The sequence below is a fragment of the Musca autumnalis genome, unplaced genomic scaffold (genome assembly GCF_047663935.1).
Source record: "Musca autumnalis isolate F117 unplaced genomic scaffold, ASM4766393v1 scaffold_2, whole genome shotgun sequence".
In the NCBI taxonomy this organism is placed as follows: Eukaryota; Metazoa; Arthropoda; class Insecta; order Diptera; family Muscidae; genus Musca; species Musca autumnalis.
In genome coordinates this window covers 68575331-68719509 of record NW_027411755.1, presented here as the reverse complement: position 1 = coordinate 68719509, position 144179 = coordinate 68575331, and the positions used below count along the sequence as shown (strand labels likewise).

General features: G+C 35.3%; 1 protein-coding gene and 1 long non-coding RNA gene across 2 annotated transcripts; one reads left to right on the top strand and one right to left on the bottom strand.

Moving 5' to 3' along the window:
- The first annotated feature begins 46567 nt into the window (after positions 1–46567).
- LOC141394047 (uncharacterized) lies at positions 46568–109599 on the top strand. The gene is made up of 3 exons (XM_073967851.1): positions 46568–46873; positions 108096–109383; positions 109442–109599. Exons 1-3 carry the CDS (start codon positions 46818–46820, stop codon positions 109526–109528), a joined length of 1431 nt encoding a protein of 476 aa, XP_073823952.1. The 5' UTR covers positions 46568–46817; the 3' UTR covers positions 109529–109599.
- Positions 90597–98453, bottom strand: LOC141394045 (uncharacterized). The gene is made up of 2 exons (XR_012410243.1): positions 96922–98453; positions 90597–92047 (listed from the first exon to the last, which is right to left on the bottom strand). It is a non-coding gene; the product is annotated as an uncharacterized lncRNA (long non-coding RNA).
- Positions 109600–144179: the final 34580 nt, after the last annotated feature.

Sequence of the window (144179 nt, the reverse complement as noted above, 5' to 3'; positions counted from 1 at the left end):
CGATGATGTCTTAGTAGAATCGTGCCGATAACGTGCAAATATTTTGTTCTGGTAGTTGTGGAGAAAGCCGAAAAGTGAGCATCATTCTCATCTATAGGGTGATTTTATACCCTACACCACTATGTGGAAAGGGTATTATAAGTTTGTTTTGGGAAAAATTCATGTAACACCGCGAAATATTCGTCGGAGACCCCCAATGTGGTATACCAATCTTCATATCTCGGCGAGATAAAGCGATTTTGAGATGTGTGTCCGTCCGTCCGTGTGTCCGTCTGTCCATTATAAATTGTAATCAAACTCCAGGTCGCAATTATGGACCGATCGTCTCGAAATTTGGTATGGAGGTCGGTTTCACATCAGAATAGATCGCTATTTTAATTGGTGGTGATCGTAAAATATTTAGCGGGTGAAATGGACCAAAAACATAATTTTTATCCGATTTTGTAGCTGCTCTGTAGGTCGCAATAATAGTCCGATCGCCTCGAAATTTTAAATAAGGTAAGAGTATATGACAAAGAAGAAGTTTGAAATTTGAGATGGCGATCAGATAATATTTAGAGGGTTAAATGGACCACAACTTTTATGTGAAAATTGTGAAAATTTTTAATAAACAGCTTATACCTCTGTTCCTGAAAAACACATTCCCCACTCGTGAGTTATATCTGGAAGACGATCTCTTGACCTTTAAATTGATGTCAATTATGTTGATGTACGATGATCAGATAACAGAGTTACAGCCTAATATATCCAGTTTTTTGTTTGTAGTGTAATCAGAAACCCGCTAGGTGACGCAATTATAGCTCAATAGTCGCGAAATTTTGCACGAGGTAAGAGTTTAGGTTGAAGAAAATGCCTATAATTTTGGATGATGATCTGATATTATTTAGCGGTTGACATACACCATTACTTTTGTATGAAAAATATACAAATTTTATTTTTGCTTCATATTTTGATTCCTGGAGGGCATATACCGGCAAAGTAGCCTACATATGGAATAATAACTACTGACCTTTCCCCTGATGCAAATTGCAATAATGTGTCTGCTAGATAACGCACCTACTGCCTGATATATAATGTGTTTTGTGCAGAGAACCACAATTTCCTCCCATGCTACAAACTGTTTCTTTCATGACAGAGAAATTTTCAGTTCAGTTGTCAAATTGGATTTTGATAAATATTGCAACATGGGGTCGCCTCGCCATCTATTTTATACCTCAGGATTTAGGGTAAAGGGGATACAAAAAAAAAAAAATACGACCAAATATGTGTCTCATCGAAATATTGGTTTTAGACCCAAGTATATTTGGACGAAATTCGTTTCAGACAATTTGGAGTCTATTTAGCGCTGTCCGTTCATCTGTCTCTCTTAATGTCTAACTGGCTGGTGCGCACGATAACTCTCGAACATATCTACCGATTAGAACCAAATTTTATACAACGTAATATTTTGCCCAAACTTTGTTTAAGTTCGAATGTAGGCTATGTCGGTCCACACCTCCCCCAAATAAGTTCAAAATTGTTTTCGAAAAATTGTGTGAACGATAACTGGCGAACTGAGTAATCGATTTGCTCCAAACTTTCCATATATTATTATTCCTTCCAGATATAGATCGGATAAGACTATATCGGTCCTTAGGGTACCTCCACACAAAATTCGGAAAAGGGAAATTTAAGAGTACGCTCGAATTGTTTTGAATTTTCTTCAGCAGATTGTACTTGCGCCGCAAATCCGCAAGTTAACTCTCAAGGGGATTTTCTGATTGGTCGAAACTTTGCACATCGTATTATTTCATCCAGTCATGTGTCAAGTCAGAATATGGACTATATCGGTCCGTCCTTCGAGGATCTCCCACACAAAATTTGGGAAAAGTGCAGTTTGAGGACCCGTATCGGATCTATTTGATCACTATTTTCTTTTTTTTAAGAAGAAGAATGTTCTTTTTACTATCTCTATTCTGGTCCTTTCCCGGGGTAAGTCATACTTCCTGAGATTATAGTCCAGAAGTTCCAAAATCCCTGCCGGCTCCAACTAAAATTACAAATCTGAAAAAATAATTCTCAAACTTTTCCAAAACTCAGAAGTTAGCTTACTAAAATTGATTTGGTATAGCCCCATATTACGATACCTACAGATTCCACGTATTTTGAAGCAAACTCGTGTTACATCTTCTATCTTCTTTACTGTATAATTGAACATGAATAATTTTGGGATTTAAAAATTTGTTTGCATGCATGTTCTTGAATTTACACACAAACATCCCAGTAAAGACAAGGGAGGCTTCTCTTATATCAATGGATTCATATTAAGTTAATGATATGTGACCTAGTTTTTATCGCCGAGTCCGAACGGCGTGTCCTAAGTTGCCACTTGTAGAGCCGTTTTTCATGGCTGCAATACTCAGGAAATATCATCAACATTACTAAGGGGTATTTTGTAACCGTAGGCAATTTGATGGGAATCGAACCCGGACATCCAGCGGGCAAGGTGGTTGCACATAGCTAATTCCTACAGGTTGTGGTGTACGGTATCATATGGTCGGCCCCGTCCGACTATAGCAGAGAAATGCGTAAGTAGCTGATTTTGACACTCCTAAGCCACATGCTAAAAAACAAGTACGTGTGCGGCTTGCTACTCTAAAAAATAAGCTGTGTTCCAGAACTAAAAAGTTTTTACAATTTTTACGACTTTTACACATTTTACTCGAAAAAGCGTTCCCGTACACAAAAAAGTTGTAAAATGTTCACTTCTCTTTAAACAAAAATGGCGCTGAATGACGCTCTCTTTAAAAACTTTTTACACGACAAATTTGGTCGAGTAAAAAAATAGTAACATGGTTGCCGGCGTCTGATTGGCTGATACGTCGACTTTGACATTTGTTCCAGTTTTTTTGACGTATTTTCCATTTTTCCGTTCCCGAACTATTTCAAAAAACTTGTGTGTGATAACAAATTTTTTTCAGTTCTCTCTTTTACGAGTTTTACCATTAAAAAGTACGGGAACGAAGCTATAAATGCAAGTGTTGCTTGTCATTCTCAAAATATGTACGAGTGCGGCTAGCCACTTAAAAAATAAGTTATTTAAAAATGGATATTTTTAGACACTTGGGTATGCTTTGCCAAGTAGTTTTGAATACGCAATAACATTTTCTGTTTTACTTTGTTGCTCATCGCACATCAAGTGTTGTTTTCAACCCTTGTAATTCAACCGATTGTCTCATGCTCACCGAGAGTGTGAGAGCAAAGATAATTTTCTAACAATGATATTCAAAACGTTAGAAGAATATGCAAAAGCACACATAACATTCCAAGCAAATAAAAAGCGTACGCAAACGAAACAACAACAAATAAAATATTTGTTTTTTGTTGTGTTGTGTGTGCTTCCACTTGATAAGCTACTTGACAAAATATCTACGATTGTGATTTTTGTATACAGTGCAAAATACGATGGACACTTGTTTTACTTATTACGCACAAGCAACGGTCTTGATACGTCATAAGTATTTTTTGTGGTGGTGGAAAAAATACTGAGTGCAAGAAAATACATGCATTAAAAAGCAAAAGGCCCAAAAAACTTGTGTGTGATCAAATGGCTTACGGGGGCAAGTAACTTATTGATGATATCTGGACTATAGCCTTTGCTTACTTGTTTTAAGCTAGATAGAACTTTAAATTGTAAAAAGTAACACAAAAAATTAAATTTTGATGAAATTTTTTTTATTTGTTTCAGTATACTCTGACAAACCATCATGAATAGACTCACGCTTGAACAACGCTACGAAATTATCCAAATTTACTTTGAAAATCAGTCGTCGATTCGCGCAACTTATAGACGACTTCGTCATTTGTATGGCGTTCAGCGATGAGGCGCATTTTTGGCTTAACGGGTTTGTTAATAAGCAAAATTGCCGCATATGGAGTGAGACCAATCCACAAGAAACCCTACAGACTCCATTACATCCAAAAAATGCACCGTATGGTGCGGTTTTCACGCTGGTGGCATCATCGGACCTTATTTCATCAAAAATGAGGCCGGAGCTCGCGTTACGGTCAATGGAGATCGTTACCGCACCATGATCAATGATTTTTTGTTTGAAAATATGGATGACATTAATCCGGAGGAGATGTGGTTTCAACAGGATGGCGCTACGTGCCATACGGTGAACGCAACAATCGACTTAATGAAATCAAAATTTGGCCTCCAAGGTCGTGCGATTTGACACCTCTCGATTATTTCCTGTGGGGCTACGTGAAGTCACTGGTTTATGCTGATAAACCAGCAACAATTGATGCCTTGGAGGCCAGCATTGTTCGTGTTATTCGTGACATACGGCCAGCAGTGCTCGAAAAAGTGGCCAAAAATTGGACTTCCAGAATGCACTTCGTCAAGAACAGCCGCGGTGCCCATATGCCCGAAATCATTTTCAAATGTTAATGTCACGTATTGATCTCTCGAATAAAAAAAAATTTTGATGACAATTTAATTTTTTGTGTTATTTTTTACAATTTCAAGTTCTATCGGACTTAAAAAAACACCCTTTACATCATAATACTCGATACTTAAAGAGTTCGGTTTTTCACTAAAAAATTATCAACTGAAAAGTCAATTGATAATTCTCTTGGCCCGGATGAAATCATGATATTGGTAGCGATCAGTAATAATAATAGAGGGTAATGATGAAGTTAACCTGATGGGGGAATACTCCAGAATTAAAGCAATCATATGATTGAATCTTCAACAAAAAAAAACTATTATTAAAGAATTTATAATATTTATGGAAAAACAAATGAGCCAAGGCTATAGTCGGGTCGGGGCCGACTATGTGATACCCTACACCACTACCCCTGTGCATAAGCTTTTGACTGGTAAAATTCAAAATAAAATTGGGATAGCTTCGCGCCTTTGGTCTAAATGCCTTTATTAAAACAGGTTAATTTTGTTAAAATGCATTTAAGAGCATCGTCAGTACAACTCAAATAAAAAAATGGAAAAGTAAAAGTACGCCAACCATCAATATGCTTCTTTCTCTGTGAGACCCCCATCAACACCCACAATTTCGTGAGGATTCGATCAAAATTCCAACCTGTAGTGTGATTGCACAAAAAATGAAAAAAAGGGATGCATTACCGACTATTGATAGAGAGATATTCGCTTTGAAGTAAAAGTTTTTTTTCACATTCCGATCCCTGAATTCCCATTACCAAAATCAATAGGTTTTTTCCTCTGTGGGACCCCATTCACACCCAAAACTTCATGACGATCCATTCAAAATTGCGACGTGTAGCGTAATTACCAAAAAATTAAAGAAATTGGATGTATTACCGACTAATTCGATATCTCCGTTATTTGGCTACCTACGCCAACCTACCTTGAATCATTCTAAAGATGGGATTTTCTACATTTATAGTCAAACTTTGTTTTTGGAAGGTCCGCAATCAAATCTGTGATATCCGTAATTATTTTAAAAACCGCAAAAATTAAAAGTTAGGTTCTATTAGCGACCATTGCGATAGATATCTCTGTAGTTTGACCACCTATGACAACCTACTTCACATCGTTGTAAAGGTGATATTTACTACCATCATTAGAGATAGCGGAGATAGGTATTCAATAGGCTTCTTCCGCTCCGGTACCCTCATCAACACCCAAATGTTGGTGACGATCGGATCAAAATTGCGACCTGTAGCGTGATTACAAAGTTTAGATGGACAGACGGGCGGACGGGCAAACATAGCCAGATCGACTCAGCTCGTCGAGACATTCATGTTGGTATATGTAAGTATGGGTCTACGACCATTATTTCGTTGCGTCACAAACCTCTTGGCCAAAACCAACTTATAATACCCTCCCCACATAGTGGTGTAGGGTATAGTCAACAAATTCAAATATATTTTTCTTGCATAAAAAAAGGCCTGGGTACATAAGCTGCCTCGCCTGCTTACCTTGCTTGCTTATGATAAAAGAATAAAAAAGAAAAGGGCAACCAAGTTCGAAATTAGGAGGCCGAACAAATTTCGAACTGGGTTGCCCTTTTCTTTTTTATTCTTTTATCAGAAGCATGATGAAATTATAAGGTGGCGTAAAACGGCCAGCTGATTGGTTTCAATATGTCAAATATTTTGTTATTGTGAATAAATTGTATGAAAACGTAAACAAACATTTTGACATATTGAAGAATTTTCTGCCAAAATAGAGTTGTTGTTGTGCTACTTACGTGACCTGTTAAATAGATCTTGATCAGAAGTAAGCAAGGTAAGCAGGCAAGGCAGCTTATGTACTCACCCCTTTAGTACCTGTGGTTTAAATTTTTTATTTTATCTCTAACTAGCAAAATACCCGCTACTTCGTATGCGGAGAGGGAATAATATACATACAAATAAACTCAATATCATACTATGTTTACATTTACGAAATCCACTCGATTTCAACTGTCAATTCCATTGTTCAAACGTCAAATGAAATCCAATCGATTTCAGATGAGTTTTCATTTGACGTATACACAAAGGAGTTGACAGATGAAATCGAGTGGATTTCGTAAATGTAAACATAGTATCACTCAACTTCTAGGATGTTCTTTTAACAGGTTTGTCCAATATCGCAAAGACATAAGGTCTGTACGATAACCCAAAAGTTTGTGCAAATTTGCACAAACTTTTACAAAATGCTGTTCTATGACAAACTTGCAAAGTAAAAGAGAGAGAATTTGGAGACAATTGTGAGAGAATATTTGTAACAGCCATGTACAGTGGAGTTGGTAGAAGGTTGGTATAGCTGCGGCTTAGCTCGCCGGATGGGGGAGTTCTTTTATCCACTTGACTGCACATTTAGAGAATTTGTGTACCATTATTTAATCTCGGTTCGTTTTGTAACTGACATTTGAATTAAAATGTGTTAAAGGAAAATTGACAAAAAAAACAAGAAACGGATGTATACCAATACCTCTTTCAGTGTTTCAACTTGAAATAAACAGAGGTCAGATTTCTACATATGTATTTGAGTTGAGGTTTTGATGTTATACCTCGTTGGCTGTTCCCACCCGATTTGACATATCTCAGTCAACGATGGTATTTCAATTGCCAAAATATATATATTTGAAATACCCCAAAAATAATTATATCCCTATCCGCAACCTTATTCAGCCCATTTTAATTTATTTAAATTTAACCATTTTGTTATGGTAATTTCAAAATATAATTCTTTTATTTTTGAACATTTGTAATCTTTTTAACATTATTATTTTACTTATCATATTTTATATATACATACATATTTACAGATTTTTATCCTATCTTAATGTATTTTTCTCTTAGATTCTTATTTATTTTTGCATGCTCTTATTTTATCTATTTTTTACGTTATTATTTGATTACATATTTATTAATAATGATTCAATATATTTACTTTCTTTTTGAACGTTTGTATGCTTATGTTACTTTTAATGTTTTCCAGGTTTTTAAAAGTTATTTAAAAAAATAATGTCATGCTAGTTATATTTTAGATTTTTTTTTTTTACTTTTTGTATTATCAAAACGTTTAAACAGGGATCAAATTCAAAACGCCTAAAAGTCTGCTTTGAGGTTATGCGGTTATATTAACCAATTATGAAATGGCTTCCTTTGTATTATGTGGGTGTTTGCGACCACGTGGGATAAAAATTGGGGATATGAATGATTCCTTTATATACTTCTATATAATTTTCTACTTTAAAACACGTTTTTTAGCAATTTCTTTTGCGGTTTTTACACACGTGTGTGGATAAAAATTATGTAACATTTACACCCTTATTTCTTTGTACTCACTGTTTTGCGGTTTAAAACGTCTAGTGGAGAATAGTCGAAATAATTTCCTTTCTCAAAGACTTCTCGTTTGGTGTAAATCCGAACTTTATTTCAGTTGAGTCACCATCTATACGACATTCAGGGAAGCAATTTCTAACACAATACCCACAATATGCTTTGTCTTACGACTTGACTGGGGAATATCGTGGCAAATCTCCCAGGATTTTTGCTCCGGATTTAGTCACAATATCTCTAATAAAGAATGAGTAAATTTGTTTCAATAATTTGTAAAACAAATTCAAGGAATAATTTTACAATATAATAGAAGGCATTTGCTTACCCCAGTAATATTATATTTGCACAAAAACATTGTTGACAGTATAATTTATTGCCAAATTTCACTAATATTTTAGATAAAATTGAAATGTAGCGGTTTCAAAGCTGGAATCACTAGGTATTGCACTAAGAAATTTTTAATTATCAGCGGTTAAATTTCCTTTAGCTCTCGACAACTTTGCTAAACTTTTTTGACAGATTCTGACTTAATGATATCTCAATGTGACATGTGACGGAAAGATCCGATTTCACGTGGTGAAGATCACGCCAAGTCAAACTTCCTCTCACAAGCATCACAACTTCTAGGATGTTAGTGTTAATTGGAACTCTAGATGGGTAGGGTAGTACCGACAGTCAATTTTTAAGTGATGAATGATAAAAAAAATGTTAACGTCCAAATTCTTTTTTAATAATTCTAGTGCAGATGACGTTTTAACATGCATATGCCAAAAAAATAAGACCATATTTAAATTCACCAGTAAAAGATTTTTCTGTCATATTGCAGACTGAAATAATTCACGACTTGTCGTACAATCTGATCTCAACAAAAAAATTGAAAATGTGGTAAAAGTCTCATATCGATTGTATTCTTATTTCAAGTGAAGGAATATTTTGAAGGTTCCTGCACGTAAATGAGCAGAGCTAGTGTGAAATGTTTGAAATCGTCTAATAGTACATTTGCTATTACGAAATCCGCTCGATCTCGCGAATGTAAACGTATCATAAATTTCCTAAAGAAAAAATGACGTTTTCCAACACTTAAACAACAGCTGCTGACACATTTTATCCACAACACCTTCAAGCAATCAAACATCAACATAAAAAAAATTGCAAATAATAGTTGTAAAATGAAAATACATATTTATTTTCCTGGTTCGTTACTGTTCTCAGCCATACAGAGGCTGTCTCATATTGGAGAGTTTTGTTTACAAGTTTTTGCAAGGAAAATTGTTTTTGTAAGAATTTGTAAGTTTGATCAGTTGATTTAAATTCGAATGCTTTGTGGCGGACTTCTTGGCAAAACTATAACCAAACGTATGGTTATTAAAATAAATGGAAATAAAAAACGGAAAAATTATAAGCACATTGATTTTAGCGATTTTTGACGGTAACTCAATAAATCTGTAAAGGCCTGGGTACATAAGTTGCCTCGCCAGTTTACCTTGCTTGCTTCTGATAAAAGAATAACAAAAGAAAAGGGCAACCCAGTTCGAAATTTGCTCGGCCATCATTATTCTTTTCCTTTTATACCCTCCACCATAGGATGGGGGTATATCAAGTTTGTCACTACGTTTGCAACTACTCGAAATAATCATTGTAGACCCCACAAACTATATATATTCTTGATCAGCGTGCAATTCGACATCGATATAGCCATGTCCGTCCGTCTGTGGAAATCACTCTAGCGTCCGAACGGATTGACGTAGGTGGATGAAATTTTAGGAAAATGTATTATTTGTACGTAGGACTTTTGGTATTGAAAGTGGGCTATGTAGGTCCACGCTTTCGTATAGCCCCCATACAAAATGACGCGTGACGCGTCGTCGTTTTAAGGAATTTTTAAGATATTTGTTCCATTTTACCACCGAATTGTTTGTCATTTGGTATTTTGTGTCTCCAGAGGCCAAAAAACATTCCTACCAAAGTTGGTGTATATAGGTCCACGTTTTGGTATAGCCCCCATAGAACGCCCCATATAAAGTACGCGTCATTATACCCTACACCACTATGTGGGGAGGGTATTATAAGTTGGTTTTGGCCAAAAAGTTTGTAACGCATCGAAATAATGGTCGTAGACCCATACTTATATATATCAAAATGAATGTCTCGACGAGCTGAGTCGATCTGGCTATGTGTGTCCGTCCGTCAGTCCGTCCGTCCGTCCGTCTGTCCGTCTGTCCATCTAAACCTTGTAATCACGCTACAGGCCGCAATTTTGATCGGATCGTCACGAAATTTTGGATGTTGATGGGGGTCCCGGCGGGGAAGAAGCCTATTGATTTTGGTGATGGTCGGATAATATTTAGGGGTCGGAATGGGCAAAAAACTTAGGTGGATAAAATGACAACGTTTTTTTCCAAAGCAAATATCTCAGCTTTTATATGGGGTATACCAAAAGCAAAACCTGACAATGAAAGCAGAAAATATCACCTTTCTAATGATGTAAAGTAGGTGCTCGTAGGTGATCAAACAACGAAGATATCACAATAGTAGCAAATAAAACCCCAATTTTCATTTTTGCGATTTTAATTATATTGACAAATATCACAGCTTTGGTTGAAAATTTTCCAAAAGCAAAGCCTGACTATGAAAGTAGAAGATCCCGTCTTTACAATGATGTAAACTAGGTCGGCGTAGGTAACCAAATAACGGAGATATCGCAATAGTCGGTAATACATCCCATTTTTCTATTTTTTTGGAAATCACGCTACAGGTCGCAATATTGATCGGATCGTCACGAAAATTTCAGGGTTAATGGGGTTCTCACTGATGAAGAAGCATATTGATTTTGGTGATGATCGGATAATATTTAGGGGTCGGAATGGGCAAACACTTATTTGGAGAAAAGTCAACATTTTATTTCAAAGCCAATATCTCTGTTTCTTTAAGAGGTATATCAAAAGCAAGGAAAGTAGAAAATATCACCTTTACAACGGTGTAAAGCAGGTTGTCGTAGGTGGTCAAATAGCAAAGATATGGCAATAGCCGATAATGCATTCCATTTTCCGATTTTTTGTAATCACGCTACAGGTCGCAATTTCTATCGGATGGTCACGAAATTTTGGGGGTTAATGGGGGTCCCAAAAAGAAAGAAGCCTATTGATTTTGATGATGGTCGGATAATATTCAGGGGTCGGAATGGGCAAACACTTATTTGGAGAAAGGTCAACGTTTTATTTCAAAGCAAATATCTCCGTTTCTTTAAGAGGTATATCAAAAGCAAAATCTGGCAAGGAAAGTAGAAAATATCATCTTTACAACGATGTAAATTAGGTTGTCATAGGTGGTCAAATAGCAGAGATATGGCAATAGTCGATAATGCATCCCATTTCCGATTTTTTTGTAATCACGCCACAGGTCGCAATTTTGATCGGATCGTCACGAAAGTTTAGGGGTTAATGGGGGCCCCACAGAGGAAGAAGCCTACTGATTTTAATGTGGTTGGATAATATTCAAGGGTCGGAATGGGCAAAAACTTATTTGGAGAAAAGGTTTACGTTTTATTTCAAAGCCAATATCTCTGTTTCTTTAAGAGGTATTCAAAAGCAAAACCTGGCAAGGAAAGTAGAAAATATCACCTTTACAACGATGTAAAGTAGGTTGTCGTAGCTGCTCACACAACAGAGATATCGCAATAGTCGGTAATGTATCCCATTTTCCGATTTGTTTGTAATCACGCTACAGGTCGCAATTTTAATCGGATCGTCACGAATTTTTTGGGAGTTGATGCGGGTCCCACCTAGGAAGAAGCCTATTGATTTTGATGATAGCCGGATAATATTTAGGGGTCGGAATGGGGAAAAACTCATTTGGAGACAAATTCAAAGTTTTATTCTTTGTGAATATATTGGCTTCTAGTAGGGGTATTCCAACGTCAAAGCCTGTCAATGGAAGAAGAAAATATTACCTTTACATTGGTGTTAAGCAGGTTGGCGAAGGTGGTCAAACAAGGAATATACCAGAATAGTCGGTAATGCATCCAATTCTTCCATTTTTTTGCAATCAAGCTACAGGTCGTAATTTTGATCGCATGGTCACGAAATGTTGGTTGCCTATGGGGGTCCCAGAGAGAAAGAGGCATATTATTTTTGGTGGTAGTTGGTTTATATTCCCTAAAAGAAATGTTTACCAGTGAAAAGCTTATGCACAGGGGTAGTGGTGTAGGGTATCACATGGTCGGCCCCGTCCCGACTATAGCCTTTGCTCACTTGTTTTCGTATACTTTTAATTCAAATTTCCAAAACCCTTTCTTTTTTACTCTCCATCAGTGACCTTCATTCCAAATTTCAGGATTCCAGCTCTATTCGTTCACCCAAACCCAAATTGTACTAAATTTAGTACCATTTAGAACTTTTCGTGCAGTTATAGTTCGAATTTCCAAAAACCTTTCTTTGTTACTCTCCACCACTGACCCTAATTTCAAATTTCAGGATTCCAGCACTATCCGTTCACCCAAATCCAAATTGTACTAAATTTAGTACCATTTAGAACTTTTCGTGCACTTATAGTTCGAATTTCCAAAAACCTTTCTTCGTTACTCTCCACCAGTGACCCTAATGTCAAATTTCAGGATTCCAGCTCTATCCGTTCACCCCAATCCAAATTGTACTAAATTTAGTACCATTTAGTACTTTTCGTACCCGTATAGTTCGAATTTACAAAAACCTTTCATTGTTACTCTTCATCAGTGACTCTAATTTAAAATTTCAGGATTCCAGCTCTATCCGTTCACCCAAATCCAAATTGTACTAAATTTAGTACCATTTAGAACTTTTCGTGCAGTTATAGTTCGAATTTCCAAAAACCTTTCTTTGTTACTCTCCACCAGTGACTCTAATTTCAAATTTCAGGATTCCAGCTCTATCCGTTCACCCAAATAAAAATTGTACTAAATTTAGTACCATTTAGAACTTTTCGTGCACTTATAGTTCGAATTTCCAAAAACCTTTCTTCGTTACTCTCCACCAGTGACCCTAATGTCAAATTTCAGGATTCCAGCTCTATCCGTTCACCCCAATCCAAATTGTACTAAATTTAGTACCATTTAGTACTTTTCGTACCCTTATAGTTCGAATTTACAAAAACCTTTCATTGTTACTCTTCATCAGTGACTCTAATTTAAAATTTCAGGATTCAGCTCTATCCGTTCACCCAAATCCAAATTGTACTAAATTTAGTACCATTTAGTACTTTTCGTACCCTTATAGTTCGAATTTCCAAAAACCTTTCATAGTTATTCTTCATCAGCGACTCTCATATCAAATTTCAGGATTCCATCTCTATCCGTTTACCGAAATCCAAATTGTACTAAATTTAGTACCATTTAGTACTTTTCGTACCCTTATAGTTCGAATTTCCAAAAACCTTTCATCATTACTCTTCATCAGTGACCTTCATTCCAAATTTCAGGATTCCTGCTCTATCTGTTCACCCAAATCTCAATTGTACTAAATTTAGTATCCTTTTGTACTTTTCGTACACTTATTGTTCGAATTCCCAAAAACCCTTTGGTACATCTTTCTAGTTCCCCATCAGTTACCCTCATTCCAAATTTTAGAATTCTAGCTCTTTCCGTTTGCCTAATACAAAGGGTACCATATTTAGTACCTTTTAGTACTTTTCGTACACTTCTAGGTCGAATTTCCAAAAATCCAGCCTTATCTCACCCCTACACCCCAACAGCAACCTACAGCCAAAATTTCAACTTTCTAGCTTCAGCGGTTTCGTCTGGGCGCTGATGAATCAGTCAGTCAATCAGTCAGTCACTCACCTCACTACTCTTTTATATATATAGATATGTATTTATGTAATAAGTACTTTTGTTTTATCATGCTTCGGCACAATAAAGGACAAGTTTAGTGTTAAGTTTGGCCTTTCTAACAGTACGAAAACTTGCAATTTTTGCATTTTTTAAATCGTTTGTTAGTTATCTATAATTTAATGTTGAAAAATCTGCATATTGTTTGATTACGTAACCTTTTGTAGGTCACTTATTGGTCCTGACTCAAATTATAGCCGTCAGACAGATTATAAACTTCTTATTTGGATGTATTACACAATTGGTATTGAACATATTTATTTTTGTTATTTATTTTCAATTAAAATTTTTGTGAAAATGTACTAAAATCTTGGTCTAACCTTGCAATTTAACATAATTTCCGCCTATATTAGGGATACACAATGAAATGCTGTAATCGGTTTTTCGATCATTCGGTTTTTGTGAAAAAACTAAAACTCGATTTTCGGTTAGTCGATTATTTGAGAGTGTTGAAAAAGTCGACTTTCGATTAATCGTTAACCGCAGAAAACCGAATATAATCGACCATTTTCGTTGATGCAATCCGTGGTGTTATATGTACAAAAAATTCCGTTGATTACGCGGTTTTAGCACACCCAATAGTCAACTACGACTAATAGTCGACTTTGTTTAATAGTAGACTACGAATAATAATAGAATACGACTGATGGTTGACTACAATAGGTCTGTTCGATAACCCAAAAGTTTGTACAAATTTTTAAAAACTTTTACAAAATGCTGTTCGATAACAAACTTCTTAAATAAAAGAGAAATGAAAAATAGTTGTAAGTTCTTACAAGAACTTGCAAATACTTTTTACTTGCGAAGTTATCGAACAGGCCTAATAATAGTTGACTCCGTCTTCCGAAAGTCGACTTAGAATAATCGATTATCCGGTTTTCGCACATTCAATAGTCGACTACGACTTTTAAGTACAGAACACATTGTCAGTTTTGAATGACGATTTTTTGCTTTTATCGATAACTGTCCAACCGTCCAGCAACCACAAAATATTTTGTCATTCAAAACTGACAATGTGTACCCAGCTTTAGAAATTTTACGGCTAATAACCGATTAAGCGATTAACCGAAATCGATTTTACGTATCCCTAGCCTATATGTCAATAGGTGTGTTCGTTTACTCAATAATTTGTACAAGTCCAGTAACTTCTTGTAAACGACTAAGGTCTTTTGCATTGTACTGTAGAGTAAACGAACAACATCCAGTAACAATTTGTACAAATTTTGAGTAAACGAACACACTGAATATGCAATTGTTATCTTGTTTCAGGGTTTCTAGGGTCATATTAAGAGAGGGAATGACATACAAGCCATTCTGATTGTACTTAAAGTTCATGCAACTGCGTTGCACATAATCCAAAATTAATTGTATGTCAATATATGTACTTATTATTTTTGTATTAAAATAAGAACATCAAGATTTTACATTGTACCATATAAATATTTCTCAAGAAAAATCTTTAAAAAATATTGTTATTAAAATAACTGTATATGTATAAATGCCACAAGGTCAACAGTTATAAGTAGGAATAAGCACCTAATACACTAAAAACATAAATTATAAACATCCCGGTTATGTACATTCAGTTATAGTCTACTTCTGAAGTATTCTGATGAGGTTCTCCAATTTGACACTCCCAAAAATATATGCGATTATTAATAGATCCATTGTATTGAAAATATATTAACTCCGATTTATTATGAAAAATGCTCCAAAACAAGGGGGAATTGGTCAAGAACTCGTACGGCATTCAAATGAAAAAATGGTAATGAAAATTACTCATCAGTATTATAAGCCTAAAACAAGGTTAAATAAAAATTTTTCGCTAACACGAACTTCCAAAACAGGGTGCCACCGTGGTGCAATGGTATGCACGGACGCCTTGCACGCAGAAGGACGCCTTCCCCGGCCAGGCAACATCAAACATTTTTCAACGGTGGCAAAATACCCCTCAGTAATGTTGGCGACATTTACTGAGTATTTTAGCCTTGAAAAACTTCTCTATAAGTGGTGTCATAAGACACGCCGTTCGGACTCGGCGATAAACAGTAGGTCCCATATCATTGAGCTAAACATGAATCGGGGTGCACGGGAGGATTCTTTAAATCTTCCTTCATTACTCTTATAAATAGATAAAAATATTCAAATGTCATCATTTTTGTATGGATTAATTAGTCCATAATGATGAAAATTGTGACTGAACATTTCCATGGTTTTATATGCAATACAAAAGTCACTTTATGTAATGTTTGTCGCCTGGCAATAGACAATTCTGCATCACATTATTTGACTATGTAATAATGTATTCAGAGTGTCGTATTTGCGCAAATTGGTCATTTGACACTTTAGACAAAACTGAATAAGGAAATAAATGGCCGGTCTGTTGCCTTTTTAAAATTTTCATTTTTTTTCATTCAGTTAAATGTGAAAACTACCACAGATACACCCAGTAACACTCAAGTAATGGTCACACATTCTCCAATACATACTGGCAAACACAGTTAGGACAACTTAAGCCAATCAGTGCAATTGCACTGGCATTTGAAGTTTCAATTTCCGGTTTACTTAATGGCTGACGAGTGAGATGACGAAAGGCATGCAATTTCCGTCTAATGCAATTTAGCCAAAGTACGAAAACGTTATGACTTGAGAAATGTGAAGGAACACACAGAAATTCATGACTTAAATCGTTAATGGATGTGTCTTTTTTTGCCAAGTGTTGCTGGAATTTTTTTCTATCCCGTTCCCCCAAAGTGGGAAAAAGTTCCGCCTTCATGACTAAGAAGAAAATGAGGCGAATGATTCCACAAAACTTAATGGTCAATGGGTAAAACAACCGGAGCCAAAAAGAATTTAAACCTCGCTTAAGCTAATGCATCTTATGTTATCGTGCTCATCAGTGACTTCAGTTGGCATCTGCGAAAGCATCTGTGTGAATGTTATTTAAACATGCTTGATAGGTTTGTTGATCTATTGGTTCTTTCTTGTAAAGCTTGACCTCTCTCCAGATCATGAAGATCCCTCCTGACAAGACTGGGGGGTCCTATCTCCCATATTGCACGTACTGCAACGAAAGCATGCCGCTTTGTTGCTGTACTGGAAGAATCTTTGTCTCCTCATATAGATGGGCCACTGAATACATGATGAGGCACCCTGTTGCAGTTCTCAGGGCGGCTTTCTGGCATATTTGAAACTGGAGTCACATAGCTAACCACAGATCGCCATATCGCGCTATATGTGGTCAACAAGGTTTCTTTATCTACACTTCAAGTATTGCCGGCTAGGGATTTGAGTACCTTGTTCCTACATCTCAGCTTGTCGCAGATAGCTGGGGCATGTGTGGACGACATGAACATGCTGTCGAATGTAGCCCCTAGAATGTTTGGGGTAGTTTGTGGTCGGAATTCTGCTATGATCGACCATGATATTCAACACTGTTCTCACCTCTGCCATCTATGTGGTGAACAGACTGGCAGTAGATTTAATGGCGGTTAATTGCATATTCCTCGCGAGGAAAAAGGTGGTAAGATCAGTCAAATAGAAGTTCAGCTTTTCACAAATGACATCTGGGAAGGTACCTAACTCCAAGATCGCACAATCATCAGCATACATTACGATCTCAATGCCGTCTGGAGGGGGCTAAATGCAGAAGATGTAGAGGTTAAACAGTTTCGAAGGTATCACCAATCAGCATAACATCGCTAAACGTGACTAAGGCCCTGCTTTTTTTCCAGGGTTCGAGAGTGACTAAACCGTTTCCCACAATTCACTTATTCCGGATCCAATGTTGCAACTCTTCAGATGATGTAAATACTTGTTCCGCTTATGCTCACAGACCCACCTGTTAAGTTCCAGTGTCAGCTCCCTGACTCTGGGATCACTGGGGTTGCTACGATGAAGCTCATCAAGGTCATTTCCTATAGTTGCCATGGTTGATGAAAGTGGGCGTTCAGAGGTAATGGAATCGGGCGGTCTTGTGGATGTAGACAATTATGGAACAGACTACTGCAATAACAAAGCTAATCCCCCCACCTCCATTTCTGGTGCTATCTTTCGTCAGTACATTGTAACCATCACAGCGCTGTAAGTTGCAGTTGTTGTTGAGCTTGGTTTCCTGCACCTCCGGCTCATGAAATCCACTATTTCCTCGATCTTACCTTACCTCGGAATCCATTGCAATTAAATTGCAAAAAGATGCATTTTGAGGGATTGGAACAACAGCTGGTGTTAAGTGCTGTGTGTGCGGCAGCTGTTGGGAGGATTGCGGATGAGACGCGTATTCTGATGACGACAGTGACAACTCACTGGAGGCTGCGTTAATGTAGTCGTAGTCCCTCGCATAGACGAGTCCAGAACAACCCCTGAGATGCAGCCATTCCCGACATATTTGCATCTCACCGATGTTTCCGAGTGGTGGATGCGGATGTGAAAAACTGAGCACAAAAAAAATGATCCTGGGTTTTCCTCCGTGCCGGCATGGAACAAAAAAATCGGAGTAGGCATTCCGAGATATGCTGCTTCCAACACAGGAACAACGATAAAAATACAAACATGTGTACACTGCGGTGGCAACGGCTGACCGGAACACTGGTGAAGAACTCACTGCCGTGGAATTGGTTGAACTTTTGTTTGTATGCCCAAAGCATTTCCAAAAGTAGAAGACATGCATTCTTATGAATACTACCGAAATACATACGTTGAGCGTATTAAATCGAAAGTTTAATATTTTCAACTCTGACGTAAGTGTTTTTTATATATGTATTTATTTGTATTTTGAAAACAAAATCCACTGAAGTTCGTAACTTTTTCGTGCTAATTTAGGAAAGTCTAAAGCTTCGACAAATGAATTTCTACCATCTATCCCATTTATAGTTTTTATCTATAGAAATAACTTGTTACCAATATTTTATATTACTTTGCATCAAACGTCACGAAAATACCTTACATTTACATTATGTGTCAATCCAAGTGATTTGTTGAACATCAACTTCACAACAAAAATCCATTATAATCCATCAACTGAGCCGAATGGAACTGAATTGTATGACACCACAATGAAAAACGATTTTCATTTCGCACAACACAATACACATTCATTTTACATCGCACCCCACGATGCATCGGAACACATCCTTCTTGTCAGATAAAAAACAAACACATAAAGAATCCTGTCTTCCTGACGGTAGAATATTTACATGCCTCAAATGAATGGGGCACATTTAGTCAGAACAGGATTATAAACTGCATATGTATCCTGTATTCTATGCCAATTACATACAGCAACACGTTCCTGGATGAAGATAAACTCACACAAGAACATACAAAAAATTGCGAATTGTACGCAGTGCTGGAGTTGAGTTGGTATGTAGGACAAAAATGTAAAATTGGTTCTGCAACATTTGTTAGGTTTGCAATAACTTTTTTCTCGCAAATTTGTTGCTGAGGGGAAAAAGTGAGAAAATGATTAAGTAGTAGCAATTTGAAACCTTTACCGCAGTATCATTGTATTGTATGTTTTACTAACATCTACAATGGTAGTTTGTTATTTGCACTTGGAAACAATTGTTTAATACCCAACATGTTATATTCTGAGTAATATATTCGTTTTATCTCTCTTTAGCCAGTCCATATTTGATTACGATTACAAATTTATTAGCTTCCGATAAATTTGATTAAGCTTGTGATCAGAAATTCGAATTTGGAAGGCTGCGATAAATGATGGAATGTTCTCAAGAATGTTCTCATTAGTTGTGTTCCTTTACCACCATTTGCTACCATTTTTAACATGCAAAGAGTTCCTTAACCCCAAAAAGTGGTAAAACTGGAAGCAATATTTAAGGGAGAGAGAAAAAATGCCTTTCTCTTCTACCACAGGCTATCAGGCAAATTTCTTCGGGTAAAAAATGTGAAATAAAAGAAGGAAAGTGCATTTTTATGTTTCTACCTTTTTTACCATTCTATCATTTTTCGTTCCTTTACCTTTTTGGTAAAACTGTTCATGAGAGTCCTCGGGGGAGCCTGTAACCCCTAGAGGACGCGTCCCCAGGTGGCGGATAGGGGAATGCTTCCCAGATATGGGTGGTAAGAGGGAAATCAAATACCTCTCGCGGACCAACAGGTAGCGGTGTCTGTTTCCACAGTGGGCGGCTGCAAACAGCGTCTGTACTCTAAGAAGAGCGGCTGAAACGAGGACGGAAAACTTACAACCCATCAGAAGATAAGGGGAAATCACTGATGTATTATCCCTTGAAAACCATATTACAATGAATGCAGAAACAAACATATGGCCCTCAATCTCCGGTAACTCGAGGGTGCTAAGAATCCCCGGAGGTAAAACTAAAAAGACGCTTAACATTGGTACTTGGAATGTTAGAAGCCTTTATGAGTCAGGCAAATTAAGCAACACAATATCTGAAATGGAAAGACTGAATATAGATATCCTAGGTGTTTGCGAAACCTGGTGGCCGAATGTTTCGGAATTCGTATCCCATGGTGCCAAAATCTTCTTCTCTGGAAATTCGAACAAGAATCATAGGAATGGTGTTGGGATTATCATTAGAGGGAACATTTCCAAAAGCGAGGTAGGATTTTTTCCAAAGTCAGATAGGACCATGATGATCAAAATAAAAGCAAGGCCGCTCAACATCAATATAATTCAAGTATATGCTCCCACATCAGACAGAAGCAATGAAGAAGTAGAAATGTTTTATGAGGAAATAGAAAGTCTTGTTAAACTTACAAAACCCCATGATATAAATATCATCCAAGGTGATTTTAATGCAAAAGTAGGGAGAGGTGAAGTAACTGGTGTTACAGGACGATATGGATTGGGCGAAAAAAATGAAAGAGGTGAACGACTCATTCAATTCTGTCAAGAATTCAACATGAAGATAGCAAATACACTTTTCACTCTACCGCCAAGAAAGCTCTACACTTGGAAATCTCCACAAGACAGAATTGGCAACATCATTAGAAACCAAATTGACTTCATTCTTATCAACAGGCGACACTGCTCATCAATAAGGAAGGCCACAACATATCCGAGTGCTGATGTACCATCTGATCATAACCTTTTAATGGCAAAGATACGCATAAAACTAAAAACTCATACTAAAAAGGCACAAAGTAAAAAACTTGACTTAGGAAAACTTCAAAACCAAACACTAAAATCGGATGTATGTACAAGAATAAATACAGAGCTGAATAATGTCGACAGCGAAGATATAGAAAATATATGGAATAATGTAAAGAATACTATAAACTCAATAGCCAGAAACACCCTAGGCAATTTTATAAAACCAAAGACCAAAAATTGGATGACTCAAGAAATCCTGCAGCTAATGGATGAAAGAAGAGCATTTAAAAATAAAGATTACGAAAAGTACTGGGAACTAAATAGAGAAATTCAAAGGGAGATACGTAACGCAAAAAATAATCACCTAAATACTCAATGTCAGGAAATTGAAAGACTTATGAGCCTACATGACGATTTCAACCTGCATAAGAAATTGAAAGAAGCATCTGGACAATATAGGAATACAAATCCATCTATCCTTTTCAATAACAACAATGAACCGGTCTTTGAAATTGCAGAAAAGAAACATATCTGGAAAGAATATATCCAAACACTATTTAAGGATGATAACAGATCAAGCTACGTTAACAATGCACCAGATTATATGACAGGAAACAGCATCACAAATAATGAAGTAGAATCAGCAATAAAATCCCTTCGAGATGGAAAAGCTACAGGGCCTGATGAAATTCCAGTTGAATTATTAAAAATGCTAAATAACAGCAACATTGAGCTACTGACAAAACTGTTTAACTACATCTACGATACTGGTATATACCCACAGGATTGGCTAAAATCCACCTTTATAACAATACCAAAAAAAACCCCATGCCAAAAAATGCAATGACTATCGTCTCATTAGTTTAATGAGTCACGCTCTTAAAATTTTTCTTAAAATTATCCAGAAGAGAATATATGAGACATGTGAAAAGGAAATGGGAGGAACTCAATTTGGTTTTAAGGAAGGAAAGGGAACCCGTAGAAGTGTCCACAAAGACGTATTTTTATGCTTTATAGATTACGAAAAAGCATTCGACACTGTGCAGCATGATAAGCTCATGGAAATTCTCACAGCAATTGGAATCGATGAGAAAGAGATAAGGTGTATTAAACGCTTGTACTGGCACTAGACTGCCCAAGTCAACTGAAGATGTAGCAATATCTAAAGGAGTTCGGCAAGGATGCATTTTATCCCCACTACTCTTCAATATTTACTCCCAAAAAATTTTTCACGAAGCAGTAGATGGCATCCAAGAAGGTATATTGATAAACAACAATTACATAAATAATATCAGATATGCTGATGACACTACATTAATATCCGACAGCATATCAGGCCTACAAAATCTTGTTGATAGACTAACATCAAGTAGTGAGTTGTATGGGCTAAAAATAAACACCCTGAAAACAAAATTTATGATAATAAGTAAGAACAACGCTCACAACGAGCTGATTTTAAAAATACAAAATTTCCATATCAAACGACTCGAAGCATTTGAGATGTGGGTGTACCGTCGAGCACTAAAAATACCATGGGTCCTGCATGTATCAAATACTGAAGTATTGCGAAGAATGAATACAACAAGAGAATTATTAAACAACATAAAGAAACGGAAAACGGCATATCTAGGGCACATTATGCGAAACCGTAAATACATCATTCTCCAGGAAATACTGCAAGCAAACATAGAAGGAAGACGTACCAGAGGAAGAAAAGAGATGTCATGGATTCAAAATATCCAACAATGGACAGAATTCCAGAACGCCGAAAATCTAATAAGCATAGCGAGAAATAGAGATATATTTTCCTATTTTGTTAATAATTTATAAAAAACATAAATATGTAATTTTTTTGACAATTGTAATATGATCGCTAACATTCGAAAATCGAATAAGCAATAAAGAAGAAGAAGTTCATGAGAGAGCAATTTTGACAGTTTTCTCTTTGAACACTTTTACCATTAAAAAAGTAAAGGAACAAAACTATTATATCCTCCGTTAGATGGTTGATTTTTAAACATGCAGCAAGGACATACATATGTGGAAATAACAAGCCTAATATGCTGTTTATAGGTGTGTTCGTTTACTCAATAATTTGTACAAATTTGTACAAGTCCAGTAACTTCTTGCAAACGACTAAATTCTATTGTATTGTACTGAAGAGTAAACGAACAGCATCCAGTAACAACTTGTACACATTTTGAGTAAACGAACACACATTATATTAGGGCTTTTTGCAGGGTAATAGGCCGTTTACATATAACCGGGTTAACCCAGTGGGTCTGGGTTTCAAATGTCATTTCCATTGTGTATACTTCAAATAAATCCTCATAAAGAAGGTTAACCCTGCAAAAAACTATAATTTAAACGCCGTATTAACCTTCTTTATAAGGATTTGTTTGAAATATAAGCAATGGAATTGACATTTAAAACCCAGTCGGTTTGTTAAATCCGTATAATTGTATCGATTGAACCATGGCCCAATAAGAAGGTCATCCAATAAGACATGCAAGGCACATTTATATAAGGTAGAAGTGACAATCGGTTGTATTTTTTTTTTTTTACTTTTTTTGTAAATTTGGTTTTCAAAATATAATAGGGTCTACTCATGAAATTTGAAACTTCGAAATTTGCTACCATAAAATACTTCTTTCCATCCTAAACGTATAATAATAATGACCTACGGCAGTTCTGAATGCTTTATATTTACATTTTGATTCAAAGTTGTTCTGTTTTAGAGGATTTTCAAAATGTATTTATGTTATTCCTCAGAAAATTTTTAGAAAGACCCTATTATTCAATATTTTCTTTGACATTTAATTTTCAATAACAACAATGTTGTTTTTATAAATTTATTAGTTGTTGTACTTCATGCATATACCTTATATAGATTTTCCTTGAAGACAACCTGATACCTGCATTTACTGTCAACAGAGTTCGTGTTCGTTCGTTTACTCAAAATTTGTACAAATTGTTGCTGGATGCTGTTCGTTTATTCTTCAGTACAATACAAAAGAGCTTAAGGGGTGAGTACATAAGCTGCCTTGCCTGCTTACCTTGCTTGCTTCTGATAAAAGAATAAAAAAGAAAAGGGCAACCCAGTTCGAAATTGGCTCGGCCTTCTTTATTCTTTTATTTTTATTATGTCAGAAATGAAGCAGGAAAACAAGGCAACCAGGCAAGGCAGCTTATGTACGCAGGCCTTTAGTCGTTTACAAGAAAATTTGTACAAATTTGTACAAATTATTGAGTAATACCCCGTTTATATATAACCAGATTTAACAAACCAACTGGGTTTTAAATGTCAATTCCATTGCTTATATTTCAAACAAATCCTCTCAAAGGAGGTTAACCCTGCAAAAAGCTCTAATATAAACAGCATATAAACGAACACACCTATATTCGTCTTGATGTCAACACATGTTAATTATTTCAAAATTAAATTTGTAAAGCCTTTACCTAATTAAGTGCGTGTTGCGTGTGCGTTCAAAAATACAAAAACAAAATACATGTATTTCAAATTGAAAACAACAACAAATACATGTATTTTGTTTTTGTATTTTTGAACGCACACGCAACACGCAGTTAATTAGGTAAAGGCTTTAACGTTTGAAATTTTAAATTTGGTGAAAAATAAAAATATGTTGTTACGAATGTAATAGTACGTTTATATATAACCGGATTTAACAAACCCACTGGGTTTAAAATGTCAATTCCATTGCTTATATTTCAAATAAATCCTCAAAAAGAAGGTTAACCCTGCAAAAGGCTATAATATAAACATGGCCTAACTGATAAGTTTAAGTTTAGTTTAATTTCCGTTAATTTAAAAATTTGAATTGTAACGTAAAGTTTTTATTACGCTGTTACTTTATTTAAGCAACAACAACTACCATGTAGAAATGTAGAACTCTCTTCATAATTCTAGTCGTTACTTTACCTTTTATTAATGTGCTTTTGTTTGTTTTGCCATAATCATGTAATTATCGTTTAGTTCCTACTTCTTGTATTTCGTGTATTTGTTTGTTGTTGTAACTACGTCATTACTGCCCTGTAGGTAATGTCAATAGTGAATCTATACTGACTTACTACTGACATTGTCAACAGTACTACAGTCTACAAACTGTAGACAGCTCATGTAATTTCCTATAGACAATTTGTATGAACGTGTCATTCGAAAGTCAGTAGTGACATTGAAACTAGTATGTCAGTAGTTGCTGAGGGACCATGTGTTGAGATTGGAGGTAGTGAGTCAGTATAGACATTGGAGGTAGTGAGTCAATAGTTCATAAAGGACCATATAGATACATTGGTACTAGACTTTCCTTACTAAGTTTTTTGGCTTATATTGAACTTTTTATAGATTAAAAAGCTATATGGTACGTTTAATAAGACGATGAACTTACACTTTTGTTTAAATGGTATATTTTACTAAAGAAAAAGACATATTATTGAAAATGCTAAAAAAGTAAAAATCGCGTATAACGTGTTTTAAATAAGGGCTAAGTCCAAGATTCCGCATAACTACAAAATAAAGCAAATGTTTTCGAAGCTGGCTAAACATTTGAATATTTAAATAATAACAAAATCGTTTTCATTGTCAGAAATATCATCGCCTTTTTATTTTCTTGGCCATAAGACTTGGTGCGACTTGTCTGCTCAAAATATTTCTGTTTCTGCTGCACTTAACCTTTTATCATGCGATTCGCTGAATGTTGATATAACATCTAGGAATTGAAAAGAATAATTATAAGTATACAAAATGTCCTTAAATTTGCTCACCTTTTACAGCTGTATAAACAGTGGGCATTATAACTCATTATTATGTCGTGTTCAAATATCAGATGTATATTGGGTTCAGCATTTCCAGCAAGACGGGACATTATATTCGCTAGGCTCCACAATCTTCTCTAAAGATTCCACAAAATGTCTAATTGTCGAAATTTCACCACAAATGTTGTCAGTCGCCTCAGAATTTGTATTTTCATAATTGTCCATTTTTTCACTAGTCTTTTATAATTTCTTTTGCTCATACTTGTTGTTATTAGAATAATATATATCTTAAGCTGAATCACACGTTAAATTCACGATATTTTATTGTTTTTTCAAAAAAACACTTTTTTCACGAAGCACCAAAATTATTTTACAGCAAACAATCGTTGTGCTATCAGCTGTTAAAATAATCAATGCTTCTTCTTATTAAGATAAAAGTATCAATATGTAGTTGACAACATGTTGACAAGATGTTGACTTTGTCACCATAATAGTAGACAAAGTGGTGACATGTCGACACATGTCCCCATGCTTCCTACAGGGTGTGCTTGTCCACTTGTATGTATGTGAGTATGGTGCAAATGTGCGTCTGTGTGTTCGCTGCACAGATTCGAGGTGTTGCCAGATTTTCTGGATAATTCTAGACCAAGGAGATTTTGGGTATAAATAGCGGTAGGAACGGCAACATTGAGTTAGTTGTGTTTTAAGCGTTGAACTGAACAGATCGGTTAAAGAATAGCTGGGTGCTAACTAGAGACAAGCTGTGTGCTTAGTAATTAAAGTCGGTTCCGAATAAGTGTAATAAAGTAAATAAAGCATTGTAGAAACGTAATCTAAAACGAACCCTGTGAAAATGCCGCTAGTGGGTATTTCTGTAGGGAAGAATGCTGGATTTACTGCTGTGTTTTGGATAGAAAAATACTCCGTGGATTTCGAAATATTTTCTTCCGGTTGCACAGCAGTAAATAGAATTAGGGTTGCCAGTTGGGGAAATCCGGCGTGAACACCCTGTTTTATTTGGTACAAATCGTACTGGGGAATAAAACAACGTCTACACGGAGATTAGTTAAATCTAATTCCGTAACAATATTTAAAAACGTATAGTAAGAATCTGCGAGAAATGCACAAAAAAGAAAAAGCCTGGGGCTCAATTCTGTTTCTATGAAAATGTGAAATGAAAACTTTTATGAAGGAAATAAATGTCAAATGAAATAAATTATAAAGAAAATATTTTTCATTTCAAATTTTCATAGAACAAGAATCCAGCCCCTGGAAAGAGTTTTAACCATTTTTTTGTTCCCAAGGATGAGAAAATTAGGGCAAATTGGAATCAAATTTGCCAAATCCAATTTTAAGCCACATCAAAAGTGTTCCAAGGCCATTTTAATAAGGCGAATTTAAGAAGGTGACCCAAAAGGCGAATTCAGACCGTAGTAATCTGGTGTCAAAATTTTTTGCGCGTATTCAAAAACGTTGAAGAAAACAGTAAAATATTCTTCGCGAATCTTAAATAAAGATGTTGTGCCCATATATTCTCGATAAAACAGAAATATTTGTTATTTATTTTTGATTAAAAATATGTTTTGATAGCAAATGAAGACATCAGTTGGTATTAGGTCTGTCTGGTTACTTTCCCTTTGTCCAACAAGAACTTTCTCAGAGAGTAAGGAGTTTTTATTCTCTTTTGCAAAAAAATTGTAAAAAGTAAGCAGACACCTTTCCAGCAAAAACCAGCAAGCAATCAGCTGACTTGCCAAAACAGAACAATTTGTCCGCTAATGAAGGAACCAGAGGAAGCATAAATGTTGTATTTTATTAAAAATAAAAAAGAAAAAAAAAATAATAATATAATAATATAATAAGGCTTGATACCTATTTCCACAATAAAATTGGTTTTAATTTTCACAAAGTCGATGGTCAGACTAGCACGATTTCAACATGGCGACGTCCAGTTTATAGGCGAGGGGTATGAAGTAGTGAAACCCATGTACATGGTTTTCTGTGTTTGTGGTGTTGCCTCTTCTTGTTATTCGTTGCAAGATTTTTTCTTCTATTTTCTTTCATTTTATTTTCTCAAACAAACGTTAACAACAAATCAAGCATAAAAAGATTTAATAAAAACAATTAATTAATGAAATAGTGAAAATTTAACTATTAATATTAATTTAATTAGTAATGTTAATTATTTTGAGTTTATTTATGTTTTTATTGCTATGAGAAAAACAACAAACGCGAATGGTAAAATAAAGAGGACACGCAAAAATCTTAAATTTCACGTTAACGTGTGTGGACACTAACGAAACTTGAAAAGAAACTTTAACGTAATTGGTTTCAAGAAACCTTGCTAGTCTGACCATCGACAAACATCAATCAACGAAAAATTAAAAACAGATGATTGATTGTTTTCAGGGAGAAGAAGAGTTGCAAATGCTTGCTAGAAGAAATTTGTCCAGCAAAAAACCGTTCCCGTACACAAAAAAGTTGTAAAATGTTCAGTTCTCTTTAAACAAAAATGGCGCTGAATGATGCTCTCTTTAAAAACTTTTTACACAACAAATTTGGGCGTGTAAAAAAATAGTAACATGGTTGCCGGCGTCTGATTGGCTGATACGCCGACTTTGATATTTGCTCCAGGTTTTTGACGTATTTTCCATTTTTCCGTTCCCGAACTATTTCAAAAAACTTGTGTGTGAGAACAAATTTTTTGCAGTTCTCTCTTTTACGAGTTTTACTATTAAAAAGTACGGGAACGAAGCTATTGTATCACCTTTCTTGCCTTGGAAAATTATACAGTTTGTAAAGTAATTGTTTTCGAACCAAGAAATCTAAATTTTTTCTGTATTAATTTACGAAAAATGGCTGATAATTATGATAAAAATGTCGGGGTTTTTGCAAAAATTAGTTGGACGACTTATTTAAGACAAGGTAAGACGTATAAAGAGAAAATTCACCAACGTAGTCCAACAAAAATAACGAAAACCAATAACTACATGTCAAGATCTATTTATAAGGTCACGTAAGTAGCACAACAACAACTCTATTTTGGCCGAAAATTCTTCAATATGTCAAAATGTTTGTTTACGTTTTCATACAAATTATTCACAATAACAAAAAAATTGACAGATTGAAACCAATCAGCTGGTCATTTTACGCCACCTTATCATTTCATCATGCTACATGTAATGCAAGTTATCAAATAAATGTATTCGAAATGTAATAAAGGTTCCAAAATACCCTACATTTTCAGTAAATACTTGAAAATCGTGAGAATTTATTAATTTTATATTTAACAGGGATTATTTACTAACATGAATCAATAACATCAGGCATCGAATATGCGTACTAGGGGGGTTACAATATGGACCAAGGAAGTTCCAGGTCATATTACCTGTAAACAGGGTCCTATATTTCTTAAACCGGGAATATCTGAAAACTATGACGTTTTATGAGTTTCTATAGTTTAGTTCATGGATAGGCATCAACTAAAATAAATATTACCTTCAGAATAATTAAATCAGGAGGGTTGCCAGATCAACTAAAAAGGTACCAGATTATATAAACAGTAAAGTCGTCCAATTATAACAATTATGAATAATTTTTTCATAAATTAATACAGAAAATGTCTGTTTTCTTGTTTCGAAAACAATTATTTGACAAACTGTATATTATAAAAAGTTTCCATATAATTGTTATATTATAGGAGTATCTGGCAGAAAACATATAGAACAACAAAGCGAATCAAGAATCTACAATGAGAGCGTTGTTAGTACAATTGAAATAGTTTCAAATTAGCATGGAAGAAGAAGCATTGGAATCGTGCAAGTCAACAATCAGAATCCAGAGTATTGAAGAAACAGGAAACTCATACAGAGTAATATTTTAAACCGTTCCATGGACAATAATAATTATAAATTACACTAATGTCTATTAAAGGAAGTGATTTTTTGTACGTTGAAAGTACAGACCCCATTTCGCTTTCTCAACCTCGTATCTTAAAATATGTAAAAATTTTCAGGAGAGATAAAAAACTAAAACATGTAAAACACTTTTACAAAAAAAAACCCCGCTGCAATTTTAAATGTAAACTTTTGATGATAAGTAAAATATACAGCCCTATTCTGAACTCATGGGAGTTGGGAATTTTTTCCCATTCCCACATTTTCGTATTCTGAATAAAATTTTTGTGGGAGATTTTTCCCATCTCCTCTCATTCTGAATGAAGTTCGAATTGGGAATTTGTTCCCATGGGAAAAAGTATGCATTCTCTATCTTGAATTGTGAGAGAATTTTGTGTATTTTTGTGGGAAAAATCTCCCCAGCAAACAGTGTGGAAGTTTGAAAAAAAGTTTCAAGAAATTTCATATTTAAAGACATCTACAAGACAAAATTATTGCAAATATTAGCTTCGTTCCAGAACAAAAAAGTTTTTACGCATTTTTACCCGAAATGCGTTTCCGTACATCAAAAAGTTGCAAAATGTTTACTTCTCTTTGAACAAAAATGGCGCTGAATAGCTTTCTCTTTAGAAACTTTTTACATGACAAATTTGAGCGAGCAAAAATGTGCAACATGTTTGCCGCCTTTTTTTCTTTTGCACATTTTACCATTAAAAAAGTACTGGAACGAAGCTATTTATAAACGGCATGTGTTTGCTTAATAAAAGCATACAAAATGTACTGTAGAAAATATCAATAGAAGACTTCGGATTTTGTATATTCTTAATTTGATGGAAATGGACGGATTTCTTGGGTCAAAAAGAGCATGGCTGACTTCCGTATCGTCAGTCGCTTAACAAATGCCTGCTAGAGTTGGGCAATCTCGTTCCTTTTGCGGTTCGATCTTTTCCGTTCCGCAAAAGGAACTAGGTCGTTCAGTTAGTTCCATAGTTCTTTTTATTACCAACCTTTATACAGTATGCAAAGTTCATATTCGTACACACCTAAAAAATTAATAAAATCTTAATTAATTCCATATTTTAAGTGCAAATATGAAATAATTGATATGAATTACCATAATGAAGAAAGATTTAAGAATAACAAAACACATTTTTAATTTATTCCGTCATTTAGGTATAGATGGCGCCTGTGTTGGTGGCAAAGTTCGTATTCGTACACCTATAAGCACTATATATTTGGAGTTTTTAAGGATTTTCAAAGCAAAATACCGCACATTTTTGTTCTTTTCTTCTTTTGGAATGCATCTGCTATAGAAATATGTAAAAATAACGGTAATTTTATTAAAAATTTGGCATGAACAAAAAGTGGGACGAATATTTGAAATACTTAAGAAAAATGTTCTAGATATTATTAACTATTGCGATTTATTCCAGAATTTTGGACGAAAATAGCTAATAGCAGTCCTTCTGTAACAATATTCAAGGTCTAATATGAAAATAAATGTTGTCAGCGTTTGGAAATGCAAAGAAACGTAATCCGGGCTTAGGCAAAGTAAACACATTTTTGGTTTATACTTGGTGAAAATCGCAAGTTTCGATTTATATTTGACATTAAATGTATTGAAGTTTTAGAACACAGCTTCGAAAATCATTTTATGTCAAGACATATCGGAAATTACGATAAATAATAATTTTTTTAGGAAGAAAATTTCCCCGAAAATAATGCATTTCTTCAAAAGATTACCCCACGTTCTTTCCTGTACAATTTACTTCATTCTTTTGACATTTTTGTACTCATTTTGGATCCTTCGGTAAAGAAATATAATTTTCAAGAATTAAAAACAATTATTTTCACGATTTTGGCAGTCATAAACCTCGTTCATAGTAAGCGTAGAATTTCAGTCGTACGCAGACAGTATGAAAACTTGTACAGTTTCATGTTTCTTCACAATTTCTCACAGTTTTCGACATAAAATGATTTTCGAAACTGTATTCTAAAACTTCAATACATTTAATGTCAAATATAAAACGAAACTTGCGATTTTCACCAAGTATAAACCAAAAATGTGTGTACTTTGCCTAAGCCCGGAATACGTTTCTTTGCATTTCCAAACGCTGACAACATTTGTTTTCATATTAGACCTTGAATATTGTTACAGAAGGACCGCTATTAGCTATTTTCGTCCAAAATTCTGGAATAAATTGCAATAGTTAATCATATCTAGAACATTTTTCTTAAGTATTTCAAATATTCGTCCCACTTTTTGTTCATGCCAAATTTTTATTAAAATTACCGTTATTTTTACATATTTCTATAGCAGAGGCATTCCAAAAGAAGAAAAGTACAAAAATGTGCGGTATTTTGCTTTGAAAATCCTTTAAAACTCCAAATATATAGTGCTTATAGGTGTACGAATACGAACTTTGCCACCCACACAGGCGCCATCTATACCTAAATGACGGAATAAATTAAAAATTTGTTTTGTTATTCTTAAATCTTTCTTCGTTATGGTAATTCCTATCAATTATTTCATATTTGCACATAAAATATGGAAATAATAACGATTTTATTAATTTTTTAGGTGTGTACGAATATGAACTTTGCATACTGTATGTATACCCACACTCATACTCGTTCACTCAGTTCATATCGTTCGTGCTTCTTCTTCATCAAAACAAAAGAAAAACCATGGTAGATTACAAATATTTACAACAAATTTACAATCGTTTTGCTAATTAAAAATACTTCAATTGCTTTTTTTAATTCGGCAAAGATCAGTTTAGTAAAAATCTGTCAGATTCTCCTCAACGACTACGACAACGATCACACAAACGTACATATGTGCCAAATTATTGTTTTGATTGTAAAAAATGTGGGTTGGCTTTTCTTTTGATTTCAAGGTATACAAATGATCTATTAACAATTCTATTAATTTTTGTTGCCAAAATAAGATCTGTCTGGTTACTTTCCCAGCAAGAATTGACCAGCAAGAACATTCTCAGAGAGTAAGGAGTTTTTACTCTCTTTTGCTAGAAAATTGTAAAAAGTAAACAGACAACTTCCCAGCAGAAACCAGCAAGCAATCAGCTGACTTGCCAAAACAGAACAATTTGTCCGCCAATGAAGGAACCAAAAGAAGCAAAAATGTTGTATTTTATTAAAAATAAAAAAGAAAATGACTCAAAAAAGGATTTTCCCACTTTGCAACTTTGTTCTCCAAAAAAGCAATACAATTAGGCTTGCTATTTCCACAATAAAAATGTTTTTTAATTTTCACAAACATAAATCAACGAAAAATTTAAAACAGATGATTGATTGTTTTCAGGAAGAAGAAGAGTGCAAATGCTTGCTAGAAGAAATTTGTCCAGCAAGAATTTGCAAGCTCTCAGTGAAAGAACTGTCAAAATGTCTCTCTCGAATCGCTCTCTTTTGCTGACTTTTTGCGTTAACAGACGACATCCAGCAACAATTGGTACAAGTTGGTACAAATTTTGGGGTAACCAGACAGACTTATAATTTTTCAAAACTGATGTTTTTGTTTTTCATAATACCGAATAGACGTAAAAAATTTCAATATAATAAATGTGAATATGTACGCAAAAATATGTAATAATCGAGAAAAAATATCAGAATTTATCTTTTTGAATTTTTAAAAAATCTTCAAAATACGATGTTAACGGTCATTAGGAATAAATAAAACTAGCGATATACTTGTTAAACCCCTATCTCAAATTATTCCGAATGGACATCAACATACAATTTTTAAATACAAACTCAAAAAGTTCCTATTATTTTATACACAAAAAGTATTTTTGCCTAACAATTAAAAAATGCACGTTTGACTACGTTTGGCTTTATTCACTTAAAAATTCATAAATTAATGCACGGTTGTTGAATTAGGCGACATTTACGTTTGGTTAGCTAATTCAATTGGTTAGCTAATTTTGTATTATAAAACAAAATTACAACCCACCAAAGTATGCTATAATAATATGCTGTAACTAATTTCGAATTTCGAAATATGTCCTCCCTTTTTGGCTGTTCGTTGAGAATACGGAACTCGTGGGAATGGGACATTTTGATCCCATGGGAAACAGCTCCCATGGGAATGTTCAGAATAGGGCTGAATTTTTATTTCATGAACTCCTTTGAATTAATAAAGAGATTTGTTTGTTATGATAATTACATACATTTTAGTACAGCATTTTCCTTTTTCGAAACAAGACGTGAAAATCAAAGATCTCAATATTATAAGATAGAAAAAGTCAATTGTTAAAAAATAACTGTAGAGGGAGTTAACCTCTGTTGCTACGATATCATAGCAACATTCTGTTAAACGAAAACTGTTATTCATTGGAATATTGACAAGAAAAACATTAAAACTCAAATTTGACGGCGTTGACTTTTGTTTTTTTTATTAAATAAAAAATAGTGAAGAAATACATTTCAGCCACAAAACACGACGTTAATGTTTTCTTCCGCGAGAAATGGGAATCAAAAACGATTGGCATTGCTGTTATCAATTCCAGTGAGATGTGTAGCCATCTGTAACCAAAATGTGGAACTATTAGCATATGTTTTTGGAAAATGCATTTGTTCGAGTCTTTATTGCTATACGTCTTTGGTGAAAATGCCATGTAGGGATCAACAAATATGTTTGCAAAGACATAGAACTGTAAAGACTGGAAAAGATGCATAATGCAAATATGTTTATGAAACAAAGTATATAAACATTTTAGCTTCGTTCCCGTACTTTTTAATGGTAAAACTCGTAAAAGAGAGAACTGCAAAAAATTTGTTCTTACACACAAGTTTCTGAAATAGTTCAGGAACGGAATAATGGAAAATACGTCAAAAAAACTGGAACAAATGTCAAAGTCGGCGTATCAGCCAATCAGACGCCGGCAACCATGTTACTATTTTTTTACTCGCCCAAATTTGTCGTGTAAAAAGTTTTTAAAGAGAGCGTCATTCAGCGCCATTTTTGTTTAAAGAGAAATGAACATTTTACAACTTTTTTGTGTACGGGAACGCTTTTTCGAGTAAAATGTGTAAAAGTCGTAAAAATTGTAAAAACTTTTTAGTTCTGGAACACAGCTTTTATCAACAACAGAGGTATGTTAATGTTAAAACCCCCATTAAAGCGCAATTCGACTTATACAAATTGTAGGAAAGCAAAAAGTTGGACTCAGGTTTGTATTCCATAGCAGTTTCCAGTTCATTGAATATGAATTAAGCGGTTAAAAACGCCTGAAATTGTTAACTACTTAACAGAATGTTGTTATGATATCGTAACAACATAGCTTAACTCCATCTATTGACAAATGTTAACGATTGAGTTTTCCAATCTTAATGTATTTACATCTTTGATGTTTGTGCTTGTAGGGATCTTTATGCGAGTGCTCCTAAAATGTATCGAACGGAGTGCATATTTCATAACTCTGTGTAGACTGCATCGAAAGATGTTGTGAAATCATAATTATGCATTGCACTACTTCCAAAGTCCCAATTTACATTAGGCGAGTTTACTTGCGGCAATTGTCAGTTTGTGGGTGAGAGAGGGTATTGAGAGGCAAAGGGTTACCATATACCTCAACTCTCTCTCCATCAAACTGACAATTGCCGCAAGTAAACTCGCCTAATGTAAATTGGAACAAACTTTTTTGTAATTTAGAACTTTGTGGCTTTATTACGATTATAATCGTAACATTATGTACATATGTATATATCGTAATTATTATGTGTACTAATAAAAAATGAACAAATAATATAATAAATAATAAAATAATAAAATTTTATCGTTGAGATGTTATAGAGGTTTTGATTGATAAAAGTTGTCTTCCAGAACCTGCAAAATAGTACTACTTGCACTGTTTTTTTTCGTTTTGTGCTGGAAATGCATTACACCATTCGAGAATTAATTGTCATAGTTACAGCGTGTTTTTGTAATAATCCTTGCCTGTTACACGAACCGTTCGTTCTTGTAAAATTTTACGAACCCTTCGTTTTTATCTAAAAGCTTTCGTCTATTTCAGAAAAGCTTTTATATTTCAGGGTTTCCATAATACTTATTTTGTTAATTTTGCATAGCCATCTGTACGTAATATGTGTTACTTGATGACAACCCCGACAAACAGATGGCAAAGAAAAAATAAGAAAAAAAATGTAAACAAATTTGTCCAAAAATAATTGTGCTAATATGAAGAAACAGATGTACATATACGCGTGTGCTTCTATGGAAATAAATAAAATTGCATTCCCTTCCAGTTTTCGCGTGTTTTGTGCCATTTATTACTCAAATTATTTAATTTTCATTCAAAACGATGGGTCTTTTCCATTCGTTTATTTTAGACGTATTCGTTCGTCTGATTTTGTTACGAAAACAAAAAAAAAAAAAAAAATACGAAAATAAAAAGCTTTCATTTGTTTGTCACCCGAATACAAACGTCAATCGCTATGAAAACCAAATTGTGTCTTCGTTCATGAAATTGACGAACGAATGGGCAAAAACTTTTTACAAAAACACGCTGTTAATCATATCTATTACATTTTTACCTTTTTTAAACACCCTCGCTGAAAAACGGCTTACGGATTTGAAAAAAATTGCTAATTTGAATAAGAAAAAGCAACAAATTCGATTAAAACAAAAGTCGTGTTGACCAGTGTAATAGTTATGTCTACAACAGGAGTAGGCATTGTGACTCACAAGAGAGCCCATGTGCTCTAAGTGAGCGTAAATTTGTTATCGCTCACAGCCTGTGTAGATGCTAACACGTTGTGAACAACAACAAATTTACGCTCATTGAGAGCACAAGAGAGACCCAAAAATATTCTCTGCCTCACTTTGGTCTACAATGTGGACTGGAAATTTTATGACATAGGATGAGCCACTTTTTGTTGAGCCCATTTGCTCATATTTTTTTTGCGAATTTCTTGGAGCTAACACCAGTTTTTGTAATTTGTTCTAATTGTCACACGTATCGTTCGTTTTAAAACGTATACGTCTAAAATTTGGTTTTAGTAATATTTGTAAAAGCTTTCGTCTAATTTTCAATGGAATTTTTGCAAAATGAGGGTAACTCTATTCATTGCTTACAAACAGTTTTTTACAAACATAAAAAGTGTCAAAATAGAAAATATATTTACATGAATTCAAAATGTTTGGTACCACTGCAATTCATTTCAATAACAGAACACAAAATATTCCGCGAAGGAGAATACACGATGCCGAAAATATCCTTGAAATTCCAGAAGAGAGGTAAGAAGCCAAATTGTATACATATGTGTTGACCATAATCAGTGAACTAATTTTTTCCAGATTTGTAGCCAGTTTTCGGGTCAATAAAGAAATTTTCTTATTTTTGTTGGATGAAATGGGCTCAAAAATTTGAGAGGCACGCCGAGACACCTATATTCCTGCCCAAACAAAATTGGGTATATTTCTATCATTCGTTGCCACGAGTGGGTATCAGTTTTCAGTTGGAAAGGAGGAACCCTTTGCTGTGTCAAAGTCGAAGGTATCTGTAATTATATCGGAGTGTCTTGACATATTTGAAAACCATTTATGCCCGAAATGGATAAAGCTACCAAACACTGATCAGGAAGAAATCCGAATTAAGGAACACTTTTACAATAGAGGCGGCATACCCGGTGTCATAGGATGTGTAGACGGGACGCATGTCCGCATAAAGTCACCGGGAGAGACAGTGAAACATTTGTATTACAATTACATAGGGTTTTACAGCGCAAATGTTATAGCAGTAAGTACTGGTCGTTGTAGTAACCTGGCTGACTTCCATGTCGTCATTTGCATTGTGTTGTTTAAACTTCGTCAAAATATTTCAGTTACACGCCCATGCTTTGTTCCTCGAAAATGCAACTACATGCATCGGAAATAAAAATGATACATGATTGCTTTTTACCTGTGTTAACAATGCGTATTTTTGACGTTTTGAAACATGTTGCTTCGCAGTTGTTAAGCACCACTGCGTTAAGAAACATAATAATTCACACATTTGCTAAGCAACCGACGATATCGAATACAGCCTCTCTTTCAACATTGGTGTTATAAACTCTAATCGACTCCGGATTTTAGGTATCAGATGAAAGAAATCCAGGCGCCAATCACGATGCATTTATTTGGAAAAACAGTACTGCAGAGCAGTACTACAAAAATCAATTTCTGAATGGCAAAAGAAATACGTGGCTTTTAGGTGAGTGTGTACAATTTTAGCTTGGATATACATACTTGAATCAAAATTAAGTAATCTCTGTTTTGTACAACAGGAGGTTCCTAGGGATAAGTAAATCGACTTTCGGTTAATCGATTTTTTGCAGTCAAAAATCTAAAAATCGTAGTCGACTTTTGTCTGGAAGGAAAATCGCATAATCGATTATTTTGTGATCGATTTTCGAGTTTGACCATAGATTGCAGACTTGGCGGTTTTACACTTTTGGCGGTTTTACAGTTTCAAAAGAAAACTCGAAAATCGACGAATAGTCGATTATTATCGATTTTCTGCGGATATGAAAAAGTCGAAAGTCGAGTTTTAAGACAACTGAAATAATTGCAAAACCGAAAAATCGCATTTTTAGATTTAGACCATAATCGAATAGTCGAAAAATCGATTATTGCTTTCCATTACCTATCCCTAGAGGTTCCGGCTACAAACTTATGCCCTACATGATGGTCCCATACACAAATCCAACCGAGAGACACCAAACTAAATTTAATGAAAGGCATGCCAAATTAAGGAACGTTATAGAACGTTGTTTTGGGGTCTTGAAAAATCGTTTTAGGTGTATTATGGGCTCAAGAGGATTATTCTATAGCCCACGGAAAACGACTAAAATTGTGAACGCTGTTTGTGCACTTCATAACATGTGCACTCATTTTAAACATACCTGGGAGCCTGATCGAAATACAAACATTTTAGATAGCAATGTATATATGTGTACATATGTATGTCAGTAGCCATACGTACAAAGAGGGGAAAGTTTAGGAAGAAACACTTTTGTACCTGTGACTGTTATCTGCATTTGAAAATAAAGTCCATTCAAATAATTATGGACATACAGCTTTGTACCTAAGCTTCTTGTAAATAAAATGTGAATATCGTAAATAAAAATGGTTTCCCGTTTCTATTGATATATTGTTTCTACAGATATCTTCTGGTAACTTATGCTGAAATTTGATAAACCATTCCTCCATTGACACCATTGTCCACAGTGTAAATGTAAAATATTGCGAAATACTGCGAAGCAATTGACGTTTCGGAAGTCAGCCTTTTTTTAGACAATTCCACATAAATTCCAGATTGAATCGGGTAAAGCAATCAGAGACAAAATATCAGTTCAAACTTTCTTCTCACATTTTTGATAGTATAACTCATTTCAAGGCCACAGTGGTGGGGAACTCCAAAGAAAGGTTGTCAAAATCACAAAAGAATTTTATTCTCAGACCAAATATTTGTATAGCCCCTAAAAAGAAATAGCTAAAATGAAATTGATGTAGAAATTGTGTATATTTTGAATCTTTGATAGAGAAAAACGAACAGCTACCATTTTAGGGTATACATACGCTACCGGTTTTAATTATTTCAACAGTTTTAGTCACATTTTCCAACCAATTTGTAGTGTAAACACCTCCCTAGAGAATATGTTCGATATAGGTACACGGTTTTGTGTACTTTGGTAATTAGAATATTGCATTATATATTCAGGAATAACATATCTCTTCTTGCAGTTTGTATGAATGTATAGAATAAACAACCATTTATTGCTGAGGTAGAAGTATAACTAGAATGTATTTGTATTTAAAAAATAATCCAATACCAATTAATTCATTGGCATTGTGAAATATAATCAACAAAAAATAAATTACCCAAGAACATATTTAACAACTATTGTAAATTATGGCATATAGTTTCGATTGTTTTAGCAATTACTTTTACAGATTCCACTAAATTTTGTAAAATTTCGTTCTGGGCTTTGATTGAGACAGCGATTATTTTTGATGATTCTGCTTGAATATTGATAGCTTGTAATATATGTTCCTATGATTTTACCTGCTGACGCAGTAACTTCATTTGGTTATCTTCTTTATCATCATTGGATTCACTAAAACATCTTTTTCGGCTCCACTTTCTTTTTGGTTTCATTTCTTGTGTAAAAGACTGTTCAGAAACATTTTGGTCCGTAGGCGTTTTAACTGCGTCAATTGTCCCATTGATATCAGATAATGGGCTGAAACACTCAATAATATCTTTATCCATTTCGCAGATTATTTTCTCATTCAGATCTGGTTCTTTCTGGAGGACCCATGGCATTCAATGATACAGCTACATAATCCCACTGCTTATCCACTTGCAATTTATTTGACCCGAAAACTGGACGACCAGTTGCTAATTGTGGGTAAAGTTCCACGAGATCCACCAATTTTTGGAATTGAGCATTCGATGTCCGTTTGTTGCTAGATGTTCAAAAAATCAATATATTTTTCACTTTATTTGTTTACATATTTTACAAACCATTTTTTCTTATATGTTTCATCACAATTTTCCATTTTTGTTATTTTATTTTCACTAACAACAAATTGTATTTCTCAAATATCTTTATTAATATTTTTTTCCAAACGAAGGGTATATTCTTTTCGTTTGTTTTTGACATTTGCGTTCGTAAATAACGCACAGTTTTTTGTTACAAAAAATAGTCGTTTATACTGAAATCGGTTCAGATTGGGATATAGATCCATATGCAGCTAATTAGACAATAAATTCATTTTAATATATTATTCGATTTCATTAAAAAATGTGCCGATTTTTATGAAATAAACTTTGTGTATTATATTATTATTAGTACTATTGAGCGAAAATACTCTAACTATATTCCTAACAAATCATTAACTTTATATGAATGTAACATTTATTATTAAATTTTCACACACACATTCAGGCACAATAAAACAACATCAACAACCACAGTGAATATTATCAACCACCAAACGTTTTTGATTCATTCACATGTGTTTAGTACTATTTAGTTTTCTATCTGCTGTTGTGGAGTTGAGTACTTTTCGCTTTTCGTTTTGTTCGTACTCACGAATGTAAACAAAACGAAACTAAACAGCGAGCTCGGCCAACGAGGGTTATGTTTCGTTTTGTATTGTTCCTATGGAAAATACGAAACGAAACGATTGGACATTTTATTTAAAGTATTTTTACGTACTTTGACAAAAAATGACGAATACAAAAAGCTCTTTTCCATTTCTCACTCACTTGAACTCGTTATTTGCTTACAAGAACCAAAATGAGTACTCGTTCATTTTTTCGACGAACGAATGGGCAAAAACTTTTTACAAAAACATACTGTAAGATTCATTAGGGTATTCAAAAATAAGAATACACCCTACTCCGACCATAAAATACTCGAAAAATAAGCGTGAATGTGGTGAAGAAAATGCTTGAGGCGTGAAGCGGGAGGTGAAGTGAGTGACAGAACATACCAGTACATTTTGACCGAAAATTATTCAAACTGTCACAATGTCTGTTTGCGTTTCATACAATTTATTCACAATAACAAAAACAATGGCAGATTGAAACCAACCACCAGGCCGTTTTACGCCACCTTATAATTGCATCATGGTGTCAACATTTGGTCTGTTCCTTTACTTCTGAAAATGGTAAAACCGGCAGAAGTAGTAAAAGTTGAAAACTGCTCCCATATGAATTGTATTGTGTCTGAAGTAAAGGAACGCTTTTCGAGTAAAAAGTTGTAAAACTTGAAGATTCTTGAACGTAAAGGAACAGGGCTATTATGTTCTCTTTGTGCTCATTTATACAAGGTGGCGCAAAAGTAATTCTCCTATCAGAAAATGCTACAAAATTTTGGGATTGGCCCCTAATGTCAGTTCTGTTTTGACATTTGTGTAGTAAACACATGCGAAATACACGTTAATAAACAATGTTACGCTACACTGCTCCAGAACGCGAACTATTGGTGACTATTTATGATTTTTCATCATGATGATTGATTATTTCATTACGAAGATTTTTCATCACACTTCTTTTTGTGGGGCTTTTTGAAGTCGCGGGTTTATGTCAACAAGCCTCAGACTCTTTCAGCTCTTAAAGGCAATATCCGTCAAGAATGTGAGGACCTATCGCCAGAAGTTTTGGCCAAAGTGATGGAAAATGCCATAAAAAGGGCTCAAATGACAATAAACTGTGGCGGCGGTCATTTATCTGATATCATATTCTCGACTTGATGTAAAAAAAATTAAAATACCAAATGAAAATAATCCACAAAAAGAATCAAAGTTTTTCATTTTTTTTAATTACAGCCAAAAAACATCGGAAGTTTACTTTTGCGCCACCTTGTACAAACAGCTGCAAATATATTTTGAGATTTCTCTTTCGCTAACACATCGTCAGGGATGCCAACTGTTTCGAGCTAAATATCGCTACAGACAAGTTGTGTTAAAAACCACCATAAATCTCTACCGACTAAAACGCATTTTACATTTAACGTGTTTTATAAAACATGCATCATTTAAGTTGTCCATTCCATACAATATCTGTCAAAACAAATGACGTAAACTCCCAAAACACCCGTTTTAAGTACAAGTGTAAAATGCTTTAAAAAAAACAAAATATTTTTTATGTCATAAGTTCAATTACAGGTTAACACCCCCTGTTTTTGTAACTATTTTTTGTTCGTTCGTCTATATTCGTAGTAATTTAGGCATCCACAGCTCAGCCCCCAGATGACATACCGACCTAATTTTCTGTAAACGCGTTCCATATATAGTTAAGAAATGCTCTTTTAAAAATCAGAGCTCTACATTTGCGCTGATGCGAGTAAATCGATCTACAAAATTTGACAGTTCGTGTGAGAAGAATAAAAACTTTTACAAAAACAGGGGGTAAATTATCCAGAGACTTATGCTAAGTTTACATTTACGAAAACCACTCGATTTCATCTGTCAATTCCATAGCTCAAACGTCAAATGAAATCTCATCTGGAATCCATTGGATTTCATTTGACGTTTAACCTATGGATTTGACAGATGAAATCGAGTGGATTTCGTAAATGTAAACATAGCATTATCTTCGTTTTTTGAAATGAGGTTGCCTTTTATTGTTCTACCATGGTTTTTATCAATTTCTTCAATAAAATATCCGATGCCCATGCTTTTCTGTATTTTTGAACACGAACTGCCATCTAAATGTATGAATACATCACTCGCTGCCATGGCACAATCGTTAATTAATTTGTTGAATTCTACGTTTATTAATATTTTTAAATGAAATTGTTTAAAAAATATTGTAATAATCGCTTTATTTTTGCAAAATATTTTTACAAATTTCTGACATTTCACCACCCACATATTGTCACCCCCAAATAGTAGTTAATTCTTATTTTTGACCGTATTTGTTATAAATCGCAAATACCCTTTGCGTATTTTGACGGATTATTGTTGTAAGGACCTATAGCAAGAGATTTGCACAAAAAACCGTATAGTTTTTACATAATTTGTTGCCATAAAAGAACAATTAATATGAAATTTTCTACAATTTTGGTTTTTGCAATACATTTCTTGCCTAACTGTATGTAGGTGTATCCTTACATGCCAATCCCTTGGTTTTTAATAAAAAAAACTCTTACTATGTATATTTCTAACAAATCCCTGACTTTATTTTTGATTAAATTTTTATCGCATATTAAAATTTTTCATCCAAAGTCGAAAATTACAAAAAAGTCGATTTTTTGAATAGCTTGGGTTTTTGGCCAATTGCGTGGAAATTCGAAGGTCAAATGAAGCGTTATCAGCGTGAACTTACAGATAACAGACAATACTATAACAAAATGCAAAAACCCCACAAAAATATTCGTAAAAAACAGAGTTTTACGTAAATTTTTGCAACCATTTTTTGTGGCGTTTAAACGAAAAGTGGCTTTATCTGGGTTAAATGCCACAAAAATGGTTGCAAAAATTTAATTGTTTTTTTCGAATGTTTTTGTGGGTTTTTTGCATTTTTTATAGTATTGTCTGTTATCTGTCATTTCATGCTTACACTGTGCAACATTGTTAAGGTGATCTTGTGCAAACAATTCGAACTGAGGTTTTTTTGAAAGTACAGACCAAAAGCGGCAAGAAGCTAAAGCTGGCAAAAAATCGATGGCACTATCGATAATATCGATTATTATTTAAAAATTCAATATCGATAGATAGTTTTGCGTATCGATATTATCGGAATAAAAACCCCTAATCTGAAATCCATTGAAATAAATGGAAATGTCGCTGCTTTTCGGTTATGTGTGTGTACGAAAGTAAGTCCGTAGACACACGTACACATTTTTCGGTAAAATAAAATGTATTTTTTAAATTTTTTATAAAATAAAAACAGTTGTTTATTCTCCTTTACATTTCTGTGAACTACTTTTGCATAATTTCAAGAAAATCATTGACATTTCCGCCATTTTCATCTCCAAATTAATGGTGATGACAACTTAACGATAATATCGATAGCAATCGATATTTTAAAACATTATATCGAAAATATCTAATGTTGGGAATATCGATGTTTTGCCAGCTCTACAAGAAACCCTAGTTGGGTTTTGTTGTGTCAGATCCAGCTCGGATTTTATGGCCCCATCTAAACATGGTTAAATATTGAGTTTTTAAAGAAATTCGGGGCTATATCTCTGAAACCAAGGCGAATCTTCTTCTGACCTCTGAAGCAAATTTCTAAATAAGGACAAGAATAAAATATTTGGAGAAATAATGAACTCGAAAAACTACATTTATTGTCTCAAATTTCGAAATATATGCAAAAATGCCACAAATTTTATACATTTCGCACCGTATCTCCAAAACCGTTAATTTTTGCTGAATATTTTCGTTTGGAAAAATATTCCCTGGAATTTAATACACAACTCTTCAGAACATGTCATTGTTGTAAAATGCCTCTATCACGTTGTTTTCAGTATATTTTTCAACTCTGATTTAATAAATATGTCAATAAATGTAAACTAGGGCTGCTCATTTCTTCACGGTAGCGTAAAGTGAGCGTAAGCATCAGTCGTTGTTTGGCCTGCAACGGAGAAACACATCTTCAATGTGAGCACCTCTGATGTAAACTGTGTTTGAAATAGGTGTAGTAAAATACATACATATATGATGCAAAATACCGCTGAAACAACATGAAGTAAGCATTTTAAAGTTTCAGAATGTTCTGAAGAATTGCTGAGAACTTCATTTGGAAGATTTTTGTAAAAGGTTACTTGGTTCAACTCCCAATAGTTTAGCGGATACTGACAGGATTTCAACAATTATGTAAAATTTTCTATATTTTATAGATTTTGATGGTGTTTATCTTATGTGTTTTTTCAAAAGATAAGTTCTACTAGTTTAGGGCTACAATATTGCTAAAGACAGCAAGGTCAAATTTCTATTCGTTTCTGAGATAGAGGCCTAATAAATGCAAAAAAGTATAGATTTAGCGCGGTTTAGATTAGGCCATAAAATCCGAACTGGACCTGACAGGACAAAACCCTACTAGGGGTTTTATAGTCTAAATATGTACTTTCAAAAAATGCATTTTCAGTGTTGCATAGTGTTATAAAGGCATTTCCACACAGTTGGCCTAAAAACCAAGCTATTCAAAAAATCGACTTTTTATAATTTTCGAATTTTGATGAAAAACTTAAATATGCGACAAAAGTTTAATCATAAATGTTATATGTGGTCTGTTCCTTTACTTTTGAAAGTGGTAAAACCGGCAAAAGTAGCAAAAGTTGTGAACTGCTACCATATGAATTGTATGGTGTCTGAAGTAAAGGAACGCTTTTCGAGTAAAAAGTGGTAAAACTTTAAGATTCTTGCACGTAAAGGAACAGAGCTATGTATTCATATTATGCCTGTCTGCGTACTCGATAATTTGTAATAATTATTACAAATGTTTCCAATTTTGACAATTATATAAAGGAAAAGTGGCTGAAAAAATTGTTTCAGCAACATTTAGTAAGTAAAAAGACACACCAATAGTCAGGGATTTGTTGGGAATGTAGTAAGAGCATGGTTTAATAAGAAAGGTTAGCCAAAGCTTTATGTCAATTTAAATTTTTTTCATTCGAGTATGCCTAAAACTTCAAAACAATATAAACAAACTGTGTATGTGTGTGTGGTGTTTGAATAATATGCCAAACAATTTTAAAAACAATCCAATTCAATTATTTTTAAAATTGTTTTTAGACCATTTGTATGGAAGAAATTGCTGAGATTTGCATTGAAACAATCAGTTTATCATATTCACAACTCGACTATGTGGAGAAAACTTAACTCTTCATTCATTTTTCGCGTTTTTTATAAAATGCTCAAAAAATGCATTGTAAACAAACCCACCTGTTGCTTTTATTTTGAAGTTTTAGGAATTCAAGAAAAACAAGGGTTCTATAGATTTTTTTTCATTTAAATCTACCTCTTTACTTATACCATGAGTAAGAGTATTTTCTCAATCAAAAAGCACCTATGTATATTAGCTTCCAAAGTTTTTGCACTTTTAAAAGAATTTTTAAAATATGCTTAAAAGGTCTCAAAACAGTAATTTTCATATATAATTTTTCCATCTACAAATTTCTCGCAAAAAAATGCTCGGCGCTAAGTCCCGGTCCACACTAGCTTGAATTTCATCAAAAAATTTCATGAAATTAGGCGTTTTTAAATCGAATTCCCCACTACAGCAATTTTATGATTTTACTCTACTATGGAAGTCGATCTAGAGAAGCATAATTTCATGCAATTTTTTCAATGAAATCACTCTAGTGTGGACCGGGACTAAGTGCGTCAAAGTGATGACAAAAAGCAATGTTGTGTAACAATCGCTACAGCTGCTACCTTAAACAGCCAACGTGGTTACTGTGACGATTTAAAATAATAAAATCGTTTCAACTCCTAAACAAAAGTTTTTTGTACGTAAAAAATCACAAGTAGCGGGAAAACCACCAACATGGCATCCCTGCACATGGTTGTTGTTCAAAAAGCGCCAACATAATGACGTAGAGCAACACATGCATTTTATAGCCATTTGAAATGCACTCGTTCTCTTAATATGGAAAATATTTCTTTCTTTTTTTTTTTCTTTCATCAAACTCGTCGAAAACAGCTGTTCCGTCGTTTGTTTTATTCAATTTGCCAAATACACATACAAAGTATAGAGTGGGTGAATTGCACGCGTTCGGTTGTGTTGCTGTGAAAATTATATACATAGTGCTTCTAAAAATAAATAACATATCCACCGAATATACAAAATATTGTTTTATTAATATGTCAATTTGTTTTTGAAAATATACAAACTATTTAAATTTGGTGTCGCAAAGTAGCAAGTAGCAATTTTGTTAGCCAGTGGTTTTTGTGTGGCTTATGGAAACATTTAATAAACATCAGCTGGCAATGGCTAAAGAGTGGGCAATTGAAAAGTGAGTATGAAGGAAAAGTACTTGAATACTATTCAAGAGAATAAAGACGCTCTTCGACTACAGAAATAAAATACTAGAGAGCAACAGATGTAATTTGTATACAGGGCGGCTGATGAATATTGGTACATTAATACATATCAATGAAATGTTTTTGAAGTCATATATCAATGTTGTTATAAAGTATGGTCTGTTCCAGAACTGCAAGAATCTACTAATTTTTACTATTTTTTCCGATTTCATAAAGGAAAAAATGTTATTTGTAGATTCTTCTGGAACACCCATGTAATAAAAATCATTACAAATTTCAGATTCGTTCCCGTTCTTTTTAGTAGTAAATTTCGCAAAAAACACGAACTATTAAAAATGATTTTCACTTCAAAATTTTTCCAAAATGTACTGGAAAGAAATAGCGGCAGAAACGTCAAAAAAAAAAAAACTGGAACAAATGTCAAAGTCGGCGTGGTAGCTAGGGATAGGTAAGTCGACTTTCGGATAATCTATTAATCGACTTTTGGCAGTCAAAAATCGTAGTCGACTTTTGTCTGGAGGGAAAATAGCATAATCGATTATCTTGTGATCGATTTTCGAGTTTGCCCATAAATAGGCGGTTTTACAGTTATATAGTCGATTATAATTGATTTTCTGCGGTTATGAAAAAGTCGAAAGTCGAGTTTTAAGACAACTGAACTAATCGCAAGACGGAAAAATCGCATTTTTAGTTTTAGACCAAAATCGAAAAGTCGTAAAAATCGATTATTGATTTCCATTACCCATCCCTAGTGCTAGCCAATCAGAATCCGGAAAACATGTTGCTCATTTTTGCTCGCTCAAATGTGTCATGTAAAAAGTTTCTAAAAATATCATTTTACAATTTTATGGTGTACGGGAAAGCGTTTTTGGAAAAAATGTGCATAATTGGACAAATTTGTAAATTTGAAAACGACTAAAGTCGTCATAACATTCCAAGAGATGTAATTTGTAATAGTAAAAGTTATCGTAAATAACTATTTCGGCATATGATGATAGGACAGTTAGGGAAATGTGTAATCTGTTGGCGTATTTGATGTGTGTATTCAGGGTAAGCAATAGTGATGGCCTTTTTAGTGGAAATCGTCCGCAAAATTTAAAGAATATTCAGAGATCTCTTATGGTGTTAACAGAGCAATGTTAAGGCTAAATTGAAATAGGAATTTAATAAAAAATGTAATTTAAGAATGAAACTACCAAAGGCCGATAGAAGGCAATCATCGTAGATTTTTAATGATGTTTAGAAGGACCGATAAATTGCAGTTAATCCACATTGTCACACTCACCTTTGGTGGTGGTTGCCAAACCGTCTTCAAATGATCCAGATTTTGGGCCACAACCATAGGCTTTAGTAAATCACCACCAGCACTGCCGATTATCTACGTTTACGTTTGTTTGTCGAAAGCGATGGGAAATTTGTTTTTGAAGCCAACTTTTGTATTGTAGTATACATATGTATATGGAAAAGAATACAGGAGAAGATAATTGTCTCATCCAATAAAAGATTTATTTAAAAAATAAGTCTGTTCGATAACTTCGCAAGCAAAAAGTACTTGCAAGTACTCAGCAAATTCTCAGTAACTTCTCTCAATGAATTTCATCTCTCTGGGCTAAAAATTTTCAGAATGTTATCGAACAACAATTTGCAATCACTTGCAAGAAGTCAGCTGATTTGACAAAGAAGAAGTTTGGCGGAAAAGATTTAATTTAATAATTGAAGGTTGTTAACGAAAATTAGTTGATTTTCCTAATTTTCAGTGGAACAAAGGGAAAAAAGATCTAGTGTGGTGTACCTCCTACTCCACGGATGCTCCGCTTTTGCTGGGATTTGATACATTTAAAATAAAAAAGTCTTCACAAACTACAAAAAAAGTTATTCTACTTACAATTTCGTATTCCATAATTTATTTAGTAATTTCTTCCTTTTTTTTTATCTGGAAATTATTTTAATAACCACATGTTTGTTTATGTTTTTTGCCAAGAATTGCAAAGTCCGCCACAAAACATTCGAATTTAAATCGACTGATCAAACTTGCAAATTCTTACAAGGAAAATTTTGCTTGGAAAAACTTGAAATTTCTCAGTAACAAAAGTCCAAAACTCTCCATAATTCTCTCTATTTTACTTTACAAATTTGTTATCGAACAGCATTTTGTAAAAGTTTGTAGAAATTTGTACAATCTTTTGCGTTATCGAACGGACCTAATTTCAGCGAGAGTCTAATATACCCGAGGAAAATGTTCAAAATATAAGCCCTTTTGAAATTGCACCCCAAAAATGAGTGAGCGAAATACACACATACATACATACATGTCTGCGTAAAAGCCATGAAAATATAAAATAACTTTTGGAAAGGCTATATGGTCTGAAATTAATTAAGCAATGCATGTTCTGAGAATGTACCAATTGCAAAGATAACGTCATAAAATATGGTTCGGATTCAGTTTCGCGTACAGTGTACCATCAGTGGTGTACAAAACAATTTCGCGGAAAGTAGTAACAGACCAGACGTATAATTTTAAGTCACTCGCAAAGAAGCAATAGAATGCACTGTAAGCAAACGGATTGAAACGTTGAATTCCAAATCTATTTCATTTTCAAAGCATACTTTTCTACTAATCATCCATACAATGTTTTAAATAACTTAAAAAAAACATAATTCTGAATGAAGTTTTAATCATAGTAGACTTTTCGGAGAATTCTGTTTGTAAATATCGTGTAGAAATACAAAGCACACACTTTGAGGCATCAAAAAAAGAAAATAGGTATGTATGTATAAAATGTTTAATTTTGTAGAGTGTCAGATTGCTTAAGACATGATGCTCCTTCGGAATATCTACATTTTAAAAGTGATTGTTGTACAAAAACAAAACCTATTTTTGCCAATGCATCAAACGCAAATTAAAAACCGTAACTTGGAATTTCACCACTGCAGGGCCCGGAAAAAAGTAGCGGGGATGGAATGCCTGCGAAGAGCTATAAATATATTGAAACGAAATAAGAGACAGATAGATATAATATTGAAAAGCTTCTGCCAAACGATTTACACCCAGCCCCGAAATCAATGCAAATTCATCAAGTTACTTGGAGAAACAAAAACCCCAATAAATATTTATTAGCTATTTATCATGCGATATGTACATTAGAAGTCCCCCTTGCAGTCACTGTGCCTTAAATCATAATAAATATTTCATTACACAAACTAATATTAAAAGGAACAAAAACAATGTACTTTGTATTTTTTATAAAATTTGAACTTCTTACTTTACTAAATCTATGTTGGTTTCACTATTTTTTCGTAGTACAGGGATTCTGTGGTTCTTTTTTTTTGTTATTTTACTAATAGTGTATATTAAATTAATTACTAAATATGGAGGATGTCTAGTAGTTTTTTCTTTTCCCGACAGTTCTCGAAATATAGAAAATACATTTACAATTTTTATTATTTACATTTTCATTTAACAGATAAACATTAACAGATTTATTATTTAATGAGGTGATTTTTAATGATTTTTTCTTAAATAGAATATTGAATGCATTATAACTTCAGAGTGCAACAGCCAAAATTATTAACCAAAACAGATTTGGAATGTCATTTTTTCTTAATCTATGTAAGAATACCGTTGATGTAGCATCAAAAAATTTTACGTATTTTTTTAATATGTAAAACTATATTTTAAAGATTTTCCTCTATGTATGTAAGTCTCGGTGGAACGTGCATCTTTCCGTGAATTCATATCAGAGCTTGACCATTTTCTGAATAACTTACACAGTAAAAATCTTCCTTTTAGATTTAGTATACATATGTATATTCCCAGCAAAATTTGAAGGGAGGGGTTCTATGCGATGACGAGATTTCATGGCATATTTTGCATTGGTTCAAAGCAAGTCGTGAAAGATCCGATCTTTTCATTAGCATTTAAACCCATGCAAAGGAAGTAGTGAAAGATCTGATCTTTTCATCAGCATTTGAATCATTTGTACAGATCACTATAAACAAACAAGTCGATTTGTACATCCCTATATGTAGCGACATCAAAGATGTCAATATTATAAGATAGGAAAAGTCAATTGTGAAAAGTTAACTGTAGAGGGAGTTAACCTATGTTGCTACGACATCATAGCAACATTCTGTTAAACGAAAACTGTTACTCATTGGAATATTGACAAGAAAAACATTAAAACTCAAATTTTACGGCGTTGACTTTTGTTTTTTTATTAAATAAAAAATAAGAAATAGTGAAGAAATAAATTTCAGCCACAAAACACCACGTTAATGTTTTCTGCCGCGAGAAATGGGAATCAAAAACGATTGGCATTGCTGTTATCAATTCCAGTGAGTTGTGTTGCCATCTGTAACCAAAATGTGGAACTATTAGCATATGTTTTTGGAAAATGCATTTGTTCGGGTCTTTATTGCTATACGTCTTTGGCGACATCAAAACAAAAGAGTATACATTTTCAAAATTGTTGTTATAAAATTACAAATTAAATGAGAAATTCGTAAAGGAGTGCTGTTGGAGTCCATGTCGAAATCTGAACTGGTGATGAGAAGATAATAGAAAAGCTTTTGTAAGATGAAACAAAATCAGTGGCTGAGAGTGGACGAAGTAAACTCTGTTGCGGTGCAGCGGCGGTAATTAAATTGAAATTTTGGGTGTAAACTTTATGCTGATAAATTAGTTCTAGTTATTTCATGAATTAATTTGAATTAATAAAGAAGAGTTTGTTTTGTCATGAAAATCATATTTCAATACAGAATTTTCCAAACAAGACATGAAAATGTCGTGCCAAAGGGTTGGTGAAAATTACATGTCAAAGCATTGGTCAAAATGACATGCTTAGGATCCGACAATGAATGTCATCTTAAGATCCGAAAATGAATGTCATCTTATGGTGGTCACGCTCATATAAAATTCATGAGTGATAATGCTAAAAAGATGACATGCCAGATCACTTGCACCCATGATTCAATAGCATCCTTGGCATCGAACATTTTGCTGGGTTAGTATTTATCTTGACTTCTTGTGGAACACTCAACGTCATATAGAAAACTTCAACTGTTATACAGTTTTGGTGACATGAACACATTTGTATATTGCAATTATATAAAGAGTTTGGCTAATAAATTGGGAAGGGATTACTATGCTGATGACTTGAGTGTATTTATTGGCGTCTCCGTTTCTAATTTGAAAGTTGTGCTGTTGCACAAAACTAAGGGAAAAACTTCAATTCTATTAACTCTTACTTATAACAAACATGTAAAGCATGGCTTACACTATCAAATTTGATTGCCAAGCCGATGAACTCCTTCTGTACGTGTGAGATTGAAAGTTTTCAATCAACATTCAAAATAATTTTTTGTAGAATCAACATGGGAGCAAAAAATAAAAAACTTCTAGCCGTCGCTGTGGCATTGCTCATTAAAAAAAGAAAACAACATAACAAGTCTTTGAAACGGAAAAAGCAACGCATTTGGACCAAAGAATGGCTACAAAATCGATATACGATTCAAAATCTGGTTGCCGAATTGCGGGAAACCTCTCCGAATGATTTTCGAAACTTTATGAGGATGAATATGTCCTGTTTCGATGAGTTATTATCCTTAATTGCGCCTTTAATTGAGAAACAGGATACACATTTAAGAAAATTAATTCCTCCGTGTCAGCGGTTGTCGGTTACATTGCGTTTTCTGGCCACAGGGTGCAAGTTTGAAACCTTGAAATTCAGTGCCGCTTTTTCAGCGCAGGCTATTGGAAGAATAGTTATTGAAACTTGTGAAGCACATTTCCACGAATGTCCAGAAAATATTTTTATTCCCTCTAGAACAATTTAAGCCCTAGGAAAATGTTTTAAGAAATTCGCGGGCGTCAATGATTAGCATGCGATCCAAAATGACGTGAATGCAATAGTATTCAAATTCCAAAGTCACACTTCTCTGAATTTAGTTGTGCCAGTGATCGTGCTAAAGTTAACTTTAGTTAAGACATGCATAATAATGTACCTACATTCATGCACCCGTTGAAGAAGGTACGCAAAGTATACCTGATTTAATGATTTTTTTGTAAAGGACATAACTGGCTATCCAGATAAATTATATGAATTTACCCAACTGAAACCATTTTTGAAGGTTGTATAAATATAGTTCATTTTAACGATCTACAACTCTATTGCCTATTATAACAATATTCTTTTTCCAGTCCACAAATATTTCAAGATTTTTTTCTGTGTGATACTCTAAATGCTATCTTGTCTGCTTTTGAGATTACTTCAAGATGAGCGAGGCCCCGTCCTTTAGTTCCTCCTCCACAAAAGTTCAAGATTTTAGCCCTCCCAGCAAGCATTTTTTATCGCCCATTACCCGAAGCAGTCACTCCCAGGCGATAGAAATACACTTCCGCGATCTCGCATTCTAATTGAAGTAGGCACACCGTTCGGGAAGAAATGAACCACGTCCACGACACTTCTTGTGAATGCCGCTTTCGAGACTTCCTAGAAGTACTTTTAGCGATAAAATTGGTTGTGACGAAAAAAAAAACATTTTTTTTCGTTTTTCATTTTATTTATTGTTACTCTTTTAATTTTTATTTTTTTACTATTCTAATTAACGTTCCAAATTACATACGTTTTTAAAAAACTATCGTTAGATGAAATTGCCATCTTCATTAATTTTTGTACTTTTAAAAATGTTATGTTGCATGGCCTGGGAATCAAACCCATGACCTTAAGAATGCAAAGCGATCATGCTTACCACTGCACCACCGTACCTTATAAACACAAGATAGACTAAAGTCTTATATTAGTTTAAGGTTGTACATGCCTCAAATGAACGTAAACAATCGAAGTGTCTGCATTGACCAGAGAAAGTGTCTGCCCATGCGATAGTCGTAAGTAGTAGCATTGTTAGTGTAAAAGAGCAATAATAGAATTTCGATCTCCTTTTCTGACACTAGGTAGTTATTCAAGAAGTTCAAAAAGGGGCAGCAATGCAATTGTTATTGTAAAATGATAAAGTATCGCTATTTTCTAGAATAGAAGTTTAGAAAGCTTTGTAGTTCACTAAACAAAGTAGCAAATTTTTCAGAAACCCCGTAAAGTAGTGTCCTTGATATTAAACAAGTCAAAAAGTATTAATCGGCTTTTCCGACAGAGGTATACCCTCAGTCCTCAGTGTGTGACAAAAGGTAATGAAGCAAACCTAACATGGGTTGGTTTTTTCCCAATAAATTACTGATGTAGAATAAGTGGAGCAATGTGGCCAATCTTCGATCTTGTGAAAATCAGGTTTCGGTTTATCTGTTTGAAATTTTTCGTGCACACCAGTCAACCAGATTGATGGATATGTTCATAGGATATTTAGGTCCATCACTGCTTTTTTGTACAGTCATATGCTGATGGTAGCGAATGGACAAATTCGTTAATGTTAGTTACTGCAAAGTTATATTTTCGATCTTCCATTGAATTGAATCTGCAGAACGTTCTGTGTCGCCAGTTGGTCTAGCTGATGCTACCAGTCATTGTGAGACAACACCGGCCCTCTCATTATTTATAACATGGAATTTTTATTAATTAATCGTTATACTGATCTGTTTATAATGAATGCGCAGCATTTTATTTGGACAACAAAAATATGTAAACAAAATTTATAAACAAAAAATATTGCACTATAAAACGTGGAATATTATTTAAAAGATGCAAAATAATCGGCACAAGATAATCCCGAAATTGTATCCGAGTTTTAAGTTGTGGTTTCATTTCCTGGAGTATAAATTGTTTCAAACTTTGTAGCGTTTTCCATTATTTGGATTATTCTGCGTTGTGTTAGGTTGCCACACTCTCCCTCAAATAAAATATCGTTTATGCATTTCTCCGCAAGTAGTTGCTGTATTCGTTCCATATTCCTTACTTTAAAAGCCACGGTTTCTCCTAACCGATCGAAATTGTCAGATGACTTGCTTAACTCTTTTTTTTACGATTTAAAGCAACTCATCTTCATCTTCAAGCACTTTCTTTCGCTTCAGGGGATTATTGATCTTTTTCTACAAATAAAAAACTAGATTAAAAAAATTTTTGTCTTTTAGGTTCCTTCAACAGAAGAATAATGGACTATAATTCGGCAATTTGATTTGAAGAAAAATGGAATTTTCCTAATTGCATTGGGGCCGTAGACGGGAAACATATTGCAATTAGGAAACCCCCTGGAAGTGGTTCCTATTATTATAATTACAAAGGATTTCCCAGCATAGTTTTAATGGCCGTGGTAGACGCAAATTATCAATTTATTGTGGCGGATGTAGGGACAAATGGTAGGGTGTCGGATGGGGTGTTTTCTCCAACACAAGCTTTGGAAAAGCCTTAAAAGGAAAAGAACTAAACCTACCTTCACCCAAAAAACCCAATTTATGCAACAAGGAGTTACCGTATGTTCTGGTTGGAGACGAAGCATTCCCCCTTTGAGAAAATTTATTAAAACCCTATCCGCATACTTCTTTAAGTCCAAAAGAAAGAATTTTCAACTATCGCCTAAGTAGGGCAAGAAGGATAGTGGAAAATGTATTTGGAATTATGGCATCCAGATTCGGGGTGCTTCAAAATGCAATTGGTACTTTAAAACATAATACAATCAATGTGAATAAATACTTATACACATCATTCTCTGTAGGACTATGCCCCGAAAAGGTAAAAATAATCGTATTAAAATGTTGCTATCTGCACAATTTTTTGCGAAGGAAATGCCAAGCGGAATATATCCCTCAAACTTGCGTTGATCGAGAAGACATAAACAGTGGAATGATCAATGATGGTTCTTGGAGAAATATTGCAAACCTAAACTCATTGTTACCAAGCCAAGCAAGGAATGCTTCCCAAATTGCGAAAGACACAAGAAACGATTTTGCAGAGTACTTTGTAAATGAGGGTCAAGTACCTTGGCAATCAAAGTTTATATAAATATTAACACACATTATGTATTGAAAAACATCTTTACATACATTAAACAATTGCATTAGTATTTTCTTTCTTTTCTTTTGGCAGCGGATTTCGGTAAGGAAGTATGTACTTCCCAATAAAAATCAGCTTTTAAAAGCAAAATATATGAGGCATATGCAGGAAGGTATTAAAAGGAGAATTACTATAGTTCATACTTCAGTATATACTAAATCGTTATAACTATTATTGAATGGTTTGGTATTTACGGAGATGAACAGGAAAAAGTAAACAAACTATAACTTTTATGATTTTCACCTTTAAAAATTGTTCAACTATATGATGTAGGAGGATATTTTTTGAAATCTTAGGTACATTTCTGATATTGGTTGTTTCCTCCAATTTGAAACAGTATGGACTTTGGCGATTTTGAACTTCTAGATGAAGTTTTATGGATTTTATGTATTTTTGTTCTTAATGGGAAGAGCTACAACTTTGTCTCCGACAGTCAATCAAAGTACTTAAGGGTTTGGAAGATATGATCCTGACACAATGATCGCTTTTTTGCATCAAAGCCTCAGATATGTGTTGGCCCACAACCGCGAAACTTGACGAGAAAGGGAGAACGGTGTTCTATAACAGACAGTGTAATACCAATCGAAGTTTATCAAAGATTCTTATTTTCGTCTGCGATAAACATAAAACTAAACCTCCAAACTTCTTGACCACAATATTTCAATTCAATCATACAAACCGTATTGTGTTCAACCGTCAGATCAATCGTGCTTATAGGCTTGCTAGGCGTTTCGCTGTCGCGTAAAAATTCCATGGCGCTGAAATAGTACAAGCCTGGTTCAAATGCCTCATCTGCCCCGGCCCCACTCCTTGTTTGATCCTCAATTTTTTTTTTTAATTCACGTCTGAAATTTGTTCGTAGAACATTTATCCTCTTTTTCATATCCTCCATTGAGGCTTCTGGATAAAGTTCTTTGTATTTTAATAATAATTGCTCATATTCTGCGTTTTTTCTATTGCGGTCTTTATATTCCTTACAGAAAACGTTCCACAGCGCAGGGAAAGATCGATAAAAATCGATGAAATGGATTATGAATTCCTTCTCATTCATATTTTACGAAAAAACAAACAAATCACAATTAAATTCAAATTAATCAATTAATAATTAAAACAGGAATGACAATTTAAATGAATAATATTCCTTTTTGACAATTTTGAATATGAACCATATTCATCAGTTTGATGGGGTGTCATTTTCAATATCAAAACTATTTTCCAAAAGGAACTAGTTCCTTAATATAGTTCCAAATAGTTCCGAGACCGATATAGTTCAATGAATCTTTCTCTTTCGTCGTTATTTTTGTTTCCTTCGTTCCGAATAGTTCCGAAACCGAAATAGTTCGGCAAATCTTTCTTTCACATCGTTTGGCGTATTAATTGACATATAAATTAATAGTAGCGATGTAACGTGCATGTGATTTACTTTTATTTAACAATGTGGCAGCATCTGAATAATAAACGAAACGAACTAGAAAGTGTGGAATTAAAGGAAGGAGAATGAAAGGAACAATTGCTCTGGTCCAGAACCTGCAAGAAGCTACTATTTATTTTTATTTATTTCAAATATTTATTATAATAAAAATTACAATAAAATTATATAAAAATAGCACTAGCATCTAAGGCTGTCGGCTAAAAGAAGTTACTATTTTTTACTACGATAACATTTTTTCGTTTATGTTATCGGAAAAAATAGTAAAAATTAGTAGATTTTTGCAGTACTGGAACAGACCATATATGAATGCAAGAACTGGATATAGTTCCAATAGTTCCTTGTCCGTAATAGTTCGTTGGAACTAGTTCGTTCCGGAACTACACAACTCTAGAAATTGTTGTCGCCATATTATATAAAATTAGCTATTGTTAAGAAATTTATAGAAATCACAAGGTATTTTTAGACTGAACGAGATCTTTCCAAACTGAGCAACGACAATATTAAAAACTGCACTTTTGCTGTATAATATTAAATATGTAGTTGTTGAGTTCATAAAAGTTGTCATTGATAATGTTTTGGAACATTATAGGGTATGTATTGATGAAGCACGTGTAGTGATAAATGTCATACTCAAAAACTTCAATGAATTTAAAATAACCATTGTTTAGCTTTCATTTGGATGATTTTGAATCAATTACTAACAGAATGAATGAATGAATGAATAAACACGGAGAACGATTTCATACAATCACCATGACTGTGGAAAAAATGTAAATCAAACAATATTGCCTCAACAATAAAATGAGAAATTGCCCCAAGTTTGGGATGATTTTGCGTTATGAAATTTTAACCCAAAAAATATTTGTTTTTATTATTTAAAGCTTTGATGTTCGGATTTCGCAAATTGGATGTGTAAGCAGAACAACATTTCAAGTGTTTGCACGAAAGCATCACACTATTGGCTAAATTGTCCTTGCATACTACATATGTATTATCTATCGTTGTCGTTTTTATTTTCCGCGGGAATCTCTTATCCAGAAAGATTTTCCTCGCCTGAATTTTCTTCAAAAATATTTTTGGCGGCAATTTGTTCCGCTATTGTTTTTTTATGCTATTCGTGAGAGAAAAGCGGCCACTGCGATTTTGTCCTCACTCAATAATTTTGTGGTTTCCTCTATCAAGGTGTCCCTTACCACACTATTTTTTGCGGTATTTTTTGTAGGATAAGACACTTTCCCTACGAATAGAGCAAATCTTCAACACGAACTTCGATACTTTTATTAACGAGATACATTTTCTCGATACACCGTTATAGGCTTCGACGGCCGAAGTAGCAAGTGTGCTTTGATTATGCACATTAAAGTTTTCGCAACCGAACTGAAAATAATCTTTATTTATTCTTTATTATGGTGTTCTGTTTAACTTTCTTTGTTGTCTATTTAGTTCAAATCTAGTAAATACCTTTTAACAAAGTTGCAGTTGACCAATCGAGCAAATACTTCCCACATTTTTCAGATTTGGATGACAGTATATAAATCTGAATAGCCCTTATAGCGGTATTAGCCGATTTCAGATATTTTGATTTCAGATTTAACTTGGAATATAGAGCTCTCAATGGTACGGAAACTTCCCCACCAAAAATTGTGGACAGAGGTCCATGTTTTGGTATGGTTCTCATATAGCAGTATTTCCCGATTTCGGGTACTTTGTCTTAATTTCTAGCTTAAATTGGCTGTAACTTGCCATTTGGAGTTCACAATGATACAGCAAAAATTGTGGACATAGGTCCAGGTTTTGGTAAAGCCCCCCATCGATACCACTCGATCTCAAGCATTTTAAAGTTTTATTTTTGTATTTAGAGGTTGTATGGAGGGGGATGTTAGGAACATCCAGCCCCCTCTCAACTTTTCCTTTCCACCATCAGTCTATAGTAGGGGTGAGCACGCCTGTGTGCTAGCACTGGGGAGGGTGAGCACGCCTGTGTGCTAGCAATGGGGAGAGTGTCTTACCACTACTAATACACCAAATATTCTGAGCACCCCTGGTCCACAGCAACATCATTGTCATCATTAGATAACTGTCGTGCAGATATGCAGCATTTATAGAGGTCCGAATAATCGCAGCAACGTAATGCAAAACTAATACAAGATTCATTACGTCATGCACTACATAAGCATATGGAAAAAACACCTGAACAAAATGTATTACTTCATTTAACACAAAGAGAAATCGAAACATCCAAGGAGCATGTAGGAAGTTTACTACAAAAACGATCTAGAATTTCACCAAAGAATACATCAAAAATAAGCTTCGAAAACTCTATCAACGTTTTCTGTGATATACTTATTGAGGCTAAGAGAAAATTTATTTGTTAGTGCTTAGTGCATTTATAAATAAAAACTGTAACATATTTTTTTATTATATACTTATTTTATTCAGGGTGCCACCGTGGTGCAAAGGCATGCACGTCCGCCTTGCACGCTGAAGGTCGCGGGTTCGATTCCCCGGCAAGACAACATAAAACATTTTTCAGCGGTGGCAAAATACCCGTCAGTAGTGGTGGCGACATTTCCTGAGTATTTCAGCCATGTTAAACTTCTCTACAAAAGTGGTGTCTTAAGACACGCCGTTCGGACTCGGCGATAAATAGTCCCATATCATTGAGCAAATATGAATCGGGGTGCACTCATTGATATGAGAGAAGTCTCCTTTGTCCCTTCAGGGATGTTTGTGGAACAATTATAAACTTATTTTATTCTATAACAATACAATTTAACAACCTTTTTAAGCATTGGCTTTCAAAATATTGTACATTTTTGAAAAGCGTCTTTCGCCATTCATGACATTGATATCCACTCTGACTTGACGAACCCATTATTAATCTTTTATCGATGCCAATTTCTTTGCCCTTGTTTTCCATTCTTGAAATACTTTACTTTTTCAAGTTAAGTTGTGACAATATTGATTAAAAATGGGAGAAAACTAAAAAAAAAACAAGTAAGAAAAGCGTTAAGTTCGGTCGGGCCGAACTTTTTATACCCTCCACCACAAATTTCAGCCATTTCGGTGGATTAACGTGGCCACAACTTTCAAAATACCGAAATTCGGAAGGTACCGTTCTATGGGGGCTATATGATGGCGTGGCCCTATACCTACAAATTTCTGGGGGAAAGTTTTATACGCCTAAAGAAGACTAAATACCAAATTTCAGCCATCTCGGTGTGATAATGAGGCTAAAACGTTCAAAATATCGAAAATCGGGAGATATTGTATTATGGGGGCTATATCAACACGTGGACCTATATAAACATTTTATGGTAGAAATGTTTCTTAGCCTCTGGAAACACAAAATACAAAGTTACAACCGATTCTTTGGTCAAATGGGTCTAATACATTCAAAATATATTAAAATGACGCGTACTTTATAAGGGGCCTTATTTGGCGGCTATACCAAAACGTGGACCTATATAACCCAACTTTGGTAGGAATGTTTTCTGGCCTCTGAAGACACAAAATACCAAATTACAACCAATTCTGTTGTCAAATGAGTCTAATACATTCAAAATATATTAAAATGACGCGTACTTTATATGGGGCTTATATGGGGGCTATACCAAAACGTGGACCTATATAACCCAACTTTGGTAGGAATATTTTTTGGCCTCTGGAGACACAAAGTACCAAATTACAACCAATTCGGTGGTAAAATGGGCCAAATATCTTAAAAATTCCTTAAAACGACGACGCGTCACGCGTCATTTTGTATGGGGGCTATACGAAAGCGTGGACCTACATAGCCCGCTTTCAATACCAAAAGTCCTACGTAAATATAACATATTTTCCCAAAATTTCATCAACCTACGTCAATCCGTTCGGACGCTAGAGTGATTTCCACAGACGGACAGACGGACAGACGGACGGACATGGCTATATCGATGTAGAATTGCACGCTGATCAAGAATATATATACTTTGTGGGGTCTACAATGATTATTTCGAGTAGTTACAAACGTAGTGACAAACTTAATATACCCCCATCCTATGGTGGAGGGTATAAAAAATAAAAAAAACTAACGGTATTATTGCAACATACAAAGTGAACGCAGACTTTTTGGGGCTCTAATTTAGTAGTTGTAACACTTTTTACCGTTATCTTCGTAATAATAATATATTTTCTGGAATTTTTCGTTTTATTCTGGTACTAAAGAGTGCCAATAACATATTTATGAAAGAATACCTGATCTCATTTACCTATTTATTAGAGTTTTAGCATCATTTTTGAAAAGTAGTAAGGTGAACGCAGACTTTCTGGGCTAAGTGTATGTCCAATTTCGTTTGGGCAGGAATATAGGTGTCTCGGCGTGCCTCTTCCATTTTTGAGCCCATTTTATCCAATAACAAGTAAGAAAAGCGTTAAGTTCGGTCGGGCCGAACTTTTTATACCCTCCACAACAAATTTCAGCCATTTCGGTGGATACCGTTCTATGGGGGCTATATGATGGCGTGGACCTATACCTACAAATTTCGGGGGGAAAGTTTTATACACCTAAAGAAGACTAAATACCAAATTTCAGCCATGTCGGTGTGATAATCAGACTAAAACGTTCAAAATATCGAAAATCGGGAGATATTGTATTATGGGGGCTATATCAACACGTGGACCTATATAAACAGTTTTATGGTAGAAATGTTTCTTAGCCTGTGGAAACACAAAATACAAAGTTACAACCGATTCTTTGGTCAAATGGGTCTAATACATTCAAAATCTATTAAAATGACGCGTACTTTATAAGGGGTCTTATATGGGGGCTATACCAAAACGTGGACCTATATAACGCAACTTTGGTAGGAATATTTTCTGGCCTCTGGAGACACAAAATACCAAATTACAACCAATTCTGTTGTCAAATGAGTCTAATACATTCAAAATATATTAAAATGACGCGTACTTTGGTAGGAATATTTTTTGGCCTCTGGAGACACAAAGTACCAAATTACAACCAATTCGGTGGTAAAATGGGCCAAATATCTTAAAAATTCCTTAAAACGACGACGCGTCATTTTGTATGGGGGCTATACGAAAGCGTGGACCTACATAGCCCACTTTCAATACCAAAAGTCCTACGTAAATATAACATATTTTCCCAAAATTTCATCAACCTACGTCAATCCGTTCGGACGCTAGAGTGATTTCCACAGACGGATAGACGGACGGACATGGCTATATCGATGTAGAATTGCACGCTGATCAAGAATATATATACTTTGTGGGGTCTACAACGATTATTTCGAGTAGTTACAAACGTAGTGACAAACTTAATATACCCCCATCCTATGGTGGAGGGTATAAAAACAGGAAAGATTCTTTATTAACTCGAAAACTGACAACAAATCTGGAAAAAATTGAATTCACTGACTATGTTTATCAAATATGTATACAATTTAGTTTCTTACCTCTCTTCTAGAAATTCGCGGAATGTTTTGTGTTCTGTTATTAAAATTAATTGCAATTGTACCAAACATCTTGAATTCATGTACATTTATTTTTATTTTGACACAACTTCGTGTTTATAAAAAGACTGTTTATATATTTCATTTTTAATCCGGCTCGAAGGACCATTTTTGAGTAAAAAAACTACAACCGTCTCGTGGGGTTGTAAATTCTAATCTAATTTTTTTTTCAAGATAAAATGAATCTTAAGAACTAAGTTACAAAATAATTCTTAGCCTATCTTCTCTTATTCTATGCTCTTATTACTACAAGAACCTCTTCCCTTGCTGAGTGCATTATCACTTGGGCGATGCCTTTATTATAAATGCACCCCATCCGTTCACATAAACTGCTATCTCTTATGCTCTACTTAACTAAAATACATAGATTTTTATTGCCCATGGTACTTAAATATTTTATGATCGAACATATTAATAGAAAATGTTGCTGCTGGAAAACTGACTGATTAAAATATTTTCCAATATTACACGAAGTTCCCCAACAGCACAACCATTACTAAATCATGTACAAATAATTTGTACATTCTCCGCCGCGGCTTAAAGTGAGAGTAGTGGATTATCTAACATTATAACAAAATGGAGAATGAAAAAAGTATTACTTAAATTAAAATAAAATCTAAATATAATTATTAGAAAAAAAATTAAATATAATTACTCTAGGTCACTGCACCAATGACATTCTTTTTTAAAGCTCTTCTCCAACGATGAAAACCGTTGTATACTCCTTTCGGCAATGACTCTCTCCTATGTTGCTTGAGTTTGATCGGTTCTTTATCGCCATCTCTTAAATTGCTTTCATTCCCGTCATCAGTTTTATCGAATATTTTTTCGTTCCCGTCATGCAGCCCGACTTCCGTTAATTCATCAATTGATCCTGGGGACATATTATTGGGATGTGTCCATTCACTGCACTTTTCCTGGCTGTGGGTTTCAATCACCGGTTGTAGACATGTTCCGTTCTCCATTCGTAGTTGTTCCATTAGTTCATTTTCTTCTTCTGGAGTGTCTTGATTGACTGCATCTTTGCTATTCACAAATTCTTCCACAACTCTTTCTTCATCACTGTTTCCTGTGTCTGATCCAGCCGTCTTATTCAAATCATCTTCACAGATATCGACCTCACTCTTTTCACTGCTGGTTACAAAACATTCCAATTTGCCAAAAAAGTCCTTGCCACTCAATAGTTTGTTGTATGCAGCAATTTCTAGATCCAATGAACTTTCCATGTCCGTTAGAAGTTGTTCATCTCGCATCTTTTGCACCATCGCATTATGTAAACGCTGCAATTCAGCTTCCAATTGTTGTAATTTGATTTCACTTGCTTTGTAGACACCATTATTTTTATGTAATTTTTGATGGACTTCTTCTAGTTGTTCTTCTAATTGTTGATTACGATTTTGTAATTCTTCATAGGAAGACTGCAATGCATTAAACTTTACAGGAACATCCGCAACAACGTTCTTAAATTCTGCTATCACCTCATGGAGGCATCTAACCTCACACAATAACGCTTTTTTGTCGGTGCATTCTTTATAGAGCTGTGTTTCCAGCTGTTGAGTTCTTTTCTTTTGGATACAATCGATTTGTTCGTACGATTGTTCCATTTCCGCTATCTTCAACTTCAGCATTTTCACCTCGTTGAAGAGGTGTGTATTTTCTTGTTGCGCGACGTCGAGATTACATTTGGTTTCTTTCAGCTCTGTGTGCAGTTTTTCCAAAAACCTATTATCTTCATCCATGGCTCTTGCTTCCTCAACCTGGGAGGTATCTTCGGGTTGACCGTGGTCTTCAAAATTTTCCTCAAAATGAGGACTTGCCGGCGGCCAACTCTCCAGCTCTTTATATTTTCGGCTGGACACGGCAATGCACCCGTCACATTCGCAGTTGTGAGGGTAGAAGATCCAGTATCTTTCAGCCATATGTAGTATCTCCATTGAATCCTCCTCCCACATCTTATCCTGTCTACCTTTGTCTACGGGACAGACTATTTCTCCTTGGAATAAAGCCTGGAAAACCTTCACCAATTCTCTAAGGCGGATTTGCGCATCTTCGGCTAATTTTAATCGGCCTTCTAGCTCTCTATTTCGAGCAGTTAGTTTATTCAGCATATCTCCTTCCATGATTGTTTTTTTTTTTTCTTAATTGGGACCTTTGCCTCTTTTCAATAGTAACGATGGGACTTTATGTCCTCTTTTAATTTTTTTTCGAGTGGGACTTTTATAGTCCTCCTTTCTATAAATTTCTTAGGTTTATTTTTTAAGTTGGGACCACCATATGTCCTCTTTTCCAATTTATATTTTGTGTGCCCTTTTGCGTATTTTTCCTTTTTTATCTATAAATTTGTACTTCAATTTTACGTTTTTAATTTTTGTCTATATTTTTGCTTCTTCCTTTTTGGCTTTTTATTTTTTTAATTTTGTATTAACTTTACGCTCTCTTTTCTCGGCACCTTATTTAAATTATATTTGTTGTATTTACCTCCTTTTTCTTTGTTATATTCTTGATCTCTGTTTTTTATTTATTTTTGTTTTAATTTATGATTTTTCTTTTATTTTCTTTTTCTCTTTGAAGGATCACTGTAGTCCTTCTTCTCTTCCTTTTTAGAGTAGAACCGCTTCGTTTTTTTTAAGTGTATATTTTTCCAATATTTTATTCTTTTTAATTTTGTGGCCACTGGTTCTAATTTTCTCGAAGGACCCTGTGTATATATTTTATGTTTATTCCCGCTCGAAGGACCATGTTTATATATTTTATTTTTAATCCGGCTCAAAGGACCATGTTTGAGTAATAAAACTACAACTGTCTCGTGGGGTTGTAAATTCTATTCTAATTTTATTCAAGATAAAATGAATCTTAAGAACTAAGTTACAAAATAATTCTTAGCCTATTTTCTCTTATTCTATGCTCTTATCACTACAAGAACCTCTTCCCTTGCTGAGTGCATTATCACTTGGGCGATGCCTTTATTATCAATGCACCCCAGCCGTTCACATAAACTGCTATCTCTTATGCTCTACTTATCTAAAATACATAGATTTTTATTGCCCATGGTACTTAAATATTTTATGATCGAACATATTAATAGAAAATGTTGCTGCTGGAAAACTGACTGATTAAAATATTTTCCAATATTACACGAAGTTCCCCAACAGCACAACCATTACTAAATCATGTACAAATAATTTGTACAAAGAAAAGATGTACCCTCATTTTGAAATATGTAATTCCATTGAAAATTATTCAGAGAGATGCCAAAATATAAACATTGTTAATAATGGTTTAAAATAGGTCTGCTCACACACATACAAATACATTTTGTTGTGTTGGTTTTGAAATACACAAATTTCAATGTTTTCATTTTGCCTCTGTAGCACTGTTGGGCAGAAATGCTCAGCCTCATACACAAAAGTGTAAAAAATACATGAGTCTCTCGCAATTTGCCCACCATTGCTCTGTAGACTCTGAGAAATATTGGACAAGTTTTTTTTTTATTTTATGTTTCAAAATGTTGAAACTTATTCTTGTTTGATGTGCCTGCAGCGTGCGAAATGAAACAAACGATATGTTGCTGTTGAGTGCTTTATTACGAGTGATTATTCTTTCGTATGTATTTTTTTAAGGCGGCCATCAGACCATCTGCTTTTTCACGTGTATGTTGTCACTTTGGGTATACTAATATACAGAACAGCTGATGTCATACATGTGAAAAAGCAGATGGTCTGATGATGGCCTAATTGGAGAGGATATACTATTGTTTTGTTTTGCTTTCCAGGCCATCTGAATATTTTTAAAATTCATCATAACATTCAGTGGTTTCATTCGCTGTAGCCTGGTCATCGTTCTTACATTATAATTGGGGTTTGTTATTAAGAGCCCAGATGTCCCACAAAGCCTCTCTGGCTGTATAAACTTGAACTTCGTCCAATAAAATCCTATTAAGAGGATCCACATACACATAGCCCAGAAAGTCTGCGTTCACCTTACTACTTTTCAAAAACTATGCTAAAACTTTAATAAATAGGTAAATGAGATCAGTTTTTCTTTCATAAATACAGTTAGGCAAGAAATGTATTGCAAAAACCAAAATTGTAGAACATTTCATATTTATTGTTCCTTTATGGCAACAAATTATGCCAAAACTATACGGTTTTTTGTGCAAATCTCTTGCTATAGGTCCTTACAACAATATTCCGCCAAAATATGCAAAGGTTATTTGCGGTTTATAACAAATACGGTCAAAAATAAGAATTTACTACATGGGGTTGACAATAAAAGTATTGCAACGGCAACATCAGTACTATAAAACTATAAAATTTTTGCAATTTTTTGGGGTAATTATGCATTTTTATGACTTTTGCGGCTAATAATAGACTAACAGTATTGAATGTAATAAAGTTCAGTGATACAAAATGCGGTCATGGAGGGTCTTCAGACAGGTAAAAAACGCATGGGACCATATAAACAATAAACAATGACGAATCGGCCACAGGCAAGTATGCCAAGAATGAATATTTGACTCAATATGTATTGTAGGATAATGGAACAATGCAAAACAGTCCGATTTTGGCTTTGAGAACATCGAAATACCTCGGGAAACTATATGGAAAAAATTGACACCAGTGTAGTATTTTGAAACGACCTACGACAGAGCACTATTTCGTCTCTTAATGGTATTGATATGATTTAATTTTTACTAAGTGGATAGATATTGTCCTCTGCTATCATAATAAATCCAAAAAATTGCGCCAAATCCAATAAAACCCATCAAATATGGAAATAAAACCTCTACTGGAGAAGCTGGAATACCGAATATTTGGGTACTATATTCTTTACCATGGAAAATAGTATGCGAAATCGGGTTTACGGATATAATAATGATTGGGAAGACATCCCCACTAATATCATTAATAAATATTTAATAGTCATTAGTCTGAAAGTCAGAAAAATCGATCCCGAAAGCTCAAACAAAGTCAACTACCGCCATTCCAAAGACCAAATCATGGCATGTTAATCTTATTTGTGTAAATTGCCGATGTAATATAACAACACAAAACTCTTAAATACATCGGGCCAACATCCTGATATCAACCCTCATAAAATGTTTGGGTCCAACTTAACAAAAAACTCGAAAAACATCCTCCAACGAAGGATCAAGATTTCTAAAAATTGGGGATCCAGTATCCTTAGAGTGGAACATACCGAGCCTTATTTTTTGGTTTAACTAATTTCATTAATGCTCCAATGAATGTCCAATGTGGATAGACAACTCATTAAAGAACACAACTTTGGTAATTCTCGAAGAAACCATCGATTTGGTAATTTTTGCAATACTTTTATTGTCACCCCTAAATAGTAGTTAATTCTTATTTTTGACCGTATTTGTTATAAATCGCAAATAACCTTTGGATATTTTAACGGAATATTGTTGTAAGGACCTATAGCAAGAGATTTGCACAAAAACCTGTATAGTTTTTACATAATTTGTTGCCATAAACGAACAATTAATATGAAATTTCCTACAATTTTGGTTTTTGCAATACATTTCTTGCCTAACTGTATGTTATTGGCACTCTTTACTACCAGAATAAAAAGAAAAATTCCTGAAAATATATTATTATTACGAAGATAACGGTAAAAAAGTGTTACAACTGCTAAATTAGAGCCCCAAAAAGTCTGCGTTCACTTTGTATGTTGCAATAATACCGTTAATTTTTTTGAATTTTTTTGCAGATTTCTCCCATTTTTAATCAATATTGTCACAACTGGTCATTCTGTGAGGTCGTTTACACACTTAACTTAAAAAAGTAAAATATTTCAAGAATGGAAAACAAGGACAAAGAAATTGGCATCGATAAAAGGAAAATTCTAGGTAAATAATGAAAAAGCTATCGAAATATTGGCGAAACTGTAGGTAGAACATATTAGTCTATACATAGAGTGATAATTAACTATAAAAAAATCGGAATTTTGAAGTCAATGCCCAGATCTGGACGGTCAAAGCTCAGTTTTGGACGGTCAAAAATATTATCAGAACGGGAGGAGCGTAACATAACTAATATATGTAGTTAAAACAAACAGTCCGATAATTACTTCAAAAATTTTTGAAAATGTAAAAATGGCATCCAAAAAAAGTATTTGTGCACAAACCGCCAGAAAAATACTGCATAAAGCTGGATATCACGGTATAGTCGCACGGCGAAAGCCGTACATATCACTAGTGAACAGGCAGAAGCATATTTAATTTGCTAATGAATACATAAACAAGCCTCCAAGTATTCCGGAATCAAGTCATATTTTCGGCCGAAAGCATGTTCTACATGTTTGCAATGAAAGGACTTCAAACTGTTTGGAGAAAGCTCGAACAGCGCTTGAAAAAACAAAATCTTGTTTTACACTGTAAAAACTTTACTACCAGAATAAAAAGAAAAATTCCTGAAAATATATTATTATTACGAAGATAACGGTAAAAAAGTGTTACAACTGCTAAATTAGAGCCCCAAAAAGTCTGCGTTCACTTTGTATGTTGCAATAATACCGTTAATTTTTTTGAATTTTTTTGCAGATTTCTCCCATTTTTAATCAATATTGTCACAACTGGTCATTCTGTGAGGTCGTTTACACACTTAACTTAAAAAAGTAAAATATTTCAAGAATGGAAAACAAGGACAAAGAAATTGGCATCGATAAAAGGAAAATTCTAGGTAAATAATGAAAAAGCTATCGAAATATTGGCGAAACTGTAGGTAGAACATATTAGTCTATACATAGAGTGATAATTAACTATAAAAAAATCGGAATTTTGAAGTCAATGCCCAGATCTGGACGGTCAAAGCTCAGTTTTGGACGGTCAAAAATATTATCAGAACGGGAGGAGCGTAACATAACTAATATATGTAGTTAAAACAAACAGTCCGATAATTACTTCAAAAATTTTTGAAAATGTAAAAATGGCATCCAAAAAAAGTATTTGTGCACAAACCGCCAGAAAAATACTGCATAAAGCTGGATATCACGGTATAGTCGCACGGCGAAAGCCGTACATATCACTAGTGAACAGGCAGAAGCATATTTAATTTGCTAATGAATACATAAACAAGCCTCCAAGTATTCCGGAATCAAGTCATATTTTCGGCCGAAAGCATGTTCTACATGTTTGCAATGAAAGGACTTCAAACTGTTTGGAGAAAGCTCGAACAGCGCTTGAAAAAACAAAATCTTGTTTTACACTGTAAAAACTTTACTACCAGAATAAAAAGAAAAATTCCTGAAAATATATTATTATTACGAAGATAACGGTAAAAAAGTGTTACAACTGCTAAATTAGAGCCCCAAAAAGTCTGCGTTCACTTTGTATGTTGCAATAATACCGTTAATTTTTTTGAATTTTTTTGCAGATTTCTCCCATTTTTAATCAATATTGTCACAACTGGTCATTCTGTGAGGTCGTTTACACACTTAACTTAAAAAAGTAAAATATTTCAAGAATGGAAAACAAGGACAAAGAAATTGGCATCGATAAAAGGAAAATTCTAGGTAAATAATGAAAAAGCTATCGAAATATTGGCGAAACTGTAGGTAGAACATATTAGTCTATACATAGAGTGATAATTAACTATAAAAAATCGGAATTTTGAAGTCAATGCCCAGATCTGGACGGTCAAAGCTCAGTTTTGGACGGTCAAAAATATTATCAGAACGGGAGGAGCGTAACATAACTAATATATGTAGTTAAAACAAACAGTCCGATAATTACTTCAAAAATTTTTGAAAATGTAAAAATGGCATCCAAAAAAAGTATTTGTGCACAAACCGCCAGAAAAATACTGCATAAAGCTGGATATCACGGTATAGTCGCACGGCGAAAGCCGTACATATCACTAGTGAACAGGCAGAAGCATATTTAATTTGCTAATGAATACATAAACAAGCCTCCAAGTATTCCGGAATCAAGTCATATTTTCGGCCGAAAGCATGTTCTACATGTTTGCAATGAAAGGACTTCAAACTGTTTGGAGAAAGCTCGAACAGCGCTTGAAAAAACAAAATCTTGTTTTACACTGTAAAAACTTTACTACCAGAATAAAAAGAAAAATTCCTGAAAATATATTATTATTACGAAGATAACGGTAAAAAAGTGTTACAACTGCTAAATTAGAGCCCCAAAAAGTCTGCGTTCACTTTGTATGTTGCAATAATACCGTTAATTTTTTTGAATTTTTTTGCAGATTTCTCCCATTTTTAATCAATATTGTCACAACTGGTCATTCTGTGAGGTCGTTTACACACTTAACTTAAAAAAGTAAAATATTTCAAGAATGGAAAACAAGGACAAAGAAATTGGCATCGATAAAAGGAAAATTCTAGGTAAATAATGAAAAAGCTATCGAAATATTGGCGAAACTGTAGGTAGAACATATTAGTCTATACATAGAGTGATAATTAACTATAAAAAAATCGGAATTTTGAAGTCAATGCCCAGATCTGGACGGTCAAAGCTCAGTTTTGGACGGTCAAAAATATTATCAGAACGGGAGGAGCGTAACATAACTAATATATGTAGTTAAAACAAACAGTCCGATAATTACTTCAAAAATTTTTGAAAATGTAAAAATGGCATCCAAAAAAAGTATTTGTGCACAAACCGCCAGAAAAATACTGCATAAAGCTGGATATCACGGTATAGTCGCACGGCGAAAGCCGTACATATCACTAGTGAACAGGCAGAAGCATATTTAATTTGCTAATGAATACATAAACAAGCCTCCAAGTATTCCGGAATCAAGTCATATTTTCGGCCGAAAGCATGTTCTACATGTTTGCAATGAAAGGACTTCAAACTGTTTGGAGAAAGCTCGAACAGCGCTTGAAAAAACAAAATCTTGTTTTACACTGTAAAAACTTTACTACCAGAATAAAAAGAAAAATTCCTGAAAATATATTATTATTACGAAGATAACGGTAAAAAAGTGTTACAACTGCTAAATTAGAGCCCCAAAAAGTCTGCGTTCACTTTGTATGTTGCAATAATACCGTTAATTTTTTTGAATTTTTTTGCAGATTTCTCCCATTTTTAATCAATATTGTCACAACTGGTCATTCTGTGAGGTCGTTTACACACTTAACTTAAAAAAGTAAAATATTTCAAGAATGGAAAACAAGGACAAAGAAATTGGCATCGATAAAAGGAAAATTCTAGGTAAATAATGAAAAAGCTATCGAAATATTGGCGAAACTGTAGGTAGAACATATTAGTCTATACATAGAGTGATAATTAACTATAAAAAAATCGGAATTTTGAAGTCAATGCCCAGATCTGGACGGTCAAAGCTCAGTTTTGGACGGTCAAAAATATTATCAGAACGGGAGGAGCGTAACATAACTAATATATGTAGTTAAAACAAACAGTCCGATAATTACTTCAAAAATTTTTGAAAATGTAAAAATGGCATCCAAAAAAAGTATTTGTGCACAAACCGCCAGAAAAATACTGCATAAAGCTGGATATCACGGTATAGTCGCACGGCGAAAGCCGTACATATCACTAGTGAACAGGCAGAAGCATATTTAATTTGCTAATGAATACATAAACAAGCCTCCAAGTATTCCGGAATCAAGTCATATTTTCGGCCGAAAGCATGTTCTACATGTTTGCAATGAAAGGACTTCAAACTGTTTGGAGAAAGCTCGAACAGCGCTTGAAAAAACAAAATCTTGTTTTACACTGTAAAAACTTTACTACCAGAATAAAAAGAAAAATTCCTGAAAATATATTATTATTACGAAGATAACGGTAAAAAAGTGTTACAACTGCTAAATTAGAGCCCCAAAAAGTCTGCGTTCACTTTGTATGTTGCAATAATACCGTTAATTTTTTTGAATTTTTTTGCAGATTTCTCCCATTTTTAATCAATATTGTCACAACTGGTCATTCTGTGAGGTCGTTTACACACTTAACTTAAAAAAGTAAAATATTTCAAGAATGGAAAACAAGGACAAAGAAATTGGCATCGATAAAAGGAAAATTCTAGGTAAATAATGAAAAAGCTATCGAAATATTGGCGAAACTGTAGGTAGAACATATTAGTCTATACATAGAGTGATAATTAACTATAAAAAAATCGGAATTTTGAAGTCAATGCCCAGATCTGGACGGTCAAAGCTCAGTTTTGGACGGTCAAAAATATTATCAGAACGGGAGGAGCGTAACATAACTAATATATGTAGTTAAAACAAACAGTCCGATAATTACTTCAAAAATTTTTGAAAATGTAAAAATGGCATCCAAAAAAAGTATTTGTGCACAAACCGCCAGAAAAATACTGCATAAAGCTGGATATCACGGTATAGTCGCACGGCGAAAGCCGTACATATCACTAGTGAACAGGCAGAAGCATATTTAATTTGCTAATGAATACATAAACAAGCCTCCAAGTATTCCGGAATCAAGTCATATTTTCGGCCGAAAGCATGTTCTACATGTTTGCAATGAAAGGACTTCAAACTGTTTGGAGAAAGCTCGAACAGCGCTTGAAAAAACAAAATCTTGTTTTACACTGTAAAAACTGGCGAGGATGCTGTTTTGGTTTGGGGTGTGTAGCAGCTTCTGGAGTGGGCCAACTTGTATTTATTGAATCGACAATGGACAAGTATGGTTACCTAAACATCATGAAGCGCAATTTGAACCAAAATGCAGAAGAACTACGAAATTTTGGTTGCAACAACATAACGTTTCAAAGCATACTGCTGAGACTGTAAGGTTTTGGCTCCTATATAATGACCAGATCTGGGTTTTGACGTAAAAATTCTGGTTTGTTTATAGTTAATTATCACTCTATGTTGGACTAATATGTTCTACCTACAGTTTCGCCAATATTTCGATAGCTTTTTCCATAATTTTTCTAGAATTTTCCTTTTATCGATGCCAATTTCTTTGCCCTTGTATTCCATTCTTGAAATAACTTAGTTTTTTAAGTTAAGTATACAAGCGACCTCACAGAATAACCTGTTGTGACAATATTGATTAAAAATGGGAGAAAACTTCAAAAAAATTAACGGTATTATTGCAACATACAAACTGAACGCAGACTTTTTGGGGCTCTAATTTAACAGTTGTAACACTTTTTTACCGTTATCTTCGTAATAATAATATATTTTCAGGAATTTTTCTTTTTATTCTGGTAGTAAAGAGTGCCAATAACATATTTATGAAAGAAAAACTGATCTCATTTACCTATTTATTAAAGTTTTAGCATCTTTTTTGAAAAGTAGTAAGGTGAACGCAGACTTTCTGGGCTATGTGTATATCCCGGCCAATAATATTGTGTTACATAATAAGTCCTTCTCTCTTTTTTTCATTGAACTTACTAGATTTTCTGCAAAGTCATCATTAATTTTCTGTAGTTTAAATATAACTTCCTTCCGTTCCCTATAGAATTGGTCGGGAGTTAAATCCTCGGCCTGTAGTTTCTTGGTGGCGATATATGCTATTTGCAAAATTTTTTCTGTAGAAGCTGCCTTATTCCAATTTGATTCTGACAACTGAATCTCCGAATTTCCCATGTCCTCAATACACGCAATTCTAGAAGGCGTTTCAGCATTTCATACGTGCTTCCCCGTGTTATTTGATCTAAAATAGCCCCTTTGTCAGCCCTTATTTTTAAAATAGAATCTATTTTTGGCGTTCTTGCTATTGTGGCCACATTTCGTCGCTTTGAGAGTAATGCCGAAATACTTTTATTTTTTAACACATCATTTATTGCTAATTGCAATGTGTGTATTCCATATTCTTCAAATACTTGTAAAAGTATTCTGTGAAGTTCTGTACTTTTATGTTCCGCGTGAGTGTCTTTCATCGCAAGCATTTTTTCGATTGGTTTATTATTATTGGACACATACCGAATATTGATTCCAAAAAAAATTGGGTCAATTTTAAGATATGTACATTAATTTGTCTTTAATGTCTTCCATTAATTCTATTTTTTTTAAGTTAAAATGCTGTATTATAAGGTCTCGTATGCCATCTCTACATAGCGAGACATTAAAAATATTTGCCACTTCTCCATTTAAATTTCAGAAAGGTTCTTCCGAAAAAAAGTTAATGGTACTAAGTGGATAGTAACCATATTTATAATTGACAACTTAAAGGTTTCCGCTGTCATGCTTATTGAAATTTTATCTGCTTTGAGAAAACTTTTTAGATGTTGTTGCTTTAATGTCGAACTTGTCGACGTTGTGGGCATTTGGGACATACTTTCTTCTACTCATCTTCGTGAAACATTTGAAGGTGTGTGTCCCTTTAGATTGAAGGTTCGAGAAGGGCCGCCTTTTGTTATCTTAAAACTGAATGCCTTGTCGCAGCTTTTTTCTACATCCCCAATTTTCACCAAGCATATGCACTTGTCACCATCTTTGATGAAGTATTCAAACATTTTGTTTGAATCCGACATTTTGGATCTACAATTATATTTATATAATATGTCATTAATTTATTGTAATAATACACAGGTTTTCATATCTCCTTACTTGCAAGTGCCACTAATTTTGCCTAATAATAATCTTTAATTGCTTTTTACGTGAAAATGATTTTCAACAACACAAGTTCTATTTTTGTTTTCACAGTTGACGGTTTAACCGAACACTGAAAATATCAGTAGCTAAAATAAAAAAATCGTCATTCAGTGAATGTGCTAGGACCGTTATTTTTCACAAAACAATGTTGCCTAGGGATGCCATTTTGAAATGTAAAAGTATTAGTGCAGGCAAAATAATCATGGGTAAAAAGGGAAATTTCAGAAACTCCCACAAAGCTGAACTCTGATGAAAAAATCGAATTTTTTAAGGTAGACCTATGGTAATTACATAAATGCGTTATTTACATGGAGATGGCAGGTTTCCGATTATTGAACCCGAAAATCAGGGTTATAGCCGGTTCTACTAAAGTGTTTGAGAGCTTATGATCACATCTATCACATAATGCTGTTATTTTGTACAGTCAACCAAAAAAGTCTACATACACCCTATAAATCTCGGGTTATATGGTTAAGGAAGCATTTTTATGAAAATCCAAGTACATAGTTCTATTTCATATCCCTAATAAACAATATTACACACAACAGAAATATATTCCATAATACGAATAACGGTAAATTCTATAAAAATTAAAAAATTAATAGGGAAAAAGTGTACATACACCCAATGAAATATTAAGATTACCGTAACATTTATGGAATAAGCAATACAAATTTTACATTTTATTGCTTTATCAAATGTCTCTGGTTGCCTATGATATATTTTAGACAAAATAGGAACATATTTGTGCTTTAATTGACGATATTTAAGGTCAGACTTCGCGTATAGCTCGTTAAGGCGGACCCTTGCAGATATCTTTGAGTTGTTCAGTCTGGTAGTTTATGAAACACCAGGAAATACTGTGGGACTAATTATTTTGAGATCCTAGAGCGCTTTGAAGTTGTTCTTATGGATAATATATGCTCCTGAGCTTCGCTAAATATGCGAATTCCTGAGTTTTTCATAAATTTTATAGTTTTCACAGCATTCCAAGGGTCAAATTACAAGTAAGAACCTTGGAATTACCTTGTAATACATTTTTGGACCTTAACTCAATCAGAAATGTACAACATTATTATACAAACCCGCTCCTAAAGTTTCCAAAGTATCAAAATAAAAGCACCACCAAAGAATGCATGCAATTTATATGAAATTTACACTGTTAACTAGTATGCCCCCGTATTATGATCGTTAGGGTCACTTGAAGCGCTATAAATGTCGGATACTTTTACATTGTTTATTCAATGGATGCTCGAGGATTGTACCAGACCTTATTACAAGGTAATTCGAAGGCATCCGCATGTAATTTTCCCCTTGGAATGCTGTGAAAACTATAAAATTTGTGAAAAACTCAGGAATTCGCATATTTAGCGAAGCTCAAGAGCATATATTATCCATAAGAACAACTTCAAAGTGCTCTAGGATCTCAAAATAATTAGTCCCACTGTATTTCCTGGGGTTTCATAAACTACCAGACTGAAAAACTCAAAGATATCTGCAAGGGTCCGCCTTAACGAGCTATACGCGAAGTCTGACCTTAAATAACGCCAATTAAAGCACAAATATGTTCCTATTTTGTCTAAAATATATCATAGACAACCAGAGACATTCGATAAAGCAATAAAACGTAAAATTTGTATTGCTTATTCCATAAATTTTACGGTAATCTTAATATTTCATTGGGTGTATGTACACTTTTTCCCTATTATTTTTTTAATTTTTTTAGAATTTACCGTTATTCGTATTATGGAATATATTTCTGTTGTATGTAATATTGTTTATTAGGGATATGAGATAGAACTATGTACTTGGATTTTCATAAAAATGCTTCCTTACCCATAAAACCCGAGATTTATAGGGTGTATGTAGACTTTTTTGGTTGACTGTATATGTTTTTTCTGTATACGTATAATCTGAAACTTAAATCACGATATTTCAAAAATGGCAACTCCTAGGAAACCATTGCTGTGGTAATGACTTTTTTGGTTTTTTCTTCACAATACACTAAAATATTGCAAAAACCAATGTAATAGTACGTTTATACAGTTGTGCGAAAAATAATAAGGACACTTTAATCTAGGGGTGAGCACGCTTGTGTGCTAGCACACAGACAAATTGTGAAAACGTACTCTTAGTTTTTTGTGAACCATAAACAATTAAAAGTTTATGCAATTTTTTATTTATATTTTTTAATAATTTGCATTGTGGACGATTTTAGACAACATTAATGTATAAAAAATTTTGAAATAAGTAATGAAACATCAAGAAAAATTAAATATTAATTCTCTCTTAAATTTGCCTCTCTCTCGATTTTGCTCAGCTCTGCTTTAATCCAAACCATAGCCGACCAAGAAGAGCGAGCGCTTAAATTGTTTATGTGTGGGTAAAATTACACTGACAGAACAGGGTGATGATTTTCATATTGAGTATGAAATGAAAAACACAGGAAAAAAAGTTGTCACGGCGTGTTAGCATTCAGAGCCAAACATAGTGGTGGGTGTTGGGGGTTCGAATCCTCGGCATTCCTTTATCATTTGCATTATAGATCATAAAAAAGCTCGATTAATAGATTAAAAAAAAAAAAATAATAATACTAAAAATGATCTTCGCCTCAAAAGGCAAAATTTGTATGACTAAAATTAAAAATAATATACAGTGAATCACAGTCAAAAGTATCCACTTCAGTTTCTTTTTTTAAAACTGCGATTGCTAAGAGTTAATTAATGATAGCGATTTCAACTTTAAAATTTCTTAAAATGCATTGAACAAATTGTCTACGTTTCTAATATAAATTAGCATTTGACTTGTGCTTTCATCAAAGCAAACAGATACATATACCGCATTTCGAATCCTCTCCTTTGTTTATATACATTTTTTATTGCTGCATTGCAGACGAGGCAGTCTGCGTCATTAAAAATATTAATACAAAACAAAAAATCATTTTCAAATTCTTCCCTCCACATATTTGCTGTACAACTGCAAAATCTTTTCAGTGTACCCAAAAAAAAAAAAACAAACAAAGCGGCATCAACCTGCTTGCATGACATTCAGTACAAAACTGAAGTAAAAAAATCAAAACATTTGCTCTCTTACTTTGCGTTCGGGTCGCGTGTGTGTGATTTGCCGAAAAACTTCGTAACCATATCAATACCAGGTATTGATATGGTTACGAAGTTTTTCGGCAAATCACACACACGCATAGATGGGCTTTCTCGCACGCCAGCGTTGCTGTGGTTTGTTTCTCTTTTTCGTTGTTACAACATAAATAAACATTTACGGATTGTTCTGTTATTGTTTTTTTAACAAAATTGTTTTTTATAGTTGTTTAGATGCCGTATGTGTCTTAAAAATATTAAAAAAGTAAAAAATGCTTACAAAAAGGTTGTTTTAATGTTTCCCTTAAAGCGTATTTAAGAGTAATTTTGACCATCTATGCACACACGCGACCCGAACGCAAAGTAAGAGAGCAAATGTTTTGATTTTTTTACTTCAGTCTTGTACTGTACGTCATGCAAGCAGGTTGATGCCGCTTTGTTTGTTTTTTTTTGGGTACACTGAAAAGATTTTGCAGTTGTACAGCAAATATGTGGAGGGAAGAATTTGAAAATGATTTTTTGTTTTGTATTAATATTTTTAATGACGCAGAATGCCTCGTCTGCAATGCAACAATAAAAAATGTATATAATGCAAAAAAAAATAATATGAGTGGATAATTTTCACTGTGAGGTAGAAATCGATGTTGTTTAACAATTTTTATTTTTTTATCTAAATTTACCCGAATTTCGTTAATTTTATTTTATTTAAGTTAAGACCCTAATGTACAAATATAAAAAAGAACGAAATCGCTATCATTAATCAACTCTTAGCAATCGCAGTTTTAATAAAAGAAACTGAAGTGGATACTTTTGACTGTGATTCACTGAAATCCCAGGAAATACAGTGGGACTAATTATTTTGAGATCCTAGAGCGCTTTGAAGTTGTTCTTATGGATAATATATGCTCCTGAGCTTCGCTAAATATGCGAATTCCTGAGTTTTTCATAAGTTTAAACTCGAGATTTATAGGGTGTATGTAGACTTTTTTGGTTGACTGTATTTTTTCTATTTGAAAATTTTGCCTTTTTAGGCGAAGATCATTTTTATACCCTCCACCATAGTATGGAGGGTATATTAAGTTTGTTTTTCCGTTTGTAACGCATTGAAATACTCATTTGCGACCCTATAAAGTATATATATTCTTGATCAGGGTAAAATTCTAAGTCGATCTGAGCACGTCCGTCCGTCCGTCTGTGGTAATCACTCTAGCATCCACAAAAATAGAGATAGGATTGGGAAAATACGTCTTTTGTTTGCAGGCAGGTCAAGTTCGATGATGGGCTATATCGGTCCACGTTTTGGTATAGCCCCCATATAACGGTATCCCCCGATTTACGGTATTTTGACGTTTTTAGCTACATTTTCAGACCGATTTGGCTATAATTTGACATTTAGGGTTCTTAAGTGTCAATAAACATATATAACAAAACTTGTGGACATAGGTCCACGTTTTGGTATAGCCACCATATAACGGTACCCCCCGATTTGCGGTATTTTGACGTTTTTAGCTACATTTTTAGACCGATGAAGCTATAATTTGACATTTGAAGTTCTTAAATGTCAATAAACTTATGTGACAAAACTTGTGGACATAAGTTCACGTTTTGGTATAGCCCCCATATAACGGTACCCCCCGATTTACGGTATTTTGACGGTTTTAGCTACATTTTCAGACCGATGTAGCTATAATTTGACATTTGGGATTCTTAAAAGTCAATAAACTTATATAACAAAAGTTGTGGACATAGGTCCACGTATTGGTATAGCCCCCATATAACGGTACCCCCCGATTTACGGTATTTTGACGGGTTTAGCTACATTTTCAGACCGATTTAGCTATAATTTGTCATTTAGGGTTCTTAAAAGTCAATAAACTTATATAACAAAAGTTGTGGACATAGGTCCACGTTTTGGTATAGCCCCCATATAACGGTACCCCCCGATTTACGGTATTTTGACGTTTTTAGCTATATTTTCAGACCGATATAGCTATAATTTGACATTTAGGGTTCTTAAGTGTAACTAAACTTATATAACAAAAGTTGTGGACCTAGGTCCAAGTTTTGGTATAGCCCCCATATAACGGTACCCCCGATTTACGGCATTTTGACGTTTTTATCTACATTTTCAGACCGATTTAGCTATCAATTGACATTTAGGGTTCTTAAATGTCAATAAACTTATATAACTAGTGGACATGGGTCCATGTTTTGGAATAGCCCCTATATAACGTTACCGCCCGATTTCAGGTATTTTGAGAATTCTACCAACAAGTTTTAACCGAATTATCTGTAATTTGAACATTTGACATTTGAAATTCTTAGTGGTCACCACACCTCTCCACCAAACATTGTCAAGAAAGCCCCCATATAACGATACCTCCCGATTTTCAGTAATTTGATGATTTTAGCTACAATATTAAACCGAACAAGCAGTAATTTGACATTTGAAGTTCTTAGTGGTCACAACACCTCTCCATCAAAAATTGTCAACATAGGTCCATGTTCGGATATAGCTCCCATGTAACGGTACCTCCTAATTTTCAGTAATTTGGCAATTTTAGCTACAATTTTTAACAGAACTAACTGTAATTTGACATTTGAAGGTTGTAGTGGTCACCACACATCTGCATCAACAATTTTCAACATATCCCCAATATAACGATACTTCCCTATTTTCGGTACTTTGAGGATTTTACTTAAAATGTTTAACCGAACGTAGGTCCATGTTTTTGTATAGCCCCAAAACAAACCTCCCGATTTTCCGTACCTTAGCTTTATTTTTTGGACGAATTTTCTGTAATTTGAAATTTAAAAGTCAACAAAAATTCTGCAACAAAAATTGTTCTTTTAAGTTCATATTTTCGTATAGCCCAGATACCTCAGAACTAGCTGTTAATGACATTTGAAGTTCCCACGTTATGTACCGATTTTCGATATTTTGAGGATTCTAGCTAAATTTTTTAACCGAATTAGGAGTTATTTGACATTAAAGGCTCCCATCAAAAACTGTCAACATAGGCCCATGTTTTATTATAACCCCTATATAACAGTACCTCCCAATTTCTTACTTACTTACTTAGCTGGCCCATTACAGAACATTTGTTCTATAGGCCGAACTAAGAAGAGATCTCCATTCCTCTCTATTTGTTGCTTTGCACTCTGGAATACCGCGCCTTGTCATCTCATCATCCACTTGTTTGCGCCATCTATTCCTTGGCGTGCCAATTCTGCGTGCACCGCCATGTGGCATGTATTCATACGCCTTTTTAGCGGGTTCATCATCGCTCATTCTTATGATATGGCCTAGCCAACGCAATCGCTGCATCTCGATACGTTTAACAATATTGATGTCGTTGTATAGCAAATACAGCTCGTGCTTCATGCGACGTCGATATTCACCGTCAACGCAGATTGGTCCGTAGATCTTTCGAAGAATTTTTCTCTCAAACACACCAAGCACTGCCATGTCTGCTTGCGCAAGTACCCAGGCTTCGGAGCCATACATCAGCACGGGTAGTATCAGTGTTTTGTAGAGCGTTATTTTTGTTTGACGAGATGTGGCTTTGTTTTTAAACTGCTTACTTAATCCAAAGTAGCATCTGTTGGCCAATACAATTCTTCTTTTTATTTCACAACTGATGTCGTTTGTTGTGTTGACGGAGGTGCCGAGGTAGACGAAGTCTTTTACTACCTCAATATTATAGGAACCAACTTCCACAGTCGGTCCGAGCTCAATGGACGCATTGCGCGTCGACACCATCAACTTGGTCTTCTCACCGTTTACCGCCAGACCCACTTTAGCAGATTCTCCTTCGACCTTTATAAAGGTATCAGTTACTTCTTTTACTGATCGACCCATGATGTCTATATCATCAGCATAAGCAAGTAACATGTGACTATTGGTGTAGATTGTGCCACTTCTTTTGACGTTTGCCTCTCGTATAACCTTTTCTAGCAGGATGTTGAAGAGGTCACACGAAAGGCTGTCTCCTTGTCTGAAACCTCTTTTGGTACCAAACTCTTCGGAGAGGTTCTTTCCTATTTTAACTGAGGACCTCGTGTCAGTTAAAGTCATTTTATAAAGCCGGATGAGCTTTGCGGGAATACCAAATTCAGACATGGCTTGGAATACCTTTGAGCGCAGCGGACTGTCGAAGGCTGCTTTATAATCGACAAAAAGGTGGTAGGTGTCGATCTGCATCTCTTGGGTCTTCTCCAGGATTTGCCGCAGGGTAAATATCTGGTCAATGGTGGACTTGCCAGGTCTAAAGCCGCATTGGTATGGTCCAATAATCTCGTTGACCATTGGCTTTAGTCGTTCGCACAATATCCCTGACACGATCTTGTAGGCAATAGGGAGTAGACTTATGCCCCTATAGTTAGAGCATACAGTCTTATCTCCCTTCTTGTGGACGGGGCACAGCATACTCAGGTTCCAATCGTCGGGTACTCGTTCTTCCTGCCAGATGGTGCTAACTAGCTGATGAATACACCTTATCAGCGTGTCGCCTCCGGTTTTGAACAGCTCGGCTGGTAAGCCATCGGCCCCTGCTGCCTTATTATTCTTCAGCCGATTTATTGCTGTCTTTACCTCATCTTGGCTGGGCGGTCTACATTCAATACCATCTTCTGGGATTGGGACTGTGGTATCTTCGTCGTCTTCGCTGCTATTGGATACCAACAGATTTGAAAAATGTTCTTTCCATATCCTGAGTACACTATCTGTATCAGTTACCAAATTACCTTGCTGGTCTCTACAGGAGGATGTGCCTGTACCAAAGCCATCAGTTTGATGCTTGACTCTTTGGTAGAATTTTCGGACTTCATTCTGGCTCCTGTACATCTCGATTTTTTCACACTCCCGCTTTGCGGCTGTTTGCATGGAGTGGGCAATGCTTTGCCATTGCGCTGATATGTTATCGGGATGAGGAGGGCTTTGATTAAGCAATTGGGCTAGTTGAGTGGAATATGCTGTGGCTATCTGTTGTGATTGCAGCTTACCGATGTCTAACTTTCGTGTTGTGTCTGTTCGTACTTTGTTTGCTACGTTTAAGCGGGTGCGTACCTTTGCTGCAACAAGGTAGTGGTCCGAATCAATGTTTGCGCCTCGGAACGATCGTACATCCAACACGCTCGATGAATGTCTTCCATCTATCACAACATGATCAATTTGGTTTCTTGTTTTCTGATCTGGAGACAGCCAGGTGCCCTTATGAATATCGAGATGATTAAATCTGGTACTGCTAACTACCATGTTTTTTGCAGCTGCAAAGTCTATCAGTCTCATACCATTGTCAGATGTTTCACTGTGGAGACTGAATTTCCCGACTGTTGGGCCAAAGATATTCTCCTTTCCAATTTTGGCATTAAAATCGCCTAGAATGATTTTAATGTCATGGGCAGGGCAACGGTCATATGTTTCTTCTAAGCGCTCGTAAAATATATCTTTGGTCTGTTCATCCTTTTCTTCAGTGGGAGCATGAGCGCAAATAAAGCTGATGTTGAAGAATTTAGCTTTTATTCGAATTGCAGCAAGTCTTTCATTCACTGGAGTGAAGCTGGATACAAGATGTTTTAGTCTCCGACTAACTACGAATCCACAACCAAACTCATGCTTTACGTCATGGCAGCTATAATACAGTGCGTCACCTTTAGGTGTTGTTGTGACGCCTTTCCCAATCCATCGTATTTCCTGTATGGCAGTAATATCGGTCTTGTACTTTTCAAGTACGTCTGCCAATGCGAAGACTGCACCTTCTCTATAAAGAGTGCGAACATTCCAGGTGCAGATTCGCAGATCATGGTCCTTAAAACGTTTGCGGGGTTCGTCAACTTTAGAGGGGTTTGTTTTTCTTTTCTTTCGTTTTTTCATAGTAGGCTGTTTTTTCTAGGGGAGGGTTACTAACCCGACGCCCAAACTCAAGTTTTTAACGTTCTTATGGGTGAACGCGCGGCACATGTTAGCTCACTACCTTTAACGGGTGTTAAAGGCAGTTCCCCAGGTGACACCACGGGAGGTCAGTGTCCCCTTGGGATGAAAGAGGGACCAAGATAAATCCTGGGCTTTGCCATGTTAAAACCGGTCAGGACCGTTCCTCCCAATATCTAGCCCACCAAAAATTGTCAACAGTTAGATATAGGCACCATAAAAAAGGGCCTCCCGAATGAAGCATTTTATGTACATTATCTGACATTTTAACGTACTCACTTAAAGTTGGGGACAGGAATGAATATTTTATGGTGGAGGGAATGAAAAGTTCGGCCCGGCCGAACTTAATGCTTTTTTACTTGTTAGTATTAATTTTTTTTTTTTAATTTATTAATCGAACTATTTTATGATCTATAATGCAAATGAAAAAGGAAAGCCAACGATTCGAACCCACACACCCACCACTATGTTTGGCTCTGAACGCTAACACGCCGTGACAACTTTTTTCCTGTGTTTTTCATTTCATACTCAATATGAAAATCATCACCCTGTTCTGTTCTGTCAGTGTAATTTTACCCACACATAAACAATTTAAGCGCTCGCTCTTCTTGGTCGGCTATGATGTACAGTGACACAGAAAAGTATACATACACCCTACAAAAATGCAGTTCTGGCTAAATCGTTGGGTTTTTTACAGCACCAACTGCACTGTGTGGCTCCTTGGTGACAAAATAACCATAATTACACAAATTTATTTTAATCTAATACGTATATTAATTACCAAGGCATATTCATATAAGGTAAATGCATGAATTACAACAACTAACAAATTTACAAAAACAACATTGTTGTTATTGAAAATTAATTGTCAAAGATAAATATTGAATAATAGGATCGTTCCAAAAATTTGTTCAGGAAAAACATAAATACATTTTGAAAATCCTCTAAAATAAAACAAATTTTAATCAAAATGTAAATATAAAGCATACAGAACTGTCGTAGGTCATTGTTATTACACGTTTACGGTGAAAAAAAGAATTTTATGATAGCACATTTCGAAGTTTAAAATTTCATGAGTAGACCCTATTACATTTTGAAAACTAAATTTACAAAAAAAAGTAAGAATACAGCTGATTGTCACTTCTACCTTGTATAAATATGCCTTGTTAATTACAATTAAAGAAATTCAATTTTCACAACACAGAAAAGTATACATACACCCTAAGGAAATACGAATATTATCGTAAAATTTATGGAATTAGTAGCAAAATTTATGCATTTTTTAGTTTTGGCGAATGTCTCTGGGTATCTGAGATATATTTTAGAGAAAAGAAAATAATTTTTGGGTGCCAATTGCCCTTATTTAGGGTCAAATTTCTTATATACCACGTTAAAGCTGATCCTTGCTTATTTTTTGCGTTTTTAGGTATTGTACTTTATAAAAAGCACAAAATTAGTTTCAGATTGCAAATCCTGAGACCCAAGAAAGCTTTGGAGTTGTTATTGAGCAAAATATTCCTTCCTGGACGTCGATTAATGCACGTTTTTCCTCAAATTTCTCAGGAAGTTAATATATTCTGCGGAATTCCTGGCGCAAATACATACAAAATGCATTGAATTGCCTTGTAATATGGTCTGATACAATCCATGGGCCTTAATTGAATTAGAAATGTGAAATATTTTGTTACAAACCTGCTCCCAAAGCTTCTAAAGCAACAAAATATAAGCACTACCAAAAAAGCATGAAATTTGTACTGCGAACAACGTCGTTTTCGTATTATGATCATTACCGATACTATAGGCGCCAAACGTTTTGTATAATTGGACATTTCTGAGTCAATTGATGCCCAAGGATTGTATCCGACAATATTACAAGGCAATTCAAGGCCATCTATATGTAATTTACACCAAGAATTCCGCGGAATCTATTCACTTCCTGAGAAATCTGAGGGAAAACGTGCATTTATCGACGTTCAGGAAGGTATATTATGCACAAAAACAACTTCAAAGCTTTCTAGGGTCTCAAGATTTGCCATCTGATACGAATTTTGTGCTTTTTATAAAGTACAATACCTAAAAACGCAAAAAATTAAGCAAGGACCAGCTTTAACGAGGTATATAAGAAATTTGACCCTAAATAACGGCATTTGACCCCCAAAAATTATTTTCTTTTCTCTAAAATATATCTCAGACACCCAGAGACATTCGCCAAACCTAAAAAAATTTGCTACTAATTCCATAAATTTTACGATAATACTCGTATTTCCTTGGGGTGTATGTATACTTTTCTGTGTAGTGAAAATTGAATTTCTATAATTGTATTAAATATACGTATTAGATTAAAATAAATTTGTATAATTATGGTTATTTTGTCACCAAGGAGCCACACAGTGCAGTTGTTGCTGTAAAAAACCCAACGATTTAACCAAAACTGCATTTTTGTAGGGTGTATGTATACTTTTCTGTGTCACTGTACATTGTACATCAAACCCGTTCGTCGTTGGTATTGATATGGTTACGAAGTTTTTCGGCAAATCACACACACGCGACCCGAACGCAAAGTAAGAGAGCAAATGTTTTGATTTTTTTACTTCAGTCTTGTACTGAATGTCATGCAAGCAGGTTGATGCCGCTTTATTTGTTTTTTTGGATACACTGAAAAGATTTTGCAGTTGTACAGCAAATATGTGGAGGGAAGAATTTGAAAATGATTTTTTGTATTAATATTTTTAATGACGCAGAATGCCTCGTCTGCAATGCAACCTTTTTGATGGCACTTTTGAAAAAAGGCCCTATTGCATTGGAAAAATGTAAAAAATGTAAAAAAAATGTATTTGCCAAAAAGGCTAAAAGCTATAAAGGATAACAAAGGATGTCATACCAAGTGCTAAAACCCTAAGAAATCCTTTTTGCTTCGTAAAACTTTTAGAGTGGATAATTTTCACTGTGAGGTAGAAATCGATGTTGTTTAACATTTTTTATCTAAATTTACCCGAATTTCGTTAATTTTATTTTATTATATTTAAGTTAAGACCCTAATGTAAAAATATAAAAAAGAACGAAATCGTTATCATTAATTAACTCTTAGCAATCGCAGTTTTAATAAAAGAAACTGAAGTGGATACTTTTGACTGTGATTCACTGTATATTATTTTTAATTTTAGTCATACAAAGCGAACGCGCCAACAATATGCAGTCAACTAAAAAAGTCTACATACACCCTATAAATCTCGAGTTTTTAGGGTAAGGAAGAATTTTTTTGAAAATCCAAGTACATAGATCTATAAAAATTAAAAAATTAATAGGGAAAAAGTGTACATACACCCAATGAAATATTAAGATTACCGAAAAATTTATGGAGTAATCAATACACGTTTTACATTTTATTGCTTTGTCGAATGTCTCTGGTTGTCTATGATATATTTTAGGCAAAATAGGAACATATTTGTGCTTTAATTGACGTTATTTAAGGTCAGACTTCGCGTATACCTCGTTAAGGCGGACCCTTGCAGATTTCTTTGAATTTTTCAGTCTGGTAGTTTATGAAATCCCAGGAAATACAGTGGGACTAATTATTTTGAGATCCTAGAGCGCTTTGAAGTTGTTCTTATGGATAATATATGCTCCTGAGCTTCGCTAAATATGCGAATTCCTGAGTTTTTCATAAGTTTAAACTCGAGATTTATAGGGTGTATGTAGACTTTTTTGGTTGACTGTATTTTTTCTATTTGAAAATTTTGCCTTTTTAGGCGAAGATCATTTTTATACCCTCCACCATAGTATGGAGGTGTTGCGGGTCCTCGATAATTCTAAGTCTGCCACAAAAAAAGCAAAAAAAAATTTTGCGTGGAGGGTCCTTAGGGCGACTCCATTCAGCCTACGTGGCGGAGTCCAAAACCACGGTTTATCCCTAGTTCCCAGTTGCAGTAAAGGTGGGGGAACTAGGGAGAGCTAAGAAACCCAAAATAAGTTAGGGGGCACTGTTTATGGGTAACTATAAGTTAGCCATGCCCAGATTAGTAGGTTATTGTTGGTGTTAAGGGCACTGTTTGCGGGTAACAACATGTTAGCCATGCCAAGGTTAGTATGTTGGGGTGTTTGTTGTTAGGGGCACTGGTTTGGGTAACTTTTGGTTAGCCATGCCCAAATTAGTATTTTGTTTGTTGAGGGTTAGCAATGGTTAGTGGCACTGTTTTGGGTAACCGGCGGTTAGCCATGCCAAGATTAGTATGTTGAGGGTTATCAAGTTAGGCTGGGAAAGTTCTTCCTCCCAGCTTATTGGGGCACCTAATATGACGTGCACCCAGGCTGTTTCGTCGAAAATGCCAAAAAGACATCAGCAAAATGGAAGGAAGACAAAAGCCCCAATACACCGTAAGTGAATAGAAATAGCTTTCACCATCAGATATTTCCATCCACGGGGTAAGGGCACATGTCTTCATCCATATTGGTGATGCGATACCTGCAAATTAAATAAAAGAATACAATTATGAGTAAAAAAATTACAAATTTGTTCAATTGGAAATATACTTACCTCTGCCAAATGCAAACTTCTTTATTTTGGCTTTTGTTTATGTATCAACTTTCGTCATTTTGACATTTGGATAAAAGTGTGTTGCCAACTATAAAACATATACAAAACCAAGGTTCAATTGTTCATTCATTTAAATGAACCTGGAGGTACGCTATTATCAGCACAATGGCCCGATTCTCTTAAGGAAGGTACCTGAGAAAATCAAGACTCTTAAAGTGAGAGAATGGAACCTTGAGGTACCTGGTAGAAAGGGACTATTAATAGTTAGAAAGGGACAATAATGCGCTAAAAGGAAAAAGGATAGATATAACTCTGTTGCCCAAAATGTCTGCTCATGGAAAGCTGCCATCTTTCGCTGCAAAACTTATAAATGAGAGTAGTTTTTCACCCAGAATTGAGTGGTTATGTGGTGCTGAGGTCGAAACCTTTCGACGGAGAATAATAAAAAAAAGAGAAAAATTTTAAATTAAATGAAAGTACATTTTGATTAAAAAGCATTAAGTTTTCTTTAAAAATAAAAAAACATATATATCAAGGTTTCCGTGGTGAGGAGAGAAAAAAAAGTGGAAATACAGTGGAGTAATATATGTAACCAGCGAATTTGCAAAAAGGCCGAACCTGAATTCGTTGGATGGCAATAACCTTGTCCCTGCAGTGGTCTCTAGTGGAAAGTAGCGTAAATAGGCCACTACCATATTACCACCAGACAAAGGTTGGAAACTGTATTACCAACGGTTAATATCGTAGAGTATTCCATCACCAGTGACATCTAGATAATATTCCACCAAACTGGCGAGGATCTCTCCACGCCAAGAAGCCTCAGCACCCAAAAGTATGCTCGGTAAGCCACATCTACCATTACATCAAAAGTCTTTAGAAGTCTACAATTAATGTTTTGTTGCGGGCACCGTGGCTAGAAACCGTGAGAAATTGATGTTTTGTCAAGCCACAGAGCCGAGTGCCAAAGTAATTGAATTTCGAAATACAATATAATATTAGTATCCGGAGAATAATTAGACTCCGCTACAAGGAGGATTATCGATTACCAGCCTGTGACTAAATGAACATTTGCTACATTATAAGTATATTTTTTTTGACATCTATATAATCATAAGTATATTTTTTTTTGACATCTATTTTTGCACGTTATATGTAATGATATTTATTTATTTATTTGCACGTTTGATATACCTTTTTTTTGTCTGTTTTAATTCCTCATCAAATTAATGTTTTATCTGAGGTTCTTTTTTTACATGTATGTGTTTTTAGCATTCCCAAAGGTTTTTTTTATCATTTCGCAAATCCTCATAACGACTCAAATAGAAAGAGCTCTTTTTAGGAGACGTTAGGGTGTCCGGATAAATGTTGTGTCTGACGCCAGAGCAACTTAGCATCATTTTATCCTTTGTGAGTGTTATCGTGTTTGTCTATTGGCTGTAAATTGCCATAGTATATTGTTTGTCTAAGACTCAGAAAAGGCATTCTCTTGATATTTTGGTCTACTGACCGCTCGTATTGAAATTGACTTTAAGTCGTTACTTGAGATTTAAATATTTCTATTTAATTTTTTTTTTTGAAAACATTTTAAAATTAATACAACTGTATAAATAAGTAAAACTCATATAATTTATAATTTGATTCTATTATTTATTTAATATTTGTTTGTTTCCATTATAAGTACTTTATTTTAAGTCAGTTTGATCATACTACTAGATTTAGTTTTTTTGTCGTTTATAATAAATATGACCTGAGAAATTAAGAATAGAGAAAATATGATGTGGTAGATTTTTCTGTTGGAGGAATATAAGACGAGGTAAGTGGTGTGATGGGACGGTGTATGGGGTCACTCATGGGTTGAACAAAGGACATAGTGGCTATGGTCGGGAGGGCATTCCAGGGGCTATCGGTTAGGGATATTTCTAAGAGCGATGATGTATCTTGTATAAGTGTAGAATCTGATGTATTTTTTTTTGTTACTTGAAATTACTGTTGCGTGCCAAGGACTAAGGGAATGGGTTGGGACCTCACCCCAGGGATAAATGACAGAGTAGCCGGTGTCCAGCTAGGAACAGCAGCCCCCTTAGTTACCAGCAAGGAGCACGTAACAATATGGCGCCCAAGAAAATAAAATTGTTGTAGTCGTTAGTGTATGTCAGCGAAACACTAGGCAATAGACCAGTAGGGAAGACAATAGACTTACATTTCTAACCGAAGTTTTAAGCATACGAAAAGTGTCATTTCATAGCCATACTGGACATGGGCCAGAATGAAGTATGAAGTGGTATATTCCGGAAAGCTGAAGCTAAGGGGCCGAAATGACAAATACCAACCGAAGCATAATTCGTCCTACAGTGTCAAATACAGCACATAGTAGTAGCTAAATATGAGTCGGGAGAGTGAGTTAGATAGTGCCAGTCTAAAATTCATGTACGTGAGCCAAGTCAATAGGTAGGATATCCACTCTAGATTAACAGCTAGAGGCCAGCTGTATCGACCGATCGTGACTTGATAATGTCATAAACTGAAGTTTAGAATTTTCATTACTAATTGCATGTAGAGTTGATTTATACATCATCGTCATAGAAGATCCTTTTTTTTTGAAGGCCCATTTAAAAATAAAACACCGCAAACATCACACCTCGTCATAAAGTTCCTCCTAATGATATAATAGACAGACGTATAAAGAATTAGTGTTTTTAAATTTTATTATAAATTTTAGATAAATCTGATTAGTGTATACTTAGTAAGAAAAATCCGTCATCGAGTGTTAGTTTGGCATGAGTGCTGGGACTCGATCACAAGTTAAAAATAGAAAACGAGACAGACCACTATATTTTGATTTAAACCGATCCGTGATCATAGAAAATAAGAAAATAAAAGAAAAAGAGATTACGAATCCAGTCATGGCAGAGTCCAATCACAACAATGGAGGTCAAATTAGGGATCTGTCCCACACAATAAATGTTGGCTCTCCAATCACAAATTCTTTAGGTCCTTTATTCCTCCAAGGAGCTTCAGCAGAAGCCCCACGAAACAATGAGCCTGCTGGTTCCGCTTGCCCGGATAGTTCACGTCACCTAGAAAATAAAATAGAAAATTTAAGAGGAGAAATGGATGAGATTAAAAAGTCATTGTTAGAATTGACAAAGGCCATTAAGGAAAAAAATAATACGGCAGTCAATACGATAGAACCTGCAGGGGAACCCAGCGCTGAAAGAAATGGACGGTTAGCGGCATCTACGGTTAGGGAAAATGCTAGTTTTCAGGGCAATACCCCTTTAACCACTGGTACCACTGCGAACACTGCCAATACAGCTTTAAACCAGATGTTGATAACGGCACCAAATAGCACCACTTTAAATAGTAGCAATACGGGTCCAAACCAAGTAGCATTACAGGTACAAAATAGGATGCCGGTACAAAATAGGATGCCAGAACCTTTTGATCCAAGAAATGGACTTAGGATAAGTAGGTTAGGGTTGCGGTTTGATGGCGGCTCGTCCGGACTAGGCGTAGAAGAGTTTGTATATCGTCTTGAGCATTTTCAACGCCAATATGCGATACCCTGGTCCGAAATTATACGAGACTTCCCACTATTGCTAACTGGAAGAGCAGAATCCTGGTATTGGTTGTTCCAGAAGACCAACCAATTCCATGATTGGGAAGATCTCAAATACAACCTTTTGAGCCAGTACCAGTCGTCGAAATCCAACTTTGAAAGGATTACCGAACTGGTAAATAGAAAGCAACAGCCAAGCGAGACCATTGATACATTTTTCCACATCATGGGTCAGATAAGGGCTAAACTGGTTCAACCTTTATCCGAATACGATATGATAAAGATAATGAAGAAAAACATCAGAGACAATGTGGCCAGGATAGTGTATCCCATACAAGTTTCGTCTGTCGAGCAACTTCGTATTGAGTGTAATGAGGCAGATAAGAATTTCCTCAGGCGTGAGAACAGACCTTTTGTTGCCCCTTCTCGTCCAATCAGACAGGTGAACGAAGTGGAAGTAGACCCGCGGAATTATGAGTTCTGTGAACAACCAGAATTCCAAGAACCATCCGAAACAGCAGAAGTATCGGCCATCCACTTCAACAGGCAGGTAAATCCTAACTTGACCTGTTGGAACTGTCAAAAATCAGGACACATTTTTAGAGATTGTGATGCTACTGCTAGGTCCTTGTTTTGTTACAAATGCGGCAACCCTGGGACCAAGACCCCACAGTGCAGTGTATGCCAGCAGGGAAACAGAAACAGGGGCGTGGACAGTACGGGGGGGCCACGTCCAACTGTGAACCCCTAAGGATAATTAAAAATCTCTCCAGAAATAGTGAAATTCCTATTGTGGAGAAAGTGGCAAACAAATTCGAGCCAGAATTGCGCCACTATTTGCCTTTAGAAATTAGAAAAAGAAATTATAATAAAGTTAGGGCAAGAATTATGGAAGAAAATGGGCCTCCTAAATTAAATAATCCCAAAATTGCCAAATTGCGCCAAAAATTTAAAAACAAAAAGAAGCAAATGAGATTGCTGGTTGAATCGGTGACAAAAGCAAGTGGTATAGCCGATCCCAGATTGTATGCTGACGTTGAAATCCAAGGCCTCAGTATACGTGGATTACTGGATACGGGAGCGTCTGTTAGTATTCTCGGTAAAAACTGCAGGGAAATTGTTGAAAAGCTTAATATTCCCGTAAAGCCGATATTTTCCAATGTCAAGACGGCAGCTGGACAACAGCACCGAATACTTGGAAGAATCCACCTCGATATAAAATACAAAGGGATCATAAAACAAATTGACTTATACCTATGTCCTGATTTGGACCAAGATTTATACTTAGGTGTTGATTTTTGGGACTTGTATAAATTAACACCGAATGTGATACGGGTAAACGAAATAGACATCGACAAAGTTCAAAAAGATCTAATAGAGGATGAGGCCTACAAACTACACCCCCACGAATTATCAAACCAACAACAACAACAGCTAAAGGAGGTTATTAATAATTTCGATACCTTTGAGGAAAAAGGCCTTGGTAAAACTTCACTAGAAAAACATACGATCAAATTAATCGAGGGGGCAGAACCAGTGAAGGACCGCCATTATCCTTTATCCCCAGCAGTCCAGGCCATTGTATACGAAGAAATTGATAATATGCTCCGCCTCAAGGTTATCGAAGAAAGCGAAAGCCCGTGGAGCAATCGCACCACAGTAGTTAGAAAGCCGGGGAAAAATAGGTTTTGTCTTGACGCCCGAAAGCTAAATAAATTGACGGTCAAGGACGCATACCCACTACAGAACATCGATGGTATATTGAGTAGGATTGACGAAACATATTACATCAGTAGCGTCGACTTAAAATTTGCTTTCTGGCAGATCGAGCTCGACGAGGACAGTAAAGCCTGCACTGCGTTTACAGTGCCTGGAAGGCCATTATACCAATTCAGGGTAATGCCTTTCGGGCTCTGTAACGCAGCGCAGCGCTTATGCCGCCTGATGGACAAGGTAATTCCGCAACGACTAAAAGAGAACGTCTTCATATACCTCGATGATCTGTTAGTTATCTCTAGCGATTTTCAGGAACATTTGCGACTTCTAACTGAAGTGGCAATGTGCCTCAAAAAGGCCAACTTAACAATTGGCATGAAGAAATCGCAATTTTGTTTTAAAGAACTGAAATACCTTGGCTTCATCATTGGCCAAGGGCGATTAAAAACTGACCCCGATAAAGTGAAGGCCATAAGAAATATAAAAGTGCCACGAAATCAAAGAGAAGTCAGGAGCTTCTTGGGAACGGCTGGATGGTACCGTCGTTTTATAAAAGATTTTGCTACCATCTCAGCCCCATTAACTGATACGCTCAAGAAAGGCAAGAAATTTGAAATGAATGAAGCGGCGAAAAACGCATTTGAAAACTTGAAAAAGGCTCTCACTTCAGCACCCGTTTTGCGTCATCCTGATTTTGGTAAACACTTTTATATACAATGCGACGCCTCGGAGTATGGCATAGGGGCAGTTCTATATCAATTAAATGAACGAAAAGAAGAACACCCTATTGCGTTTTACTCGCAAAAGTTAAATTCCTGCCAGCGGAATTATAGTGTGACCGAGAAGGAATGTCAGGCGGCGGTGATGGCAATCAAGAAGTTTAGGCCCTATGTGGAGATGATGCCATTCACCGTCATTACCGATCACGCTTCTCTTAAATGGTTGATGTCGTTAAAAGACTTGAGCGGGCGACTAGCTCGATGGTCGTTGCAATTACAGGCATATAATTTCGAAATTCAACATCGAAAAGGGTCAGAAAATGTAGTAGCTGATATGCTATCGAGAGCTCCTACGGAAAACCAAGTAGATGAAATCAATATCAAAGACCTTTTAGAATTCGAAACCAGTGATTTTGAGGCAGAAGAATACCTTAATTTAATAGAAACTATAAAAGCAAACGAGGCAAACCTTCCCGATCTGAAAGTTGAAAGTGGCATGGTTTATAAGAAACATATCCCGAATACAGAGATTGGTAATGAATGGCACTGGAAACTGTGGTTACCAAGCGGGATAACAAATAAGGTAATAGAAAAATCTCACAATTCGTTTACCTCCTGTCACGGAGGCATTCATAAAACACTGGAACATATCAAGCGGTTTTTCTATTGGCCAAATATGACACGCCAGGTCCGACAATACATAAAAAACTGTCAGGTTTGTCAGGAATCGAAGTCTAGCAATATAAATTTAGCAATATAAAATTGATGGAATAGGACAAGAAGTTGTGACTGACCGTCCCTTTCAAAAATTATATATTGATTTCTTGGGGAAATACCCTAGATCAAAAAAAGGAAATTCATATATATTTATTGTGGTCGACCATTTCACCAAATTTACGCTTTTGAAGGCTATGAGGGACGCCACAACTGGAAATGTCGTCAAATTTCTCATTGAAGACGTTTTTCACAAATTTGGGGTACCCGAGGTCATCCACAGTGACAACGGGGCCCAATTCGTGTCCAAAACCTTTCAGGAAATGATTAAAACATATAAAATCACCCACATAAAAACGGCTGTCTATTCCCCGCAGTCGAACGCCTCCGAGCGGGTGAACCAGTCAGTCATAACGGCCATTAGAACCTATTTGGAACAAGATCATAGAGACTGGGATTTATACCTCAGCGAAATAGAATGTGCGCTGCGAAACTCTGTCCATTCTGCAACCGGTGTTACACCTTTCTTCGCTTTGTTTGGTTATCACATGTACACTAGCGGCCACGATTATCACCTGGCTAGAAAACTAATGTCTATGACCGATCATGAAGTGAAAGAATTACATAGACCGGACAAATTAGAGATTCTGCGAGGAAAAATTAAAGATAACTTGCACAAAGCGTATGAACGAAGTTCGGAAAGGTATAATAGGAGGGCCCGAGTGGTGAAATTTAGGCCAGGACAAGAGGTATACCGACGAAATATAGTGCAATCAGATTTCTCGAGAAATATTAACGCAAAATTTTGCAAAAAGTTCATAAAGTGCCGAATTCTAAAGCCCGTAGGTCAGAATATGTACGAATTAGAAAATTTGAATGGTACTCCTGTGGGTGTATATCATGCAAAGGATATTAAACAATAGAGTGCAATATTAAGACATAAACTGTGATACCATTAGGATAAGCCTTCATGTTTGTGCTGTCCTAATAGTATTTAAGCTTACCTTAATAGTGCAATATTGAAATTGATTTCTGTGATATACCCAGTGCCTAATATTTTCTGTTCGTGACTGTCCCATATTTTTTTTTGGATTATACATTTTTTTAATTATACACATCGTAATTATACACACATATTGTCTCCGATTTATACCTCGCGTAGTTATCCACCTGCTTATTTGCTTTCTATTTATACCCCTATCCGATATTTACCCTCACCACTAGTGAGAATCGAACCACTCACCTGATGAATCCCAGGCATTCTCAGACGGCCCACGTACCAGGTCAAATAGCCAGCATTCCTGGAACGAGACAAGGCTACCGAAAGTAAACGAACATAATGCAAATTATACAAGCATACTTCCCTAAACATATTGCCCGGCTGATCTCAGGGCATGGGAGTTCCCCACGTTGGGATTAAGAAGTAGTAACCTCAGAGAGGACTTCCGCACACCATCACTGTCTTCATTCTTCGCCAATGATGGAGTTTTGTTGCGGGTCCTCGATAATTCTAAGTCTGCCACAAAAAAAAGCAAAAAAAAATTTTGCGTGGAGGGTCCTTAGGGCGACTCCATTCAGCCTACGTGGCGGAGTCCAAAACCACGGTTTATCCCTAGTTCCCAGTTGCAGTAAAGGTGGGGGAACTAGGGAGAGCTAAGAAACCCAAAATAAGTTAGGGGGCACTGTTTATGGGTAACTATAAGTTAGCCATGCCCAGATTAGTAGGTTATTGTTGGTGTTAAGGGCACTGTTTGCGGGTAACAACATGTTAGCCATGCCAAGGTTAGTATGTTGGGGTGTTTGTTGTTAGGGGCACTGGTTTGGGTAACTTTTGGTTAGCCATGCCCAAATTAGTATTTTGTTTGTTGAGGGTTAGCAATGGTTAGTGGCACTGTTTTGGGTAACCGGCGGTTAGCCATGCCAAGATTAGTATGTTGAGGGTTATCAAGTTAGGCTGGGAAAGTTCTTCCTCCCAGCTTATTGGGGCACCTAATATGACGTGCACCCAGGCTGTTTCGTCGAAAATGCCAAAAAGACATCAGCAAAATGGAAGGAAGACAAAAGCCCCAATACACCGTAAGTGAATAGAAATAGCTTTCACCATCAGATATTTCCATCCACGGGGTAAGGGCACATGTCTTCATCCATATTGGTGATGCGATACCTGCAAATTAAATAAAAGAATACAATTATGAGTAAAAAAATTACAAATTTGTTCAATTGGAAATATACTTACCTCTGCCAAATGCAAACTTCTTTATTTTGGCTTTTGTTTATGTATCAACTTTCGTCATTTTGACATTTGGATAAAAGTGTGTTGCCAACTATAAAACATATACAAAACCAAGGTTCAATTGTTCATTCATTTAAATGAACCTGGAGGTACGCTATTATCAGCACAATGGCCCGATTCTCTTAAGGAAGGTACCTGAGAAAATCAAGACTCTTAAAGTGAGAGAATGGAACCTTGAGGTACCTGGTAGAAAGGGACTATTAATAGTTAGAAAGGGACAATAATGCGCTAAAAGGAAAAAGGATAGATATAACTCTGTTGCCCAAAATGTCTGCTCATGGAAAGCTGCCATCTTTCGCTGCAAAACTTATAAATGAGAGTAGTTTTTCACCCAGAATTGAGTGGTTATGTGGTGCTGAGGTCGAAACCTTTCGACGGAGAATAATAAAAAAAAGAGAAAAATTTTAAATTAAATGAAAGTACATTTTGATTAAAAAGCATTAAGTTTTCTTTAAAAATAAAAAAAACATATATATCAAGGTTTCCGTGGTGAGGAGAGAAAAAAAGTGGAAATACAGTGGAGTAATATATGTAACCAGCGAATTTGCAAAAAGGCCGAACCTGAATTCGTTGGATGGCAATAACCTTGTCCCTGCAGTGGTCTCTAGTGGAAAGTAGCGTAAATAGGCCACTACCATATTACCACCAGACAAAGGTTGGAAACTGTATTACCAACGGTTAATATCGTAGAGTATTCCATCACCAGTGACATCTAGATAATATTCCACCAAACTGGCGAGGATCTCTCCACGCCAAGAAGCCTCAGCACCCAAAAGTATGCTCGGTAAGCCACATCTACCATTACATCAAAAGTCTTTAGAAGTCTACAATTAATGTTTTGTTGCGGGCACCGTGGCTAGAAACCGTGAGAAATTGATGTTTTGTCAAGCCACAGAGCCGAGTGCCAAAGTAATTGAATTTCGAAATACAATATAATATTAGTATCCGGAGAATAATTAGACTCCGCTACAAGGAGGATTATCGATTACCAGCCTGTGACTAAATGAACATTTGCTACATTATAAGTATATTTTTTTTGACATCTATATAATCATAAGTATATTTTTTTTTGACATCTATTTTTGCACGTTATATGTAATGATATTTATTTATTTATTTGCACGTTTGATATACCTTTTTTTTGTCTGTTTTAATTCCTCATCAAATTAATGTTTTATCTGAGGTTCTTTTTTTACATGTATGTGTTTTTAGCATTCCCAAAGGTTTTTTTTATCATTTCGCAAATCCTCATAACGACTCAAATAGAAAGAGCTCTTTTTAGGAGACGTTAGGGTGTCCGGATAAATGTTGTGTCTGACGCCAGAGCAACTTAGCATCATTTTATCCTTTGTGAGTGTTATCGTGTTTGTCTATTGGCTGTAAATTGCCATAGTATATTGTTTGTCTAAGACTCAGAAAAGGCATTCTCTTGATATTTTGGTCTACTGACCGCTCGTATTGAAATTGACTTTAAGTCGTTACTTGAGATTTAAATATTTCTATTTAATTTTTTTTTTGAAAACATTTTAAAATTAATACAACTGTATAAATAAGTAAAACTCATATAATTTATAATTTGATTCTATTGTTTATTTAATATTTGTTTGTTTCCATTATAAGTACTTTATTTTAAGTCAGTTTGATCATACTACTAGATTTAGTTTTTTTGTCGTTTATAATAAATATGACCTGAGAAATTAAGAATAGAGAAAATATGATGTGGTAGATTTTTCTGTTGGAGGAATATAAGACGAGGTAAGTGGTGTGATGGGACGGTGTATGGGGTCACTCATGGGTTGAACAAAGGACATAGTGGCTATGGTCGGGAGGGCATTCCAGGGGCTATCGGTTAGGGATATTTCTAAGAGCGATGATGTATCTTGTATAAGTGTAGAATCTGATGTATTTTTTTTTTGTTACTTGAAATTACTGTTGCGTGCCAAGGACTAAGGGAATGGGTTGGGACCTCACCCCAGGGATAAATGACAGAGTAGCCGGTGTCCAGCTAGGAACAGCAGCCCCCTTAGTTACCAGCAAGGAGCACGTAACAGAGGGTATATTAAGTTTGTTTTTCCGTTTGTAACGCATTGAAATACTCATTTGCGACCCTATAAAGTATATATATTCTTGATCAGGGTAAAATTCTAAGTCGATCTGAGCACGTCCGTCCGTCCGTCTGTGGTAATCACTCTAGCATCCACAAAAATGGAGATAGGACGCTGAAATCTTGGGAAAATGCGTTTTTTGTTTGCAGGCAGGTCAAGATCAATGATGGGCTATATCGGTCCACGTTTTGGTATAGCCCCCATATAACGGTACCCCCCGATTTACGGTATTTTGACGTTTTTAGCTACATTTTCAGACCGATTTGGCTATAATTTGACATTTAGGGTTCTTAAGTCTCAATAAACATATATAACAAAACTTGTGGACATAGGTCCACGTTTTGGTATAGCCCCCATATAACGGTACCCCCTGATTTACGGTATTTTGACATTTTTAACTACATTTTCAGACCGATGAAGCTATAATTTGACATTTGAAGTTCTTAAATGTCAATAATCTTATGTGACAAAACTTGTGGACATAGGTCCACGTTTTGGTATAGCCCCCATATAACGGTACCCCCCGATTTACGGTATTTTTACGTTTTTAGCTACATTTTCAGACCGATATAGCTATAATTTGACATTTACGGTTCTTAAGTGTAACTAAACTTATATAAAAAAAGTTGTGGACCTAGGTCCACGTTTTGGTATAGCCCCCATATAACGGTACCCCCCGATTTGCGGTGTTTTGACGTTTTTAGCTACATTTTCAGACCGATTTGGCTATAATTTGACATTTAGGGTTGTTAAGTCTCAATAAACATATATAACAAAACTTGTGGACATAGGTCCACGTTTTGGTATAGCCCCCATAAAACGGTACCCCCTGATTTACGGTATTTTGACATTTTTAACTACATTTTCAGACCGATGTAGCTATAATTTGACATTTAGGGTTCTTAAGTGTTAATAAACTTATATATTAGAAGTTGTGGACATAGGTCCACGTTTTGGTATAGCCCCCATATAACGGTACCCCCCGATTTGCGGTATTTTGACGGTTTTAGCTACATTTTCAGACCGATTTGGCTATAATTTGACATTTAGGGTTGTTAAATGTCAATAAAAATATATAACAAAACTTGTGGAAATAGGTCCACGTTTTGGTATAGCCCCCATATAACGGTACCCCCCGATTTGCGGTGTTTTGACGTTTTTAGCTACATTTTTACACCGATTTAGCTATAATTTGACATTTAGGGTTTTTAGGTATCAATAATTTTATATAGCAAAATTTGTGGACATAGGTCCACGTTTTGGTATAGCCCCCATATAACGGTACCCCCTGATTTACGGTATTTTGACATTTTTAACTACATTTTCAGACCGATGAAGCTATAATTTGACATTTGAAGTTCTTAAATGTCAATAATCTTATGTGACAAAACTTGTGGACATAGGTCCACGTTTTGGTATAGCCCCCATATAACGGTACCCCCCGATTTACGGTATTTTTACGTTTTTAGCTACATTTTCAGACCGATATAGCTATAATTTGACATTTACGGTTCTTAAGTGTAACTAAACTTATATAAAAAAAGTTGTGGACCTAGGTCCACGTTTTGGTATAGCCCCCCGATTTACGGCATTTTGACGTTTTCATCTACATTTTCAGACCGATTTAGCTATCAATTGACATTTAGGGTTCTTAAATGTCAATAAACTTATATAACTAGTAGACATAGGTCCATGTTTTGGAATAGCCCCCATATAATGTTACCGCCCGATTTCAGGTATTTTGAGAATTTTACCAACAAGTCTTAACCGAATTATCTGTAATTTGAACATTTGACATTTGAAATTCTTAGTGGTCACCACACCTCTCCACCAAAAATTGTCAGAAAGCCCCCATATAACGGTACCTCCCGATTTTCAGTAATTTGATGATTTTAGCTACAATATTAAACCGAACTAGCAGTAATTTGATATTTGAAGTTCTTAGTGTTCACAACACCTCTCCATCAAAAATTGTCAACATAGGTCCAAGTTCGGATATAGCTCCCATGTAACGGTACCTCCCAATTTTCAGTAATTTGGCAATTTTAGCTACAATTTTTAACAGAACTAACTGTAATTTGGCATTTGAAGGTTGTAGTGGTCACCACACATCTGCATCAACAATTTTCAACATAGCCCCAATATAACGATACTTCCCGATTTTCGGTACTTTGAGGATTTTACTTAAAATGTTTAACCGAACGTAGATCAATGTTTTTGTATAGCCCCAAAATAAACCTCCCGATTTTCTAAGGATTTTTTTGGACGAACTTTCTGTAATTTGAAATTTAAAAGTCAACAAAAATTCTGCAACAAAAATTGTTCGTTTAAGTTCATATTTTCGTATAGCCCAGATACTTTCGAACTAGCTGTTAATGACATTTGAAGTTCCCACGTTATGTACCGATTATGTACGAATTAGGAATTATTTGACATTAAAAGCTCCCATCAAAAACTGTCAACATAGGCCCATGTTTTATTATAACCCCTATATAACAGTACCTCCCAATTTCTAGCCCACCAAAAATTGTCAACAGTTAGATATAGGCACCATAAAAAAGGGCCTCCCGAATGAAGCATTTTATGTACATTATCTGACATTTTAACGTACTCACTTAAAGTTGAGGACAGGAATGAATATTTTATGGTGGAGGGTATGAAAAGTTCGGCCCGGCCGAACTTAATGCTTTTTTACTTGTTTCTATTTGAAAATTTTGCCTTTTTAGGCGACCAAGAAGAGCGAGCGCTTAAATTGTTTATGTGTGGGTAAAATTACACTGACAGAACAGAACAGGGTGATGATTTTCATATTGAGTATGAAATGAAAAACACAGGAAAAAAGTTGTCACGGCGTGTTAGCGTTCAGAGCCAAACATAGTGGTGGGTGTGTGGGTTCGAATCGTTGGCTTTCCTTTTTCATTTGCATTATAGATCATAAAATAGCTCGATTAATAAATTAATACTAAAAATGATCTTCGCCTAAAAAGGCAAAATTTTAAAATAGAAAAAATATATTGTTGGCGCGTTCGCTTTGTATGACTAAAATTAAAAATAATATACAGTGAATCACAGTCAAAAGTATCCACTTCAGTTTCTTTTATTAAAACTGCGATTGCTAAGAGTTGATTAATGATAGCGATTTCGTTCTTTTTTATATTTGTACATTAGGGTCTTAACTTAAATATAATAAAATAAAATTAACGAAATTCGGGTAAATTTAGATAAATAAATAAAAATTGTTAAACAACATCGATTTCTACCTCACAGTGAAAATTATCCACTCATATTATTTTTTTTGCATTATATGCATTTTTTATTGTTGCATTGCAGATAACTGTCAAACTGGGCAGCAACCACAAAACATTTTGTGGTTGCCTGATGACTTGCAAGAATGAGCGGCCACACTATCAAGCAATCGATTATTTGAGTAAAGCTGTCAGTCAAAACTGATCGTGTGTACCCCGCTTTACATTTTCAAGTGTGAAAACTCTGCAAAATATGACCCATTTGTTACATCGACATAAAGAGAGAATCAAGATACTTGTTGTGTATTTATTTCAGCTAAAGTCCATATTTTGTTGCTTCAAAATTTGAAGAAACAAAATGTTTAACAGTGGGTAATGAAATTGATTACTACGAGCGGAGGCAGAGAAGACTATAGTTTGGGAAGCAGCCAAACTTCCTCATCAGTTCTCTTAACCGCTGACTCTGTGTCGATAAACAGGTCAATAAGAGTGACCAGAAAATTAAACAGAACGAGAAATTATCTGTATCCTCCTAAATCTGGTGACCGCACAATTGTGTCAGAATAATCAAAATCATATACCCACTACTGTTTTTATGCTGTCTTTGCATCGCAAAGAAGACAAGCACACAGAGTCAGCGGTTAAGAGAACTGATGAGGAAGTTTGGCTGCTTCCGAAACTATAGTCTTCTCTGCCTCCGCTCGTAGTAATCAATTTCATTACCCACTGTTAAACATTTTGTTTCTTCAAATTTTGAAGCAACAAAATATGGACTTTAGCTGAAATAAATACACAACAAGTATTATTTTGCAGTACAACAATACAAAGCCAACGAGAATCAAGATATTTATGTAGCAACTCTCACTAACCTCATTTATTTTCTCTGAAAGCCAGAGAGAATAATATCGAAAATCCGTGTTGTCAACACAATATTGTAATATTACAAATTTGTTCTTTAGCGTTCCAGAAAATCGTCATAATGTGAAAAATATGTAGAGTATTCAACACTCTTTCTTTCTAATTTTCTCCTCTTATTTAATTTATTTTTTATTTTATTATTTACTAGCTGAACCCGGTGCGCTTTGCTGCCCGAGGAGATATGAAGGCGTTATATACCTATTCAGGGTTGTTATGGAGCTACTATGGTATTTTTGTATGTTTCAGGAGGTAACACTCCTCCGAAAGCATTTCTGCCTATAAGTATTACAAATGATTTAGATATATCATCATAAAATATATACATATCTTAAGAAGTCTCTCAAAGATATGATACTTAATAGCTGTAGCCTTGGTCAAATCCTTCCAAACTATAAGTACTGCTGTAAATAATGATGACTTCTACTGACTGCTAAGTCCTCAAATTTTCATTGAAATTGAACATACGTAACAAAAACATGAAATCGACCGAAAATATATATGGGAGCTATATTACTATATGAACCGATCTCGATATAATTTGTCAAATTTATTTTTAGACCAAATCCCGTCTCACATTCCAAATTTCATTGAATTTGAATATACATAGCGTGTTTTGTGCATAAAATACAGGAAATCGTCCGAAAATATATATGAGAGCAAAATATAGTACGGTGTATACCAAACCTAGTGTAGTCAAAGCCTGCCTATAACAAAATGGGGTATAACCAGATTTCAAGGTTTCACGCTTTAACAATTTTTTGAATAGGAGCGAAATTGTTTGTGTACACAATGCTTATATCCCAAGGACCTCTAAATATTATTTGATGGAGGAATAAATGCCTTATAGATACGCTTTTTAGCCGATCCTTACATAAAAGGCTTATGGAAATTGACTTAACTGGGGCTAAAGGATCAAAATCCACAAATTAATGGAATAATCATTGTATATTGTTCGATGTAACATCCAGAGTGTTAAAGAACTCTAATCGCCAAAGGTTTTGTCTATAAAATCCATAGAATTGCCCAATAATTGCTCAATTTATGGGAAAATCGCCGCAAGGACAATATCTTGTTTTTGGCTACCACCAAAGGATTTTTGTTTTCAAACAAACTTCAACAGCCTGTTTCTGTATGTCGAAAGAAGAATGTGTGCGAATGAAACACGTCCAAACTCTTGTGTGTTCTTCAAATTAGTTTTTTGTATTGAAACAAAAGCAAAGGTAAAATTATTTCGAAAAGTAAAGTTTGGGCATGTTTCGTTCGCACACATTCTTCTTTCGACATACAGAAACAGGCGACAAATCTATTGAATTTACTACTATTAACTAAAATCTTTACAGTTTTGGTTGTAAACCCAACTAAATATATTTTATTATCCTCTTTCTGCCACACTCCTATTTTTTTGAACAAAAAATTTGAAGGAGATTTATAATGTTGGTGTAAACAGTAAATAATTTAAAACAAATTGCCACATTTCTGCTTATGAATTAACAGTTGGGATGTCAGCAATGTTAAACAAATACAGAATTCGGCAAAATGGTTAAGTTTAAACATGCTTTTTTGACCTTTCCATTTTGCGTATAGGCACTCCTATTATTTTGAACGCAACTGTATATATGGAAGCTATATTCAAATCTTAACCGCTCGATATATTTTGGAACATTTATTTATAGGCCAAATTCCGTCGCACATTCCAAATTTTATTGAAATCGGGCACATATAACGGGTTTGGTGCATCAAATACTTTAAATCGGTCAAAACTATATATGGGAGCTATATTCTAAATTTGAACCGATTTCGATATTTTTTGGAACATTTATTTATAGCCCAAATTCCGTCACACATTTCAAATTTCATTGAAATCGGGCACATATAACGTGTTTGGTGCATCAAATACCTCAAATCGGTCAAAACTATATATGGGAGCTATATCCAAATATGAACCGATTTCGATATATTTTGGCACATTTATTTATAGTTCAAATTTCGTCACACATAAATTTCATTGAAATCGGACATATATAGCGTTTTTGATGCATCAAGAACTTGAAATCGAACGAATATATATATATGAGAGCTATATCCAAATATGAACCGATTTCGATATATTTTGGCACATTTAGTGATAGGCCTAATTCCGTCACACATTCCAAATTTCATTGGAATCGGGCATATATAGCGTGTTTAGTACATCAAATACTTAAAATCGTACGAAAATATATATGGGAGCTATATCCAAATCTGAACCGATTTCGATGTATAATGGAACATATAGTTATAGACCAACTTCCGTCACACATTCCAAATTTCATTGAAATCGGACATGTATGTATAGCGTGTTTGGTACACCAAATACTTGAAATCGGACGAAAATATATATGGGAGCTATATCCAAATCTGAACCGATTTCGATATAGTTTTGTATATTTACTTATAGGCCAAATTCCGTTACACATTCCAAATTTCATTAGAATCGGACATATTTAGCGTGTTTAGTACATCAAATACTTGAAATCGGACGAAAATATATATGGGATCTGTATCCAAATCTGAACCGATTTCGAATAGTTTGGTACATTTTGTTATAAGCCACGTTCCGTCACGCATTCCAAATTTCATGGAAATCGGACATGTATGTATAGCGTGTTTGGTACACCAAATACTTGAAATCGGACGAAAATATATATGGGAGCTATATCCAAATCTGAACCGATTTCGATATATTTTGGGACATTTATTTTTAGGCTAAAATCCATCACACATTTCAAATTTGGAGTCTGTATCTGTAACCGTTCTATAGATATTTGCATACAAAGTTTAAATTTTTTGGAGGTACCTCCGATTCTGATGCTATATCTCCGGATCAGAGGGGAATTTCGAAACTTTTTATAGCCTATGTTACTTTCAGGCGATGTAGTAATATACCCTGAAAATTACAGCAAGATCGGTTCAGCGGTTTTTGAGTCTATAAATTTCAAACAAACAAATAAACAAACAAACATACAAACATTTTTCTATTTTATATATATAGATAGATTTATTTTTTTTATTTTTTATTATTATTTTTTATATTCACTTTGCAGTTTTGTTGAGAAGTGTGTTTTACTTACTACTTGTAAGAGAACTGATTAGTCCAAGTGGCGTTGGACGAAACTAGTCTTCTCTGTCATCCACTTTATAGTTGTTGTTTTTAAATTTGAAAACAACAAATATGAGATAAAGCTTGACTTACATACAAGTAGTAAATTATTATTTTTATTTTATTTTATCTTGTTTTATTTTGATTTTTCAGCCTCGTTAAAGGGCATTTTGTTTTACTTATTCCGTTTCTAAGAATTTAAATTTTTTCAATATTTTTAAACCCATAATGTTTCGGGACACGGAAACAAGTCTTTTCGCAATATTCACCCATATATTAATCATTGAAATATTTGAAAATGTTTTTGAGACTAAATTTGTATAATTTATTTTTTCATACATAATATCAAAAAATTATTTTGCCATTATCCGGATGCTTTCGTCACAAGGACAATTTTTAGTTTTTTGACAAGTAATATAGTAACTCAACTGTCTTCTCGTGTACTATCGTTTTTAATCCCAGGTTTAGGCACAGACAAAAGCAAATCATAGATTATTAGGGTTATTTTCTTCAATATTTACATATATTTTGAACTGTATCATATGATGTATATTCCAGAACTAATTTTTACTATTTTCTTCCACGTTACAAAGGAAAAATTTTTATAGTAGTGACAATTTATAGGTTCTGTAACATACATCTTGATTTATTTTTCTGATAAAAGTTGTATCGAAAATTGAATTTTCAATAACTTATTTTTGTTTCTTTAATTTTCAGATTAAATTTAACCGAATGCGAGGACTTAACATCCACACTGGAGACCTTGTCGTTTGATTCATTTTCTTCACTTCCCTTGGAAATAGTCTATAAAATATTCGATATATGTGAACTGAAAGATTTATTAATTTTGGCTAAAGTTTGTAAACAATTTCGTCAAATCATCTCTCAAATACTGCAGCAACGCTATCGTTATTTCATATACAACTATTTAACGTTTAAATTTTCACAAAATCTCAATGATGAAGAAATATCAGAATTGTGTAACTTGAGTGGTTCCAGTGTGGAGCGTTTACGTTTTTCTACCTATTTCAATATGGACTTACTAAAACATATCGAATGGAAAATGGGCTGTAATCCAATGGAAAATTTGAAATTTTTCATAAATGATAATTTTAAACAAAATTTGAAATATTTTCCCATGCTAAAAGAGTTGGAAGTTCAGGGGAAATTTCTTCAGGATCAAACAATTTTGGAGTTGGCTAAGCGATGCAAGGCATTGCAGAGTATACGTCTGATGGATGGTGACAATCGTTGGTTGTGGGGTGAATATTTGGCAGATTTGGAAAATATTGAAAATTTGGAATTGAAATGTTGCCGCAATTTGGATCCAAATCATTTGTTGTCTTTGGCCCAGAAAAGGCATCTGAAGTCTTTGAATATAGTGGAATGTGAACATTTGAAGGACATACCTAAAATGCAAAATCTTTGTAAAAATTTGTTAAATCTTCATACCCTGCGACTAACTGCTTTCACCCAAGATCCGACATTTTTAAAAGCCATTTTGAGATTACCTGCTTTGAAGTGTTTGCAGTTCTTTTGGATTAATTTCATGCCACTGAATTTTGAGGAAAATTTATTTTTTGAACTTTCGCAAAATCAGGATAAAGCGAAAACCTTGTCGTATCTTAAATTCGAAAATGATCGCTATTACATTGAAGATGAATCCCTGCAGCAATGGACCGATGAGAAATATGCCATAATGCGTGAAAATGTTTGTATTAATGGCCAGGCATGGCAATGGTCTGAGGAGGTGTTTGAAAAAATCTCCCAAACCATGGAACATTTTACAACTTTAGCCACATTGAATTTTCATTATTGCCGTTTGCTGAGCTATGATCAATTGGAAAAGTTGCCTCAACTAGTGGGCAATCTAAAGGAGATACTTATTTATGGCTGCCCACGTAAAGATGATCTACAATTTCACAAACAATGGCAGGAAGACGCCAAGATCAGAGCTGATTGCCATTTGAAATTTGACAGCTTTTTAAGCCTTAAAGAAGCTGTGGTAAGTTGGAAAACGTTTTGGAAATTTTACTTTATTTTAATTCTTTCCTGATTTTTAGAGTCTCCAAGATGAAGCCAGTTCTCGCCAGTTTTCATCCTATTATCGCCGGGAGCCTGTAATGCGCAGTATTGAGTGCAAATTTTAGCTAAACGATTTGAAGGAAAGAAAATGTTATTTTTGTTGCTGTTGTTTTTAATAAATGTTAATAATGAATTTTAATAAGGGTTTTTTATTGGACATGCCATGAGAAAAACCACGAGTTTTCTAATTTTATTTGAAGAAAGAACATGCCAAATTATGTCGATATACATATTAGTTGTGTTCCAGAATTTACAAAAAATAATGCTGTTTTGTGTGCTACAAATCCGTTCCGTGTTCCAAAAAGTACCAAAACTTGCACTTCTCTTAAAACAAAAATGGCGCTGAATGATGCTCTCTTCTGCTATTTTCTACCACACAAATTTGGGAGAGTAGAAACTAGCACCTTGTTTGCTGACATCTGATTGGCACAGTTGACTTACTTGGTAATATTGTACCAAAATTGGTAACTTTTTTTCTTTTATCATTTTCTGCATTTTTCAACATTTAGAAAAAAATCATTAAAAGAACGATGTCAAAGTGTGCCAAATTTTGATGTTATGTATCTGTACTGTCAGTTTTTTCAAGATATTTCCTACCATCCGCGGAAATTCGAATTCACAACGAATTCTGTTGTAAAACATGGCAAAAACTTAAAAAATACATACGATTTCCTGTAGGAATGTTTTATACCCCTAATGAAAAGAGCGTACAAAATTTAAATTCGGTCGGTATCGCTCTATGGGCCATTATTATATGTGTTCTTTTACTATCTGATGGATATGAAAACGCAAAATAAACCAATTTGGAGGCATTGAAAATACATTTTTTACATTGAAAGTTAATACCAAGAAGTCCCTCCTTGAAATTCAATTATCACATTTAACTTTCAGTTAACCGGAACGCTAAAAATCTGTTCGGTAAATCCAAACTATAACAAAAGAAGACTTATAATAATGGGGATATGAGTGCTATTTCTAAACATAGACTCGTACCGACAATATTTGGGTTACTTGGCTGAAATCTTATAAATAATATTGTTACAGTGTGCATCTATGACGACAATTCGGTGCAGGAATGTTGTATATGCCCAATGAAGACTGTATACCACATTTAACCCGTTTTGGTAGTATAATACAGTAGTTTTCACTTAGCTGCAGGCTTAATCCCATAGTCGTTGTTTTAATATTTTATTAAAACAACTTTAATTTATTAGTGAAAAATTGGCGATGTTTACCAAGGGGTAAGGCAGGGAATACTATAGTTTCAGATCTCGCCACAGATCTTCATCAGTTCCCTTATTTCTTGTTTTTCAACAATAAACTGAGATGTTCGTCCCATCTAGAATGGTCTTGTTTTAAGTATGCACGAATTCCTACAAGCAAAGATCGGTTTACCCTCTCCGACGCATTGCTTTGGGGTGAATATAATGCGGTATAGAGGTGTTTAATACCCAACGAAGTAAAGAATGCGTTAAGATCATTTGATTTAAATTGTGATCCATTATCGCTTATGAAAATTTCTGGTACCCCGTAACAATGAAAGATGTCCTTTTCCAAAAAGTCTTTGATAGGTTTGAACGTGAATTTTTTAAGAGGATGCAACCAATGAAACTTGGAGAAATGATCGAGTACGATCAAAACTCCTATGTTTCCGTTTTTAGATCCTCTGGAAAGGTCCTTCCGAAATTGGCTGCCGACCCATCTCAGGCTTCATAACAAAATTTGGAGCCTTGGAGGATTTGCAGGTATCGCAACTTCGAACCCAATCTCTCACATCGCGAATAAGGCCAGGCCAGAAGAAAAGCCGTTTTAAGAGGTCTGTAGTTTTTGACATACCTCCATGTGAGGTAGTTGGAGAATTATGATATCTACGAATTAGATCTTGTCGGAGTCCCTGAGGTACACAGAGTTTCCAACATGTTGGGTCCGGATGTAGACGAATTCATCCACGACAATTATGTCGGGATATTTCTCTGGAGAAGCTTTAATTTTTTCTCGAAGGCTGACATATTCCGGACTCTCAAACATTGGTCATTGTAAGTCGATTTCGGGTTGTTACATGTTTAGATCGGCTATTTCGTCATTATGTATCCGAGAGAGCGCGTCGGGAACTACATTTTCCTTACCCCGGCGATGGCTGATTGAGGATTTGAAGGACTGTAATTTAAGGACCCAACGAGCCAGTCTTCCCGAAAGATAGGGCTGCCTCATGAGCCATACAAGACTCGAATGATCTGTTATCACTTCGAATTCTTGCAGCTCAAGATAACAGCGAAATCTTTGGATAGCCTCTACAGCAGCTAAGCATTCTCGCTCTGTTACGCTGTAGTTTCTTTGAGCAGAATTGAGCTTCTTGCTCATAAAGGCTATCGGTTTTTCATTCCCCTGATCGTCTAGTTGTATTAATACCGCCCCGATTCCAAAATCGCTTGCATCGCAATGCAAGTAAAACTTCTTTGCGAAGTCGGGGTTTGTCAGAATTGGGGCAGAACATAGTAAGGATTTGATTTTTTCAAACGCTTGCTGTGCCTCTGATGTCCACGGAAATTTGTTTTTGTTGGATATAGTCTCCGTTACTGGAAAGACAATAAACGAAAATATCTCAATGAACCTCCGATACCATCCGGCGATTCCTAAGAATCCTCGGACTTGCCGGATAGTTTGAAATGGAACTAATTTTTTCAGGGTCAGTGGTTATTCCGCCGTCTCCAATCACTTAACCCAGGTATTTTACCCGAGTTACGCAAAAGTGACTCTTGCTTATATTTAGCGTCAGATTAGCCTTACGAAATTGTTCGGCAATACGGACAAGGATAGTCAAATGTTCGGAAAATTTATCTTAAACTATGATGAGGTCATCAAGGTAACCAAACACGCACGTTTTCAAATCTAGGGGGAATTAAGTCATCCATGAGCCTGCACAACGTTTGGGGTGCATTGCACAGTCCAAATGGCATGACCACAAACTGGTAGAGTGGCCTACCAGGGACTGTGAATGCAGTGAATATGCCCTCAATGGATGGTAAGGGATAAGCATCCTTTTTGGTCACCATATTTATTTTCCTTGCATCAAGGCATAGTCGGATTTTGTTTGGCTAAATGACAAGCCTCATGGGCGAACTCCATGGTGAAGTTGATTTTTCGATGACAACATAAGGTCTATTTCTTTATACATGAGTTGCTCCACAGCTGGTGAAATTGGGTAGAACCGTTGTTTGATTGGTTTCGAATTTCCCACATCTATGTCATGTTTGATTAACTTCGTCCTTCCTAGGCCTTCTGTGGCAAAATTCGGAAACATCGATATGACAGTGTTTAACTGAAGGCGTTCACTTGAACTTAAAGGAAAAGAGTAAGAACTATATTTTAATTCGTTAAGGTTTGATTTCTGGATTTGTTCGGTTTGGTTTGACACCTCTTGGGAGTCAGATGGAGAGAGACTGAAAAGGGTTTTGTCATTTATATCGGCAGAATTAAATATACTTGGCATCAGTTTGAAACTCCTATACAGCTAATGCTAGCCTCAGTATCGAGGAGACCATACTCCGTAAAGTTCAGAAACGAAACATTGGCATAGTATCGTTGGTCTTTGGGGTTATTCACAATAGCCGAAACGAGGAATTTGGAACATGTTTTAAGTGTTTTATAGAACCGTCTTAATCTGAGAGTAGATCTCTTTGGCTTAGCTACCGAGATTCCTGAAATGAATGGTTGGGAAAAAATCTCTCGCCTTTTATTTTGGAATGCCTCCCAGCGCTTATGGAATGGCAAGGGTGGAAATATTATTTTATTACAGTTCAAACACTCTCGACTTGCGGACAGAACAAAGTCCCTTTTCAAAATCTGTATCTTTTCAACATTGGTAGGACATGGTGGAGGTAAGTAATTTTCGTCTTTATTGGAAGTCAAATCCGAGTTTGTGTATATCGTACAATCAGGGTTAATAGCAAGTTTAATATTGGCCTCAGTTTTTATGTTGGATCTTCGACAACAACTTGGCTCTGGCAGTTGTTTTGTTTACGAGTGGAACAGTGATGTCCTGCCTGGTCACAATTCCAGCACCTGTAAGAGGATTCTGTTTGCTGAATTGCATTTATAGTATCAGAAACTTCTTCAGAATACAGTCTGTCGCAAAAGTTAGTATACACCATTGAAAGCAAAATGTATTAGGGATAAAAAGCACAATAACTTATTGAAAACAATAAACAATTAGTTATATTTGAAAGACACGAAGGTCGTCTTCGGTAATAACAATTAAAAGTGCACAATACTTGCATACATTAGCAAATGTACGGTTCGAATCCAAAAAAGACCAAAATGTATGTCGCAAAAGTTAGTATACAACGGAGAATCCTTGTGGAACTGTGTAAAAAATTCTTAATATTTTAGAACAAAATGAAACTAAATCGGTACCTAAGATCATAAAGAGTATATTAATTGGTTTTAATGGCAGTTATAGTACTTATAGTGACAAGTCCAACGTACACTGGATCGTAAAATCCACAAAAATTGGTCATCTACAAATACAACAACTGTAGCGACAAAATTCCTAGTGTTATGTCCTGTTTATGAATTCTAAAGCCATGAAATGGTCAGAAAAGCTCTAAAGTTTCAATATGGGGTGATCTTGATCGAGTTTCGACTTGTCCTTTTTGAAGAAACGGGAATTTCTTGAAGGACACCCATACTTTTGGGTCCGTTGTCCTTTTGAAACATGTTATAATCCTTAATCCTTACACATAAGGACTTTCCTTTTCAGTTAATTTTCTTACAAATTATGTCCTTTTCACATTCCCACAAAAAATAAATAGTAGGAGAACCTCAAGTTCTGGTGTAAGCTCTACAGTGATACTCCACCACCACAGAAGAATATGATAGCTAATTTAAAATTTTAATACAGAGCTTTCTCTGCTGTTATAACGCATGGATTGTGCAAAAACGTTCTGTAAAGCTGTGTTCGCTTCACTTAGGACCAAAATACAACTAAATGGACCAGTTAGAAGTAGTTCATTAGACATTAGTAGTACATTAGACACTAGGAACACGAGAAGAATGTCCGATACTGCTAAAAGGCCGGTAGGACAGTATAACTGTAGGGCTTACAACGGACCTTGAGGTTCTCCTACTATTTATTTTTGGTGGGAATGTGAAATAGGACATAATTTGTAAGAAAATTAACTCAAAAGGAAAGTCCTTATGTGTAAGGATTAAGGATTATTCTTCTTCTTCTTTATTTGCATATCCGTTATCCGGATGTTAAGCGATCATACAATATTACATTTTATTACATTGTTCTTGCAAATATCTAGTTTATGTGGAAAGCGATAATTGTCGGTTTCTAGCCGCTGTTAGAAGACTGAGTTTATCGCGGTATCCGGTCCAGTCTTGAATATTTTTTAGCCAGGACAATTGTCGTCGACCTCTACCGCGTCTTCCTTCAACTTGGGATTTGAGAATGATCTGCAGAATCTTATATTTGTTGTTCCTCATCAAATGTCCCACATAGAAAACTTTTCGAGTTTTGATGGTTTTAATTAGCTGCCGTTGTACATTCAATCTTCGCAGAACTTCGGCATTTGACACTCGATCGGTCCATGGAATTTTGAGCACACGTCGGTATGCCCACATTTCAAATGCTTCCAATTTTTTCTCGTCTGCTGATTTTACAGTCCATGTTTCAGCCCCGTACAATAGAACATAGCACTTGATAAAGCGGGTTTTAAGCTCAGTGTTGATGTCGTGGCTGCTTAGTACTTTTTTGTATTTGAGAAACGCTTCTCTCGCCATTTCTATACGACATCGTATTTCATTAGAAGATTGACACTGCTCATTTATTTGTGCTCCCAAGTATTTATATGATTTTACTCTCTCTATTTCTGATTCACGGATTTTTAGTGTGGAGCTTTAGAAATTGGTACTTTTACTAACGATCATATATTTTGTCTTATTAAGATTAATGTATAATCCGTATGGAGTCCAACTAAAGAACTCGCTATTATCATGGTGTCATCAGCGTATCGAATATTGTTAATGAATTGTCCATGTATTTTTATCCCAATCCTTTTTCCTTCTACGCATTCTCGAAATATTTCCGTTGTTCTAAAGCGCAGCGCCAAAGGAAAACATAGTTGAAGCAACCATTATTTATATTTTATGAAATATCTTATTTAGTTTATCTTCTTATTTGAATTCAATGTTTAGTATGTAAGTTTGTACATATTCCATACAACTCTGTTTATATTTTCTATGTTTTCAAATTTTAACGGTTTCTATGCAACACTGTACATATTTCTATTATCATACTATTTCATTACAACATTGTATTTACTACTAAAATACACATCTATGTAAGTCTAGACGACTTTTGCGCTTCTCAAACCGAGTACCTAAATAGAATAAAAAATAATAAAATCACTTTGAGATCAACCTTTGAGAAACCAACTAGTCAACCAGCTTTTAATAAGTTTCGGACATTGCACTAGTTGAGAAACCAAGTGGAAGATACCAACCAAAGTACAAAGTTAAATAAAACATCATTTAAACAGCAAGAATCTTCGTTTTAATGGACATTGGGTATAACCTTAGGCGAAGAACTGCTCGATTGGCGCACCAACGTGGAGCACAACACCAAAGAACTGTTTCATTGACGCCCAACTTAGTGGCCACGGAACACGACCACAAAGAAGAAGAACCCGATAACAACGCATCATCCAACAGCGACGAGTACGATTCAGGAGAAGAAATGGCACAGCTTAGTGAGGCTCAGTTCCAGAAACTCATCCAGGCAATGAACAACAACAAGCGTATTGGATCGTTTGCCCATTGCACTGCGCGGTTTAGAGGACAGAGAGAACCTGCTGCTGTTGAGGAATTCCTAACTGCCATCACCGTGTTTAAAGACATCGAGAATATCTCCGACGCCGATGCTGTAACAGGATTGCAGTTGCTACTAGAAGGCTACGCAGCAAATTGGTGGATTGGCGTTAAGAAGAATGTCACCACCTTCGAGCAAGCAAAAACATTAATCAAAAAAACATTTTCCCCTCCCGTACCAGACTGGCGGTTGTTTACACAAATTTACGAGCACAAGCAGCAGAGAACAGAACACACAGACACTTTCATCTGTAAGAAGCGGTTGCTGTTCTCCCAGCTCAAGTCAGCAGTTGACGAAGAAATACAACTAAATTTGATATTCGGTCTACTCCGGCAGAACATTAGAGAACGTGTAAAACGAGAGAGCATTACCTCGTTTGAAGAGTTGCTATCCGCCTGCAGAGAAGCTGAACTATCGCTGGCTGAGTATGATGAAACAACAACAACAACAACCCCCCTTGCTGAAACGAAAGCAGAAGCGAAGACTATTCGATGTGCAATGTGCCGCACTTTTAAACATGAAACTGCAAAGTGCTGGAAGAAGAAAATGAGGGACGAACAACATCAAGTACAGCGCAATGATGTACAACAACAACCACACACAAAACAGCAACAAGACAATGCACAACGGTCAACCGACACACAACAACAACCATCACTGAGAAAAGCAACGATTGCTTGCTATGGCTGTGGCGCGCCTGGTGTTTTCAGGTCGAACTGCTCAAATTGTAGCAACAACAACGCAGGTAGCCCACAGAACCTTTCATTCAATTCATTTTCGCCAACGATCATCGGTCGCACTCTACCAACAACACACATAGAGATCTTTGGTTTGTTGGGTGAAGCAGTGTTTGACACGGGTGCAAAAGTAAGCGTAGCGAGTTTGAATTTGAAAAACATTTTGGAAGAAAATGGATGTGTGTTCGAGAATGTGTGTGCAGATGTGTGTTTGGCAGACGGCTCAGTTACAACATGTGTTGTGAAATCCACCATGTGTAACGTAAACATTGGAGGCCGCGAGAAGAAGATACGGTTTGTTTGTTTACCAAACGCAACCAGAAATCGTACGTTGCTTGGTACAGATTTCTTGGAGAAAGCCGGTATCGTTCTTGATATGCCGCAGCGCCTTTGGTATTTTGCCGATGAACCAAGAAGGAAGAATAGCTTTACCAACCCATTGGAAATGAGTTTATTTTCTTTGGATGTGATTGGTTATGAGAACTCACCAGCCAATAAAGCTATGACTGGAATGTCAAAATTTATAGAATTTGTGGAGACGAAGAATCTGGTATCACCCTTGCCTGCAACTCCAGTAGTACCACCGAACGACTACTCCCCGCATACCATACAACAAGTGTTTCATGGAGCTTTGCGTTCTGGAGAGAGTACTCCGCAGCTGGTATCCGACTTGTTTCCACCCCCACATAAAATGAATTGTGATGATCCAATTCCAACAAAACCAATACGACGACCACTGGCTGACAAAACAAATGATTATTCACCGCACTCTATACAGAGCATATTCCGAGGAGCGATTCCACCAAATGAAACAACGCCCGGAAACACATCCAGGCTATTTGGACCGCCTGTTAAGATAAGCAAAAAGGAGCAAGATGATTATTTGGACTCAGTCTTCATGCCATTGTTTTCCGTCGACATATCTACACTCTAGGGGGAGCCTCAGAAGAATTGAACAACCCATCAAGCCCTGATGAAGGTCTACTCTAGGGGGAGCCTTCAGATGAAATCAACAGCCCATCATTCCTGATGCATCATCGGGACGATTTCAGCATCAGAGGGGGAGACTGAAGCAACCATTATTTATATTTTATGAAATATCTTATTTAGTTTATCTTCTTATTTGAATTCAATGTTTAGTATGTAAGTTTGTACATATTCCATACAACTCTGTTTATATTTTCTATGTTTTCAAATTTTAACGGTTTCTATGCAACACTGTACATATTTCTATTATCATACTATTTCATTACAACATTGTATTTACTACTAAAATACACATCTATGTAAGTCTAGACGACTTTTGCGCTTCACAAACCGAGTACCTAAATAGAATAAAAAATAATAAAATCACTTTGAGATCAACCTTTGAGAAACCAACTAGTCAACCAGCTTTTAATAAGTTTCGGACATTGCACTAGTTGAGAAACCAAGTGGAAGATACCAACCAAAGTACAAAGTTAAATAAAACATCATTTAAACAGCAAGAATCTTCGTTTTAATGGACATTGGGTATAACCTTAGGCGAAGAACTGCTCGATTGGCGCACCAACGTGGAGCACAACACCAAAGAACTGTTTCATAGTCCATTAAAGTATCTAGTGTGGATAGCTAAGTAACCTATATTCTTGATCGACAGCTCATACCAGCTCTCACTAGAAGCTTACTATTTTGTAATCGCAATATACTTTCCCGAAAAAGAGGAAAATTGGTAGGTTAACTCGACCATATTTACTTCAAGTTTTTAAAATCCAATATAATTTTTTAACCTTATTTCAAAGAAAAGAATACTGTCAATCACAATTAAAGTACGTTTCATGAAAAACTGCTTGAAATTTTAAAACTAAATAAAATGTTTCGGAACCAAAATTTCCCCAAATAATGGATCAATTTTTGCCCCACGTTGGGCGCCATTTTCTGTACTGTAATGTGCTAATCAATTCATACCTCAGCCATCAGTCAGCGACTGTTGTCTATCAGGTAAATTTTTCCATGGCAAGCAAAGTTTGCCTCCAATGCACCAAATATGGAAGACGATGGGAGCCTTTAAAATCGCTAGCGATCAGTCGGTTTAAGGGGAGTTCTTGTCTTCCATATATGGACACAATATTGTATACAGATACGTTTTATTATAGACTCCCGAAGTACGTAAGGATAACTATTAACTCTACTCTAAAATGGACCAAAACTGTCAGAAAAGAATGCCCCATCTGACTGCTAATGAGAAACATATGGAAAAACAATTAGACATGCTCAAATTTTGCTAAATTGGAACCTTAGATGTTATTAGGTCCATCTCTCACCCACACCAACCTATTCCACTTAAAATTGTTTTTGGGACCCACAAGAGATTGGTTGGATATAATTGGTTGGATATAATTCATAAATTAGCATCTAAATTATGTTTATAAACAAATTGGATGTTTCATTCTATGATAATTCAATAAATAGCAAATCATTTATAATATGCTTAAAATTAATTCATGGATTTGTAAATATATTGAGTTTCAAAACTATTTGGTTTCATACTAGAGAGAAAAAAAATTAATGAGTAGTTAATAATTTACATATGCTTCGGATATAATAATTGATTGATAAATATCAGGCTAAGAAACAAATTCGTTGTTTCAATTCAGGAGAATTCAACTTATACTGAAAGTAATATCTTAAGAGACCTACGCTAATTAGTTTTTTTTTTTTGAATTCTTAACAATTAGCTAATAATGACTGAGCATGCAAATGATCATTATAAAATGTAAATAATCATCGAAGAACTATAATAACAAAACAAATGATTATTGTGAATGGTAATATTTTTTACCCTCCACCATAGTATGGAGGGTATATTAAGTTTGTCATTCCGTTTGTAACACATCGAACTAATCATTTGCGACCCTATAAAGTATATATATTCTTGATCAGAATAAAATTCTAAGACGATCTAGCCATGTCCGTCTGTCCGTCTGTTGTAATCACTCTAGCGTCCGCAATAATTGAGATAGAGCGCTGAAATTTTGCACCCGAGGGTCTTTTTCCATAGGCAGGTCAAGTTCGAAAATGGGCTATATCGGTCCACTCTTTGGTATAGCCCCATATAACGGCACCTCCGGATTTGAGGTATTTTGACGTTCTTCGTCTTATTTGCAGACCGAATTAGCTATAATTTGGCACTTAGGGTTCCTGGAGGCCAAGAAACACATCTACAAAAAAGTATGTATATAGGCCCAAGTTTTGGTATAGCCCCCATATAACGGTACCTCCCGATATGAGGTATTTTCACGTTCTTCGCCACATTTGCAGACCGAATTAACTATAATTTGGCAATTATGGTTCCTGGAGGCCAAACAACATATCTGCAAAAAATTATGTATATAGGTTCAAGTTTTGGTATAGCCCCCATATAACGATACCACCCGATTTGCGGTATTTTCACGTTTTTTTTGCCACATTTGCAAACCGAATAAGCTATAATTTGGCATTTAGGGTTCCTGGAGGCCAAGAAACATATCTACAAAAAAGTATGTATATAGGTCCAAGTTTTGATATAGCCCCCTTATAACAGTACCTCCCGATTTGAGGTATTTTGTGGATTTTAGCTAAAATTATTAAACGAACTAGCTGTAATTTGACGAACGAGGTTATCTGTGGCCACGAAACTTATCCACCTAAAGTCGTCAATATAGGTCCATGTTTTGGTATATCTCCCATATGACGGTACTTCCCGATTTTCGGTACTTTGTGGATTTTAACTACAATTTTTAACCGAACTAGCTGTAATTTGACATATGAGGTTCTCTGTGGCGACGAAACTTATCCACCAAACATCGTCAATATCGGTCTATGTTTTGGTATAGCCCCCATTTATCGGTACCTCCCGATTTTCGGTATTTTGTGGATTTTAGCTACAATTTTTAACCCAACTAGCTGTAATTTGACATATAAGGTTCTATATGGCCACGAAACTTATCCACCAAACATCGTCAATATAGGTCCATGTTTTGGTATAGCCCCCATATATCGGTACCTTCCGATTTTCGGTATTTTGTGGATTTTAGCTTCAATTATAAACGAACTACCTGTTATTTGACGTATGAGGTTATCAGTGGTCACGAAACTTATCCACCAAACATCGTCAATATAGGTCCATGTTTTGGTATAGCCCCCATATATCGGTACCTCTCGATTTTCGGTATTTTGTGGATTTTAGCTACAATTTTTAAACGAACTAGCTGTAATTTGACACATGAGATTATATGTGACCATGAAACTTAGCCACCAAAAACCGTCAATGTATGTAGGTCCATGTTTTGGTATAGCCCCCATATATCGGTACCTCCCGATTTTCGGTATTTTGTGGATTTTAGCTACAATTTTTAACCGAACTAGCTGTAATTTGACGTACGAGGTTATCTGTGGCCACGAAACTTATCCACCAAAAGTCGTCAATATAGGTCCATGTTTTGGTATATCTCCCATATAACGGTACTTCCCGATTTTCGGTATTTTGTGGATTTTAACTACAATTTTTAACCGAACTAGCTGTAATTTGACATGTGAGGTTCTATGTGGCCACGAAACTTATCCACCAAACATCGTCAATATAGGTCTATGTTTTGGTATAGCCCCCATATATGGGTACCTCCCGATTTTCGGTATTTTGTGGATTTTAGCTACAATTTTTAACCGAACTAGCTGTAATTTGACATATGAGGTTCTATGTGGCCACGAAACTTATCCACCAAACATCGTCAATATAGGTCTATGTTTTGGTATAGCCCCCATATATGGGTACCTCCCGATTTTCGGTATTTTGTGGATTTTAGCTACAATTTTTAACCGAACTAGCTGTAATTTGACATATGAGGTTCTCTGTGGCCACGAAACTTATCCACCAAACATCGTCAATATCGGTCTATGTTTTGGTATAGCCCCCATATATCGGTACCTCCCGATTTTCGGTATTTTGTGGATTTTAGCTACAATTTTTAACCGAACTAGCTGTAATTTGACATATGAGGTTCTATGTGGCCACGAAACTTATCCACCAAACATCGTCAATATAGGTCTATGTTTTGGTATATCCCCCATATATGGGTACCTCCCGATTTTCGGTATTTTGTGGATTTTAGCTACAATTTTTAACCGAACTAGCTGTAATTTGACATATGAGGTTCTCTGTGGCCACGAAACTTATCCACCAAACATCGTCAATATCGGTCTATGTTTTGGTATAGCCCCCATATATCGGTACCTCCCGATTTTCGGAATTTTGTGGATTTTAGCTACAATTTTTAACCGAACTAGCTGTAATTTGACGTACGAGGTTATCTGTGGCCACGAAACTTATCCACCAAAAGTCGTCAATATAGGTCCATGTTTTGGTATATCTCCCATATAACGGTACTTCCCGATTTTCGGTATTTTGTGGATTTTAACTACAATTTTTAACCGAACTAGCTGTAATTTGACATGTGAGGTTCTCTGTGGCGACGAAACTTATCCACCAAACATCGTCAATATCGGTCTATGTTTTGGTATAGCCCCCATATGTCGGTACCTCCCGATTTTCGGTATTTTGTGGATTTTAGCTACAATTTTTAAACCAACTAGCTGTAATTTGACATATGAGGTTCTATGTGCCCACGAAACTTATCCACCAAACATCGTCAATATAGGTCCATGTTTTGGTATAACCCCCATATATCGGTACCTCCCGATTTTCCGTATTTTGTGATTTTTAGGTACAATTTTTACCCGAACTATAAGTAATTTGACATATGAGGTTCTCTGCTGCCAAGAAACCTCTCGATCAAAAATCGTCAATATATGTCCATGTTTTGGTATAGCACGCATAAACGGTACGTGTCGACTTTCCGTATTTTAAGATTTTTAGCTAAAATTTTTAACCAATAGTGTTAATTGGAGATTTTATGTAAAGTTAAACGGTATTATATCGCAACATAATTTACTCCTCCTAGGAATATGCCTTGACGTGGCGGAGGATCTAAGTACTTTCCCAATGTAAAGGAAACCAATAATTCCATTTAGGTTATTTTATGGTGGAGGGTATAAAAAGTTCGGTCCGGCCGAACTTAACACTTTTTTACTTAATGAGTACAGGAGAGCAAGGAAACCAAAAACTAGGTCATTCAAACGAAGACCAAATTAGGATAGCAAAACAAATAATAACAATAGATATATGGCACAAGCAATATGCAGAACAAAGGTAACCCGCATATATGAGGAAAAGAAAGAAGGGAAGAACTTGATTGGTGACTTTCTTGTTAACATCGACATCAATCAAACAATATGCAGTGTATATTGTTGTTGTAGTTTTTTAAAACAGTAATGTTTGTTGTTGTTTTTTTTCAGGTAGTATTACTTACTGCCCTCCAATAAAGTTCTTTCCTTCTGATTTAAATTATAATATTATGCATATTTACTCACCCAAAGAAATTGATGTTGTTGAGGCCTCAGCAAGTTCAATCCCGGGCTGTTGGATCTGTTAGAAATTATTAATGTTCTCGAACAACGATGTTTTAAATATTGCTATAGAGTATCACTAATATTTTAACGCTTTCATTACCATCACTTTTAGTATTTATCATTCTCATGCTCTTGATAATTCCATGTTTTTTATAATGGTTTTTTTTCAAGGTTACATATACGTTTTCTTCGCTTTTTCGTATTATTATTTTTTTTCTGCCTAGTAACACTACACTTCACTTATGCTTCGATGCGTATTCTTGCATATGTCCGAGACAACTGAATTTCCTTGTGAAACGAGGAAGACAGCAGAGTGATTGATCGGTGCATCGGACTAGTTGAGGTAGGTTTTTTTGTTCTCTGGAAATATTGGTGGCTCTTCAAATTAGGGATTCTGGCCGTTTTGTTTGTACTCCGAGTTGACTGGGGAAATGTTTGGGAGTTTTAACTCAGAAGCGGCATGGAGTGATTTGCTGGAGAAACAAATTTTGGGATCGCCGAAGAGTATGCTGTTGGCCCCTACTGATTGCCGTGAAGTTTCCACTTGGTCTCAAGTTTTGGTCGACAATGAGGAGGCGGTTTAATTATACAAATCTCGATAAAATATTTTAACCGGAGATTGTTTAAAGGTTTTCAGATGTTGGGATTACTGGAGGAACCAAATTAAAATCTAAAGAATAGAATTTGCGGGAGAAAATATTTTCTTTGAAACTTCCTTTAAAACACGAACTATAAGGTTTATAATACCATACCTCCGGCAATAGCTTTTCAATTTTGATGAAAATCAAATTTAAATCAGAAAAACTCTATAGTTTTTCAGATGGTTATGATAATTTCAGATAATATAACTGGGATTTGGAGTTAGAAAATTGTAAGGCTTAATGCTGGACACGTCTGACAGCTTTTAAAAACCACGGGGAAAAGGAAGTAGATTTCAATTCAATAGCGTTGGTACCTAGCTCAAATCTAGCTAGCGATAACAGATCGGGCATACCCGATAACAGATAAATCCGTAGATTGTTTGTTATTGAAACTAACATAACACTCTGTACCATTTTGTACCCAAAAATTCTCCTTAAATGTAGACGGACGAAAGTTTTAAATTTCGATATATGTCAATTTCCTGAGTTTAGGAATTTTGGTCATTTGTTTTCTTTTTGGATATTAAAAGTGGGGATTTAATTTGGCAACACCTATATTAATTACCATGTTTAAAATAAATATTCCATACGGGCAAAAAGGGAAGATTCTCTCACATACATATATCTCTCAGAGATAAGAGGGCTCGACTTTCGTAGAGTCAAGTAGAGCGAAGTTCATGTTGAGTGAAATGCTCAAGAAGGTATAAAGAAAGTGATGAGGTTCTGTCGAAGTTTTCAACACAATGTTGGAAGCTAGACAATCTATCAAATACACACCAATAAAGGCAACATTTGATTGAAGGAAAAAAAAATACAAAATTAGTTAACAATATATCATTACATCTATAGATACCAATCTGTCCAAAATTGAAACAACTAACTAAAAATGTGCCTAAAATATAAATATGATTCTTCTATATATTTGCCTCAAATAGCAACATGATCCCTTTTGACATCAAGGGCCCAAACAAAAGTGCACTTGATAGCAATAAACCCCGAGACACTGTTCTGTAGAAGGCTAACTACGTACTCGTAAGAAAGTAAAGTAAAGTAAAACCGGTCCAGATATTTGAAAACCATAAATACTTCAAAACGATATTATGCCAGTGTGGGCAAAAATGAGTGACGATTTTTGTCCTCACTAGAAACACATATCGATTGCAAATCTATCGGCTGCAACATAATCATCGAGTTTCCGACCATGATAAAGCGCCTATGAAAACGATAATAAATCCTACCTGTTCACGTGAACATATTTGTTTACAACATGTAGCAATGGAAAACTCTCATCTATTTTTATTTAAATCGACCTCCTACAAGACGAATGTTTGCTCCACACATGCTTCTTATGTTTATGTGGACTGTACATGTATTTATAATAGAATTTGGTCTTATCAATAAACTTCTCCTCTACGTCATAAAAATAATATTCTAAAAACTGTTCACTTATCCGTGAACACTACCTGTTACCAGCGAATCGTAATGTTTCCGATCAGCTAAACTCGCCTACAACTCTATCATCAAATTTTCAAAAAATATATTAATTTTTTTCTGTAACTGCATGTCCCATTCAAAATTTATTCATATGTGTTTTGGATATTTGTGCGTTTATTGAAAGATCAACTTAAAGACTAATTTACAAAGTAGAGAATAGACATTAATAGACCAAAGCAATGTTCGAATCAAACAATTAATAGAAACATACAGGTTGTATTGAGGGTTGCCAAATTCTAATACTCCTCCTCAAACTGGATGTTTCCTTACAAAAACAAAAAATTAATATTCAATAACATATTATTCCATTTTCATTAAATTCATAAAATTGATGTGCTTCGCCTTAGATAAATTCTTCGTCATGATGTCAGCAATCATCTATTGGTAGGGCAATACTTCAATTCAACTTCTCTGCTACGGATAACCTCTCGTACGTGATGAAATCTGATGTCGATATGTTTGGTTCGACTATGGTATACAGGATTCATCGCCAATTTAATTGCACCTTGATTGTCGACATTTAATTGTAACGGAGCACCATCATAATATTCGAGATCCAATAAAAGTTTTCTTAAATATACGGCTTCCTTACAAGCGTTGGACATAGCCATATATTCTGCTTCGGTTGAACTAAGTGCCACGGTCTGTTGCTTCTTCGATTCCCAGGAAACAATTGAATTGCCAACAAAAAATACGTATCCAGTATACGACTTTCGATCTATTGAGTCACCTCCCCAATCGGCATCGACATAACCACAAACTGTGTTACTACCTTTTTCGAATTTCAACCCCATATCAGCAGTACCTCGCAAATAAATAACGAAGAATATGTTTCACAGCAACCATATGCTCAGCGTGTGGTTCTTTGTTATGTTGCGCTAACTTTGAAACTGAATGCTGTATATCTGGTCTGGTTGTCACAGCGAGGAATGATAAGGCACCGATGACTGACTGGTACTTTTCCACATCTACCTTCTCACAGTCATTGTTACATTTTCCATTGTAACCCGAATCAAGAGGTGTGCCAACAGCTTTACAATTTTCCATATTATGCTGCTTCAGTAAATTTTTAATATATTTCTCTTGACTTATTTTTATGGAACCAGTCTCTCCTTCTGGAGTTATAGCTATTCCCAAAAAATAGTTCAAAACACCTTTATCCGTCAATTCAAAATTGTATGCCAATCTTCTTTTGAATTCCGCAATCTCCTCCTTGCTCTTGCAGGCTATTATGAGATCGTCTACATAAACTGCGACCAACATCCTTTTACCATTAAAATTTCCTTTATACAGGCACGGTTCATTTTCACACGGGTATAATCCAAGTCCTTTTATAACGCTGTCCAATTTTACATTCCAGTTCCTGCCAGATTGCTTAAGTCCATAAATGGCTTTCTTAAGCCTTAAAACCTTGTTGGGTTCACTGGGATTGACAAAGCATTCGGGTTGCTTCATATAAACGATGTCGTCAAGCTCACTGTTAAGATATGCAGTGTTAATATCAACCCGATGCAAATGCATTTCTTCTTGAACAGATATTGCCAATATAGTACGAATAGTAGCGTGTCGCACTACGGGTGAAAAAGTATCTCTATAGTTAACACCATATTCTTGGCTACACCCTTTTGCTACTAGACGTGCTTTAAACCGTTCGACTTGGCCTTCTTTATTGCGCTTGAGAGCAAAAACCCACTTCGAACCAATTGCTTTTTGTCCCTTTGGCAAATCGACTAACTCCCAAGTCTGATTTTTTTCTAGAGCATTTATCTCTGTCCTCATAGCATCTTTCCATTTATTTTTGTTTTTACAAGACATTGCATCATTTACATTTTCAGGAACCATTTCGTCGCACAATGTGCAAATCTGATTATAAACCTTTCCACTCCTTAAAAATTTTGGCTGAGCATTTCTTTCTTCATCGGAGTCTTCATCAGCAGTATTAAAATCATCATTACCATCTTCATTATTACCTTTCGCACAATCGTCAATAACAGCATCATCATTATTGTCGCAAACACCAACCACCCCATTGCTGTTATTCGTCGATGTTGATATGCCTTTACCATTTGCATTGCTCTCTTTCAAGTCTCTCTCGAAGCAAATATCAAAAAAATCATTTATTTGTTTATCTTCTGTTTCGTTGTGCGTGTGGCCTACCAACTTTGATTCATCAAACATGACGTCACGTCTTTCAATAATGCTTCGTTTTCTTTTGTCGTAAAGACGGTACGCCTTCGATACCAGAGAATATCCAACCATCGTATATTCCTCTCCCCGAGCATCAAACTTATTTTTAGGGTGTTTTTTCAAACATACCGCCAACGAACCAAAAGTCTTTAAATGACCAACGTTGGGAATTTTACCATAAAACTCTTCATACGGCGTCTTGCTGCCTAAAATGTTCGTCGGGCTTCTATTACGTAGGTATGCTGCAGTGCTGATTGCCTCTGCCCACAGCGACTTACAAACATTAGCATGCACCATCATCGAACGCGCCATCTCTACCAACGTTCGGTTCGCTCTCTCGGCTACACCATTCTGTTGCGGTGTGTATGGCACCGTCAATTGCCGCACAATCCCTTGCCCTTCCAAATACATATCAAAGTTCTTGCTGATGTACTCACCGCCATTGTCGCTTCGCAATGCTCTTATTTTCTTCCCGGTTTGTCTTTCTACTTGAGCCTGATATTGCTTAAATTTTTCGAAGACTTCTGCTTTTGTTTTTAGAAAATAAACATGCATGTACCTAGACTTGTCGTCAATAAAAGTAGCGAAGTAAACAGAACCTCCAAGCGACTTAACGTTCATAGGTCCGCAGACGTCGGTGTGTACCAACTGCAACAATTCTGTCGATCTCGACTCCGACTCCTTTGGAAACGGCAAAGTATGAATCTTGCTCAACATACACGTTTTGCATTTGTTTGCACTCTCTCCTTGATTGACTTTCAACCCCTTAACCATTCCCTCTCTGGATAGTTTATGTAAACTTTGATTGTTAAGGTGGCCATACCTGTTGTGCCAATCGGTATTGATTGCAAAAAGATTCTCGTCCTCACACACAACAGCAAACAAATTGTTCTGCCTAACAGCCTTCAACACGGTTTGATTGTATTGGTTCTTGATGCTAGCACCGGACTTGTTGAATGTTACAACACAATTATGTTCGACAGCCTTGTTGACGGAGATGAAATTCGCCTGTAGTTCTGGCGCATACAAAACATCCCTCAACACAATATCAAACTCTCCTGTAGCCAGTCTAACATCCCCTCGCCCCATCGCCGTAATGCTGTTGTCACCTGCTAGTTGAATCTGTTCCTTTCTCTCTTCATAGTTGACAAACATTTGACGATCATTAGACATGTGCACTGTGGCGCCGCTGTCGATATACCATCTTCTTCGCTGCAGCGCATCGACATGGACAAGCATGGTAAACGAAGTTTGTTGTTTCTTCTTTTCGCACTTGTTCGCATAATGACCGTACTCTCCGCACACATAGCATTTGCCTTTTGATTTTGGTTTGTTCTTTTTCCTTGCTGCATATTTGTTCTCGGAACTGACTCGTACATTGAATGCTTGTTGACCGTTACTTTCTACTCCATTTTTGCGTCTCTCCCCTTCTTCCAGAAGTTTTTGCTTTAGAGAACTTAACGCAGGCAACGAGTCTCTAGTTTCCATAGCAATGACAAAATTTTCAAATTGCTGTGGCAAACTGGATAACAATATGATAGACAACAGCTCCTCTTGTATGACAATGCCAATTTCTGCTAACTTTTCGGCGATTTCCGTGAACGAATTTATGTGGCTTACCATTTCGGACGAATCAACCATTTTCAAATTTAACAATTTCTTGTAGAGTGTTACTTTACGTATAGGACCCCTCGGTTTATACACTTCTTCTAGGCATTTCCACGCATCAGCTGATGATTTGCAATTCTTCACGTAATTCAACTGCGACGGTTTCACCCCTAGGCATATTGTGGCTAATGCCTTTTCGTCTATTTCAAGGAACTCGGCACGTTCGGCTTCCTCAGTTGGAGCTTTTACAACACCATTAACCACCTTCCAATATCCACTGTGAACCAGCACGCTTCTCATTTGAATTACCCACGAATCGTAATTCTGGTCATCCAGCTTTTCTATTTGATATAGTCCAGAAGACATTTTCACACTTTAATTGTTCTTTTAGTCTTTACCAATCACAAAACTATCCTCTTTGTTAATTTCCTTTTTGCTTAACAACTGTGACCGTAACTGGGCGCATAACCTGTTTTGGATATTTTGTGCGTTTATTGAAAGATCAACTTAAAGACTAATTTACAAAGTAGAGAATAGACATTAATAGACCAAAGCAATGTTCGAATCAAACAATTAATAGAAACATACAGGTTGTATTGAGGGTTGCCAAATTCTAATAATATGTACCTTCAAAATCCATTAGGAGGAATATGTTGAGATTTTTTCTCTCTTTAGTAGTAACGAACAATTTAATGAAAAAAGACTTTTCGAATTGTACACTATGGTAAACTTTATATGTATGGTATATCTTCCTCCAACTTCCCATGTTACACATTTTAAATCCACAATGTGTTTGCAATCAATATATTGAAATTTAATATTTATCCACGCTACTTAACAATTTATAACCAACACGTAGCATAACGTGGCCGTCTGCCTTCCACACGCACATACACACATGTACAACTTTCAATATTGTAATTAAATCCGCTTCAATAACTTGATATGACCAACATTGTGTATTGGCTTTATACCGGAGTGGCTGGTGGTGTACAAACATTTATACCAACACAATCGTATAAGGAAATTGGATTTCTCCCTTTATGGGAGAAACTTTCATGCAGTAAGAAATAAAATCTCCGAAAACAAACTACACCGACGATAGGATGCTGAAAAGAGTTAAGGGATAACGCCCTTATCGTTGATACTGGCAAGAGTTGCACATGTATATTTTTCTTCTTCGTCGTCGTTGTTTTATTCTTACGATGATTAATGAAATTTAAACGTTATGCGACAAAAATAATCTCCTCTTCAACCAAAGCCACAAACAGGGAAATAAGACAATGAAAGCGAAAAGCTGAATACATGGTGGTGGAAAACCCCAGGATATATACGCAAGAAATGAGAATTGGTTGAAACACATAGAAGTGAAAAAAGAAAGTATTTGTTAGTAAGCAAGCAAGTATTGCATGGTACGTGACTTTGTCATCATTTAACACATTTTGTTTGATATTTAAATTTATAAATTTAAATTTTTACTCTACTTCCACTTCAAATACTATATTTTGTCAATCAAGTCATGTAAAACGCATGATATGAGCCTTCGATTCAAAATAAAACTAAAAGCTCATACCTTCAATTGGCACTTCTCTATAATTGCCCACTTTGATAACATGTAGCTTCGCTACTCTAAAAGTTTTTGTTTAGGCCACCGCAACAAATGCTAAGTGAACCAAACAAAACCACAATTGATTTCGAACATTGTGATAAAATTTTAATTTGATTGCACTTATCTGAAGTCCCTCTCCATGATGGTACAATTAAAATGACCGTAATGGTCACCTAAAAATAGGTATCACTATCGTAACGAAAGCCAACTTTGAGTTCTTTAATAGTAGTAGGAAAATAATATATGTACATTAGTGTTATAACTTTTTTGCAAATATCAAAAATACCAACGCATGGCCGTGTAGAGAATAAAAAACTAATGAATGAAATACCGTGCCATGTTTTCTCTATTGCGAAAAAAGTTTCCATATACGCTTTTCGTAATAACTTATTAATAGTTTTTAATCTAATTTAAAATCAATTTCAAACCATTCTGGACCAATTTTTTATCAAATCGCGATATTTCAGAGCATTTAATGCACCTTTGACAATATTGCAGTTTTTTGTTTTTCTTTATAAACGAGCGAATTTTATGTTCATATTTATTGTACCTATCGGACAAAAGAATATGTGGTCATTTGCAACGAATTCGCGAAAGTTACAGACAGCTTTTAGTGTCTTTGTCTGTGAGAATCGTATTTGTTTTCTATAAATTTTTATTCAAACAAAGCTAATTTAAATTTTTATATAGAAAAAATATCAAAGGGGTTTTAGTAATACAGTCGGTGCGGAAACTTTTTTCACCTGATCGAACGAAAACACGCGTTTTCGTTATTAGGACAATATTCCGCACATGGTACTGGTGTGGTATTTTTTTTTGGTTATAGCTCTAATGTACATACATATGTGCATAGAATAACATTGCTGCAATCTACATACAAACATTAACTTATAGATGTGACTGACCCCCTCTTCAAATCACCAAATCGATTCAAGTGAAACCATGTTATTGCGGTTAACTGCAAAGTGCCATGCTGCACCAACAAAAGTGAAGGGTGTATCTTTAAACTTTAATTTTAAATGGAAATAATATAATTGGACTTTTAGATTGTTATTGGAAAATAGTTTTATGAAATATAAACCGGAAATGAGAATGTGCTTGACGCCTATAGCAACAACAAGATCAATGCACACCGCATTTGTATAATTTTTCTGTGCTAAGCATATCTTCGGATGCTTGCTTCTAAAATGCATAGTTTTGCAATTAAAATGCGATGGAGGACAGATCGTGGAAATAGTGAACTTCGTGATCGCGGCGGTGCAGGATACTAGGTTCAACAACAACACAAGAGATGGTGGACAAAGTACTTGACCGCTGGGTAGTTTTATGTTGAATTCCGAGGACACAGACCCCATCCCAGAAAAAACAAATAATTGTTATATATCTAAGTGCCCCACTCCATCAGATAACTTACACCTTATTTCATATGCAGACGGCTGTACTCTCCTTTCGATCGACAGGGACGTCATCAAAAATTAGCTCCTCACTATCAAAGACTCCTTCGAAACCGCAACTTAAAACAGTAAAGTATTCTGAAGTTATTTGGAATAATTAATACCTAATTTTAGCTAATTCGGCCAGCTAAAACAGGCGTAGGCTATACAACAACGTTGGCAAATGTCCAAAATTTTTCATAGAGAAGTTTTTAATCACTCGTATCCATAAATGTCAAAGGACATCCAAAACTAAAAAAACTGAAATCGGTGCTACCGATTGACTTATGTTGACAATTTTTGTTGGAGAAGTTTTGTAACCACTGGGAAACTCAAATGACAAATTACGGGCAGTTCAGTCAAAAAATGTACCTAAAATTCTCAAAATGCCGCATAATAAGTTTAGTGAGTCCAGGGAACCTGAAACATGAAATTACGAGCAGTTCAGTCAAAAATTTTGCAAAAATATTGCGTTCTAGCTCAATTATTGCGGACTCAGAATTGTTCCTTATTAAGAATATACAGTGAGTCACAGTCTCCACTTGAGTTTCTTTAATTAAAAGTGCGATTGCTAAGAGTTAATTAATGAAAGTGATTTTATCCTTTTTTATATTTTTACATTAGTGCCCTAACTTAAAACAAGTAAGAAAAGGCTATAGTCGGACGGGGCCGACCATGCGATACCCTACACCACAACCTCTAGGAATTTGTTATGTGCAACCGCCTTGCACGCTGAATGTCCGGATTTGATTCCCAGGCCTGGCCACATCCAATTTCACTGTGCAACAAGGTTTCTGTGCGGTGGAAAATTCCTTTTGGAGATAAAAGCCCTTGATGAGTATATTAAGAACCCAAAAGGAAATTTTCCCCATAGGTCAAATTTCTGAGATATCGCGCGATGAATTTTTTGAATTTTCGCCTATGATGCTTGAGAAAATAGCTTTATATCTCTGTTTGCCGTTATTGTAGCTTCGTTTTGAGATTACATTTCTTCAGTCAAATCGAATGGCGAATCTTTTTGTGGAACATTTCATTCTTCTAACTCAATTCCTTTTCGTCCTTTCTTTCTTGAACCGTAGTAAAAGTACCACAAGATGAGATTTTACAGCATCCAAATATTCCACAAAAATGTTACTCAGAGAATTTTAGGTACGGTTCTCATTGACAACTAATCGATATTGTCACGTTTTCATTGTCTTTTTTGACATTTACCCGATTTTTGTTCAGAAAAAACCTATGTTTTGTTTTTCTGTATATTCGTTATTTGTTATGTATTGGTAGGTAGATATAACCATTGGTTATCGCTTATATTGACATCTGGGATGTATCTGAAATATTTACCATATATAGTTCCCGATATGCTGAACACGTTAATGACAATTTTTTTTGGAAAATAGATCCGGTTATCTAATATTTTGAACCGGATATAGCGATATAAAACCCGGATTTTGTACCGATTTTAAGTAACCGATTAAGCTTATATGTATACCATTAGAAAGCTAATAAAATTGCCAATCAGGGAAAATAAATTTTTTGACAGCATCTTACCTGAGTTCGGTGCTAAAACAAAAAACCCGTATTCTTGAACCGTTTTTAAGGAAAAATATCACTGCGCGTAAATATGGAGATAAAAGCTTGGTGGGTGAAATATTCTTTTTGCCGATGAAAGTCGATGAAGTTAATATTATGAACCCGGAAGGACAGTTATGCCATAGGTCAAACTTCTGAGTTATAGCGAAACGGAATTTATGTTACGGGTTTATTGTCGTGCTCTTAAAGTTCATCAAGAATGTATGCATCACGCCATAACTCAGAAGTTTGACCTATGGCATAACTGTCCTTCCGGGTTCATAATATTAACTTCATCGACTTTCATCGGCAGAAAGAATAGTTCACCCACCAAGCTTTTATCTCCATATTTACGCGCAGTGATATTTTTCCTTAAAAACGGTTCAAGAATACGGGTTTTTTGTTTTAGCACCGTACTCAGGTAAGATGCTGTCAAAAAATTTATTTTCCCTGATTGGCAATTTTATTAGCTTTCTAATGGTATACATATAAGCTTAATCGGTTACTTAAAATCGGTACAAAATCCGGGTTTTATATCGCTATATCCGGTTCAAAATATTAGATAACCGGATCTATTTTCCAAAAAAAATTGTCATTAACGTGTTCAGCATATCGGGAACTATATATGGTAAATATTTCAGATACATCCCAGATGTCAATATAAGCGATAACCAATGGTTATATCTACCTACCAATACATAACAAATAACGAATATACAGAAAAACAAAACATAGGTTTTTTCTGAACAAAAACCGGGTAAATGTCAAAAAAGACAATGAAAACGTGACAATATCGATTAGTTGTCAATGAGAACCGTACCTAAAATTCTCTGAGTAACATTTTTGTGGAATATTTGGATGCTGTAAAATCTCATCTTGTGGTACTTTTACTACGGTTCAAGAAAGAAAGGACGAAAAGGACATGAAAGGAATTGAGTTAGAAGAATGAAATGTTCCACAAAAAGATTCGCCATTCGATTTGACTGAAGAAATGTAATCTCAAAACGAAGCTACAATAACGGCAAACAGAGATATAAAGCTATTTTCTCAAGCATCATAGGCGAAAATTCAAAAAATTCATCGCGCGATATCTCAGAAGCTTGACCTATGGGGAAAATTTCCTTTTGGGTTCTTAATATACTCAACAAGGGCTTTCATCTCCAAAAGAAATTTTCCACCGCACAGACCTTGAGTTCCAATTTGTGGCACAGTGTTTTCAACGGTGGCAAAATACCCCTTAGTAATGTGGTCGATATTTCCTGAGTATTTCAGCCATAAAAAACGTCTCTACAAGTGGCAACTTAGGTCACACCTTTCGGACTCGGCGATAAAAAACTAGGTCACATATCAATAACTTAATATAATTCCATTGATATAAGAGAAGCCTCCCTTGTCCCTACTTGGATGTTTGTGGAACAATTATATAAATTATACATTTCTACAAAATATTTGAAAATTGGAAAATTCACATTGATTAGCCCCTCCTGCTTCATCTTCAAATTGTCTTTGAATATCAGGTTCCTTTTTGGAATACACCTAATATAAATAAATATACAGTTTGACAACAAATCACAGACTAAAATTGTAACAAATTTCATAATAAATTTTTCGTTTATAGTAACAAAATATGTTAAAACTATACGGTTTTTTGCGTAAATCTCTTGCTATTGGCCCTCAAACAAATATTCCGTCAAAATATATAACATTTGTTTGCAATTTATAGCAAATACGTACTAAAATAATAATTACCTACTACTTGTAGGTGAAAATAAATGTATTGCAAAGGGAAAAGCAGTACTATAAAACTAATCATTTTTGCAAATTTTTGTAGTTATTATGCATTTGTATGACTTTTGCGGCTAATAATGGACTAACAGTATTAAATGTGATAAAGTTCAGTGATAAAAAACCGTCATGGAGGGTCTTCATTCAGGTAAAAAACGCTTGAGACCATATTGAGAGTAAACAATGACGGACGAATCGGCCACAGAAAACTATGCAAAGATTGAATATTTGACTCAATATGTATTGTCGGATAATGGACCAATGCAAAACAGTCCGATTTTGGCTTTGGAAACATCAATATACCTCTGAAAAGTATAGGAAAAAAATAGCCCCTCAGTGCAGTATTTTGAAACGACCAACAACAGAGCCCTGTTTACGTTCGCAATATTATTGGAAAGACTTCATTTTTACAAAATAGGTAGATATTATCCTCTACTGTCATAAAACATCACAAAAAGTGTGCCAAATCCAGTAAAAACCAAATGGAAATCAAATATGGAAATAAAACACCTTCTGAAAAATCTGGAATACCCAATTTTTGGGTAGGATATTCTTTATCAAGCAACAAGTAAAAAAGTATCAGTCGGCTTTGCCGACAGAGGTATTCCCTCAGCCTATGTCTGGGGTCATTCAGAATTTTGTGGCCTTTTTGGACATTGGAACTTGCCGACAAAATTGTTGATTAGGATTAAAGTTCAAAATGTTGCGGAGGAGGTACTTGAAGGAATGGATCGACATAGTCCATTATGGAAGTTGATCTTATTTTGTTGTCATATCTTGTCGATTGATATAGCGTCACTTTAGTGGGTCATAGTCTAACTTTTGGATCAGTATGCCAGGAAGCATGGACTTGTCCACGGAAAACATAATATCACTGTAAACAGGACCACAACGAACAGCCTCGGTATACATTTCCAAGAATCTTCGAATAGACCCTAAACTGCACTTAGACACAAATGTTGAACTTTTGTGGGGGAGGTACCCTTAGAAGAGGACCTGTATTGGCCATTTTAGAAGTTAAACTAAATTTGGACAAAATATTAGGAGATCCAAATGTTGAACTTTTGTGGGGGAGGTACCCTTAGAAGAGGACCTGTATTGGCCTTTTTAGAAGTTAAACTAAATTTGGACAAAATATTAGGAGATCCAAAGTTTGGACGAAATTGGTTGATTGCTTCGGGAGTTATCGTGCTATCCAGCCACTACATATGGTGGCACAGGGTTTTTTTACACCTTTCGGGTTGTTTTCTCAAGAGGTATGGACTTGCCCCTGAAAAAACTTTTACCATCGTAATTGAGGCATCGAATGCAAGTTGCATCAACAGAAATCAAAGTGATTCGAGAGCTGGTCCCAAACTGAACTTTTCCGAAATTTTGTGTTGTGTTGGTACCCGAAGGAGTGGACAAATATAGTCCATATTAATATAGTCCATCTATATCCGGTAAATATATAAAGGTGTGGACAAAATCGGTCACCCCCTTCAAGAGTTATCGTGGCCACAATTGTTCCGAACATCTTTGAAATTTTGGGGCTTTTTGCACCTTTCAGGCTATTTTCTCAGGAAGTGTGGACTTGTCCTTGATGAAACTTGTGCCGTCGTATGGGGGGCAGTGAATACAAGTTATTACAACAAAAAAAGCGATTCAAGAGCAGCTCCTAGACTTAAATTTTCCGAAATTTTGTGTGGATGAACCGATTGAGCCCATTTTGAAACTTTATTTAAGTCTGGTGTGGATGGACCGATTGAGCCCATTTTGAAACTTTATTTAAGTCTGGTAGAAATTTCACGATGTGCAAAGTACGGACCAAATCGGTTACTCCCTTCAAAAGTTATCGTGCGTACCAATTTTTTGTACATATTCGAACTTTTGGGTGGGGGAGGTACCGGAAGGAGTGGACCGATATAACCCTTCTTCGAACTTAAACTAATTTTGGACCAAATCGGTTGATCCGTTCGAGAGTTATTGCTCCAGCCATCCAGACAGACGGACGCACGTGTCTAAATCAAATTCAAATTGTCTGAAACGGATTTCGTACAAACATACTTGTGGTCTAAAACCATTATTTCGATGAGGCACATTTTGCCCGTATGAAAGTGTATATACCCTCGTTAGCATAAATGCTGAGGGTATAAAAAAGTATGCGAAATCGGGTTAACCGACATTATAATGATTGTGAAGACATTCCCACTGCATTATTAGGAAATATTTAATAGCCAGTATTCTGAAAATCAGTAAAAGGGATCCAGAAAGCGCAAACAAGTTCAACTACCGCCATTCCAAAGGTCAGATCGTGACATATAATCCTTATTTGTGTAAATTGCTAATGTAATATAACAACACTAAACCAATAAATACCTCGGGCCTATATCCTGATATCAACCCTTATAAAATTTTTGGGTCCACTTTAAGAAAAAAACTCGAAAAAAATCCTCCAACGATGGATAAAAATTTACTAAAAATTGCGGAACCAGTACCCTTAAAGTGAAATATGCCGAGCCTTAATTTTGGGTTAACTAAGCTCATTAATGCTCCAATGAATGCCCAAAGTGGATTAACAACTTATTGAGGAACACTTATTTGGTAATTCTCCAAGAAATCATAGCTTTGGTAATTTTTGCAATACATTTATTTTCACCTCAAAGTAGTAGGTCATTCATATTTTTGGCCGTATTTAATATAAATCGCAAATAAACTTTGCATATTTTGACGGAATATTGTTTTGAGGACCAATAGCAAGAGATTTACATAACAAACCGTATAGTTATACCCTATACCACAATGTGGAAAAGGGTATTATAAGTTTGTTTTGGTAAAAATTCATGTAACACCGCGAAATATTCGTCGGAGACCCTCAATGTGGTATACCAATCTTCATATCTCGACGAGATAAAGCGATTTTGAGATGTGTGTCTGTCCGTCCGTCCGTCTGTCCATTATAAATTGTAAACACGCTCCAGGCCGCAATTATGGACCGATCGTCACGAAATTTTGTATCGAGGTCGGGTTCAGATCAGAATAGATCCCTATTCTTATTGGTGATGATCGTGAAATATTTAGCGGGTGAAATGGGCCAAAAACATAATATTTATCCAATTTTCTAGCGGCTCTGTAGGTCTCAATATTAGTCCGATCAACGCGTAATTTTAAATAAGGTAAGAGTATATCACAAAGGAGAAGCTTGCAATTTGAGATGGCGATCGGATAATATTTAGAGGGTTAAATGTACCCACGGTGCTCTTGAAACAATTTTAAATGGAAGGTGCTTACACCTTGGAAGTTTTTGCGGATTCTGAAACTACAATGTTCATAGATGAGAAAAATCAAAAAACCAAAAAAATCGCCGGAGCGCTGTTTAAATAAATCGCGATTTAAGTTGACATTTTTAGGGGTTGTTTAGGTTTTCACGATTTTGCTTAGAAACCGCAAATCCTATCAAAATGGGACTAAAAAAATGTTGTAGCTATGAAAATTCTCTACAAGATCGACCTTTAAGGTATATTCATAGTTTTTACCATTTTTGAGATATAGAAGTTCAAATTGGGACAATGCATTGACTGTATCGCCCCCTTATAAAACAATGTCATGAAGGGTGCGCCTTAACTAACTTTTGATGAAACCCGCTTACACAAGGGAAGGTTTTGTGAATTCTGAAACAGCAATATTCATAGATGAGAAAAATCCAAAAACAAGAAAAAATCTCTGTAGGGATTTTTAAATAAATCGCGGTCAAAATTCACATTTTTATGTGTTTTTTAGGTTTTCACGATTTTGCTTGGAAACCGCAAGTCCAATCGAAATGGAGCTAAAGAAAATGTTGTAGCTTTGAAAATTCTCTAGAGGACTGACGTTTATCATTTGTTCCCAGCCTGTACCATTTTTGAGATAAAGAAGCTCAGTTTACATTTTTAGGTTTTTTTGTTAGGGTTTTGCGATTTTGCTTGAATACGGTAAGTCTTATCGATAAGGGACCTGAGAAAATCTTAAAGCTGCGAAAATTCTCTACGAGACTGACTTAAGTAACTTATCGTAAGTTGTACCATTTTTTTAGACACATAAGTTTAAGTTGGGAATTTGCAGTCATGACATTGTTTTATAAGGGGGGCGATACAGAATTGAATTGAATTTGAATTGTCCCAATTTGAACTTCTATATCTCAAAAACGGTAAAACCGACGGGAATACCATAAAGGTCAATCTTGTAGAGAATTTTCATAGCTATAACATTTTTTTCAGGACTTGCGGTTTCTAAGCAAAATCGTGAAAATCTAAACAACTCCTAAAAATGTCAACTTAAATCGAGATTTATTTAAAAAGCGCTCCGGCGATTTTTTTTGTTTTTAGATTTTTCTCATCTATGAACATTGTAGTTTCAGAATCCGCAAGAACTTCCGAGGTGTAAGCACCTTCCATTTAAAATTGTTTCAAGAGCACCGTGTACCACAACATTTGTGTGAAAATTGTGAAAATTTTTAATATACAGCTTATATATGTATTCCTGGAAGTGACATTCCGGACAAGTGAGATATACTTGAAAGTGGAACGCTTGACCTTTCAATTGATGCCAATTATGTTGATATGCATGATCAGATAACAGAGTTACAGCCTAATATATTCCGTTATTTGTTTGTAGTGCTATAATAAACTCGCTAGAAGTCGCAATTATGCATCAATAGTCACGAAATTTTGCACCGGGTAAGAGTATAGGTCGAAAAAGATGCCTACAATTTTGAGTGATGATCAGATAATCTTTAGCGGGTGAAATGGACCATTACTATTGTATGAAAAATATACAAATTTTATTTTTGGTCGATATTTTAATTCCTTGAGGACATATATATTTCGCAAAGTAGCCTACATATGGGAAAAAACTACTGACCTTTACTCTGATTTAAATTGCAATAAAATGTTTGCTAGATAACGGGTCTACTGCCTAATAAATAATGGGTTCTGTGTATAGAACCACATTTTTATCCCATGCTACATATTGTCTCTCCAAAAGTCTATGTAACACCACGAAATATTCGTCCTAGACCCCTTATTTGGTATCCCAAAATTCATATCTCGACGAGATAAAGCGATTTAGCGATGTGTGTCCGTCCATTAAAAATTGTAAACAAGCTTAAGGCCGCAATTATGGACGGATTGTAACTAATTTTTTAAGGATGTTGGGTTCGGGCCAGAATAGAAATGATTAGTTTTGCTGATGATCGTGAAATGTTCAGGGAATGAAATGGACCAAAAGCAAAATTTTAACCAATTTTGTAGCGGCTCTGTAGGTCAAAATAATAACCCGCAAAATTTTAAACAAAGTTTGAGTTTATGATGAAGAAGAAGCGTACAAACCAACGTGAAGATCAGATAATACTTATCGGGATAAATGGACTGAAACTTTTGTGTGAAATTGGTAAAAATTTCAATAACGTAGCGGTTAAACAACAGAAGTAGTAGTACTACATAAGTGGGTTTCATTACATCTTTGTTTGTGTGAACTAAATTTTCCTTTCCTGCTACAAAAATGTCTTTGTCATGCTAGATAACTTTTTGGTTTTGGTCATAAGTATTATACATTACATCTCTGATATTTGATAATTAAATTTTCACAATCATTGAAAAGAAGTTCCGTGGAGAGCGATTGTCCAGGGATAGTGGTATAGGGTATCCCATGGTCGGCTCCGTCCGACTATAGACTTTTCTTACTTGTTTTTACATAATTTGTTGCCATAAACGAACAATTAATACCAAAAATTTTGGAATGTTGGTCTGTGCAATACATTTGTTGTCAAACTATATACGGGTATACAATGCAATTCGCTATATCTCTGATATTTTATATTTGGGAAAATTGTGAGTTTATGGAAGATCTGTCGTCATAAAATTGTGCACTTGTACCTCAAATATGCTTGATAATGAAGTTTTGTGCTTTTCAGGGTATTTCAAAAATAGATCATTGTGGGTATATATTAAAATATATTTTATACCGGTAGAAATAACTAACAATAAATAAAAATGCAAATAATTCAAACAAATTCATAAATCCCAAAATTATTCATATTCAATTACACACTAAAGAAGATAGTATAAATCAGTTGCGCTAACGGTGATATACTCTCAGCCTCTGGCAAAAAAAGAAACAAACACAATAATTATGTCGTATAAAATTATGTTGATTTTCTATCACGAGTTTTCTTCAAAATACGCGGAATCTTTAGGTATCGTAAAGTAGGGCTATACCAAATCAATTTTAGTGAACTAACTTCTGATATTTTAAAAAATTTGGAAAATTTGGACTTTTCCCAAATTTTGTGTGGGAATGTTCGAAGTAGGGTACCGACATAGTACATATTCCAACCTGATACATGACTGGATGAAATAATACGATGTGCAAAGTTTGGACCAATCAGAAAATTCCCTTGAGAGCTATCTTGCCGATTGGCCATTTTCGGCCATAATCTCAGGAAGTATGGACTTGCCAATGGAATTGTACCGTAAAGTAGGGCTATACCAAATCAATTTTAGTGAACTAACTTCTGATATTTTAAAAAATTTGTAACTTTTGGACCATTATTTCAGAAATTGGTTGCCCAGTTCAAGAGACATTGTAAATTCCATTTAGCATTTTTAGTGAAATGTTTTAAATATTGAGGGGGAAGTACCGGAAGTTGTTGCCCATCTTCGAAATGAGACTAAGTTTGGACAAAATATGATGAGAGTTATAGTGCTCTCCAGCGACTACATATGGTGCTATGGGGTTTTTACACCTTTCGGGCAGTTTTATCAAGAAGAGTGGACTAATCCCTGAAAAAACTTTTACTGCTGTAATTGAGGCTGCGAATGCAAGTTGCTTCAACAAAAATCAAAGTGATTCGAGAGCAGGTCTTAAAGTGAATTTATCCAAAAATTTGTGTGGGAGGTACCCGAAGGAGTGGACAAATATAGTCCATATTCGAACCTGACCTATATCTGGTAAATATATTAGAATGTGTAAAGTATGGGTGACGTAGGGGATGGAAGATACCAAGGAACGGTCCTGACCGGTTTTAACATGGCAAAGCCCAGGATTTATCTTGGTCCCTCTTTCATCTCAAGTGGACACTGACCTCCCCGTGGTGTCACCTGGGGAACTGCCTTTAACACCCGTTAAAGGTAGTGAGCTAACATGTGCCGCGCGTTCACCCAAAAAGACGGTAAAAAACTTGGGTTTGGGCGTCGGGCTAGTAACCCTCCCCTAGAAAGAACAGCATACTATGAAAAAACGAAAAAAAAGACAAACAAACCCCTCTAAAGGTGACGAACCCCGCAAACGTTTTAAGGACCATGATCTGCGAATCTGCACCTGGAATGTTCGCACTCTTTATAGAGAAGGTGCAGTCTTCGCATTGGCAGACGTACTTGAAAAGTACAAGACCGATATTACTGCCATACAGGAAATACGATGGATTGGGAAAGGCGTCACAACAACACCTAAAGGTGACGCACTGTATTATAGCTGCCATGACGTAAAGCATGAGTTTGGTTGCGGATTCGTAGTTAGTCGGAGACTAAAACATCTGGTATTCAGCTTCACCCCAGTGAATGAAAGACTTGCTGCAATTCGAATAAAAGCTAAATTCTTCAACATCAGCTTTATTTGCGCGCATGCTCCCACTGAAGAAAAGGACGAACAGACCAAAGATATATTTTTCGAGCGCTTAGAAGAAATATATGACCGTTGCCCTGTCCATGACATTAAAATCATTCTAGGCGATTTTAATGCCAAAATTGGAAAGGAGAATATCTTTGGGCCAACAGTCGGGAAATTCAGTCTCCACAGTGAAACATCTGACAATAGTATGAGGCTGATAGACTTTGCAGCTGCAAAAACATGGTAGTTAGCAGTACCAGATTTAATCATCTCGATATTCATAAGGGCACCTGGCTGTCTCCAGATCAAAGAACAAGTAATAAAATTGATCATGTTGTGATAGATGGAAGACATTCATCCAGCGTGTTGGATGTACGATCGTTCCGAGGCGCAAACATTGATTCGGACCACTACCTTGTTGCAGCAAAGGTACGTACCCGTCACAACGCACGAACAGACACAACGCGGAAGTTGGACATCGATAGGCTGCAAACACAACAGATAGCCACAGCATATTCCACTCAACTAGCCCAATTGCTTAACGCGAGCACTCCTTGTCCCGATAACATAACAACACAATGGCAACATATTGCCCACTCCATGCAAACAGCCGCAAAATCCATACTTGGATTCCAGAGACCTCCACAAAGGAATTCATTGTATGACCAAA

Excerpts from the sequence above, each read along its gene's own strand:
- LOC141394047 (XM_073967851.1), top strand. The coding sequence starts at position 46,818 with ATGGAAACATTTAATAAACATCAGCTGGCAATGGCTAAAGAGTGGGCA. Across the intron at positions 46,874-108,095 it reads AAAGAGTGGGCAATTGAAAA|ATTAAATTTAACCGAATGCG; the intron begins GTGAGTATGAAG and ends TTTAATTTTCAG. Across the intron at positions 109,384-109,441 it reads TAAGCCTTAAAGAAGCTGTG|AGTCTCCAAGATGAAGCCAG; the intron begins GTAAGTTGGAAA and ends CCTGATTTTTAG.